The sequence below is a fragment of the Prionailurus bengalensis genome, chromosome E2, assembly GCF_016509475.1.
Source record: "Prionailurus bengalensis isolate Pbe53 chromosome E2, Fcat_Pben_1.1_paternal_pri, whole genome shotgun sequence".
In the NCBI taxonomy this organism is placed as follows: Eukaryota; Metazoa; Chordata; class Mammalia; order Carnivora; family Felidae; genus Prionailurus; species Prionailurus bengalensis.
The window spans coordinates 60,019,517-60,127,110 of NC_057352.1; the positions used below are offsets into that span (position 1 = coordinate 60,019,517).

The 107,594-nt window shown below is 53.2% G+C and overlaps 2 protein-coding genes across 4 annotated transcripts; both read right to left on the minus strand.

Annotated features, from left to right (window-relative positions):
• Positions 1-37,993: 37,993 nt before the first annotated feature.
• CE2H16orf95 (chromosome E2 C16orf95 homolog) lies at positions 37,994-49,746 on the minus strand. Its single transcript, XM_043599831.1, has 6 exons — positions 49,661-49,746; positions 48,353-48,404; positions 47,706-47,843; positions 41,993-42,139; positions 41,177-41,214; positions 37,994-38,102 (listed from the first exon to the last, which is right to left on the minus strand). Exons 3-5 carry the CDS (start codon positions 47,841-47,843, stop codon positions 41,188-41,190), a joined length of 312 nt encoding a protein of 103 aa, XP_043455766.1. The 5' UTR covers positions 48,353-48,404; positions 49,661-49,746; the 3' UTR covers positions 37,994-38,102; positions 41,177-41,187.
• Positions 49,747-57,297: 7,551 nt separating this feature from the next.
• FBXO31 (F-box protein 31) lies at positions 57,298-102,277 on the minus strand. 3 transcript variants are annotated; one of them, XM_043599832.1, is made up of 10 exons: positions 101,894-102,277; positions 89,380-89,451; positions 86,780-86,866; positions 79,876-79,952; positions 74,577-74,744; positions 73,868-73,942; positions 67,289-67,398; positions 66,076-66,229; positions 64,384-64,784; positions 57,298-61,685 (listed from the first exon to the last, which is right to left on the minus strand). In XM_043599832.1, the coding sequence occupies exons 1-10, from the start codon at positions 102,240-102,242 to the stop codon at positions 61,463-61,465; spliced, it is 1,716 nt and encodes a 571-aa protein (XP_043455767.1). In that variant the 5' UTR covers positions 102,243-102,277; the 3' UTR covers positions 57,298-61,462. The 3 variants fall into 3 exon arrangements, with proteins under 3 accessions (XP_043455767.1, XP_043455768.1, XP_043455769.1); XM_043599833.1 differs by lacking the exon at positions 86,780-86,866; XM_043599834.1 differs by lacking the exons at positions 86,780-86,866; positions 89,380-89,451.
• Positions 102,278-107,594: the final 5,317 nt, after the last annotated feature.

Consider the following 107,594-nt stretch of genomic DNA (forward strand, 5'->3'; position numbering starts at 1 on the left):
GGTTTCCCCGGTTCCTAGCTCAGGATCTGACTCAAATATTTGTTGAACAAATTAATAAATAAACAGAAAGAAAACTCAATGTACAAGGAGAAATCTCTCATTCCAAGGAAGATGTTATAACTCAGTGGCATTACATCACTGGAATAAGTATGTTTTAACTCTTTTTCCCTCTTCTTATATTTTCCCACTTTCTTGCTTTCCAAATTTATAAACTGGGGTAAAGTGAGTTCACATAAAGGACTAAGCTCTTTTTTTAAAAAAAAGTGCTTCAGTGGCTGATGTATTTCATTAGCATCGAAAACAATGCAGTTACATTATACATTTTATACAAACTACTAATCCACGTGTGCGCAAATGTGCCTCTGAGGACAAGTTAGTAGTTTTATGATATGCTTTCAATATTTCCCTGTTGTTCCAATGTAATATTTTTTGCTATTAAAATACATAATAAACTTCTAGAGGGAAAAAAAAAAGCAAGGTCACTCTGAGCAAGTAGAAGAGACTAAGGACTTATACAACCACTGTTTCTTTCTCTCCGATGAGGGAAGTTTCTGAAACTAACTTCACCTCCTCAGGTATGAAAATACATTGAAATAGTCACAGGCCTCAAGATTAGCTTGAACTCATCACACTGCTTGAGGTTTCTGTCCTCGGCCTGCTCTGCAAAGACACAGTGTTGTGTGGGACATGTCTAAAAACCAAGGAACCCTGACTAGTGGTGTTTCCTGACTGCTTGCTGTGTCCTCGGGTGGTAGGGAGGACTCTTTTAAGTATAATTAAGATTCAGTGTCATATTAGTTTCAGGGGTACAATAAAATGATCCCACACAGGTCTCTCCCTCTTCTCATAAGGTCACTGATCCCATCACGGGGGTCCTGACCAATGACCTCATCTAATCACCTCCCCAAAGACCCGATCATCTCCAAACACCATCATACTGGGAGCGAGGGCTTCAATGCAGGGATTTGGGGGATACACACATTCAGTCCATGACACTCATAATATCTTAAATGTTGATTACTTGTTGAAAGGATGCTATTTTGGATAGCATGTGGTTATTAAAGAAAAATGCTTGAAAACAAACAAGAAAAGAAGGACGTAATCATGAGAAATCACTCTCAAGGTGTCCTCAGAGCTCACTGCAAGCCCCAGCCAGGCGCGGGCAGGGCTGAGGACACGCAGGGCAGGAGACAGCCAGCGGAGCACCCAAGTCTGGTGGGAGGAGGAAGCTGACAGGCGGTCAGGTGAGGGAGGAAGGAGGGCCCCACATGTGGAAGTAATTATGGAAGCATTCTGCACCTTTCCAAGTGGCAGACAGCCCCTCTAGCTCCAAACGTCTTTGCCTCCTCCGGGGCAGAGCCCCCTGAACCCAGCTGGCCAAGGGGCACCTTGAGCATCAGCTCCGCACCCCAGCTCTGGCTCTGGCCCTTCCGCGTGCTGCCCTGGGCTGGGGCCACGGAACAAAAATGCAAGGAAAGTTTGTCTGCTGCCAGTGGGATGGAACCAGCTGGAACCTGCTCACATCCTGCAGCAGCTGGCAGTCACATGGTGATGGATGAGGGTCTAGAACCTGCCCCTGACCTGGGTTCCGGGGGTGGGGGCAGGGCTTACTTAGTGCCCCTGGGCCCTCATGGGGAGATGATGAAACCGGCTGGGCCACACAACAGATCCTGAGCCATCGGGAGGGCTCTGTCCGTGGCATTCGTGGATATTACAGTGAGCAGGTGAGGGCCACTGGTTTTGCAGAAAAAGAGGCCTACGTCCTACAAGTTCCAGCAGGGACCCCAGCCCCATTCACCACCTAGACACACTAAGCCACTAAGTGACCAGGCCCAGTGGAACCACTCACGTGGCCTGCTTTTTTGAGAGGTTCTGATAAAGAACTTGCCCAGGCCAAGCTAACCAAGTACAGGCTGCTCTCTGCCTCTGCTCTGCCCACTCTCTCAGTCCCCACACTGACCAGACAGTTTCCCAGAAGGCACTGCATGTGCATTCTCTTGACCCTGAGAGCACCCCATCATCGCCTCTTCCTGGCACCACCCTGTCCTCCCGCTGCCGACCCCCCGGAGAAAACTTCCCTGATGTCTTCCTCCTCCCGGCACTCCCCTGGCCCTAGTGCAGCTACTGTTACCCCCCACCACGCACCGTCATTAGTTCTAGATGGACTGGTTCCCGTGTCCGGCTGCCAACTCCTCAGAAGCACCTCCATCTATGTCACTCTGACCAGGCAGACAGTCCAGAGCCACTCTGGGCCCTTCCCTTGGAACGGGGAAGACAGGGGAACCGCTGGCCTGGGTCTGAGTCCCAGCGTGACCCTCCTCCTCACTGGGACCCTGAACAAGTTACTTAACATCTCGGTGCATAATAATGGCACCCCTCTCCTAGGGTAGGAGCAAGGCTAGTGGGTAAAGGGCTCAGAGCCACACACAGCAGGACTAGGGACACTGCCACATCAGCTGCCCTGCCTCTGCTGGCACGGAGCACTTATAAAGGCAGACACTTTTATAACACTCTCATGTCAACCCCAACCGCCCAGTGGGGCTCACTGCCTCAAAACAGAGGCCGGCGCTAAAGCCTCCAGCCTCAGGACAGAGAGGCCGGCAGCACTGTGTCTGCTTAGTCACTCAGCTCATGCCTCTCCAGAGGACGACCCCTCTGAAGACAGCTCATGTAGTGCCGAGGAGAGCTCAGGGCTCGGGCGAATTTCCCGCCTCTGGTCCGGGCCAGCTTTCCTAGAGGCCCAAGGATGAAACAAACAGCCTTTCCTGTCCCCCAGGGATTACAGTGTGAAAACACATTTTAAACCTTACCTTAAGAAGCTGAAAGGCCACGTCCATGTAGGACACGCCATGTACTTCAATTTTAAAACAGCAACGTGCCAAGAGCTCTCACAGCTGATGGACCCCTGCTTTGTGCTATTGAAACATGTGCACCTTCCAGAAAGATGATTCAGGCAGAGTGACATGTGCCTGATGAAATCACTCAAAGGATGCCTCCCCTCCTCTGGAACAGTCTTCCCTTCCCCAGGTGTCAGAGCCATGTGAGATGCCGGCGAGGGAGGTTTGGAAATTGTTCATACCGTGATATCGTAACGTTTCAAAGCAGTGGGCTTAGCACCCCTGGGACAAAAAAAAGGTCCTTGTTCAAGGTATGAAACCACCCACCGGATGTAAGGAGAAAAGGCCCCACTTCTGGTCAAAGTTTGGAGCTGTGCCTGTACTTGTTCTTCATGGGACTCAGGTGGGGCAGAGAGCAAACCTTGAGCACAGAAGCCGAATGCCAGACGTTGTTGAAATGTAAAGTTCTTGGGGCGCCTGGGTGGCTCAGTCGGTTGGGTGGCCGACTTCAGCTCAGGTCATGATCTCACGGCTTATGAGTTTGAGCCCCGCGTCGGGCTCTGTGCTGACAGCTCAGAGCCTGGAGCCTGCTTCAGATCCTGTGTCTCCCTCTCTCTGCCCCTCCCCCACTCATGTTTGTCTGTCTCTGTCTCTCTCTGTCTCTCAAAAACAATTAAACATAGGAAGGAAGGGAGGGAGGGAGGGAGGAAGGAATAGAGAAGGAAAAGTTCTCAGATAAGCATCACAAAGCCTGAATTCAAAGCTTGGCCCCTACTACTTCTGAGCTGTGTGACCCTGGGCCACTTTCTTGACCTCTCTGGGCCTTGGTCTTCTCATCAGCAATATGGTAGAAATATCAGTACCTGCTTTCCAGGTTGCAAGTGAAGACTCAGGAAGACCCTTGCCTGAAGGCTCTGCTTTGGAAATTGTACACAGGATTCAAATGTGAGTTTCACCTATCGAAGGTCACTGTGTTGTGTCTTGCCATCCAAAGAACCCAAATCTTATGAAACACCCAGGTGTTCAATGAGATGTAAATGAAAGACCTTTGTTGTTTTTTTCGTAATGGCAAATCCACTGGAACTCAATTCATGTCCATCAAAATTCAGTGTGACCTGTAGCCGTTGAAGAGCACAGGGCAGACTAAGGCCGGCCTTGGAGAGAACACCTACGTGTTTTGTTAAGCGGAAGGGACTGAAGGCCCAGCACAACGTGCCCACAGCACACGAGTGGTGTGACGACAGGGGACCATTTCTGCTCATCAGTGAATCTGCAGCTCCTAATAGCACGCCTGGCACACAGCAGGCACTCAGAAACGCTAGCTGAACCAATGAATACGCGTCGCAGTATTCAATACACTCAGTGCAGATGGCCGGCGACTGTCCCTGCCAGGGAAGGAACCGGGAAGGAGATGTCAACCCCCTGAGGGTGTTTCCTGGGGGGAGGGGGGCAAGGAACAGCACCGTGTGCTCTGAACTTCAGAATCATTTGAATCTTTACAACGGACCCTTGAACAAGGGGTTGGGGGCACCGACTCCCCATGCAGTCAAAAATCTGCGTATAACTTTTGACTCCCCAAAACTTACCTACTAATAGCCTACCGTTGGCCAGAAGCCTTACAGATGACATAAACAGTTGATTAACACATATTCTGTATGTTATATGCATTATATGCTGCGTTCTTACAGTACAGCCAGCTAGAGGAAAGAAAAAGTTATTAAGAAAGTCCTAAGACGCAGAAAATACAGTTACTGTACTGTATTTGTTGAAACAATCTGCATATAAGTGGACCCACAGCTCACATCCGTGTTGTTCAAGGGTTGACTGTATATTCTTGCATGGCTTGTAAAATCTACAAATAATCTATAAAGTAATGATTCCCCCCCCCCAAATAAAAAGCAAGACAAAAAAGAACGTCATGGATGACTAATGCCCCTAATTATATGACAAAAATTCAGGAATCATTAGAAAAAGAATATGTGGTGACCCAGAACTTAAAATTAGTGAAGTCAGAGAAGAAAGCCGCACTGCTCTGACCGCCCACCCCCAGGAGCAGGAACCTGGTGGAACATTCGGAACGGGGAGATACCGCGTCCAGACGATAAACGGACTGGAACTGGAATCGGGGGGCTCCCAGCTTTTGCCTCTGTATCTTTATTAACCAAGATCCCTTTGGTTGACAATAGAGCACCCCCAGCACACAGCTGAGGACAACCCTGGCACGGAGCCACTGCAGGAACAGGGTGGGTGGGGGGTCTGGTTCCCTTGTGTTCTTTCAAAGCCTGCTTCAAAGGAGATGCAGAGGTGGGAGAGGTGCCCTCACCACGGCTGTCCTCACAGTGAAGACACGAGATGGTCGCTAACAGGAGTCAGAAGCACGAGACACTTTCTTCTTAGTGTTTTTTTCCTCACACACACACACACACTCGAACAGCAGCCAAGGAACTTCTAAAACAAATTAATCCCAAAATTAAGGTTGGGAAAGAAATGTCCCCGAGGACAGCAATCATGTTTGAAGTTGGGTTTTCTGTTTGTTTGTTTTAGAGCTCTCTCAATCTCTCTCCTCAACAGTAGGTAAAACTATCTTCGGGGATCAGGCAAGATCTCCTGCTGGCTCTCGGTCAAAACCTGAACAGATGTTCCCACAGCCGGAAAGCCCACCAGGACCCATCATGTAGCGGGCTCTTACGGACTTGCACACCCACATAGCACTCTCCACACACCTGTGTATCCCATCGCCTCAGACAAGCACGAACGCAGGTCCACACGGCCCCCAGACATCTGCAAATTGCCCAAGTCTCTGAAGGACGCGCCGGGCCATCGGGACCGTGCTGTGGAGACCCGCCGCCTTGCCCCAGCATGAAACACCTCCACTATCCCCATCCCAAACGCCACCACGCGTGACGACTTTCCCAGATGAGCCATGTCCTACGTGCCTCTCCACCCCCCAAACGCAGTCCCATGTGGGGCCCCTGTGTCTTTGGTGACCTCTGCCAGCTGGTGCAGGCTTTTGTAAGCATCCCGGAGGCTTCAGAGGGGAGGAGAGAATAGTTGCTCCGAATAAGTCTGAAGAAGACACAGATGGACGGGTCCCATGGAAAGCTGTGACACTGCTAAAGACATTTACTGCAACAGACAGTGGAGACCTGGCACCCAGGCACCTGCTGACCAATGATGTGGGGCGTGTGGCTCTGAAACGCTGCCCGCCCCCGCCCCATCCCAGCTACACTCCGCTGCCTTCTTCTGGGAGCTGCTCCTCCCCCAAACCAAGCAGGTGGTCCCGTTAGAAGCTTCCAGAGCCATATGTCCCACCAGGTGGCAGCTGGTGGTGGTGACGGATGAAAAAGAGAAGCAGATATAAAGGTAGAGTGGGTTCATGACAGTGCGTGAGCCCCTTGCTGTAGTTCGTTTGTTCAACCCCACCTTCAGCCCCACGAGCTGACGGCCTGACCTCCTGCCTGAACCTCGTTTCTGTCCCACACTCCCGGTGTCCATGCACACAAGTATGGTAAAATACACATAACATGCAAGTTACCATTTTTGCCATGTTTCAAGCTTATGACTGAGTGGCGTTCAGCACGTTCTCGGGACTGTGCGACTCTCACCTCACCTACTTCCAAGACACGTCCAGCCCCCAAAGGAAGCCGCCGCACACTGCCGTCACCACCCATCCCCCTTCCCTCCTGCCCCGGCAGCCCCCACTTTCCGTCCCTGTAGACCTACCTATTCCGGACATTCCATATAAATGGAGCCGTTCCATATGTGACCTTTGGTCCAGATCTGCTCTCAGGGCGACCCTGAGCAGCACTCGGCCTCCCAACAAGGCTCCCCGTTCCAAGGGGACACAGAAAGCTTCGCAGCCTCTCCTCCCAGTGCGCCGTTGGTGACGGCAGCTTCCATCACGTTAACCGCGTGCCTCCTGCTCGCCCTCACTCAGCCCACATTTGTGAGCATTTATGTAGCACTTCCTGGGTTCCAGGTACCATGTGCAACTGCATGAGATGAATAGGGGCGGCCACTGCCTTCCAAGAACTCACACAACCGGGAGCACCTGGGCAAGCTGCAATCTCTGTGATATGGACTGAGTCCCGCAGCTGGCAAGCTGGAATGACACTCACGGTAAAGTGACGGCCAGGAAGAGCGTGAAGGAGCAAGGAGCCCTGGGTACCTGGTGGCGGGCGGCACTCACTCTCGGGGCCAGGCAAGTGTTGCTCAGGTGGGCACCACCTTCAATTCTGCACACCGGGCACCTGACTCTGTCCTCACCCAGGCTGGGCCCTAACAGTGCCCAGCAGGGCAGGCAAACTGACTTTGGGGGGGCTTCCTACAGGCTGGGCAGAGCATACGGACAGTTTTCTGTCTTTTAACTTACCCATTACTGCAAGCCGAGGAGACAGCATGGGCTCCTCCCCTCCCTTCTGCACACCAGGCTCAGAGAGGTGAAGGAGCTGGCCTAAAGCCACAGAGCTTTTGCGTGACACAGCCGGAGCTTGGCCCTAACTCCAAACAGTCACAGGCAGGAACCTGTCATCTTAATAATGAAAATGTGTGACTTTACATGGTGTCTCAAAGTGAGGGAGCTTCCCTGAGGGCCTCACCAGCATTGACACGTCCATTCCCTAGAACCACAGAGTAGGCATTAATCTGGCCCCCCTCCTACACCTGCAGCCCGGAAGGGCTAACCAGCTCACTTGGGTAGGAGCCGGGGGGGGGGGGGGGGGGGGGGGGGGGGGGGGGGGGGGGGGAGGGGTGAGCGGGGAGTAGCAAGTCCGCACGAACGTCTGTGTTTCATCGCGGGCACAATGCTACCTGCCTCTAATTTATATTTCGTGCCCACCAATACTTATTTGGCCCTTGTCCATCCGAAATTCTGGGGTCTACCCAGAAGTCCACTGGCCAGGGTGCCATTTCCCAGGCCCCTGTGTCCATGGCCAGGAACACAGGTGTGGTACCTGGTATCCGCTGAGGTGGCCACGCCTGCCGAAGGAGCACACATGCAGTGACACCTGTCTTGCACGCCTGTGTTGTGCATCACCACCCCCACGCCAGCCCCCCAGCACAAACACCCGGGCTTGTTGGAAGACGACTCAAGATTCCCAGACGGTGCTAGAGAGGCACAGAGCAGCTCGTCTCTGGTTTTCACAGACCCTTGGCAGCCTGAGACTGCTGTTCTCCTACAGGGTTCGAGCCTGAAGCCCTGCCCACCTCGGCCAGGGTCAGTCGGGCAGCTCTCCAAAGTCGCAGGACTGACACATACAGTTGACCCTCAGCACAAATTCAAACCACACGCATCCACTGACACGTACATTTTTTCCAAAAAATACGGCACAGGACTGTAAATGTATTTTCCTTACGATTTTCTTAATAACGCTTTTGTTTCTCTAGCTGACTATAAGAATACAGCACGTAATACACATAACAGACAAAAGACGCGTTACCTGTTGCGTGTTCTCGGTGAGGGTTCAGGCCAACGATACGCGATTGCAGTAAAGTTTTGGGGGAGTCAGAAACTATACACAGATTTTTAACTACACGGGGGTCCACATCTCTAGCCCCCTGCTGTTTGAGGGTGGACTGGATACATAAAGAGATTTGCCTCAAGCAATTGGCTCACAGGATGATGGGGCCCAGCAAGGCTGAAAACTCAGGCAGGAGCTGATGTTTCAGTCTTGAGGCAGAATTTCTTCATCTCAAGGAAACCTCAGATTTTGCTTTTCAGCCCCTCACCTGATCGGAGGAGGCCCACCCAGATCATCCAGGTTATGCAAAGCCTCCTGACTCAGAGGTTGACTGCACCTGCCAAAAAGCCTTCTCAGCAACAGATAGGTTAGTGTTGGACCAAAGCCCAGCCATCTCACAGCCCAAGGGGTCCCCCCAGGCTTCAGAACCCACTTAGGTGTGAGACCCCCTTCAGGGCTACACAAACCAAGGAGCCAGAGTTGAAACACAAGCAGGTGTCACCCGTGGAAGGAAGGGTGGAAGGGTCTCGCTTTCTTTCTACAAAATGTTATGTGGGATGCTCTTGCACACTGAGAAAAACACAACGGTGGACATATGTGGACGTGCATCCTCAGAAAGTGCAGACATGAAGCCGTGGGAGCCTTCTAGGGTTTGCCATGCCACAAAGGTAATCTTGCTAAGCAGCTGCTTCCACAAAGTCACTAGGCAACAAAAAAAAAAGCTGTGAGTTTTAAATTCTGGTGGTGAATTCTCTCATCTAGGACGAATCATTCTGTAATACAATGAAAACTCCCCAAATGCAAAGAAAAACCACCTGACTCAAAACATCGGCAGGGTGACCCCACCTCACAGCAGCACAACAGCACATCATGGAGTCGTCCCCACGAGACCCGAGCCCTGGCGATAAAATGTGTGTGACTCTCGTTGAAGACATGAGAGGTTGGGATGGAAGGTCAGCAAAAAGATACCTGCACAGTGAAGGAAACAATCAGCAAAACTAATAGGCAACTGACGGAATGGGAGAAGATATTTGCAAACAACATACCTGATAAAGGGTTAGTGTCCAAAATCTATAAAGAACTTACCAAATTCCACACCCAGAAAACAAATAACCAGTGAAGAAATGGACGAAAGAAATGAATAGACCCTTTTCCCAAGAAGACATCCAGATGGAGAACAGACACATGAAAAGATGCTCAACCTCACTCATCATCAGGGAAATACAAATCAAAACCACACTGAGATACCACCTCACACCTGTCAGAGTGGCTCACATTAACAACACAGGAAACAACAGATGCTGGCGAGGATGTGGAGAAACGGGAACCCTCTTGCTTTGCTGGTGGCAATGCAAACTGGTGCAGCTGCTCTGGAAAACAGTATGGAGGTTCCTCAAAAAAATTAGAAACAGAACTACCCTACGACCCAGCAATTGCACTACTAGCAATTTATCCAAGGGATATAGGTGTGCTGTTTCGAAGGGGCACATGCACCCCAATGTTTATAGCAGGACTATCGATGATAGCCAAAGTATGTAAAGAGCCCAAATGTCTCTCGATGGATGAATGGATAAAGAAGATGTGGTATATATATACAATGGAGTATTACTCGGCAATCAAAAAGAATGAAATCTTGCCATTTGCAACTACGCGGATGGAAGTGGAGGGTCTTATGCTAAGCAAAATAAGTCATTCAGAGAAAGACAGATATCCTATGTTTTCACTCATATGTGGAATTTGAGAAACTTAACAGAAGACCATGGGGGAAGGGAGGGAAAAATAAGTTACAGAGAGGGAGGGAGGCAAACCATAGAGACTCTTAATACAGAGTACAAACTGAGGGTTGATGGGGGTGGAGTAGAGGGGAAAATGGGTGATGGCACTGAGGAGGGCACTTGTTGGGATGAGCACTGGGTGTTGTATGGAAGTGATGAATCATGGGAATCTACTCTCAAAGCCAAGAGCACACTACGCACACTGTATGTTAGCCAACTTGACAATAAACAATAAATATTACAACACTTTAGTAAATACTTGCACACACACACAAATATATACCTGCATTAAACGAAAACCCAGGCAGCCAGATCCTCCTAGGCTCGGCCCCTGGACACGTTCGGGAGGCCTTTGTGTGACTGCACACGTGGGAGAGAGAAATCATAAACACACTTTTCACTACGGCCGGAGGGGTGGAAGTGAGTCGGCTTCACAAGTGGGGTGGGGGCGGGGGAAGGGGAGGAAACGCCGCGGATTACATACTGTCATCTTAGCGGCACAGCTGACGAAAGGCAGGAAATTTGAAATGTGCGCCGACAAGCCGCCGGCCCGGCTCTACACTCCGGGCCCCGAACAAAAGCCGCACTGTGCGGTGCCCGGGGACGCGGCTGGCGTGGCCGCCGAGGGAAGGGGCTCAGGCTTCCTTTCCACTTAATGGCTTTTCAGTGCCGGGCGTAGAAACCAAAATGTTTTCTGCGGGGCTGACACTCCAACAAGACGGTTCCACGAGGAGAGATGGCCCCTCTCTTCGCCTAAGAACGGTCCACTTGCTTTCACCAGCAGGGATGCTGCCTGTCCCCATCTGCACAGAGCCAGGCGGCCGGGACTTCCCCACCCAGAGCCCAAACACCCTCAGCTCTGTCCTTGCCACAGTAAATCACACGCAGCCCCAGCTGCCACCCACCCCTCAACAGAAAGCTGAACACCAGCGTGCAAAGAATCCCCTCGGGAGGGACTCCAGGTCTGGACCGAGTGTGCACGTGAGAGTGTGCACGTGCGGGTGTGCACGTGTGATGTGCACAGAGAAGGAAAGAGTCCCTCAAAGTGGCAACCACCACTGGCTGACCCGAGTTCTGGGGGAAATCACAGAGTTCCTGTGTCTGTTTACCGAGTTTAGGGGACAGTCTTGGAAACGCTAGAAGCCCTCCAGGTAGAAGCCTGGGAGGGTCGGGATGGGCTCTGACAACTCCAACCTCACTGGCGAGGCCAGGAGGGGGAAGAAGGGGAGGCCGGGAGGCGGGCACCAGGTCGGGAGAGGCAGGCCGGCCGGACTTGTGCCTGAGTGAGGGGCGGGACGACATGCTGGAAGAAAAGGAAGACGTGAAAGATGGCAGGGGGCAGGGGACAGGGGGCAGGGGGCAGGGGCAGGGGAGACGTGAACAGTAGATCCTCCGCATTGGATTGTGCCTTCCCTTTCATACAACTGAAGGCTGGAACTCCCAGGCTTGGAGGAAAACCACTAGGAACCTCCACTTCTCACCATGTTTCAGGAGCTCAAATGCTGAAGCAATGTGGTTTTGTCCCCCAGCTCTGAGGGATTTCTTTGTCACGGTTTAGAAGTCACTCCGGGAGGTCCCACCCAGAGCCAGGGTCACATGGACTCACCCTGCACCCCTGTCCCTCCCTCCAAACTGCCCCCAGCTCAACCGGTGCCAGGCCTGAAGCCTCCCTGCCTCCACACAGCTCGTCCATGATGCCTATGCCAACGACACAGGAGGAACAGATTCCTCTCCCTCCGTGTCCCCCCGGTACCTCGGCCAGATCCAGAAGGGCCATCACACACCTCCTCTCAGGTCTGGGAGGGGGGACTGGGCCTTGCATCCTTGGGAGCCCTGTAAGCGCCGGCTCCTTCTCCCTACAGCGATAAGGAGGGTCTGCGTTCTCCAGCAAAGGCCCTGGGTGAAGGGAGCGGGTCAGAGGCGTCCACCATCTCTTGGGATCCCACAACCAGGACAGCCACCCAGCCACGGCGAGTGCTCCCCACCTCACGGGCATGGGGCTAAAGGCTTCAAATTCATCATCGCACAACTTCTCAACCACCCACTGGCATCTGGACTTTAATCTCCACTTCTCAGGTGAGGAAACTGAGCCCAGAGGGCTCTTGTAACCTGCCCAGGGATGCAGAGCAAGGGGCACGGGCCAGAGCCCACCTTCTCAACCACTCAGAAAAACAGAATCAGGTCCTCATTCCACCAGCCTTTCCTGAGGGATTTCCAGGCAGAACTAAAAACAAGAACAAACAAACAAACAAACAACTCTTGTAATCTGCAAGACAAGTTCTCCTATGAGCAGAACTCAAAACTCAGATACAGAATCTGAAAGGAAGCTCTAACTCATTTTACTTTCAAGATTCTTTTCTTCTTCCCCATAACCAACCCAAATGCCCATAATTTCCCCCTCATCTTAAAGCAGCATTTTGGGGAGGAAACGTGGATTGCTCTCTGCTCCGCCCCCGCTGCAGGGCCATAAAGGTGGGACAGCGCCACCTCCTGGGCGAGACAGCAAGTGTGTCCAGCTTGGAGGTGCCCACGAGCAGGCTGTTCCTGAGACCTGCTAAGCACCTTAGCCCCTCAGTCCCACGTGGGAGAGAAAACAATGTGGGCGCGGGTGCTCACAAGAAGAGGAGGCTGCACTGGCCTCCCCGGGCTCCCTCACCTGCTTCGGGGCTGCACTAATACAGGGGCTTCCAGGGACGCCTACCAGCGTATTTTGAAGGTCGGCTACCAAACGGGCCCATGAGCCAGAGGACGCAGAGCCTCCTGGGGCCGGGAGACAGCCAACACCAGGGAGGAAAGCCTGAGGCAGCCCGTCCGTGGGGGCCCCAGGGAAAGAATCAGGGGCACGGGGCAGGTGCTCAGCGTTCACCACAGGACCCGGCAGGAGGGAGAGGCCCCAATAAATGTGTGATGAAGCAAAACAAGGTAAGTCAAGGAGCAAGCAGGCCTGCCTGCCCTGAGCCACAGCTGTGGGCATGCTGGGGGTCCAGCCTAACTGAGGACGCAGGGCCCCCACTTGCCCAACACTTACAGGACAGTGGGGGACCCCAGAAACACATAAATGAAAACATGGCTACTTTAGTCCCACAAAGTTTATTACAGTAAGTTAAGGTTTTCAGGTAAAATCCCTCCACAGAGGAGGAGCTGGGGTTCCCCAGAGACACAGGCCACTTGAAACCTTCATTTATTCATTCAATATGGACTGAGCGACTATGCAGTGCCAGCTGCTGTGACAGGCACTTGATGTGTATTGTGCCGTCAGCTCTTCACCACCGCCCCCCGGGGTAAGAACAGGATCTGCATTCTGTAGATCTGGAAGCTGTGTTCCAGAGGAGCCGATTAGCTTGTCCAAGGTCAGCAGAACCAGAACTGGAGCCCACATTCAAACCCAAAGCCCATGTATGGAGTGTGCTAAGCCCCACGATGGTCCTTCATCCAGAAGGTATTTGGTGAGTTCCCGTCACGGGGCAGGCACTGAGCCAGGTCCTCGGGACGTGTCAGGGAAGAGAGCAGGACGAGGGCCCTGCCCACCAAGACCAATGACCATCAAGTGAACGAGACAGCAAGACACAGGGAGAAAGGCAGAGTGCTCATGCGCAAAGCTGGACAGACCCGCTCTCAAGCCCTGGCTCTCCTCTCACCCCTCTGAGCCCGTCTTCTCGTCTGTGCAACAGAAAGCGGAGCCGGTCGACGTGAAGACGGAACTACCTGACACCCAGGACAGGCCCCACAAGCGGTGGCTGTTTTGGGGAGCAGCTAGGAAGGCAGCACGCCCCCAGGGGGGCCGACGGGAGGCCCACAGGCAGGGGATGCCGAGAGGGAAGGCAGTCGCCTGCTGCTGAATTAAGAGTCATCTGATGGCCGTGCCGGGGATGCTGGGGCCGGAGGACGGGAGCGGGCCGTGCCACGAGGCCACAGGGCGGCACCGATGCATCAAATGCCCTGTCGGTGACGCTTACTGACAGTCTCAGGATGCTGTGTGTTTTTCAAGGTGGGAAAGATTCTGTCTTCCTGTTTTCGACTTCTTAGTTTGATGCAATTTCAGACTTGCAGTAAATTCAGAAAAGTATAAAAAATCCCCACATGCCCTTAACCCGGATGCCACCAATGTTCACATTTTCCCACGTTTGTCTTATGCTTTTGTCTCTGTGTTTGTTTTTAGAGCCATTTAGGAGCGAGCTGTCATGCAGACACGATGGCCCCCTGACCCCTCAGTGGGGTGTGTATGTCCTTGAAACAAGGACACTCTCTTTCTCAGCTCTGGTACTCAGCACAGCACCTCACAACCAGAAATCCACTGCAACACACATCACTAACCTACAAGTGTCGTGTCCTGACAGCGTCCTTCATACCCAAGACAGTCCCAGACCGTGCCCTGTGTCTCCAGCCCTCCCCTCATCAGCAGCATTCCTCAGTCTTCCTGATCTTTGTCAGCCCTGGTCTTGCGTAGCATGCATGCCCTTTGGTTTGGGTTTGTCTGACACTTTGTCCTAATGAGACCAAGGGTAAGCATTCCAGGCAGGAGCTCTGGAAAGTGAGAGGTGTTCCTGCCCAGGGCACAGTGTCAGGAGGCCCACTGCATGTACCTGTCTGTTAACGGTGACATTCCCACCAAGATGGCATTGACCAGGTTTCTTCATTATAAAGTCCTTTATCCTTTGTGATCAGTTTCTAGTGGGTAGGTTCTTTGAGACCACGTAAATATTCTATTACTCAAGAAAACTTCCACCCACCCGGAGACAGCTTCAGCATACTAGCAACCTCGCCTAAATCAGTGATGGTAAGACGCTTGCCACACGGTGGCCCTCCAATCATTTCCTCCAACTCTATTAGTTGGTACCTGGCGTGCCTTTTTTTTTTTTTAATTTTTTTTTCAACGTTTTTTATTTATTTTTGGGACAGAGAGAGACAGAGCATGAACGGGGGAGGGGCAGAGAGAGAGGGAGACACAGAATCGGAAACAGGCTCCAGGCTCTGAGCCATCAGCCCAGAGCCTGACACGGGGCTCGAACTCACGGACCGCCAGATCGTGACCTGAGTTGAAGTCGGACGCTTAACCGACTGCGCCACCCAGGCGCCCCCTGGCGTGCCTTTTCTTAGACAGATGATCACATAACAGCGGGAAATTCGTCTGCCTGCTTCCTTCTCGCCCCTACAGTCTATTTCCCATATGAGAAGCAGAGAGACCCTTTGAACAAGGAAATCAAAGCCTGTTCACATGAAAAAGGATGAATCTGGACCCCTATCTTACCTCTTACACAGAAGTTAACTCAAAATGGAGAAAGAGGCTCGATATAAGAGCTAAAAATTTCAGTCCCTAAAAGAGAACAGAGGGGTGAGTCTTCCCAACACTGAACTTTCCAACAGATTCCGAGACACGATAACAAAAACAGAAAACTGATCAGCTGGGCTTGACCTGACATTTCAAAGTACGCTATCAGAAAGTGAACACACAACCCCATACAGGGAGTGTACATGGATCACAGCCCTGATGGGCATGGAGGTGTCCCCAGCTCAGGCCACCTTTCCACAGGCCCCACAAGCCTTCTGTCCCTTCCACCTGACAGCTCTGGGCTACACTGAATGACACAAACCTGCCGCCTTTGTTGTCCCAACTGCTCCTCACTGACCCTGCAGACAGTGCCTCTCAGAGACTTCCATGTGCGCACGCATCACCTGGGGTCTTTTAAGTTGCAGGTTCTGATCCAGTGGGTCTGGGGGCAGGCTGTTTCTGTGCTTCAGGGAAGCACCCAGGCAGGCTGCTGTTCTGGCCCGTGGACCACTGTCTAAGTCACAGGTAACAAAAGACCTATTTACTGCACCAAGTAACGGGGACAGGAGGTCCTTTCCCCAGCCACTGCCTTCCTGGAGCGTTGCAAAGGGCTACCGCCCTCTGCAGCCAGTGCCGGGCAGCTGGCATTTGTCCTCTTGATGTGGATTAGACTCTCATAACTTGGAGATGAGGGACTGGAGAGGCTCAGGGACCACAGGTAGTCGCTTCCCCATAATCTTGCAATTCTTGTGTGTTCCAAAGTAGATAATCCACTCTCTTTTCAGGACAATGAGGTAAATAGAGAAAGTGACTTAAGAGCTTACCTGGGTATGAAAGAAGAGATCCAAGTAATAGCTAATGTGGAGCGGAGAGCCAGAAAAAGCTGTGTGTGCTCCCTTTCCTCCCTGCTGGCACTTGAGGGCTGGCTGCAGCCCCTGCCCACATCCACGGAACCGCGGTGAGGGGAAGGGATAAAAGACAAGACAGAGCAGAGGATAAAGGGTATCTGAGAGCCAACTCCATGTCTGGCTTGAGTAATGAGGTCACTTGTCCATTTTTTACAGACAAAGACACTGAGGTTCGGGGAAGGCGAAAGGGTTGTCCAAGGGCACACGGCAACCAAGCTGGCAAGAAACAGTTGTCTCCCTGACTCCTAACAGGTCTCCTAAACTGAATGTTTATATCAAGAGGAGAAGAAAGGTGCGAATGGCATTTGGGGGGATGGCAGCTGCATAAATCAATGTGTTCCAATTAACTTGGAAAAACTCACTGAGCAAACAAACACTATACTAAATGAGGAGAAGAGTAAAATCTATAGGCAGACCAAGGATAGTTTTCCAGATATAGGATCTTAAGGAATGGAATGAATGGTTTAGGACGATCTATTTGTTATTCGTTTACCTCAATAAACAATCAGGAGTCTAGAAAGCATTAAATAAGCAGCTACTGTGTGCCAGGCCTTTCAGTAAAGGCAAGCGGGTGAAAGGGATCGTGCATTTAAGCCTTGCGACAATCACCTGTCATTCCCTTTTTATATATGAGGAAACCAGGGTTCAGAGAAGCCACTACTCTGCCCGGCCGGAATGAGAAGCCAAGTCTGCATGCACCTGTGTACCCAACAGGGCACCAGGCAAGTATCACCCCCCTTCCATCTCAGAAACACCAAGTCCTGCGGCTCCGACTACATGGCCAAAGGATGTATCTGATACTGTTCTCAGTGTTGACCTAGAGCCAGGAAAACCACAGTCTTCTGATCCAAGTAAGTAGGAAACTAGTGACATGCTGTCTACAGGAAATAACCTTTAAGTAAAAAGATGCTTCTGGCAATAATAGAGTAATAAGTACCAGATTTTTCCCTTCCCATCTTATACAACAGAAGGGGAAGGAGGGGGAGGGGAAGTAGAAACAGCAGTAGTGATACGTGAACGGTCATTAGTTCAGGAGAGTTGTGCCCGAGACAGTGGAAACAGAGGAGGTGAGTTTCATGAAGGAAAATACATGGCACCCAAGACGGAGAGTGTCTTCACTGAGATCAGCACTAGGCTCTTGCAGCTGGAAAAAGAATTGGTGAAGACAGGTTGATAGAAGTTTTCCAAACTCTTAACACAAAGAGGAAGCGAAGCAGGAAGGGGGTGGGAGGGGGTCAATGACCATGACGACAATGAGCAGTTTTAAATGCACCTGGGACAATATAAATAATTTAACATACTTGTAACTGAAACCCCGGAAGAGAGTCACAATGATGTAAAAGATATATGTGAAGAGGTGACAGCTGAGCATTTTACAAAAATAATGAAAGATATCAAGTCACAAATCCAAAAAGGTCAGAGAACTCCAAGCAGGATTATTTACTAGGGGAAAAAAAAAAAACAGACAGACATATCATAGTCAAAATCCTGAAAGAGAAAGAGAAAATCATTAAGGCAGCCCAGGGAAATTAAGGAAATATAAGAACAACAACAGACTTGTCATCAGGAACTATGTGGTCCAGAGGACAATGAAGCACTGAGACAGAAAACAACAGGTGACACAGAATTCTACCTCCAGCAAAAAACACCTCTTATAAATGAAAGCAAAATTTAAGTTTTTTTCCAGAAAAATAAAATCTGAGATAATTAATTACAGAAGATCCCTGCTACAAGATCTTAAAGCTAAGCTTTTCAGGAACAAGGAATATAAAACAAGACGGAAACTTGGGTCTACACAGAGAAATGAAGAGCTCTGGAAACTGTTCACACAAAAGGAAGACCTTCTTAATCATTCCAAAATACTAAGTGTCTAAAGCAAAGGCCGGTGGATTTATAGCCTATGTAAAAGAAACAGACGAAACCAACAGCACAGAAGGTGGGAGTCCTTATTTGCAAGGAGACTGAAAATGGAGGGTGCATATCTAAACCCTAGGACAGCCAACCAAAGTGTCATTAGCTGCTTAATAAACATATAGTAACAACATATTATCGATTTGTAACGTATGTACTCAATAAGACGTACAAGAAAAAGGTAGGGGCTGGAGGAAACGGTTAGTCACATCACTCTGACAATCCAAGCACGGTGGACCGTCCCCCACACAGGGTCAGGGAGAGAACTAAGTGAGAGCGCACGTGCGCAATATGGAGCCCAGTCCTGACGCGTGCTAACGCTGCGAGATACCCGTTGAAGGAATGAGTCAGCAGCACACAACTCATTCTTTGTACGACAGTTAGGGGTTCTTCCAAAGCACAGAATCACAAAAAGCTGAATGTAGACTCTCCATGTGGTGCTCACGAAGAAGAGGGTTAACTGCCAGCTAGCTTTGTGTCTTTAAGGCCTGGTCTGGAATATAATCTATAAATGATTCCACCTCCAGGAACTCCGTCTCCCTCCCAGGGCTTGTAAGTGAGACAGTCTCGTTAGCAATGGCAGTCAGGAAAAGTAAGCCAACCACAGCTTATGTTGAGAAAAGGACATTTTTATCCCCCCTACGTCTGTAATGCACATTATTTCCTGTGATGAACATTTGTACTGCTGTGTCTAACCTTGGGAAGATCCTAAGAGGAATGTATAAACTACCCGCAAACTCTACAGCAAACTAGCCCACAAATACTCTCCAACCTGCCTTGACACCTGAAGATTACTATGAATGTAGTAAATCTAATATTAAATAATATTACTATGAATCTAACAAGGCTAACAGAATAACAAACTCTAGGCTAAAGGCAGTAAATACAGCCCAAGGAAAGATCTTTAACTGAGACGTTGATCAAAAGAATTACCCGTTTTTCATCTTGCACCCAGGAAACATGACCCAACTTAAGAGAAAACACTTGCAGAAAGAGGATGAGGGGGAGACCAGGGCATGACTGGGGAAAGGCCGGGGGGTCTCTGAGGCTGGCGTGCTGGGCACTGCAGGCCCTGCCTGCTGTCCCCTGCCCCACTGCCCCCCGGTTGGCTCCCACAGTTTCTGTGGCAGCCAGCTGCAGAGTCCCCGGACTGTGTGCATCCTGCTTTCTGCTCGGCTTCTCCGCCACTGCCTGCAGAGGCCCATCCGCCAGAGAAGCACCAAAGGCGCTTGTGCCTCTGTGTCTCAATTTTACGTTCTTGAGAACATGGTCGCAGTCTGTGGAGCCTCAGTGCCTGTTAGCTCTGAGATCCTGCCCCTTCCATAGCTGTTCAATCTGTTATTCGTCCCCCTTGCCAAGAGACATACCGGGGCTGAGCCCACACTTGCTCACTGCCTGGCTATGTGACCTTGGGCAGGTCACTGCAGCTCTGGGACCCTCAGTTACCTCACCTGGTCAAGTCAGGATGAATTAAGATCATGCATGTTTAGAAGTCTGTGGAGCAGGCAGAGGGAGTTACTATTATTACCGTTGGCGCTCAGAAACTGTCAGTCCACTTCCCTTCCCCTTTTCCATTGTAGAAGAGCAAAACATTCTGTTAGTCATCAACAAACTGCAGCAAAGGCGGCCTGGCCCACCAGCTCATTTCTTTTTTTATTTTTTTAAATGTTTATTTATTTTTGAGAGACAGAGCATGAGCGGGGGCAGGGCACAGAATCCGAAGCAGGCTCCAGGCTCTGAGCTGTCAGTACAGAGCCCGACACAGGGCTCGAACCCACAAACCGCAAGATTGTGACCTGAGCTGAAGTCAGACACTCAACCGACTGAGCCACCCAGGCGCCCCTCCAGCTCATTTGTTATATGCATGTTCTCACAGTCCTGAGCATGCATTTCATCGTTTTCCCATGCGGGGTGACTGGTAAGTGAGAGAACATCTCTGGCTCTCACTACATACAAGGCACTGTCCTGGAAAAACAGGACAGGTGTATTAGTTACCTAGTGCTGCGTAACAAACTCCCTAAAACTTAGCAGTTTAAAACGGCAAGTGTTGGAGCCCCTGGGTGGCTCAGTCGCTTAAGCATCCAACTCTGTTTCAGCTCAGGTCATGATCTCCCAGTTCAGGAGTTCGAGCCCCACATCAGGCTCTGTGCTGCCAGCGGGAAGTCTGCATGGGATCTTCTCCCTCCCTCCCTCTCTGCCCCTCCCCCACTTGTGTGTGCTCTCTCCCTTTCTCTAAAATAAATAAAACAGGGGCACCTGGGTGGCTCAGTCGGTTAAGCGTCTGACTTCAGTTCAGGTCATGATCTCACAGTGTGTGAGTTCGAGCCCCGTGTCAGGCTCTGTGCTGACAGCTCAGAGCCTGGAGCCTGCTTCAGATTCCGTGTCTCCCTCTCTCTCTGCCCCTCCCCTGCTCATGCTCTGTCTCTCCCTCTCTCTCAAAAATAAATAAACATTAAAAAGAAATTTAAAAAAATAAATAATAAATAAATAAAATAAAATACATAAAACATTAAAAAACAAAACCAAAAACAAAACAGCAAGTGTCTATTATCTCACAGTTTCTGAGAGTCAGGAGTCCAGGGACAGCTCACCTGAGACAAGGTGAAGGAGGAGGGAGAGAGGGAGGGAGAGGCACCCAGATAGAAGCCACAGTATCTTTTATGACCTAATCTTGGAAGTGACACAGCAAAGTCCAATAGTCACACACACCAAGCCTAGTACAATGAGGGAGAGGACCACACAAGGGTGTGAATTCCAGGAGGTAGGACCACCGGGCGCCACGAAGGCTGGCTGCCATGACCCACGGAGGTCTGTTCCAAAGGACACCGTCTGGAAGCACAGGCGGGGGCACCCACATATTCCTGTGATGCACTACCACGTGTCTGCCAACAATCAGGATGGACAGCAGGGGCCGGCAGTCCCGGGAAGGCTGGCACCTGATGGTGAGTGTTCCTGCTGGCCGGGTAATCATCTCGGCACATTCACAAATGCAGGCCCTGTGTGCATTTCAGAAATTCGACCAAGAATCAAAGCAGCCCCACGTTCGTTTCAGGTGGTCTTCGATTTTACTTATGAAGGGAGAATCTGAGATTGCACAAACAAAGGTCTGTGCTGGACCGGGCTTTACTCAGCTCCCGTCTCACCTGGGATGACAGAAACAAGAGAGGAGCCCAAGAACCCCAAGCACACTCTGTTAGGATGATTTGAGGAGACAGGTAAGGAAAGGACCTATTTTAGTAGGAAAATAAACGAAGTGATAATCGTTTTGTTGTTAATCTTTTCGCTGTTTCCGGAAGCAGAAAATCACAGCATCTGGCTTCCTGCCAGGCCAGCCCATGGAACCTGGCCCTCAGGGACCCCCATGGATCTAAAAGAAGTCACAGTCACTCAGGCAGCAAGGGGCAGTTGCAGGGTCCAGCCTAGCTCCTGCACATTTCACATGTGCATTCTGAGAGGCACAAGAGCCACAGCGCTCAACCTCAGCTTCCTCCTCTGTAAAATGGGAGGTATCAGTGCCTATTTCAGAGTATCCTATTATTGATGATGATGGCTGTGGCTACATGCATTGAACACTTGCTCGATGTAGGCCAGGCATAGGGCTGAGTGTGTCACCAACATAGTCTCATTTGGCAGGTGAAGAAACAGAAACTCAGAAAAGTGAAGTCACTGGCCTCACCCAGCTGCCTAGATACACACGTTGACCCAGAGGCAGGTTAAATGGAACAGTCCTAGTCCTGTAATGGCTGGGTAGGTGGATGGTTAGAAGAAAGGATGGATGGATGGATGGATGGATGGATGGATGGATGGATGGACCAATAGATGGATAAATGGGTAGATAGATGGAAGGATGAACAGATGAGTGGGTGGGTAGGTAGATAGACAGGTAGATGGGTAGATGAGAAGATGAATGTGTGAATGGATAAATGGATGGATAGACAGATGGATAAATGGACAGATGGATGGAAGGAAGAATGGATGAGCTGGTGGATAGGTGAATGGAGGAATGGAGAGGTGGGTGGGTGGCTGGATTGATGAACAGATTAGCAAATGGGGGAACAGGACCACTGGTCTGTTGTGAAGAGTCCCAACTCATTCCTTTAGGAGAAGCATTGGAAATTTCCATGTGTTTGCTTTCTACAGTCTCTGACAAATGTTTCACAGGAGAACAAGGTTTGGCTGCAAAACACCTCTTCTTTTCCTGAGGAAAAACCAGCACCTCTTTTTTCTTTCTTCCAAGTGACGCAAAACATTTCACATGGCCCCAAACATATCTAGCACCTCAGGGTCAGGAGCTGGGGACTTCACCAGACACATACATCATTAAAGTTCCCCTGAAATGAACGTTACCACTGTTTTGCTCCCATGAATAAAGCATTAAACAAATACTGAGACTGAGACACCTCATTACCCAGGCTTGTTCAGGAACTCAGGAAGACCACAGCTATGTTTGAGGCCAATTAAGAGGCCTCACAGTGGGTGTTGGAACCACATGAGGGGCTGGCACGTCCCCTAGCACATAGTAGGCACCTCATAAAACGTGTAGAGCACGTTAACAGGATGCCCCTGTCCCAGAGATTAGCCACGTCCACCAGCGTGCTCTTAGATCCCATCCATCAGATTACCTACGACCACAACACTCAGAGCTCAGGACAACTGTGGCACACAGAGCAAATGACCCACCAATGATAAATACCAACGATGCAGTTGTTTTCATTTCTTTGTGTGTGTGTATGTTTGTGGCAAAACACACAAACATAAATCTTACCACCTTAACCATTTTTAAGTTTACCCTTCAGAGGCATTAAATACACACCTAATGTGCCACTGAGCACCACCATCATCTCCAGAACATTTTCCTCTTCTCCAATTGAAACTATTAAGGGTCCCTTGGGATTCCATGTGAATTTTAGGATGGGTTTTCCATTTCTGCAAAAGACTTCACAGGGATTTTGATAGGAATCGTGTTGAATCTGTAGATCACTTTGGGTAGTACTGACATCTTGAGAATATTGTTTTTCAGTCCATGAACATGGGATGTCTTTCTGTTAACTTGTATCTTCTTTAATTTCTTTCAGCAATGATAGTTTTCAGCATACAAATTTTTCCCCTCCTTGGTTATGTTTATTTCTAAGTAGTTTATATTTTGAATGGAATTATATTACTGACTTCCTTTTTGGATTGTTCCTTGTTAGTGTACAGAAATGTACCTGATTTTGGGGTATTGATTTTGCATCCTGCTACTTTGCTCAATTCATTTTTCAGTTTTAACAGCTTTTGTGAAATCTTTAGGACATCCTACAGATAAGATCATATTATCTGTGAACACAGGTAAATTTACCAGGCTTCTTATTAATACACTGAGTAGAAGAGGTGAAGGGGCGCCTGGGTGGCTCAGTTGGTTAAGCGCCCGACTTCGGCTCAGGTTATGATCTCACGGTTTGTGAGTTCGAGCCCCGAGTCAGGCTCTGTACTGACAGCTCAGAGCCTGGAGCCTGCTTCAGATTCTGTGTCTCCCTCTCTCTCTGCCCCTCCCCCCACTCATGCTCTGGCTCTCTCTCTCTCTCTCTCTCTCTCTCTCTCTCTCTCTCTCTCTCTCCGTCAAAAATAAATAAACATTACCAAAAAAAATTTTTTTAAAAAGTGAAAGCAGGCATCCTTGCCAAAGGAAAAGCTTTCATTCTCTCTCCAGTAACTATGATGTTGACTGTGAGTTTTTTATTCATGATTCTACTATGTTGAGATAGTTTCCTTGTACTCCTAGTCTGCTGGGTGGTTGTTGTTTTTTTTGTTTTTTGTTTTTTTGTTTTTTTTTTGAGAGAGAGAGTGTGAGTGAGTGGGGGAGGGGCAGAGAGGGAGACAGAAGATCCCAAGCAGGCTCCACACCCAGCAGGGCTCGAACCCACGTGAGATCATAACCTGAGCTGAAATCAAAAGTTGGACGCTCAACCAACTGAGCCACTCAGGTAACCCTGCTGAGTGTTTTTATCATGAAGGTTATTCGTTTTTATTTAACAAACACCCCCTTAGCATCACCTGCCAGGCACTGTGGAAACTGCTTTATAATTGTTAACTCATTTAATCTCCAAAACAACCATAATTTTTTTTTACTATTTTTACCTCCATTTTACAGATGAGGAAACTGAGGCACAGACTGAATGCACAGGAAGCTGTGGAACCAGATTCCAAACCAGATCATCCAGCTCAGAGTCCATGTTTAAAATAACCAGAAGGCAGAGCACAAGCCAGCAGGCTGAAGAGGAGCAAGTGGAGGAGACGGGGGGAGGGGGCACACTGGTTACTGAGTGCTCTCTGCCTACCAGGCCCTTACAAAGTAATAACATCATGCCCATTTCTCTGATGTGGACAGCAAGGCTCAAGGAGGTGACGTAATCAACCCAAGGCACGCAACCAGCGGGTCTAGGTGACACCAGACCTACTTCTATTGCTATGGCACACGTTCGGTCACAGAGGAACGCCAAAGTATCATGGTCTTCAAGTCCAGGACACTGACTCTTCCTACATGGCATGTGGCCCGTAATTCTGTGATCTAGAACTCCCGGTGGCCAGGACAGCCTGGAGCGTGTGTGTGCTTGTCAGCATCAGGTTCCCAGGTGCCTCCTCTCCTGCTCTCCCACCTCTGGCCCATCCATCAGCCAATCTTGTCATCGTCATCCTTGAGACACAGACTTCCCCAGGTCCAGGCTCATTGCTGGGTGGCAGGGGGCCCTCCGCCCTCCACGGCCAATTCTCAGCACAGCCACCAGAGGGAGCATGTTAGAATCCCAGGCTGATCCGCGACTCGTGCAGGGGCTTCCAAGGGCTTCCCCAACTCAGAAAAAAAGCTGAAGATTTTCCTGTGGTGCCGGCCTGGAGCTGACCTCCCGGCCCCCGCTCCTGGAGGCTGACCGCTTCTCCCTCCACTCCAGCCACACCGGGCTCCTGCTTTCTGCGCACTCACCACTTGTCCACCTTCAGGGCCTTTGCACTGCCGCCCTCTGCCCAGCACTCTCTCCCTCTGCAGGGTCTCCCCCATCGCCACCATCCCTCTACTCTGCTTCGCCTTCCTAGCCCTGCCACCACCCAACCCAGAATTTACTTGTCCGTGTCCATGACCTCAGCCCCCACCATATTGTGCCCCCTAATAGAAATACACTCTTACAGCACATTGGAGTCCAAGGACATTCCAGTTAAAGATCCATCGCTCTTCTGTTTTGTTTTTTAATATGCTGACTGCCACTGTCAGCTGTCCTTAGCTGGAACCACGTGAGATAGTGGAAGGGACAGCTGGGGTTGTGGACCGACTATCCACAGGAGGAACACCGCCCAGCGCAGCGGGCAAGAAACAAACTCAAACACTGCTGTTGGCTCACACCCACACGGCACTCCCGGAAACAGCATGTGCTGCGTGCAGTGCAGGGTGGAGAACGCATCCCCCGCCGAATATCACACACGACTCACAAACACGACCAACACTCCTACAAACCTGTGTGCGTGGCTCCATTCAGACACAAGCACACAGAACAGTCGCAAAGGTATCTAACGGTGGAATCCTCCAAGAGTAGCAACCATGCTAAGTGTTCCATGGAACCCATTTTGGTACAAACTGCTATCTGGAAAATTCTAGCAAGAGAGAAGCAACACATAGGCAAAGAAGCGTCAGCATATCCAGGGTGCCTGGTTGGCTCAGTGGAGCGTGCGACTCTTGATCTCAAGGTTGTGAGTTCAAGCCCCATGTTGGATGGAGAGTTTACTTAACAAAAAATTTTTTTTAATTTTTTTTTAACGTTTTATTTATTTTTGAGACAGAGAGAGACAGAGCATGAACGGGGGAGGGGCAGAGAGAGAGGGAGACACAGAATCGGAAGCAGGCTCCAGGCTCTGAGCCATCAGCCCAGAGCCCGACGCGGGGCTCGAACTCACGGACCGCGAGATCGTGACCTGAGTTGAAGTCGGCCGCTTAACCGACTGAGCCACCCAGGCGCCCCACAAAAATTTTTTAAAGGGGTGCCTGGGTGGCTCAATCTGTTAAGCGTCTGACTACTGGTTTCGGCTCAGGTCATGATCTCATGGTTCATGAGTTCAAGCCCCACAACTGAGCTCTGTGCTGACAGTGTGGAGCCTGCTCATGATTCTCTCTCTCCCTCTCTCTCTGCCCCTCCCTTGCTCATGCTCTCTGTCTCTCTCAAAATAAATAAACTTAAACAGAAAGTTAAAAAAATTAATTAAAAAAATAAGCTGTCAAAAAAGAAAAGAAATAGCATCCTGGGACAGATCCTGGTTCTGCATGGTCCCGTGTCGCCCTGTGGCATATCCTATCCAGCCCCAATGTGGCCACGCATGGCCCTGTGCAACCACAAGAGACCCTCTCTGGGTATCAGTTCCTTTTTCTGCAACAATAGGATAGCAATAATCTTAGCATTCAAGAAGTAAATGTGAGAATTGTAAGAATTAAACAAGGTCCTGGGGACACAAGGACATAATTTTATAATTTCTAAATCCACATATTGTAAAACGTTCCCCCAGAGAAATAATGGATCTAGTCCCTGGTTGTCAAGAGACGCTAAGGCCACTAGATGGGGCTCTGCCCAATCAGGCCGGCCCCTCTGGGCTTCCTGGTCAGTCACAGCAAATGAAGAGTGAGACCACCAGGACCAAGAGATTCCTGGTAAGATGCCACAGGGAGCTCGCAGCCCTGCCTAGGAAGCAGTCTTGCCCAAAACACTGTGCCCCAATCTGTCAAGACTCTAGGTCAGGAAACACAGAACAAAGAAGTTCAATGAGGCACTGTGTTTATATTTTTTTAAAATCTTCATCTTTTTACACATTTTCAGACTCATATACCTGTTTTTTATATGCAAAATGGTTTCCAGAAGGAAGAAAGGAAGGAAGGAGGGAGGGAGATAGGGTAGGAAAGAGGAGGGTGGGCAGGAGGATGGGAGGGAGGAGGGAGGAAGGGGGAGGGAAGGAGTAGAGAGGAGGGAGGGAGGAGGAGGGAGGAGAGAGGAGGGAGGAGGAGGGAGGAGGAGGGAGGAGGGAGGAGGAGGGAGGAGGGAGGAGGGAGGAGGGGGAGGGAGGAGGGAGGAGGGAGGAGGGAGGAGGGAGGAGGAGGGAGGAGGGAGGAGGGAGGAGGAGGGAGGAGGGAGGAGGGAGGAGGAGGGAGGAGGAGGGAGGAGGGGGGAGGAGGGAGGAGGGGGGAGGAGGGAGGAGGGGGGAGGAGGGAGGAGGGAGGAGGAGGGAGGAGGGGGGAGGAGGGAGGAGGGGGGAGGAGGGAGGAGGAGGAGGGAGGAGGGAGGAGGAGGGAGGAGGAGGGAGGAGGGAGGAGGAGGGAGGAGGGAGGAGGAGGGAGGAGGGGGGAGGAGGGAGGAGGGAGGAGGAGGGAGGAGGGAGGAGGAGGGAGGAGGAGGGAGGAGGAGGGAGGAGGGAGGAGGAGGGAGGAGGGAGGGGGGAGGAGGGAGGAGAGAGGAGGAGGGAGGAGGAGGGAGGAGGGAGGAGGAGGGAGGAGAGAGGAGGGAGGGGGGAGGAGGGAGGAGGGAGGAGGAGGGAGGAGGAGGGAGGAGGAGGGAGGAGGAGGAAGGAGAGAGGAGGGAGGGGGGAGGAGGGAGGAGAGAGGAGGAGGGAGGAGGAGGGAGGAGGAGGGAGGGAGGAGGGAGGAGGCAGGGAGGAGGAGGGAGGAGGGAAGAGGCAGGGAGGAGGAGGGAGGAGGGAAGAGGCAAGGAGGAGGAGGGAGGAGAGAGGAGGAAAGAGATAGGAGGGGAGAAGAGAGGAGGGAGGGAGAAGAGAAGAGGGAGGAGGGAGGAGGAAGGGAGGAGTGGGAGCCTGCGTCACTAGGACCAGGACAGAGAGGAGGGTCACGAGAGGGCGCAGGAAGAGGCTGAACCAGTGGAGCACACCCAAGTGAGAGAGTAGGATTTGCACCCCAGAGGCAACCCGCCCAACCTGCCAAGTCACCCTCGGTCCCCCACAAAGCCCATGATGCTGGTGAGTGAGGGGCAAACCCTGGCATCGCAGAAGAGGCTGTGGCTCCCGGCCCACCCCACGCTCTCCAACTGAGAACAGGGAGCGGGTGTGCCACCATTCCTGGAAGTCCCCCCCTCAAATGTGGGATGTCAAACCTTCCACTGCTCCTGGATCAACCCTGAGGTTTGCAGTTTTCTCACACATGGCTGCTTTGGAAACGGCAAGAGCGAATGCAGGCAGGTCCCATCGCTCCTGAGGCTCCCAGCCCCGACCCACCAGCGGGTCACCCGGCAGAGACACAGCGGACCCCAGAATCAACAAGTCCTTACGAAACACCTACTGTGCGCCAAGCACGGAGAGAGCTGCCGGGGCAGCAGAGGAAAGCCCCGCACCCGCGCCCCTCACTGACTGCAGAGCTCTCTCCTCAGGGACCCACATGGCTTCCGTGTGGCCACAGTGCCCAGGCCACAAGACTGACCCCCGTGATACAAAGCCCAGTGGGCATTCCTGCAGCGGGAAGGGATGGAGAGGACACAGTGAGCACCCCTACAGCAAAGTGACTTGGAGCCGCCTGGAGGCGGGCAGTTTATTGAGAGTGAGGTGACGTGGATGGAAGGCAAGAGAGCCAAGTTCAAGTCTCGCATCTGCCACCGGCTTGCCATGTGGCTTTGGACACGGCACTGCCCTCTCTGGCCTCGGCATCCCCATCGACGAAGGAAGTGGTTGGGCTAGGTGTCCCCAGAGGCCCTGCCAGCACCCAGGGCTCAGCACATGGGAACGGAGAGCTCTCTGAGGGTGGGGCCAGGCCAGGACCAGGGCCTCCACCAGCCACAGTGGCCTGGCCGAGCCCCTGGGGATCTCACCTTCTCCCAGGTGAGAGGCAATACACAGCCGTCCCAGGCCCCAGGCCCCAGAAAGCCAGACAGGAGTCTGGAGCAGGTGCAGGGTGGGGTTATGTGCAGAGGTGGGACACGAGGCCCCCACAAGACCCTTCCCCAGTCCCTCCGATGCAAGCTGGCCTCCCAAGGCCACACAAGCACCCAGCTTCTGGGCACTGGGCCTATCAACGGGTCATTTCCAGACAAGAGTGTGATGTGTCCTGGCACACAGCTGGAGCTCTGTAATTCATGCACCCACTCCCTCATTCGTTCAACACAACGGCTCCTGACTACCACGTCATGTGCCAAGCTCTGTGTTCAGTGCCAGGCATACAAAATACTGACTTGATAAACTTGGCCCAGTAGGTAGAAAGGGACGATCCCACAAGCAGTATCAGTCCCCAGACACACAACGCCCAGCAAGGGCTGTGCGACTGGAGGTCCCTCACCGCTGCCCAGCAACAGCCCAGCACAGTGCTATCAGACGCCCAGGGTGTGCAAAGCTGGTGTACCATCGGCAGCAAAGTTCACTCAGAGGGACCTCCTGGAATTGGGACCACATTAAGAGAACCGGGGTCAGAAGACGTTTTGCATCCCAGCTCTGCCACTTAGAGCTGTGTGACCCTAAACAAGTTACTCTCCCTCTCTGAGCTTGAAGCTTCTCATGTGAAACACATTTAAGGGCAATACCTCCCTCCCAGGTTGTACATCTGATACAAATGGGTGGCAGTGCGGCTCAGTGACTGAAACCTGGCTCTGCCTCTCACCAGCTGTGTGACCAACAAGAATTAGCCTCTCTGAGGCTCAGCTTCCCCATCTGCAAGACAGGCCTGAGGCCATGACAAGTCCTCCCCAGAGTCCACACTCTTGTCCCCCTAGTGCCAGAGCCAGTGTAAAGCAGGGGGCATCACTGCCCAGAAAGAGGTCTGCACCCCCGCCTCCCTCATCGGAGGTGCAGCCACAGATGTGGGTCTGGCTTGGACCGTAAGAACCTTCCGGAAGACTTACATAAGTTAATACGCTATTCAATACTTCAAGACAGCTGTAGTCAGCAGGTGGCTACTGAATAAGTAATGGATGACAAAGGGCCTACTTGCTGAGTTCTTTGGGGTAAAAAACAACCCTCCTCCAGAACCACTCGCCACTTGAAGGAGCCCCAATCGGAGTCTGGCTGCTGGTCCTCCAATCAGTGTTTTCTGAAGCCCGGACACTGTCCGACTGTCCAGCCACGGCACTTGTTCCGTGGATTCTGCAGCTGAAGAGACGACCCAGACAGCTCCCCTAAGGCTACCGTTTCCTGGCTGGGGCATCATCACCCTCCGGGGGTGAGCTGACACCTGGGAAGCCAGCCATCCCACACCCGACACAAGAGCATGGCGGCAGGCTCTGCTCCGTCCAGGGCTGGGAGAGACTCATCAAACACAGGAAGCTCTGCCAGCAGGAATATGCTGACCATTGTTCTGGAAGCCAGAAGAAATGGGTTCACAGCAAAGAAACAGTTCTCAGTTGGCTGTAAAGGACCTTTCCTGGAAAGGGAATTTAGGGAATTTCCCTCGGGTTGAAAGAGATTCTGTTGCAGGATCCTTTCTAGTCTCAGAAGTCCTGCGGGGCGGGGGGGGGGGGGGGGGGGGGGGCTCATCTGCATTCCACAAAGCCAGACGTTTTCCCAGGAATTGTTTTCCTCTCTGCTTGCTGCATCCTGTTTTTCTCCATTTCAGTGTCCCCACTACAGGAAGCCTCCTAAGACCTTGCCATAGGCTTGCCCCATTGTCCCCTGTGCTCCCCTCACTCTGTGCATGTCCCCAGTCCTGGAAAGCTCGCTGTTCTGCCCCCCAGCCTCCACATCACCCGCCACCACCCTGGGACTGAGGCCTGGGACAGGGAAAGGGGCGCAGACCACAGCCTCAGGAGGGGTGGAGGGATGTCACCCGTGATAAACGTTGAGGAGCTCTTCAGTTTCATTTGAGTTGGACGTGGCTGCTTTCATGCACAGCAGTGGCGTGGGGTCCTTGGTCCCTGAGTGGGCACCACACAGGCTTCCTCCCAGAAAACCAGAGACACCATCCCCATTGAGAACAGCCTGCAGGCCACGAGGTCCCTGGGAGCTGGCCTAGCTCTGTGTGGCATGAGCAGGGAGGCAGATCACCTCTCTGCTGTCGAGCCCAGGGCTCCATAGCTGTACCAGGGGTGAGTGGTCACTCCACCGGGCAGGCCGTCATGAGCCATTAGCATCGCTGGGACCTACTGAGCACTTGACATGGAAATAGGGCTCTGGGAGCCTGCTGCCTTTTCCCTCACAGCAGTTATGAGACTAGGAAGATGAGAAGCAGACCAGCATATCTAAAGTAAATGTTGTAACCAAGCTCAGGGAACATTCTAGAAGGCCATGAAGGCTTAGGTCTGTGGCTCTGTCGGCTGGCCAGGGAGGACAGGTCAAAGGCAGCAGTCACAGGGCTACATCTTTGCTGTCCAACATGATGGCTGCTGGGCACAGATGACTATTAAAAGTTAAATTTAGGGGCGCCCGTGTGGCGCAGTCGGTTAAGCGTCCGACTTCAGCCAGGTCACGATCTCGCGGTCCGGGAGTTCGAGCCCCGCGTCGGGCTCTGGGCTGATGGCTCAGAGCCTGGAGCCTGTTTCCGATTCTGTGTCTCCCTCTCTCTCTGCCCCTCCCCCGTTCATGCTCTGTCTCTCTCTGTCCCAAAAATAAATAAACGTTGAAAAAAAAAAAAAAAGTTAAATTTAAGTGAATTAAACTAAAATTCAGGTCATCAGTTGCAGTGACTATATCTCAAGTCCTCAATAGCCACATGTGGCTTGTGGGCTGCTGTACTAAACAGTGCACATCTGGAACATGCTATCATTGCAGAAAGTTCTACTGAGGGGGGCTGGGCTGCATGGTTACTGCTCAGTAAATGGTATGAGAGAGATAGAAGAGGAGGCATGGGCAGGGGGAAGGGGGGGGAAGGGGGTGGGAGGGGGAGGGGAGGCTGGGGGGAGGGGGAGGGATGGGGAAGGAGGGAGGGGGTTTGAGAGAAGAGGAGGCATGGGCAGGGGGAAGGGGGTGGGGGGCAGGGGCAGGGGGAGGCAGAGGAAGCACTTTCTCTGGGCTCCCTGACTTGTGTCTGAGGAGCCATGGACCACGGGAGCGTCCTTCCCTAAACTCCTTAAACTCCCTGGAACAACAAACACTGTGCCTGGAAAATCGAAGATTTCAGGGTCTCGCCCAGAGGAAGCAGCCGTAGTCACACAGGTGGCCTGAACTACCGCTGGGCCCACCTCCTCTGACTGACCTCTGTGCTGACCTCCTTGGACTTCTCCAGCTTCGCAGAGAGGTTTCCAGAGGGGAGACTTCCAGATCACACCTTCTCGTGGCTGCTCCCGTGGGGCAGGCAGGTGCCGGGGCTCAGGTCCGTGATGACCACAGAGCAGGGCTGGTGTGCACCAGCCCTCCAAGGTGTCTGCATTCCCGACAAGTGCGCCTCACTCGTGGAGTGTGTCTGGGGGATTTCTGGGGTCAGATACTCTCCCACCTGGAACAAAACCACTGCCACCACCACAGGGGTCCAGGCATCCCCATCAGCATCTCTGCCGCTGCCTTGAGCAGGCCTCCAAGCCCACTCTCACCCTCCTTTCCACTCAACTTGCTTCAGCCAAGCTGGCTTTTCCCAAACACAAGTCTGACACACTTGTGATTCTTTTTTTTTAAATGTTTATCATTATTATTTTGTAATGTTTATTTATTTTTGAGAGAGAAAGAGAGAGCAGGGGAGCAGCAGAGAGAGGGGGAGACACAGAATCTGAAGCAGGCTCCAGGCTCTGAGTTGTCAGCACAGAGACTGATGCAGGGCTCGAACCCATGAACCAACTGAGCCACCCAGGTGCCCCCACACACTTGTGATCTTTTAAAAACTGCCAAGGCCTCCTGCCATCTGGTCCCTACTACATCTCCTGTCATTACCCCTCCTAAGCATGAGGCTCCTATGTAGACAGAATGCTCCAGACTCTGTCCTGGGCAGGCCCACATTGTGCACCTGTGCCTGTACACTCTGTCCTCACCCTTCATCGCCAGGATAACTGAACTCGCCTTCAAGTCTCAGCTCAGACCACCTTCTCCCAGTAACCTTCCCTGACTTCAAGACCAGGCTGGCATGCCTTGTCTTCTCTTAGTTTCCTCCAAAAGCAGAGCCTGAGGCAAGGATTAACTGCACATGCTTTACTGAGAGGTGAGCCAGGGGGGCCTGTGAGGGAACAAGGAAGCGAGCAGAAGTGAGCAGCCAGGACAAAGCGCATTACCAAGGTGACCACGGAGGGCAGCGAGGTTCAGTCCCGCTAGGAGCTCCAGGAGACCTTAAAGAACACCACTCGGAGCTGTCCCATCCAAGGGGGAGGAGGTTGGGTGCGTATTCACAACTGCCACCCATCACTTGCTGAGGGCTGCCCCCAGGGGCATCACTCCCCAGGACACCCAGTCTGCCTGCGTGGCTCCCGCAGCCAGAGAGACCCCAGTCAGGGACTGCTGGTCCCTGGGGCAACATGGGAATGTGGACAGGATGCCAAGAGCAACGCTGGCACCCCCACCCCCATGCTCATTATGCAACTATCCCTGTGTTACAATATCCCATCAGCCAAAGGGCAGCCTGGGGGTTGGGCACATCTTCCTACGATCGCCCCTGACCATGCCTGACAGTAGTAACACCGACAGATATTTGCTGTTGAGTGAATGATGCTTCACTGGCCCTTGGGCCAGTGAAGATGTGCCCAGGAGAACACCGCTCTGCCCCTGGGGGAAGCCTGGAGGCCCTCCAGGATGACCTATGCTCACAGGGAAGGGTGTGCCCCAAATGCCCCACAGGGCCAGTCCCTGGCCCCAACAGGAGCCTGGTCATGCTCCGTCCTCTTCAGACTAGATCCCCATCTCTTCCTGCCGTCACTAAGGTGGACACCCCAGTCCACACGTGCCCGAGTCTACTTACTGTGGGAATCTGTCCCTTCTTTCCTGCCACACAGGCCAGCTCAGGGTGGGGGGCTCAGTGGGTCCCACTTTCCTCTCTGTGCTTTTCTGTATTTTCAAAATCTTCCAAAGCAAACTGTACTGCTTTTTTAATTAAACTTTTATTTTGAGATCATCATAGACTCACATGACTGATAAGAAATAATAAAGAGAGATCCCATGATACCCCTCATCCAGTCCGCCCCAGCTGAGAACATCTTACAAAACCATAGCGTAACATCACAACCAAAACATGACAAGAGTCAAGATATGGGACATTTCCATCACCACAAGAATGCCTCATGTTATCCTTGGACAGTGGCACCTATTAGCCCTCCCCGACCCCTGGAAACCACTAGTCTGTTCTCCGTTTCTTTAATTTTATCATTTCAAAAATGGTTTATGGAACTGGATATCCACATACAAAGAGCACCATATACACACACCCCACACCATATGCACGCGTCCACACCATAAACAAAAGTTACAAAACCAACTCAAAATAAATCAAACACCTGAATGTACAAGCTGAACTGTAAGTCTCTTACGAGAAATCATAGGTAAATTTTTGTGACACTGGACTAAGCAGTGGGTTCTGACGTATGACCATCTGACCTAAAGCATAAGCAACCTAAGGAAACAGAAAAATGGATTTCATTGAAATTAAAAACTTTTGGACTTCAAAGGACATCAGCAAGAGAGGGAAAATCCTTGCAAATGATACACCTGATAAGGACCTACTACCTAGAGCACATCCAGAACACAAACTCAACAACAGTGAAAAACAAAGGATGATCCAATTAAAACACAGGCAAGGAGTCTCAACAGACCTCTCTCCTAAGCAGACACGAATGGCCAATGAGAACACGTAGGGATGCTCAATGTCACCAGTCATCGGCACTCCACACCCACAGGGACGGCTATCACCCAAACAATGGACAGTAAGTAACAAGTGTCCGCAAGGGTGTGGAGAAATCCTAGTGTGTCGGCCTGGCCGGCAGGAATAAATATGAAGCATGACAGTGCAGGGCCCCGCTATGGAGGACTGCGGCAGCCCCACAGAGCACTGAACAGAGCTGCTGCTCCACCTGGCGTCCCCAGGTGCCCACCAGAGAGAAAGGAAAAGGTGTCCACACAGAAACAAACATTCAGAGTAAAGCCGACAAGCGAAAACCACCCCAGGTCCATCCAGCCCCACTGCATCCACATAACAGAACATCACTCAGCCAGAGAAGGACGCGGCATCCCCGGCTACAAGACACGTGCGCCCTGGAGACCCTGCACTGAGTGCAACATGCCGACGCAGAAGGCCCGCACATTACAGGCCTCTGTTCACGTGAAACATCCAGAACAGGAAAAGTCACAGAGTAGGTGAATGGCTGCCAGACGCTGGGAGGGAAGGGAGGGAGGAGTGATGGATCATACGCGCGGGGTTCTTTCTGGGGCGACGACAAAGGTCTAGAACTAGACAGTGGTGAGGGCTGCACCACCTCATAAATACACCAAAATGCACTGAATCATCATACTTTAAAAGGTGCAATCTATGGGATGTGAGTGATATCTCAGTTTAAAAACTCAACTCCATAATTTTACACTACTTAAAGCATGAGCCACCCTAAAGAGGTGCTAAAGCCACTTCCCGACCCTCATCTGGTGGGCCCGCTGACCAGGGTAGAGACGGCCTCCCTCCCACAGGGACCCAAAATGGAGAACGGACCCTCCTCCCATAAAGGAGAACCAGATGCCCTCGTTCAAGAAGGGGCCACCGTGGAGTCTCACAAATAACATTTATTGGCCGCATTCAGGGTCTCACCAGCATCCCTAGCCTCCCGGATGATAAGCAGCTTGGACTCAACCCTGGGTGTGAATTATAAGACCTGAGACAATGCGGGCCATCACAGACTCCTCCTGACTTGATTACAATTGACATGTTCGCGGATGTTCTCAACAGTAGCTGAAGATTCCAAGTTCAAACCCAAAACAACTGGCTGGAAAGCAAAGAGAAAGACAGTTACTAGGAACAGTGGCCCACGCTGAGTCCACAGTGCCTGGGCAGGACCTGTAAGGAAGCCTCCATGGGCTGGAAGACGGGGACACCCTCACAGCAGAGGGAGAGGTGCCATTCAGATCACTGGTGCACTTGGTTCCTGAGGAGCCCAGGCAGGAAAGGGGGCAGCGAGGTGATGCCAGGATACCTTGTAGCCGCGAGCCCTGGGGTGGATGGGCACTCGGCCCCCAGAGCCCACTCTCTCCCTTGGGTGGGAAAGGGAAGTCCAGCCTTGCAGAGCTATGCACGGAAGCCAATGTGAGGAGGCTGTGGCAGCCCCGTCTAGAAGGGACCTGCCTGTCGGTCATGGCCCTTCCAGGGTCCCTGCTGGGAAGGCCCCACGCTCCCCCTCTCCCGAGGCCTCCACAGCAAACCTCTGCCAGGCCAGCTCACGGGCAGCCGGCAGCTTCTCCTGAGATAAGCCACTCATGTAGTCTGTGGGGGTCTCCCAGGGCACCCCACAGACACCCCGGCCAGACAAGATACTTCTCCCGAACAGCTGGCTGGGACCTATGCCCCTGCCCTAAGAGCCTGGTTCAGAGGCAAACGCCTCCTACAACACCTTCAGGGCATCCCCTTGAGCCTGCCCTGCCCATCCACCTCACTTGTCATCTACACCCAAGCTTCCTTCTTTGCTCTTCCCAGAGCGGGCACGGGGGAGCCCTACCTACTTTGATGTCACGTTGGCAAAGATTAAAAAAGAAACAAATCTTTGCGAAAAGCAAAGAAGAAACCATGGCATGATGTCAGGAGCCCTACTTGTGTTCACCGATCACACAAAGCTCACGGACCCCTGCCCCAGCCCCCTTCCCGAGAGCACTTGACCCACAGAGGATGCAACCCACGTCTGGGCAGGCGCTTGTTTGAAGATGTGCCCCGTGGCATCATTTGTAACCACAGGGGCAGAGGCAACACCAGGGCCCAACACCAGGGGAGCGGGCCTACAGGATGCGGGGGGAGGGCCTTCCACCTCTGGCCAGGATGGGAGACAGAGAGCTAACCTCCTATGAACAACCAGAAAACTGGACAGAAGACACCTACAACCGTGTCAGATACTGGACATTTTCTAGAATATTCCTCTTACATGGAGAAGACAGACGAGCAAAGAGCCAACAAGTCAACATATGTAGGTTTGAACTGCACACACTGACATGCTGCCATAGCTTTGCAGATCTTCTATTCACACGTGTGTGGGCACCTGCACGGATGTACACAGGTGTGATGGAAGAGCCTGCGTGGGAAGGTAAATGGGGATGGGGGGGAGCTATTTCAGAGACTAAAGGAAGCAGCCCCTTCCTGTCTGCTTGGGGAGGTGTCATCCTGGAGGCCTCATGGGGGAGGGACTGGGTGGGGTTCTAGGTGACAAACGCAAGGCCTGCGTGCGGCTAGTGGGTTTGAGGTTGGGGAGAGGGCTTCCCAAAATGGAGCCTCGATGGATGGGCCTGGGCTGGGGGAGAGGCCGCAGGTCCCCAGACCTGAAGGGGTGCTTCTACCCCAGAGGGCTGGCTGGGCAAGTGGGCTCCAAGGTCCACTTGCAACCCTGACAGGACAGAGATGTGCGCAAGCTAGAACCAGTGGCAGCCTGCCACAGGACTTGGGAACAGGGAAGAGCCCCAAGGTGCCCAGCCCCCCGCCGTCAGCTCTGACGCACCTGGACTGCCGTTCCATCAAGTGTGTGGTGCGGACGGTAGGAGCAGCAGCGTGGTAATCCCGCCACCCCATTCCTCACCCTCTCACGGAACCACAGCCAAGGTCTCCCACATTCTCGGTTCAACTGATCCCGAGGCCGCCGACCGAAACAGCCCGGGAGGGAGACGGGCCCAGGACCCCCAGTGCCCCCACCCTGTGCCTGCTCACCGAATGGCCACCACGACCCTCACGACGGCCTGCAGCAGGGTGAGGAGGCTGAGGCTGAGGGGCAGGATGGGGGCCGGGGGGCTCTCTCCCCTCCCCGGGGCCGGTGGCTCCTGGTGGTGAAGGGCCTGGAGCTGGCGCCACTTGAGGAAGAGGCTCCCATCACAGCAGACCCGCCAGCGGTGGTACCGGGAGCGCAAGTCCAGCGGGGATTCTAGGCGAGAAAGCGAGTCAGGCCCAGGGCAGCGTGAAGAGGGCCCGCCGCGTCTGCACACCCCTTGCAGGAGAACCCTCTGGAACCGAGGGCGGGGACTCCAGGTGCCCCAGCAAGGCTGGTCCCAGCCCCATGAGTGTGGACGCCGACCGACGCTCACGGAGGTGAAGGGACCGTGCCGTTCACTTCATTCGGGGCTGACCGTGGGGCTCCTGCCGGCGTTTCTGGAGTCTTTACCCCTCACGGCCACGTGAGGGCACGGCTATGGTTATGGACGAAAGGAGACAGAATCCAGGTGGCATGTGCTTCACGTTAATCTTTGTTTTCAGAGGAAAACAAGTGGTGAAGCCCAGATGGAACCAGACTGGCAAGAGGCTGATAATGACTGCAACTTAGCAATGGAAACATGGGCTGTGTCTGAGTGTCTGAATCCATGACCCCAGGTAGGGCTCCTGGGCTGCTGTTGCCCCAACGTGAGCTGTTCTGAGACCTGCTTGGTCATCCTGTGACCCTTCTGATGTCACATCTTGTTTATGGTTTATCACACTACTGACATGCTATTACAAATTACACTTTATTTATATGCTATACTGTACTATATACTACATTACTACTCTAACTATACCAATATGTAAAAGCATTGTTAGTATAAAATACAATAAATGTGTTTTGTTAAAAAATTCTACCGCAAAAGCATGGAGAAGAACACCAGAGGAGCCCCTCTTTACAAGGAAAATACAAGAGGAGAAAGGCAGACTTTCTCTTTAAAATGGAAATAATCCGGATTTGACACCAAGGGAAATATTTTTAAATCACTGTATATGAAGCTCAAGGGGCAACAGATCCCGCCTGTCCCGGCACCAGTGGGACCCAGGCCCTCAATCCTGTCCTGGGACCGGTGGGACCTGGGCTCTCAATCCTGTCCTGGGAACACCCTCTGGCCTGAATGGGTTTAAGGCTTGGCACAAGATCCCTATAAACTGCCTGAACTGTCAACAATGACTGGACTAAAATACTGGTTTTTGAAAACATATCAAATTGATGCATGATTCAACAATAAACAGCTTTTAGCTACTCTTGAAGATGCCAAGTATTCACAGCCAAAAACAACCAATAAGAATAAACCCATAAACATGTGATTATACAGTTAAAAGAGCACTTTCTCAAACTGTTCTTGTCCTGCTACTGTGGGTTTTCTTTCATAAAGTGATTTCTGGCTCTTCTCCCTGAAACTTGAGCCAATGTATCGCTTGCTCTTGGTTCTTTACCTGTCTTCCTGCCCCCCCACCCCCCACCGCCCGTGTGTTACGCGCGACTCAGCCTAGACACACACCACCTAACCCTTGTCCTCACCCAAACAGGGCTTTAGCTTTTCAAATGCACACGCTTGGGGTCCTACAGCATGGACTGCAGCAACTTAGTTTCTCCACACAGCCACGTGCCTGGGGGCCCCTCCCATCATGCCACAGGCTCTCCGTGGCAGGTGCCACATTTCAAATATACCACCTGCTTTTATGTCCATCCTCCTACTGAGAGACACTTCAGCTGCTTTGGATACCTTGCCGAGGACAGACACGCGGTGGGGGTGTCTACGAGACATCACCCAGACGTGGGCTCGCTGGACTAGAGAACATGTGCATCACAAAGCTGACGGATGGGAGGAATGGGGAGGCAAAAAGTACGAACTTCTAGTAATAACATAAGTAAGTCCTGGGGATCCAATCTACAGCATCATGAGTACAGTTGGTAATACTTCACTGCATATTTGTAAGTTGCTAAGAAAATAGATCTTAAAAGTTCTCATCACAAGAAAAGAAATCTGTAACTGTGTGAGGTGACAGATGTTAACTAGACTTCTTGTGTTGGCTATTTCACAATATATTTAAATACCAAATTGTTACGCTGCGCTCCTGAAATGAATATAATGTTATGTGTCAATTATACCTCAATAAAAAATAATTTGATAGAGGCCCACACAAAGGCTGTGTAGATTTGTGCCGCTCCTAATCGTGTTACTTTTATTACCAGGGAAGACATGTATTTCTGTAGCATTAAGAGGTGGGTGTGCTGGCTGGTGGCCACTCATCCTGGCACTCTCTCAGCCAGACCTGTGCCCCTGGGCTCTGGCAGGCTGCTCAGATCGCCTGCCCATCCCAAGAACCCAGCCCCAGCCCGGCATCCATCCATTCCCTCCTGCACAGATTGTGGCCAGGGTGCTCCCACGCAGAGCAAAGCAGGGGCACAGCTGGGCACGGGGAGGACCTGATACAAGCCACAAAGCATGCCTGCTGCTTCGCTCATGGGCAACACGGAGGAGGCATACATGTTAGCCGTCAGCGCCGGAAAACGCCTTCCAGAACAATCCAGCCCACTTGTTTGAGGGACAAAGAATGTACCGGTGGGGATGGAGATGCCGTCTCCTCGTGTGCTGAAGGGAATGAATGACACAGCAGGTCACAAACACACAAATATATGCACACGCCCCGTTGCGAGTATCTACTGCATCATGAACAGATGAGTACGTGGCACGTACTACAGCCTCCATAAATGTGTGACGATACACGCACTAGGTCTCAAATATGCAAATGTATAAATACACCGCAAGAGGAATACGTGTCTAAATATTACGTCATGAGCATATGGTGTGTCCGGCACATGGAAATGGAGGTACAGGCGCCACGTCGTTAATAAATACGTATAGTAGCCGCACGTACACGTATGTATGTGTGTATATACCCACCCGCCCCCCACACACACTATGTCATGAACCACAGAAGGTTAGAGATTAAAAGAAAATACGCTTCAGATACCATCTAACTCCAGGCTGCAAACTGGCTGCATCTTGAGAGCCACTGCAGATGGACTGATAGAGTCTAAGGCTCTCTGGGTTCAGTGGGAAATGGGGGGTGACTAGCGATGTCTGGCAAGAGAAGGGGGCGAAAAGGCGGAGTGTATGCCACACAGCCATGTCTGTTTTACAGACGTGGGGAGGAGAGAAGCCTCCTCATCCCCACCATAAGACCCCGCCTCCCTTGGGGAGCGGGAGGGGATGAGACGCACATACGCGCTGTTACCTTGCATGCCTTTAAAAACTCTGCTGCCTTTTCACCACCTAAAAGAAAAGAATGTGGGCAAATGTATCAGCCCTGGCCTGGTGATCTACCAGAAGGGTGGGCCCAGTGATGTGGCCTAGAAACCAGGAAAGGGCTGTGAGCAGCTCAGGACGCAAGCCAGCTCAGGACACAGCTTCAGGACCAAGCTCAGGTCTCCTTTTAAAAGGCCTTTGAGTCTGAATTCTAGGGACAGTTTGCTATTTGATGACAGCAAACCAGCAACTGGAAAGTGGGTGGAGGCAGAAAGGAAGCTTCTACTGACCACCCAGGGCACCTGAAATGCCGTGGGGCTGAGGAGGACTGGGCCTGGCCAACCACCCCAGCGGGGGCTGGCCTGGAATCCAGAGCCCTGGAGAGGGCCAGATAGAGCTGAAGAGTGAGGACAGAAACTCAGAACAATGGTCCTTCCTGGCTCCTCCATCCGCCTGCTGGGATGCCCACAGAGCTGGAGCAGGAGGTGAGGCCAGGTGAGGGAGGGGGAGGAGGGGCAAGAGAGGAGGAGGGCAGGAGAGACGGCAGGAAAGATGGCAGCAGCAATGCTGTCCCCTTCAGAGGGCAGCGTGACCCGCCCTCCGGGCACCCCCCCAGGACACGGAGCCTGCCCCTCCCCTGCACACACCACCACCCCACCCCACCCCCCGCCTGCACTCTGCTGCCTTTGCTGTGCCTTCCAGGAGACCCTGGATGAACGGAGGCCACTGTGGGGAGAAAACCCGGTACCCTCCACCCCATCTCCGGGTCCCTCTCGGGCCTCACTGCCATGAGCCTCCCTCTTACCTTCGTGTGAGGCCTCAGGACCTGGGGCACCCAGTAGGGCATCACAGCCTGATCCCTAGGCATCGGGAGGCGGCCCCCAAAACGGTGGCATGGGCAGGGGCATGCCTTGGTGGTTTTGGGGGTATAAAACTGGACCATCTTTGGGATCTAACAGAGAGGAAGGGAAGACAAGGTCCAAAGGGATAGTGCCCCAGAAACCTTCACGCTGGAACAGGGCCCTGGGAAGTTCTTCTTCTGTACCCCCACACAAGCACACCCCAACCACCCCGCCGAGGGAGCACAGTCCCAGGGGACCGCCTGCATCTCTACAGTGCCACGACGCAGGGTGCCACGGTGGGACATGTGGGCTGCAGTCAGGAGGCATGGCTCTGCCCTGAGCTCGGAAGCCACCAGGAGTGGCCCCTGGGCACAACATTTAGCCCCTCGGAGCGTCAGCGGTCTTGGCTCTAAAGGGGGCTCTGCCAGATTTCTTAAAACATAGGTCAGAGTCCAAAACGGGACAGTGTCTGATTCAGCAATTCCACTCTCGGACACACGTGCGTCTGCAAAACGATGCTCTTAAAGGCGGCCGGCATCAGCACCGGCTGTTGGGGCCCAACAGCACGAATGCCATCTGTAAGGGACGATAAAGGTGGGACACGGGGACAGCAGGGAATGGGGCAGCCTTTGGAAAGAGCGAGGCGGACCTTCCCGTCCTGACGTGAACGAGTGCAGAGAGGGGACGGTGAGTGAGTCGTGCCAGCACAGCAGCTGCCGTGCGTGGTTTCCACGGAGAACCTACGTGCCCTGCTGCCTGTGCCTGAGTTGTGGGGGGCCATGCCCTCACTGCGTTCTGCACCCTCCCACAGCCCTGCCCTTTGCCCTGCGACCCCAGTTCCTTGCAGCAGAGGGACAGCATGGAGCCCACCCCGGACCTCGGTCAGGCCCAGAGAACAAGAAGTGACAGCAGCCAGGGCCCGCACGCCAGCCCCAAGATCAGGGACAGGTGGGGCCGTGGGGCCCAGCAGAGCCCCTCGGACACCTGTGCAATGACAATGACTGCTGTTTCAACCCAGGCATTTGGGCATCGGTGACATGTCGCTTGTGAAGGAGCACACTCACAGCTCATCTGCAGGCCACGTGGGGAAGCGTCAGAGAGGCACGGGCAGGGGGGCGTGATCTTCGCCGTACCCCTTTGTACCTCTGGAAGTCCCCACCATGTGCTCGTGTCGCACATTATAAAAGACACTAAAACCTACCTCTGAGTGGACCCTGCCAACTTCCTGAGGCCACGGAGGGCCCCACAGAGCACGTGTGCGACGTGAGGCGAAGCACAGAGGACCCCGCAGGGGAGGGCTGAGGGGTTGCAGGCTCATCCAAAGGAGGAGATGGAACAGGTTCTGGAGAACCCCTCCCGCTTGCCACCAGGGTGTCGCCCAGCAGGACGAGCACACTCGGGACACTTGTGCCCACCCACCCCCCAGCATGCACCTGAGAGCCCTCCAGATGTGGACAGCACAAACTCCCTGGGCAGACCCTGTGGGTGGCCCCTGCCGCGGTCATTCCGCACCACCCACCCCTTGTTAAAAGAACCCAACTTTGCTCAAGGGACCAAGTGCCCAGTCCCAAGGGACCAGCCTCAGCCAGGCAGGGCTTTGCCAGCAATGTGTCTGGGGGTGAGAACAAAGAGATCAAAGACAAGTTGGCTGGGGCTTCTGGGAATTTTTTACCCTGGATAAGAAAAGGGAACGAGACAGTAAGCCTTCCATGCACCCTCCCCGCCCCCCCCCCCCCCCCCCCCCCCCCCCCCGCCGAGAAAAGGAGGACATCATAAAGGCTTCCTTTGCGCCACGTGTATCATGGTGTAAGGAGGAGACCCATGGCCGCCATCTCAAAACACGCAAGCTGGAAGTACCAACACTAGGAGTAAAGGGTAAAAAGAATCTGGATCTTTAAACACATTATCCAGCCATAAAACCAATCCTAGAAGAATCCCCTCTCTACCAAAGACCCTGGTTGAACCCACTGTGGGTCAGCTCTCTGTTACTTGCACCTAACACCGCCCCTGCCGGAACAGGAGCCTGTTGGGTGCATGGAAAGGAGGCTGGAGCCTAGCGGGGTGGGGGGTGGGCAGCAAGGTCAGGAAGGACCCCAGGAACTCCATCAGGGACTTTGGTCCATACTCAGAAATGAGGGGCTATGGGGGAGCGACAGGACCAGATGTACAGTTTTCAAAGCTCTTGGGTGGTGGGGGTGCCAGGGTGCCTCAGTCGGTTGAGCATCCAACTCTTGATTTCGATGGGGTCATGGTCTCACAGTTTGTGGGATCAACTCTTGTGTCTGGCTCCACGCTGACAGCACAGAGCCTGCTTAGGATTTTCTCTCTCTCTCTCTCTCAATCTCTCTCTCCACCCCTCCATTTTCCCTCTCTCTCAAAATAAATTTAAAAACTTAGGAAAATAACTTATAAAAGCTCATGGGGCTTCAGATCAGAAAATGGACAGCCAGAGCTAGAACGGATGGAGGCAGGGAGACGAGCTGGAAGACAGGAGGCAGGCTGGGCGCCTTGGCCTCTGCACTCCTTCCACCCTGCTTAGGGCCACCTCCTCCCCGACGCCCAGCAGCAGAGCTCAGTGGAGAGAGTCACGGACTCTAATCCCTCATCGGCTGTGGACTGACCCTGTGACCTTAGAAAAGCCCCTGTCCCTCTCTGGACCTCAGTCTTCCCATCCTTTAAAGGAGTACAATCATACCTACCCTGCCCAACTTTCAAATGATACAATGGCCAGCAGGAGGGACTGAGGCCATCATCACTGCCTAGAACAATGTGACTCAGTGACCTTGAGGCCACTGACCTGTTTAAGAATCTACTAAAAAACAAGAAATGAGAGATGGCCTCACTACAGATTCTACTGATATTACAAGGGTAATTAGAGAATATTATGAATAACATTATGCCAATAACTTTGACAAGGATACAATGGACAGAATCCTTGAAGCTCACTAAGCAAGAGACAGATAACATAAATAACTCTATATCCATGAAAGAAATTGTTTGCGGTTAAAAACCCTCCCACAAAGAAACTTCTAGCCCCATATGGCTTCACTGGTAAATCCCACCAAACCCTAAAGGAAGAAATAATACTATTCCACACAGAGTCTTCCAGAAATTTGAAACGAGAGACCACGTCTCAACTTATTCTACATGGCCAGCATTACCCTAGTACAAAGGCAAACAACGAAAAGGCAGATCAATATTCTAATCAAATTCTAACCAAATATATCAGGAGAACAATACATCATGATTACATGGGGTTTCTCCTAGGAAACAGTTTAACTTTTGAAAGTCCATCAATGTAACAATATTAACAACCCCCCCCCAAAAATTATCATTTCGATAGACATAGATAATACCCAACATTCATTCTGGATACAAACTCTGAGCAAATTAGGAATAGACAGGAACTTCCTCAGCCTGACACAGGGCATCTAAACCAACAGCTAACATCACACTTAATGGTGAAAACCCGAATGCTGTTCCCCTGAGATGAGGAAGAAAACAAGGGTGTCTTGTCTCCCCACTGCGTTCATCAATGTACTAGAAGTTCTAGTCAGGGGATAAGGCAAGAAAAAGAAATAAAAGGCATCCAAACTGGACAGGAAGGAAGGAAATCCTCTCTCTCTGCAGATGGCATGATCTTCTACGTAGAAAATCTGAATCTACAAAAAGATCCACTAGAATAAAGGAGGTAATGCAATATTGTGGGATACAAGATCAAAACACAAAAGTCAGTAGTATCCTTAAAAAGTAGCAATGAGGCGGGGTGCCTGGGTGGCTCAGTCAGTTAAGCATCCAACTTCAGCTCAGGTCATGATCTCACGGTCTGTGAGTTCGAGCCTCAGGTCGGGCTCTGTGCCGACAGCTTAGAGCCTGGAGCCTGCTTTGGACTCTGTGCATCCCTCTCTCTTTGCTCCTCCCCTGCTCATTCTCTCTCTCTCTTTCTCTCTCTCTCAAAAATAAACATTTAAAAAAAATTTTGTAATAAATAAGTAAAAAATGACCTTCAAGCCATAGGAAAAAAAATCAACTTAAAATGGATCACAAACCTAAACACAAACTATAAACTATAAAACTCTAGAAAAAAAAAACACAGGAGAAACCTTTCCAATCTTGGCTTAGGCAAAGATTTCTTAGAAATGCTTAGAATGCATGTGCCACTGCTGTGCTGGCAGGGATGGAGGGGGAGAGGGCGCTGGGGTGGAGGGGGGAGGGGTAGGGGGGGAGGGGGGAGGGTGCACCTAAACAAGATCCAGAAAAGATCAAACTGACAAACTGCGCTTCGTCAAAATTTAAAACTTATGCTCTGTGAAAGATACTGAGAAGAGAATAAAAGGGCAAGTCAAGAAGACGGAGAAAATATTTGCAAATTAACTATTTCATAAAGAAAGTATGTATCCAGAATACATAAAGAATTCTCACAACTCAATAGTAAAAAAAAAAAAAAAAAAAGCAAACAACCCAATTTTTGTAAATGGGCAAAATATCTGGAGAGACATCTACGTATCAAGTAAGGTGCGCAGATGGCAGGGGCGCCTGGGTGGCTCCATCAGTTAAGCGTCCGACTTCAGCTCAGGCCATGATCTCACAGGTCGTGGATTCGAGCCCCATGTCAGACTCTGTGCTGACAGCTCGGAGCTCAGAGCCTGGAGCCTGCTTTGGATTCTATGTCTCCCTCTCTCTCTGCCCCACCCCTGCTTATGCTCTGTCTCTCTCTGTCTCTCAAAAATGAATAAACATTTAAAAAAAAGTTGTTTTTTTTTTAAAGTAAGATGTGCAGATGACGAAAGCATATGGAGGAGACCCTTGGCATCACTAGTTACTATGGAATTAAGTAGTGGAATTTAGCCACCTATTACGATGGCTAAAATTTAAAAGACTGACCAAACCACATGTCAGTGAAAACGTGGAGGGACTGGAACTTTATACAATGCTGGTGGGAATGTCAAATGACACAACCATTTTCGGAAAACAGTTGCCAGTTTCTTAAAAAGTTACACGTACCCCTACGGCATGATCCAACAACTCGCCCAAGAGAAATGAAGGCACGTTCACACAAAGACTTGTACACAAACGTTCACAGCAGCCTTACTGCTAAGAGACAAAACTGCTGGAAATGATGCCAATGTCCTTCAGGGGGCGAGAGGCTACACTGTGGCTGATTCAGATGACAGAGCACTCTCCAGTACTCCTCAGCGACCACGTGGATGAAACTCAAAAATAATTACGCTAAGGGAAGGAAGCCAGAGTACCTACCACACGACTCCATTTATATAAAATCCAAGGAAACGCAGACTGGCCGCCAGCAACAGAAACAGACCAGCAGTTGCCAGGGATGGCGGGGCAGGGAAGGCTGGGTGCAGTTGCAAAGGGCACAAGGAAACCCTTCAGGGTTGTGTGTACATGTACATTAACTCAACGACGGGGGTGGTTCCACAGTGTGTATCTATGTAGAGATTTAGCAAACTGCCCACTTCACACATGTGTGGTTATCGCATGTCAATCTTAACTCCATAAATCTGGTTTAAAATAAAAATCCCGATTTAAAGAAAAACACCAACTGTCTCCCAGAAATTGTAAAACATCACTCATGTAATATCTATGATGCTGAGATGTGAATGGTCCCCTTAAGTTCACCCTGGACTCAGATGAAGAAACCTGGCTCAAGTCACCTACCTGCTTTCGGGGTCTCAGGGACAAAGGGACCCAGTAAGGCAGGGCAGCCTTGACCCTGGGCACGGGCAGGCAGCCCCCGAACCTGGCCTGGCACTCACAGCAGATGGGCTCTCGAACAGTGCTGGGGACCGGATACATCTGAGCATGAGCCAGAAAAGACAGAATTAAACACGCTGTTACATTTAGCGATGTGAGCCGAGGAACTCTCTGGAATAGTCCATCAACGCTCAGAGAGAGCCGGGGTCGAGGCAGGGTGTCCAAGGGCAGGGAACAGGGGCCTCAGCTCCTTCTGCAGCTCAAAAAGAGGCAGGCTACCACGGCTCACCCTCCAGAGTCATCTAGACAGAGACCAGCAGAGCTTGCAGACCAGGTCGTGAGGATCCCCGGCCATTTACGGTCACATTGCCGTGTGCATGGCTGGGGAAGTACAACCAACTACAATGGGGGCTGCTCTTTTTGTGGTTATGTCAGGGGTGGGGGAGGCAGTGGGTGACCCTACATAGAGATACTAGGGGCCGGGTGATGGGCCCCATGTCTGACACAGCCTCATGAGGTGTGGCTTTTGGATGCACCCATATTCTCCACTCTCCCCAACCCACGGGCATGTCGGAGATGGGGCAAAGACCCTGAGTGTTTGCTTTCCTTACCGAATAATCTATGAGGCACACTTCTTTCCCAAAGATTTGAAATGTGCTCTTCCTAGAAAACAAGAACAGGAAGGCTTAGAAAGTTCTGGGCTTTGGGTACATTGGGAGACAGGGCTGTTGGGCGACGATGTGGGCCAGATTTCTTGAAACTGACTCTTGTCATTAAACCCCAGGGAGGGAGGGGTCATCCTTCTGAGACTCAGAGGGTGTAGGGGCTGACAACAGAATCAGGTGTATGCACGCTCACATGCTGACATCTAGGGGGTCTCTGAATGCCGGGCTCGTGTAAAATCCTGTGTTCCCAAACCTAGTTGCTTCACGCACCCTCCAGCTAAACTTGTGCTAAGCCCTTCAAGAAAGAAAGCAAGCTCCAACCTGCTGAGAACTTCCCAAGCCCTGGAGCTGCCGACCACCACACCTAGGACATCCCCAAGCTTCTACTTGGGGAAAAGACAGTCAAACCTGTCCATTAAATGAGAGTCCTTCCAGCATAACCTGAATGCTCTGTCTCTGGGATGACAAAAGCATTTGGGGCTACACAGACCGTGTTACCCTTCCTCATTGTCCCCCCTACCCCTGCAACAAACTGCTAGAATGCCATATGGGGTCTCCAGGGGGCATGAATGGAACACACAGCAAAGCAACTTTTCCCTGACAGTGATGGGCCCGGCGGGGGGGGGGGGGGGGGGGGGGGGGCGCGGGGACGGTTCTGTAGCATGGAAACCGTAGGAGTGACACGGCGTTTTGGGGTTTCATTTTTACCGTGATCACCACCACTACTGCTATCTTATTACAGCAACAGCTTCGGGTCATTGAGCTCTCTCAGCACACCCAGCTGCCGCCAGAAAACACGGGATGCGGCCCCTGCGCGCATCCTCCCCCTGCTGGTAATGACTGCATCGCTAGTTCCTTAAGGGGCCACCCCTGTCTCCGCCCCCACCGCTCAGCCCCCCAGCCCAGAGGCTGAGGCCCAGCTCTCTGAGGACGTTGGCTCAGAAGGGGGACATTACCCAAGTCAGCCCAGAGAAACTCATTTGGGGACTGGGGGCCAAAATTTAGGGGAAAAAGAATGTCCTTTTGTGTGGAGGTTGGAAGCCTCAGGTCTCGGCTCCAGGAGGGAAGCCGGCCCGCAAGCAAGCGGAGCTGACAGATGGACAAAGCAGTCCCCGACCACAGTCCCTGAGCATCTGGATACACCCGTGTCTGAAGAGCTGCCCTCCGTTCTCAGCCGGTGGAACAGTAACCCGCCCCCCGGAGCTCCCGTCAGCGCAGACGTGCCCTCTGCCCTGCCTACGGGACACAAGCTACCGCTGGGCCGGGGTGACGTGGGGCCCGGGCGCCTGGCGGCGGGGCTGGGGCTGCCCCGGGTGCGGTGTCCGCGGCCCGGCGTGAGGGGCTCAGGCACGCACCTGCCTGCCGCGACGCGCTCCGGGGAGTGCGTGCTGACAGACCCAACGGACACCCGGGGCGCCCGGAAGTGCCCGCCGCGGCTGTGACAGGGTGACGGGGTGGGAGGGAGCGGTGACCATCGTGAGGCGGCTGACGACACCACGGCCGGCTCCCACGCGTGCGGCTCCTCCCAGCAGCCAACGAGCACACGCACGCCGCGCACGGGCCCGCCCACCCCCAGGTCCCGCCCCTTCCGCCCGCCGGTCTCTCCAGGTCCCGCTCTTCCGGCCCGACGGCGCCGCTGACTGGCCCAAGCTCAACCAATCACACGCCGTCTTCTAGGTATGTGCCCTCATCTGACGGCTGATTGGTCCCTGGCGGCACGGGCTCGAGGACTTAGGGTCGGCAGGTCGGACCGAGGTGGAGCGTAGCTGGATTCCCGGGCTGGAGCGGGGCTCAGAATCTCTGCCCGGGTCTCCGGCGCTGGATGGTGAAAAGGCTGTGGCCGCCGGCCGGGCGTAACTCGTGGCGCCCTCAGGCCGCCGGTTGCCTCTCTCAAGTTCCGACGGAGCGGTGCGCACTGCATCTCACGTGGTGGCCGCCTAGCCGGCCCAGGCCTGGACGCTGCGGTCCCGACGGTGCCGGCCTGCGTGGCCCCGAGTCCCCGCGCTATGCGCGGTCGCTGGACGCGAGACTGGACGCGCGTCTTTACAGACCGGATGAGGTCTGCCTCTCCGTGTTGTTCTGCTTTATCCCAGACTCCAGTTTCCAACTCTTGCAAACGAGTTTACCCCCACCTTTTAGTATTTTCATGCCGACTATAATATTCTCCGTTAATCCAGTGTTTGCCCAAACCAACACGAGTAACTAACCCTGATGGGCGGCACCCCGATGGGCTGCCTCCTAGCCGTGGAGTGAACAGGATGCGCCCGGGCACTGCACAGGTTTCTTGGCTCCGCTGCTGAAGTGTTAGGGTCAGAACCTATGAACAGGGCTGAACTTCCAGCCAGGGCTCACATGTATGCTGTTTGGCCGGCATCCAAGCTCACTGGGCAGTGCCCCTGCCATATTAGCTGCCACATAGTTCAAACATCACCCCTGCGTGTTGTGTAAGTAATGTCACGTCTCTTTATTAATAGCTCATGACAAAATTGTCCAGGAATCTCACTACAAAACTAGCACTTTATTTACAGCTCTCTTGTCTCTGCCCGCCTGCCTTGGAGTCTCCATTCTCCTTCTGAGCCGACAGGAATATCACTGCAGCATAGAAGGCAGGCTCATGCCTTCTGGAAGCTCTGGCACACTGTCTTGCTGTTTCATGTCAAGAATAGCTCATCCCTGCCCCCATCACCTCCCCCTCTCCAGGAGTGGCTAGAAGGTCTAACAAATGCCAGCTTTATTGAGGATGTGGCAGGTGGAACCCTCATACATTGTTCACAAAATTGAAATAACTGTTGGCAAACCGTTTGGCAATATTTACAAAACCTAAACATCTGAATGAATAGCCTGTAACCAAACAGTGCCTTGCCCAGGTATACACTCCAAAGAAATAAGAACTTAGTCCACCAGAAGGCACACACAAACCCAGCCAAAGCAACTTTTAACTGCTTCAAATCAGAAATGCCACAGATGTCCACTCGCAGGAGAAAAGATGAAAGAAACCAGAACACTACACAATGACGAATACTACACAACCACAACCCACAACAGTGTAGAAGAAGCCAGACCCCACAGCATGCAGTGGGTGCACTGCATGTGTCACTGTAGTGACTGCACACGGACGACTGCAATCCAGGAAAGCAAATCCATCACCACACAGCGATCCAAAGCAGTCCTTGCCCACTCTGCCCTGAGTGCTCAGTCACAGGAGCTTGTTCCCAACTCTGGCCCTGCCTGTGTGTTATCAGGCGGCTCGCCTCACTTCTCCAAGCCTGGGTGTCATCTGTAAAATAGAGCCATAGAACCAATCCACAGGACGTTGGAGAAGATGAAATTTAAGACCAGACACGGTGTAAGCCTCCCGGGCAGGTCAGCCTGTCGTTACAGAAGTGTGGCAGCTCCCTGTATTTTCCCTTTCCCTACCCACTTAAGGCAGAGCTTGGCTCGTTGCCACTGCCTCAGAGGAGAGAAGTCAGACCAGAGAAGCCTGCGGCCATTAAACATTTCTCGGTTTGGCTTTTGTTTCCAAAACCCCCAGGTAGGAGGAGGAGGAGGAACAGAGAGAGACCTCTAGGTCCCAGAATCATGGGGTAGTTGTGCAGTGCGGTCACCAACCGAGGATCCCTGGCTGAGAGCATGATGAGTGGGCCTGTGTTCCACCTGCACTGTCCCCTGGGCCCGTCCCCACTCCCGACCTTCTATGACCTGCATAGGAGCACACCGAGCTAGCAGGAGCCACCAGACCAGACAGAACAGTCTGGCCTGGCTTGAAGGGGATGGAGACGTGCTGGGCCACTGAGGCAGCCATGGCCAGCATCTGTGTGTCTCTTCCTCCCCATCCCCATAGCACCCACGTGTCCATGGCTGTCAGCTCCTGTAACTGCCCGGAAATGACACCCAGCCACCAGAGAGTCTCCAGACCCCTGTCTGGGGGCAGGCCAGGAGTGTCAGGATTAATGCCCCTGGGAGCAGCCCTCAGCAGTGACAGGGAACGTGGATAAGTATCTGAGCTTTCGTGCCCGCAGGTGGGACAGCTTGGGGCATGTTGCATACTGCCCCCCAGCTTCCCTGCAGGACCGGACCCCAGCTGCCCACATTGCTGCCCCCCTCCCTTGATGATGTCCTTTGCAATGCCCCTTGCTTCTCACCTCCCCATACCCTATCCCAGGTCATCTCCCCAATAATATACCTGCAGGTCCTAGCTCAGGACTGGCTTTTAGGGAAATCAGCCAGGACAGGCCCCTCCTGCCACCCCTGTGACCATCCCTTGCAGCCTGGAGGGGCTCTTTCAGATGGTCACGAAGCCTTGTGCCGCCTGCATCTGGCACAGAGCCTGGGTCCAGGGCCAGCTGTGCCCTCAGAGAGCTGGTGGCAGAGGGGACTCTCCCCAGCCACTCCTGCGTGTGGGGAGGTGGGGGGGGGGGGGGTCGGGCTGCAACAGCACAGGGCTAAGTGAGCACCTACAAAGCTTTCCAAACCGACAAGCCCTGGGCAGGTGTAGAACAAGTGAAGGAGGGCGACCACAGCCTTGCCGGGGCTCAGGCAAGAGGAGTGACGCATCTCCAAACACCAGCAGGCACGGTCCACGTTCTTGCACGGTCCCTTGTTCCAAACCGGGTTTCCCAAAGATATGGACCTCCCCTAGTAGTCAGAGAAAAGGGCCTGTCCTCTACTCCAGAAGAGGACCTGACCCACAGTTACAAGCAGGGGTGGGGCCAAGTGGGGATGCCCGTGTGACATGACAGAGCTGGCTGCCAAGACAGAGGGCCCAAAGGGGCAGGTCACACGCCCACCCCTGTGGGCAGACAGAACAAGGGAGAGGCCACCAGCAGGAAGGACACTGTCCTCAGGACCACCAGAGCGCTGCCGCCAGGGCTGTGGCTGGGGTACTGCCACCTCCCACTCCTCTTGGCTCGTCCACGTCCGTTTCTTTGAGAACCTTGTGACTACAAAAGCCTGTATTGTTGCTAACCCAGAAGTTGTGATTTTGTTTTGAAGTTTGCTATCACAGGATAACCTTGCCTGACTGACCCATGACAGGCTGAGGAAAGGGGTTCTACAAGGCTAAGCCCGTGGGTTGGGTAAAAACAAGATTTAAAAATATTTTTTTCAAACTTTTTAAGTAGGCTTCGCGTCCAGCGCAGAACCCAACACAGGGCTTGCACTCAGGACCCTGAGATCAAGATTCGGACGCTTAACCGACTGAGCTACCCAGCTACCCCTAAACTTTTTTTTTCTTTTTTAAGTAATCTCTACACCCAAAGTGGGGCTCAAACTCACAACTCCAAGATCAAGAGTCACATGCTCACATCCCTCATTAGGAACACTTTGGGGTCTCTTGAAGTAACCCTTCTCAGCCTAGTCTGGGTCAAGGTCATGCCAGGTGCCACAGACTCTTGCAGTATGTTGTGTTAATGGCTCCCTGGAGGCAGAACTCACTTTTTCACTCAGATTGGGGCCCTGCATTTGACCGGCCCCACTGGTGGGCATCATTCTGTACAAGTCTGCTGCCCCACATCCTTACCCTTCCTTGTGGGGTCGCAGGCTCCATTGTCACCCCTTACTGTCCCTGCCTCTCCAACCACACCATTCTGGAGCTCTCTCTTCGGTGAGCCGTGTACCCTCAGCACCTTGGTCTCCCTTTCCTTCTCCCTCACCGTGTCCTGCACTCTGCTGAGATGCCACCACCACCACCCTTACCATCATCAGAGTGCCATAAGAGAGATGCAGCCCAAGCCAGACAACCAGGCTCACAGAGAGTCTGTTCATTTCCAGATGCCTGTCACTGTCTCAGCCCAGCACCAAGGACCCATGTCCTAGTGCCTCCCATGAGATCAGAGCGTCCTCTGGGATGGGCTCCACACCAGGTCTCCCCATGCCCATGGTGCTCTGGAAGCCTGCGTCCCAACAGAACTATGGGATGTTGGCAGCAGGGCAGAGAAGCTCCATGGTGATAAGGGCCATCTACCTGGGCTCCGTAGCCTCTGTCCCCATCCCAGGTCTTGGAAGGAGCCTGAGGAGACAACAGGAATTGGGTCTAGGCACTCACTGGCCTCTGGTCCACAGGGGTGCCCAGCAGCAGCCCTCTGAATGACAATCTGCAGAGGGGCTGACCTGCCCATCCCCTGCAGGCTTAGGGCTCCCTGGCGGAGATGACAGCATCCCTGAGCCAGTGTCTGGGCACCTGCTTTCCACAGAGTGGTCACAGCGCTCTGCTGAGGTGGGCCCCAGGGCCGAGTCACTAACAGGTGGGACTCCCGAGACCGCATTCGGCCCAGCAGCACACCCAGGCAACAAATCAGATCTACTTCCCTGGCCAGGCCTGTTCTAACCCAAATCCCCACGGCAGCCTCCTGCGCAATGCCTCCCACCTCCACCAGCAGTCCCTTCTCAGCTTGGCAGCCAGGGCTCCTGGGGGCTCTGAGTGCAAGACCCAGGCCTCCCTCTGTCCCTGGGACACCACGTGACCTGTGCCTGTGTGAATGCAAGCACACGCACATGCATAGAGACACAGACCCACACGTAATGCACACGGTGTTATCTATGGTATTCAGAGGTCACGGGGAGTATTAGAAAAGAGTCTAAGAAGGCTCCTTGGAGGGAGATGGTGAAAGAAGCCAGACTGGCACGCTGCGTGCTGTGGCTCTATTCTGGAAACTTGATGTGCTGAGAAAGGCAGAGCCACGGGATGCAGGCCAACCAGTGACCGCGGCTCGGAAAGGGGAGTAGGACTCTATCCCGATCGTGGTGCTTGTTCACAGCTGTGTGCACACGCTAAACATTCACATAAATCACAACGAACCTAACCAAGAAAAGGAAAAAGGACAGCTCAACCATCTGTCACCAAAGAGCGAGGGACAGCTATTTGTTAAAAACATGTTCTTCTGAGCCCTCTTCCCAAAAGATACTGGGAAAGGAGATAGTTGTTACACAGCATGGAGGACAGCCACGGAAGAGGTGTGCTGCATGCAGCACCAGAACCCTTAGCGGGGTTGGGAAGCTATGGATGCTCAAACCCTCTCCCCAGAGGCCGTGGTTCAGCATCCCGGGGCTGGGCAGGCATCTCCCTCCCTAAACTCCTGGTGGTGCTGAGCTGCACACCCGGCCACCCCACGGGCCCAACGGCAGGCAGCACTACTGCCGACAATGGCCCTCGCCTCCTCCGGACCACCAGGGGCCAGGACAAGGGTGCCAGGGACGGTAGCACCGGTACCGGGAGAAGCCAAAACTCCAGAGCACCAGAGACCCAGCTCCCGGGCCCCTGCCGAAGGTCCAGGAGTGACGTCCCTCCTGGGTCGAGGGAGACGGGTGAGGACACAGCACTTCACCCACAGACTAGGCCCTATAGGTACTGGGCCAGGCATCACCCAAGCCAGGCACCACAGTCCATATGCCTGCTTCCGTGTTGGCCTTGACACTCCACCGCACAGGGGATAGACCACACTCTGATAGGGTACCGAGTGTCCAAGGGAGGCCCCTAGGCCCGTTTGGGGGACCATCTTGTGCTGTGACCTGTGCAGGCCTGAGACCCTGCCTCTTGTTCACTGCTGTGTCTACAACGTTCAGCACCACGTGTGGAGCATGGAGGTGCAGGTACTGACCCCATGGCTCCCCACAAGGTGACCACCCACAGGAGACACCGGCCATGTCTGCAGGCATTTGGGGTTGCCATGATGGGGAGATCAGGGAGGATGTTCAATACCCTACAGCATCGGATGGCCCCAGCACAGAACCCCATGCCCCCACACATGGGAGACTAAGCACCCAGCCAGCTCCAAACAAGCAGCTAGGGCTTGGGGACAGAGCAGCCCTAGGAGTCAGGAGGTGCTGAGCCAGCAGTGGGACTGGTCCCCATAAAGATCTTGGGTCTGTGGCTGGGTCACTGCAGGACAGCAAGGCCATCTGGGAAGGGAAGGCTGGGTCTGCTTCTGAGACCTCCCTCTAGGGCCCCCCAACACATGAGGGCAGTCCACTACCTCCTTCCCCCTGGTTCTGCTCCCCAAGAAACACCTGTTCCTCCCAGGGCTGGACATCCACACAAGGGCCTATGGGTGGAGGAAGGGGCTGCAGGCGCTGCCCTCCACATGTGCAGAGCATCTGGCCCCTGCAGCCCTGTTTCCAAAAACCAGGTGCTAGGAAGACAGCCTTCCAGCACTCATGGATTTTCAAGTATGCTGGCTGGTGTCACATGTGCATGCAGCCACCCTAAATCCCCCAGCAGAGGCCAGGCTACAGGGGGCCCCAGGAGGGAGCACAGGGAGATACATGACACACACACGGTGCTTGGCCAGGGCCCTGCCAGCCACAGCCTCCTGCGGGGGAAGGACCAGCCAGCCCTCCTCCAGGGGACCAGTGGGCCTAAGCCAGTGCCCAGATACAGGAGGGGAGTGCTCCTGCCCGAGTGGGAACAGAAGGTTCTTGTACTTCCTGTATTAAATTCTTGCACTGTTCACAAGATAACTTTCACAAACAGAAAAAAACAAAACCCGAAAATGAGATCCTCAGCTGTGTGCCCACCACAGAGCACAGCCCCAGCCCTCTTCTATTCAGCCAATCTTATCCTGTTCTCAGAAAAACCAAACTCTTTTTGAATTTAGTCTAAGAAAATCCCACAGGGGCCCCCACTCCTTCTGGGCCACCGCTCGGGGATGGGGCCATATATCAAGCCAAGGTCAAGAGGGATCCAGAGACCTACCGTGGTCTGGGTTCCAAGGGATCACTTACCGCTTCATTCCACGACAGAGAAACCAAAACTCAGTCAAGTCCTGATGTGAGAGGCTCCCAGAGGGCCCCCCAACCCCACCAGGATCCAGCCCCCTCCTTTGGCTGTCAGCCCCCCACCTCATATTGTTTATGGCTCTGGATCACATCCCAAAAGAAACAATTACAAAGCACACAAGGTTTCAAAAACTGGTTTATGGAGAAACAGCCCCACAAGGTCCCATCCAGTGACAACGCTGGGCACAGGCTCACAGCAGTGGCTCCTCGGGGCGTGGCCCTGCATGGCCCCTGCTCCAGCCCACCCTACACCAGAGCAGATGCCTGGGGGGGACAGCGACTCCCCACACCTCACCTGTGGCTGTCAGGGCGTGGGACTTCAAGATCAAGCAGCATAAATGTGCTTCTTCTCCAAGTAGGCTATGTGATCTCAAATAACAACCAAAAGTAAAATCAGACTAAAAAAGCACGGGTTCGGAGCCCTTCCTAGGTTTGGTTGGTCTCCCTGTGAGCACACAAAGGACCAAGCCTCGGTGCTGCCGCTGGTCGCCCATGCCACCGAGCACTCGGTACTTTGGCACTGTTTTGTCCCTGTGCACAGCTTCGGGCAAACCAACAGCGTCATGGCTTTCTCTACTCACTCAACGCTTCTGAGAACGTGTAGCCAGGTGACATTCCGGATCTCCCAAACATAAAGACAGGGACGTCAGCGTATGTTAGCACTGGGATTGGCCACGGACTGGGGCACGCTAGCCTCAAGCCAGGGAGGGCTGCACGAGAACATTCCCATAAGCATTCCTAGCACTTGGAGCACGAAGGCAGAAGACGGGGTGAAAGGTCCTCACACTGCAGGACAGCCTCCTCAAAGCACTGAGTCTACACGGGGCGCTCGTCCTCAACAAAGCAGACACCGTGGGCACGAGGGGCTCAGAAATCCCAGGAATCCCGTGACTGAGTTGCCAAGTAAAGGGACTGGACAGGTTCTTCTGCATTCCCGCTCACGAGCACTACAAGGTGACCACACCTCAGCAGGGCGAGACACCCGGACAGCTCACAGATAGAAATCCAGCCCCGAACATGGCAACCGTCGAGCACAGAGGATCAGCTGGCTGACGGAGGGGCCTTGCCCAACTGGGCCCCAGCAGTAAACCACGCCAGGTTCTCAGGGAAAGAGGAAGTCTGCCATGGCGGCTCCGGCTCGAAGTCTGTTCCACATGAAGTGGGAAAGCAGGCCCGGCCTGCTCCTAACCATAGGCCACCGTGGCAGCCCTCCCGCCCTCTGCCTTGGCCAGAAGGAACGCTGGAGGTACAGGCACCCACCCAAGCCGCCTGGATCAGGACAAGAGGGGAGGGAGGGAAGGAGGGAGCGGCGGGTGGCTGTGACCCTGAGCAACAGCCACAGGGAGCCAGCTGCCCAGACAGAGGGACTGAGGGGTGACGCCAGGAAGCGAGGCCCGGTCTGGACCGTGGGAGGGAGGATTCTGGAACTCCCGCCTCACAAGGCCTCCAAACCTGCTCCCCAGCAGCAGACACTGCAGGTCTAAGCTGGGCAGGCCAGCGTAACCAGAGAGACCGCCAGGCCCGATTCGCACAGGGAAGAAATCAAGGCCATTTGCAGCAGCTTTATGCAGGGAACCTTCAGCCCCAACACAGAGGAACCCAAAGACTCACATCTGAAACCTGTAATCACGTGCTTCCGGGTCAAGTCCAGAACAGCACATGCCCAGGTGTGCACAGACACAACTGAGGCTCCTGCCACCATAAAGCACAACAGACGTCCCCGGTGTCACGGCAGTTCGGTGGCGAGTAAAGGTGACATCAACCGGCGGAAAACGTCCAAAGACCAACCCGGATCCACCTGCCACCTTCCCCCAGTCAAGCTCCACAAGGGCATAGACAGCCCCTGAATTGGGCCATTCAGGTTCCTTTTTGGGACCTGCTTTATCAAAATCCCAGCTGCCTTTAGGCTTCCAACCACAACTTCAGCCTTGTTGAATCCTCACCTGCAACAAATTAACGGGCTGGAAGCCGCCCTGACGAGTGGTGCACACTCTGCCGGAAGGGGCGCCTGCTGGGACTGGTTTGCACGGACCCTGCACACTCACCTACAAACTGGAAACCAGAACCGGCCACGGATACGCCAAGTGGGAAACAACACGTACTCTGGGCCCCCGGCTGCGCAGGTGACACACTCTCACCATCCACCGCCACGGACCCCGCCTGGCATTACCCAGGCCGCTGCCCACCCTTCGGCCCCACAGGCCCCCGTCTGACACCAGAGACGGGACGGTGCGAATGCAGCCAACAGCCACTGCCAGTGGAAACCACGTAAAAGGGCCCACGCTCCAGAGGCAGGTCCCACAGTCTGGGTTTGAGACTGGTTTTTCATCAGAAAGGTTCATCTTCGATCCAAATGGGTTTCAAGGATGAGGGGAGGCCCAGGTGGAAAAGCCTCAGAATGAGCCTCCGAGCGAGCCCCAGGCTCGGGCAAAGTGGGACACACAGCGGCCACACACCCAGCGGGCCTTGCCCCGTCCTGCCCGAGGCTTCGCGGACGTGGTTACTGCCATGTGGGAGCAGCCACAAGGGGCAGGGATGGGAACGCTTGGAGGCTTGCTTGGTCCTGCGGAAGACACGAACACAGACCACGCCTCAGCCTGACTCCAGGTCCTACCAGAAGCATGTGAGGGGCGAGCTCAGCATCTCTGACAGCCGGCCAGGAGGGACCCCCCCCCCCAACCTTCTCCACTTGCCTCCTTCCCGCGTCAGAGTCTGGACAGAACCTCCTAGAAAGTCTGCCTTTTAGGGGCCGTGCCCCAGAGCTTATCAATTCTATGATTCTGGGAAGCAAAGGAAGTTCAAAGTTGCCAAATGTACTGAAGCTACAGCAATAGGGATTTTTATTTAAAAAAAAAAAAAAAAAAAAAAAAGGCCAGTCAGGGAGAAATTCGTCAGGAAAACAGGACATGTTTCATGGGACATCTCAGGTTGGTCTCTACATGAAGGCACCACAAAGCTGCCCCCTTCCCTGGGGTCCCTTGCCCCCAGCACAAGGGCTCAGCACAGTCCACCCAGCAGGGACGAGCCACAGACAGGGGGACGAAGTCTGCCCCCCGCCCCGGTGGAGCGCCTGCCATGGAAGGGGAGCATGGTGACAGCTCTCTGCAGGCTGGAAGCGGAGCAGGAGCTAATTCTTGGGGGTCTACGTGCATTCAGGGCTCTGTTCTTCAGGAGACACTAAGATCAGCAGAGACCTTACAACACTGGGTCCCCAAACGCAGGTGTCCATGGGACACGGGCACACCACCGGCAGAAGCGTCCGTGCTCAGGGTCTCCACACTGGAGGACCCCGAGATGCCTGGTCTCCAAAGTGCATTCCACATGTAGGGGGTGACTTTTCTAGAAAGCTGCCCTGTTACCCACAAAGGGGCTCCAAAGTCATCTGGTGCAAGCACTCTGCTGCTTTAACACTTCTGAGAACAGCACCTGTGTATACTAAGCAAATGGGAAAAGGCAGGGCTGGTTCAGATGTGGCCCTGCAGAATTCTGAAGAAGGTTCTGGGACAAGTGGCTCAGCTCAGGGTTCTGACACCAGAGCATGTGCAGGAGGTGGATGGGGGGGTGTGTGCAAACAAATGCCCTGCCTCGAATTGGCTGCAGCAAAGGTCTTGATTCTAAAGCTGGAGAGAGGCCAGGGCCTCCAAGCTGCCCAAAGGCCCACCATGACGTTTCCTACTGACCCGTATCACTAACCCCACTGCGCGGATTCACAAGCCCATCAGAGGTGAAATGCTTCTGTCCAAAATCCAAGCAGGTTAGTAAAGACACAGGAATTCAGTCCAGGGTCCTGGCCTGATACACCCGACCCCCTGGAGCTCCCTCACTGCACACACTGTGCCCCACCCAGGCTGTAGAACGCTCACCTCACAGAGGCCCTCGCCCCAGACCCTTGCCAGACCGCAGCCACGGTCACTCGCCTCACACATGATCCCGATCGTTAGCCCCCAGGGTCGCTCTGCCTGACCCAAAAAACGTTCAGCAGGCCAAGGACAAACCCAGTTTCTCCAGCTGAGTTGTTCACAAAACTGTGCAGCCAGCCCTCTCCATCAGTTCTGTCCTGGGTCATTCTTTCTGTGAGACAAGCTCAGTCAGCCTTCCCATGAGCTACTGACGAGGACACGGGCATACGTCGCACACTCTGTACAGAGTTTTGGGGTGGCTGGGCCGAGACTCCTACGAGGTGGGTGTTCTGGTCAGAAGGCCGAATCTCCAAAGTGCATGCTGCTTCCCGTCCCGGGCGGCAGGGTCCGGGGCCCCGGGAGCCGCCCCACAGGAAGTGGCCCGTCAGGAGGTCAGGGACTGGATGTTCTTCAGCATCTCCTCGAAAGCCTGTGGGGATGGCGCCTCTGCGTTCCGGAAGGTGGCCCGCACCCTGCTGTACAGACTGAAGGATTTCAGCTCAAGCCAGATGAACCCGAAGCGGTCCTCGTCGAACAGGATAAAGACTCCAGGAGTGCGCTCAGGGCTGGTGAAGCCGTGGCCGGCGATGAGGCCCGTGCCGTAAAAACTGAACAAAGACAAGAGGAAAAGTGCATGGGGAGGGAATGAGAGGGACCCAGAAGGAGTGCACCGGGCCCCAGTCCTGCCCTGTCCTCCTGGGCTGTTGCAACGCCCGCCCCCCGCGCCCCTGCCAGCCCCTCCTCCCGCCAGCAGGAAGCCGCAGGCCTCAAGGCCCGAGAGCCCGTCTTGCCCGGATCACCTAGCAACCCTAACTGCCCAATGCACCAAACCACGGGCTGACGGTTGGGCTCACCCAGCTAAAGGAAGAGGGTCTCCGGCAGCCCCAACCACGTACCGCTGTCCCAAAGGACACCTTCACAAAGCTAGCCCAGGTAACCAGCCTTAATTCCAGGGATGCTTATGTTAGCACATCAACGACTCAAATACAATCAATAAAGACTTACTGTCACGAACCCAGCAGGCAGAACTTCCAGATTTCCATAAGGCCAAGTTCAAGTTTCAAGACCAGGGTCAGACTAAGCTACGTTTACGTCTTTCTTGCCAAGAATTTGGGGCTCCTACAGATAGGTAATAGGGATGGGGGCTGGGCCCATCTCCTGGGACCCCCACCTCCAGCCACCACACCAAGGCTCCCCTGGGCGGGAGAGGAGAGCAGGCCTGTGCCCGAGGGTGTGCACAGGAGGGTGTTTGGGGAAAACCTAACATGGGAAAGCAGCACCAGAGGCCACAGGGAGGCCAGGTCCTGAATTGGTGCGGTGGCAAGGCCTCGCAGACACAAGAACCGAACAGGAGGGACCGCAGCACGCCCCTCCCAGGTCACAGAGCCCAATATTCAGCAGGTCCTGTGTGTCCACCGCAGGGCTGGCCTCAGAGCGCCCTGGGGAGCCACAGCTGAGCCACAAAACACTACAAGTTTTCCATTTCCTAAGGACAGCAGAGCCCTATTTCATGACCTTTGATAAATTCACATCAGTCGAAATCCTACCGGAACGCGATTTGCATGCCTCCTCCAGGAAAACCCAAATTCAGCCACTTTGGTTGACAACTGAGCAGCATGAAGAAATGGAATTGATTTTCCCAGTGGGAGACAACAGAACACACGCTGATCTCTGCTCAGGTTCCTGGAGCTGGGCTCCTGAAACCCACATAAATTCCGAGGGGATAAGAACACCAGGAGGTGACTCAGGTGGCTCCCGGATGGCAGGTGGATCAGAAGCCTGGAATCCTCGGCTGCTCCGCGATCCCCCAGAGAGGGAAGAGGGCTACAAACGGAGCTAATGACCGACCAGGCCTACGGGAGGAAACCTCCAGAACAACCCACAGTATGGGGTTCAGGGAGCTCCCAGGTGGGGGAACACGTCCACCCCAGTCCCAGGGCGGGTCAGGGTCCCACGCATCTCGTCGTGTGGCTGTCCATCTATGACCTTTGTCACCGCCTTCAGCAAGATGGTGAATGTAGTGTTTCCCTGACTTCCGTGAGCCGCCCCAGCACATTCATTGAACATGAGGAGGGGGTCGCGGAATCCCCGACCTACAGCTGGCTGGTCGGAAGCACGGAGACAAACTGGACTGGTAACAGGCGGCTGAGGGGGCAGGGCAGTCTTGCAGGGTCTGACATCATCCTGGGTGCACAGTGTCAGGACCCAGTCGAGTGGCAGACACCGGCTGGCATCATGGAGAATTGCTTGCAGGTGTGGGGCACTGGGCGCTCAGAGCCAATTTAGCCGCCCAGCCCATGCACACTTCAGTCCTCCTCGGGGAGCTCAGTGCCCTGCCCACACTCTAGTGGGCATGTGAAGTGCCAGTCACAGGGCCCAGGGGTCAAGGCAACAGACCTCTGCACATAACTGGACACACGTGGAAGCCAAGCAGCTATGATGCCACGAGACGGGTCATTCCCTCAACACGTCCCCTAGGGCGACAGTCCAGGAGAACTTCCTGCAATGATGGAACATTCTAGACCTGCAGAGCCCAACACACCCGTGGCTGCCGGCTGGGGATGCGGCCATTGTGACTGAGGACCCGAGTCTGTCCTTTTAGGTCATCTCAGCTCCAGCAGCCCTGGAGGTTAGGGCTGGGGTGAGGGTCTCCTCATGCGTCCTCCAGGGCTGGGTCCGGGGCGGATGAAGGGAGAGGCCTGAGACAAAACCCTAAGAACATGAGTCAAGAAGCAGGAAGCCGGCCCTGCGTCAGGGAACCTCCCAGCCTCCGTGGGGAGGACAGTGCACCACCAGCCCTTTACACATGCTTTCTGAGTTGGGAGGGAATCCACAGGAAGAAATGAAGGACTGACGCTGGAGTATGTCCAGCAGGAGACGGAGGGACACCCCCAACAGGCCTCACCGGCAAGGACACCAGGTGAACTCAAGCCGGCTTCTAGGGACACAGGTTGGGGAGGGCCCCCTCCTCACCGGCTACCTTCGCCACCGCCGGTGGACTCACCTGTCTACCCTTCCCCTGACTGACTGTGCAATGGCAGGCATCTGAGAGGAGGCCTCACGCCCGGTGGTTCTAATAAGCCCCCTTTGAGGCTCCCCAGGGGTGAGAGCTCAGGAGCCCCCGAAGTCTGAGATGTGGCCGTGCAGCCCAGGGAAGGACAATGCCCACTCGGGCCCAAGCTGGAACCCAGAAAGAGTTCCCTGCCCAATGCAGCAAGCCCTGCGCTGGCCCCACAGCCCGCGTCCACGCCGGCTGGGCAGGGGGGCTCTCCAGAAGGCCTGTCGCGGCCGCCCTGGCATCCTTACCACATCCTGCAGGTGCGGGGGTAGTCCTCGTTCCGCGAGCTCACGCCCACAGGCAACACGAACGGCTGCCCCTGCCCGGACTGGGCCGGCTGCTCGGGTGCAGGCGCCGCTGCGGCCGCGGCCTCTCCGTCCGCAGGCCCCCCGCCCTTCTCGGCAGGCAGCTCCACGCTGGGCTGGGCAGGGCCCCGCTGGGGCTCGCGGGGGCTCTGCGGGGCGCGGCCCTCGCCGTCCTCGGCCCCGTCCTCCTGCTGCTGCTGCTCCTGGCGCACCTGCTCCCGAACCTCCAGGACGATGCGGGACAGCTCGTTGAAGCTGCGGAGGCTCTCCACGTCTGGCAGCTGGATGCGGTGCATGAGGTCGATCTCCACCGTCTGCTGCCCAGCAGGGATGTTGGGGTCACCCTGAGGAGCGAGCGGGCGGCCGTCAGCGGGGCTCAGAGACCGGCACAGACACGCTGTACAGTTTCCAGCTCAGAGCACAGCACACCTCTGGCCAAAGGAGCTCACTCCAGCATTCCCACTGACTTAGCAGCAACTCCTTACGAAGTAAGAACGTCTTAGATGCCCATAAAAACTAAGTGCCTACGGCAGGCAACCCATCTGTGAAGGGGTCTTTGAAAACACGGACCTGACAGCATCCGAGTGACCTTGTGAGGTGCACAGGCCCCTGGCACAGTGGCTCATGTGTGCTTGAGACCTCCAGGTGTAAAAACCTTCCCAGTCTGGAGGGGCTAAGACTGGGGCTTAGATGGGGCACCTGGGTGGCTCAGTTGGTTAAGCGTCTCTTGATTTCTGTTCGAGTCACAATCTCACGGTTGTGAGATCAAGCCCCACATTGGGCACCATGCTCAGAGTGGAGCCTGCTTAAGAGTCTCCTTTCTCTGCCTCTGACCATCTCCCTCTCTAAATAGAAGAAAATAAGATAAGATAAAAGAAAAAAACTGGGGCTTAGAGAAGTGCACAGACCCTCCTGGCCTGGGCGCCAGCCCAAATCTGTCTGTCCGGGACGCAAACGCTCCTGAGCCTGAACCCAGGAGCTCCTCCAGGCCCTGCACCTCCGCATGGGACCCCAGGGCTGCGCTCTGCTCACAAGGAGCCTTCCCAGAGCACAGGGGCCCTGGCCGACCAGGATTCAAGAAGAAGGCTTTGTGAGAACTAGGAAGAGGCATTCCTCCCCGGGACGCTTCGGTGCACCTGCCAGAAAGGCGCCCTGGCTATGCAAATGACAGGTGAGCACGGTGTGACCGGTGTCGATGAGGCAGGGACAGAGGGCTGATTTGTTTAAGACCCGCCCCCGCCACCTTCAGCTCAACAATCCTCCGACTGTGTGCACCAGCTGCTGAGGTCAGGACGGGCAGTGGGAGCCCGTGTGATAACGCAGGGGGCTCCGATGTGGCAGCACCCTACCGTCACCTGGGGAACTCCTGGAGCCACGCACCCAGGTCACCCTCCATGGATCAGAGTCTCTAGGGCCCGACATCAGTGTTTTCTCAACATCTCCAGGGACTCTGGCGTGTGGCCAGGACCGGGTGCCATGGGGTAAGGCCACCTGAGAAACGCTCCCGATCCCCTAGAGGTCTCGTGAAATGCAAATCCTGCATCAGTGGGTCTGGCTAGGCCTGACAATCTGCGTCCCCGGCAAAGCCACGGCTCCAGGGCCCACTGTGAGTAGCCAGGGTGGCGCCAGACTCACCGTGATCTTCGTGCCCCTGGCCCGCTTCCCGTGGAAGCTGAGCATGACGATCTCTAGGCCGTGGCTGCCATAGGTGCCTTTGAAGAGGCCGGGTCTGATGAGGTCGTCCGGGTGGCTGGGCGGGAGGTAGATGCGGCGGTACGTCAGGCAGTTGCTGTGGGGGGAACAGGTGGCTTGAGAGCAGCTCGGGTGGGGGGACGGGGAGGCAGAGTACAGAGCTCACGCACCTCCCTGCCTGGTGACGGAGGGCCGGCAGGGCAGGGCAGCCCGGTACAGCCCGGTTAGGGTCCTCCCAGGCCAGTGGGGGGCAGGAGGCATGCCGCGTTACTGAGCCTCAGTCGTCGCCCCCTCAAAACACACACAGGGCACACGTCACACCTCATCGGATTCTACCAGGGCTTACGCTCTACCGGGCACCGGAGGGCAGCTGTGGCGGGTAGAGCTCTCTGCAGAGGGGGAGGGGATGCCACTCCTGCTCTGTCATCCCGGCACAGGGACCCGAGACTGCAGAGGGGGCGTTCGCTGCACCAGGGGTTGTTTACGTGGGACCCGGGGACAGGCCCAGGGGCAGAGGCCAAGGCAGGGAGAGCAGCTAAGAGAGGCGGAGGCCTCCCCCAGCAGACGAGGGGAAACGCCCTGAGGCTTTGGCACACGGGCCAGGCTTGTCAGAGCACGCCGCTGCTGGATGCTGGCAACAAAGCAGACAGAAAACAGACACCAAGGTAAGGCACGGTGGGGAGGATAGAAACTGTACTCACAGTACTCCGGGAGAGACTATGCTCACAGTACCTACCAAGAGAGGGTCTGTATTCACACCACCCACAGAGGGAGCTGCGCTCAGTAACCATGAAGGGGGACTAGGCTCACAGTACCCACAAAGGGAGCTGCACTCAGTGTGCATAGGGACGGAGTGTGCTCAGTACCCACAGAGCAGGGGTGCACTCGGTACCCATGGAGAGGGACTGTGCTCAGTACCCACAGAGCAGGGCTGCACTCACAGTACCCACAGAGAGGGATTGAGCTCAGTACCCACAGAGCAGGGCTGCACTCACAGTACCCACAGAGAGGGACTGTACCCAGTACCCACAGAGCAAGGATGCGCTCACAGTGCCCACGGAGAGGGACCGCGCTCAGTACCCACAGAGAGGGACTGTACCCAGTACCCACACAGCAGGGCGGCACTCACAATGCCCACGGAGGAGGATGCACTTACTCGTACTGACTAGTGTAGATAAACTTCATCAGGATGAGCTCCTGCATGTGCTCGTGGAAAATGTCCTCCAGTGTCCGCCCCCATTCTTCCCTCAGCCACGTGCGGAATTCCTTCCAAGAGAACACGGTCATGAAAACCACCATGACTCACACGTAAGGCCATTCCCCGTGGCACTGAGCGGATACATGCAGCATCTTACAGCTTGGGCACGCCTGCACCACAGTCCCCCTGGGGTGGACGGGATGGAGATTCGGCTGGCCAGAGACAGGGGCTGCCATACTGTGGTCTCCCGGGACCTGGCCTCCCTCCTGGGGGGTGAGTCACCAATGAAAAGTAAGGGGCTCTGGCCCCCACTTTCCCAAACTTCAGGAAACAAGAGGGACCGTGGGGTCCCTTCAGGCAAGGCTGGGGCCACGGCCCACGTCCGGAGCTCCCAGGCAGCAGCCACATAAGCCTCGCTTCCGTGGCCGCCATGGGATATGGTGTCTAATCCAAGCCTAGTCCTCAGGCTTCTGGGCTGCAGGACTCTTGTCGCTAAACCCCGTGCTGGTCACAGTGGCTCGAGCCGCTTTCACCAGCTGCCGATGAAGAACGAGATAGGTGTGGCCGGAGGAGAATGGAGGTGTCTTCATAGCTACGTTATACGTTCAAAAAGTTTACGTGCAAGAAGGGAGGTTCTATAAACATGTGTCCTCAAAACTCAGTAATTCATTGTGGAATCAAACCATGTGAAGGATATTTAGTGCTTAATAACTTCATGGTGTGTATTTAACCTAATCCCCAGCTCTGAGTTCTGAACTCAATGTAGCATTTTTAATGACCGTCTAAAATTAGCTTTACAAACAGAAGCAAGAGAGATTTAACAACAACAACAACAAAATACAGAAGAGCTATGATCCGTCAGTTGCTTTAACACATCACTGCCTAACCTCGAGCCACAGTGACTGAAGCACCACAAGCTCAGTGTGTACAAATCAACTGGAAGTATCTGTATCAGGAGCACAAAACTGGAAAACGAACTTTTACGTCCTATTTGCAGCAGCCTCAAACAACACAAGACCTGGGATCACATGTTAGGAAACATGTGTGTGGCCCCTGCTCCGACAACCCACAGCACCGAGAGGGTGCGAATGAGCCTCCGTGACAGGGGTGCCTGCAGCCGGGAGGACTCAGACCAAGCCAGCAATTCTCTCCGAATCCATCTATAGACTCAGCGCCATGACAGTCACAGTCCCACCAGGATTTCTGTAGAAAACGACAAGCCGATTCTGAAATTCATATGGAAATGAAAAGAACCTACAACATCCAAAGCCATCTTTCAAAACAACAAAGTTGGAGGACCTCCACCAGCTCACATTATGACTTAAAGAGAAAACCACAGTGATCAAGATGGTGGCAGGAGCATCGGGACTGACAAAAACATCGATGAAATGAAACGGAGAGCCCAGAAACAGACCCATTTAGCTCGTCAGCTGATTTCTGACAAATATGTCCAAGCCACACAATAGGAAAAAAAAAGTCTCTTTCACAAATGATGCTCAAACAACTGGACAGCCATGTGGGGAAAAGGAACCACGATCCCGGCCTCACACCACACACGAGAAATAATTCTGGATGGGCCACAGACCCAAACATAGCATGAAGCTACCACGCTTCTGAAAAGAGCGAGAATCTTTGTTAACTTAGGGATAGGCAATGTTTTTTGGGTTTTTTTTTGTTTTTTTAAGTTTGTTTTTGAGTGAAAGAGAGCATGCGCACACGTGCACACAAGCGGGGGAGGGGCAGAGAGAGAGAGAAGGAGATACAGAATCTGAAGCAGGCTCCAGACTCTGAGCCTTCAACGCAGAGTCCGAAGCAGGGCTTGAACACACGAACCTCAAGATCATGACCTGAGCCGAAGTTGGACACATAACCGGCTGAGCCACCCAGGTGCCCCTAATTTATGAAGGTTTTTCTTTTACGGTTATTTTTCTGTATCTTAATAAACACTGCCTGTCCCAGGGCACCCGGCTGGCTCAGTCACTTAAGAGTCCAACTCCGGCTCATGATCTCACAGTTTGTGAGTTCAAGCCCCACACCAGGATCACTGCTGTCAGTGCTGAGACTGCTTCGAACCCTCTGTCCCCCTCTCTTTCTGCCCCTCCCCCACTCATTTTCTCTTCTCTCAAAATAAATAAACATTAAAAAAAAAGAAAACTGGGGCACCTGGGTGACTCAGTTGGTTGGGCATCCAACTTTGGCTCAGGTCAAGATCTCACAGCTTGTGCGTTTGAGCCCCACATCGGGCTCTGTGCTGACAGTTCAGTCTTGAGTCTGCTTGGGAGTCTGTGTCCCCCTCTTTCTGCCCCTCCCCCTACTCACACACTGTCTCGCTCTCTCTCTTACTCTCAAATATAAATAAATATGGGAGAAAAAGAAAACACTTGACAAATTATACTTTACCAAAGTCAAAAGCTTCCACTCAAATGGCTGAACTCATGGAGGAAAGGCCCTCAAAAACTCAAACCAATAAGCAACAGATAAAAATGGAACTGAAGTATAAATGAGCAAGGATTTTGATGTTACCATGGTGAATAATCAGACTTGAACTAAATACCACGGAAGATGGCTTGTGAGGAGTCGTAATCTTATTTACTTTGCATGAAAAGGTCAGAGTCATTAGAAATAGCAACCAGGCCCAATTACTCAGAACAAAGGCCTTTGAAATATGTTTATTATGCAATTATCTCATGAGAGGTCCATGCACAAGGAAAACACAGGAGCCCGGAACACAGAAGACAAGAACAGTATTTCCCAGAGCCTGCTCACCACGTGCCGGCGCCATACAACCATCGTGTTCATCTTCACAGCAGCCCGGGAGACAGGTGCTAGCGTCTCCCCCATCCTACAGAGGTGTGGGCCTTCGGAAACCCTTCCTATGTCACCAGGAGTAGGTGGCAGAATCACACCTCATCCAAAGTCCACGTGCTCCCTGGCCTTGCTTCCACCAGGGCCACCGTCAAGGCCGGGAGGAGCACCGGAAGCAGGGGGCTCACCCGCCCTGGTGGGTTGTGAACATGAACCAGCAAACTGACGACACATAACAAGAATCTGGAACATCTTCAGGGCCTTTTACCTGGCAATCCCACAACTGTATGGTCCAAAAACCAGGTAAGGTTTTTGCACAGAGTTCAGGCAGTTCAGTTCCAGGAAGAAGCCTGGCGTCTCTCCCAGGCGGCCGTGGCCAGGCCTGGTGCTAAGACTTTCACATGCTGTGCCCTACTCAGCCCTCCAGCTCACGTGGGTTCTGCGGATAACTGCATGGCCCCATTTCACAGGTAAGGACTGAGGCTCTCAGAGAGCAAGTCACTTGAGCACGTGGTCAGGAGGGCGTGGGGAAACACAAACACCTGAGCACAGGCCCCATGCCCGACTGCAAGAGAGAGGATCACTCTCATAGAGTCAATGACCTCAGGTGACAGATGGGATGTTGCGGTCAAACTACAGTTTGTAAACAATTCTAATGAGACTGGGAAGTATTTCTGGAACAGCTAAACAGCTTTAAAAAAAAAAAAGACCCAAATTAGATAGAGTTAGATTGTAATTACATAAAAAAACAATTTGGAGAACATGAAGGGATAACACAGGACAAGCACAGGGGCTGACCCTGCGTGGGGCTCCAATGAATTTGGGTTTGATGATCAGAAGGTGACATTTCAATGCTCAGGTGAAAAAGTACAAAAGACAAAAAAAAAAAAAAAAAAAAAAGGCAAAACAAAAGCATCTTGCGTCCGTTCAGGAATGTAGCGCGAGAACCTCTCCACACGACAGAGCGCCAGGAGCGAGGCCTGGTCGGGAGGGATGACAGACACCCACAGCATCTCAGGGGTGGGGCCTGCCCATCCCGCCTCCCTCCTCTCTTCCCCATCTCTGCTCCTCCCTGCAGCCCCGATTTCCAGAAACCTCAGGCTGGGGGCTGGACAGGCAGAGGGTGGGCAGGGAAGACGGCAGCTGGGCCTGGCTGTCATCTAGTGATGGAGGCCAGAGGAGGCAAGTCTGCGTGGGCCCAGGAGCCTGCCCTGCTCACAGAACCCAGGAGAGGGGCTGCGGTTTGTGGAGCACGCACAGGTCCCCCGGGGTAGGCCACGAGGAGCAGGCTGAGGGCATCGCGGCCTGATTCGCGTCTGAACTTGGCATTCAGAGGTGCACACGGCGGGCAGAAACCCCGGGCCTGGAGCTGGGTGGGACAAGCGGAAGGGCTGGTGAGCAAGACTCGGTGTATGAGCCAGAGACCCACAGGGCACCTGGAGTCAGCACTTCTCAGACAGCCCAGCCGCCCGGCATCCCTCACGGGCTCTTTGTGGTGCCACAGAGAACGAAGGAGAGCAGGGTGCCAGGCCGGCCCCTGGGGGCGTGAGGACTCCCCCGTCCCCCGGGAAGACTGCACTTGCTGCCACGGTCCCCTGCTAGCCCTCTTGGCCGCCAGGAGCTCTCAATCCCCTGGGAAGTGCCCTCTGGGCCCAGAATTTTATTTTTCGTATGTTTATTTAGTATTTTTGAGAGAGAGAGAGAGAGAGAGAGAGAGAGAGACAGCACAAGCAGGGGAGGGGCAGAGAGAGAGGAAGACACAGAATCCGAAGCAGGCTCCAGGCTCCAAGCTGTCAGCACAGAGCCTGATGCAGGGCTCGAACCCACGAACTGTGAGATCATAACCTGAGCCGAAGCCAACGCTCAACTGACGGAGCTACCCAAGCGCCCCAGGGCCCAGATTTTTAAATGACCGTCAGCCATTAGAGCACAGGGCAGCCAGAGTCCAGGGCTCAGCCCTTCACTTCTGTGCTCAGAGATATCAGGACACATGGCGATGCCCCCCCCGCCATGGCCTGTCCTCTCTCCCTGGAGCCTGGAGCCTGGAGCCATCCTCTGGATCCAAAAGACTGAACGAGAAAGTGAAGACATCACCGGCTGACACACAAATCCACAGGAGAACCCCATCCCCACACAGCTGAGGGGAGACAGAGACAAGCGGCAGACAGCAGAGCACCTAAGGTGGACAAAGTGACCACAGGGCCAGACGGCAAGCTCTCCCACCACAGCAACTCCAGGCTGGCTCACTGGGGACCTTGAGGTCCCGCCGCTCTGCCCGGGGACGGTCTGCCTGGGGAACAGGGCGCGGCCCTCTGCTCTGCACGGGGGATGGTCTGCCCATCCTCTCGGATGGGCCGGGCAGGGGAAAGAGAGATGCCTCTGACTACATAAAAGTTAAAAACACATAAACATGAAAAAAACTCCTGGAGAAAAACACACTATAAATCAAACCAAAAGACAGAATAATGAATAAGAAATGACTCGCAACTCACACCTTGAAGGATTCATTTCCCCAGACGATAAGCTGCTACGAGTCAGTTAGAAACGTCAAGCAGAAAAAGCAGCAAGGATGTTTCCTAACGTTCGGAGAAGGAGCCACGGGGAGCCCTTGCTCATGCCCCTCACCTCAGCCTCGGCTGAGGTCGCGGTAAGGGAAACGCAAAAGGACCCCAGAGCCAGGAGACCAGCAAGGCCGAGCTCCTGCCTCACACGGACTCGTTCCTAGTTTCCATCCACCAAGGACTCGTGTCACTGCTTTTACAATCGAAGTTACACCATTCCACTTCCCGACCGGCGAGCCCACACACAGAAGGCGGCGGCCAAGAGCTTTTCCCGACCCCAGCACGTGTCCTTCCGGAAACACACCGCACGGTCCCTTTACAGTCTCGACAACCGAGGAGTGTCCACTCTCAGGAAACACGCGGACGTCTTCTGCTGAATCGTGAACTACAGCAACACCTGCGTGTTGTGCGTGCGACGTACATGCAATCGTCGGTGACACCGTTGTGAAAGAATAGAGCATTTCCATCACGTGCCACATATGTGAGCCAACAGGGACCTCCTCCGCCTTCAAGGGATTCCAGCGAGCGTGTGCGTGCACTCTTTACACGAAGACACGCGTACGTGTGCGCTTACGTTCAATCTCCCTGCACTTCTCGGGCTGACAGGGAAGCGACCGGACTCAGAACCTGACCGAGAAATGCAGGCCCAACCAATAACCATCAGTTCAGGGAGCATCCGACACTTTAAAAATTCAAGTTTTCCTTAGGATGTTTTGAAATGGCAGTGTGACTTAGGTCCTCAGAACACAGAAACTCAAAGGCAATATGAAATTACTTGTGCAAATAAAAGAAGTCCAAAGAAACTCACGAGTGAAGCTCAGAGACAGGCCTCCCTTCTGTGTGGCCATGACGTGGAAATGTCAGCCACGAGGCCCGTCTGCCGGGAGAACACAGAGGCTCCAGAAAAGCCGTCTGGTCTCCCCACGCACGCACACGCGAGATGAATCTCCAACAGCACCTGGACTCTCTCGCCAAAGGGGCAAAGGGGAGCCGCTCAGAGAAAACTACTTCTCTTCGCTCCGCCTGTTCTCAGGGGTGGCGGGTAACGAAAGCCCGTGGCCGTGCACCCGCACACACGGTGCCCTTTCCGACGGACGGGGCAGGGGAGACGACCCTCTCACAGGGGGCACGCTGGCGACGTCAACCCGCGAACGGGGGGGTTCCGGCTCACCTCCTGCCTCCCGCCAGACATCCTGTGGTGGTCCGTCTGGTTGCACTTGGTGGAGAACTCGTCCTTCTTCACGATCTTGAGGGTTCACGACAAAGGAGAGGGGAACGGGTCAGTCACGGCACGCCGGGCAGGCAGCCTCTCCGGCACGGACACCCCCCGCACGCGTACGGAAGCCCAAGAGCCGCCGAATCGTGGCCAGTCCCAAGAAGGCAGCTCAGGGCTGCCCGGACGCACACCTCCTCCTCAGAGGACAGGGCATCTGGGAGGCTTTTCCAAGGCGACATGTCACAGCACAGCTCAGGGGCTGCTGTTTCACACGGGCTCACTGGGGTGGCGGTTCGCCAAACCGTTCTCAGAGAGCAGAGTGTTTTATTCCAAGTTGATACTCTTTCAAAGAGGAAACCCGGGAGCGGTGAGGAAAAAGGACGGTTCCGACCGAACCCAGAATCCCTGGCAGGTCCCGGCGAGTGAGTCTCTGAGGGGCTACATCACAGCACCATCACGTCGGGAACACACCCCAGGGGCGGGGCTGAGCCCCCACTTCCTCCCCTGTCTGCTGCTCTGTGTGCACACGGGCCTGCAGCTGGGAACCCCACGGCCAGCTCAGCCAACACCGCACCCCCCCTGCCACTGGGACCGGGGGCGACAGAGGAGCCCGGCCCCATGCCTGCACTCGGCTACTGTATGTAAGGGAGCCCCGGGCGCTCACCTGGATGTGGCCATTGTGGGGCCCTCTGTGGCCATACATGCACTCCACCGTGGCAGACTTTCTCTCCATCAGGTGGACCCTGAATAAGGGCTTGAATCGCATGGGGTCGTCCACATGAGGGTCGTGGGGAGGCAGGTACATCCAGCCAATGATGAACAAGCCGTCCACCTGTGGTGAGGAGGAAGGGCACAAGTCCACGTGAGATTTAGGCTGAGGGGCTGAGGCAGAAGGTCTCCACCCCACACTGCCCTCGAGGACCAGCCTCGTCCCCACACCGCAGCCCCGCCCAGAATCTTGGGGCCCGGGAACATACAGTCTAGCGCACCAGGATCCAGCGCATCAGGATAAGCATGGCCCACCTACCAAGTGCTTGTTGTTTCAAAAGTAGTTACTTTTCATAAACATGGTGACTGAAATCTTCTAAAAGAGTAGAACTTAAGTGTTCTCACTCAGAAAAGAACGGACAGAAATGGGAAGTGGAGGACATACTCGTCACTAGATGGCAGGAATCCTTGCTCAAAGCACACAAGTATCACCAACATGTATTCCTCACGTAGCCCACAACTTGGTCAATTACACCTCAACGAGGCTGAAAATAAACACATACCTGCACCATTATCTACAGTAGCCAAGATATGGAAACAGCCTAACTGTCCGTCAACAGATGAATGGATAAAGACGTAGTGGGTACACAGTGGAATACTACTCAGCCATAAAAAATGAATGAAATCTTGGGGCGCCCAGGTGGCTCAGTCGGTTAAGCGTCCGACTCTTGGTTTCGGCTCACGTCACGATCTCACGGTTCATGGGTTCGAGCTCCCCATCAGGCTCTGCACTGACAGCACAGAACCTGCTTGGAATTCTCTCTCTCCCTCTGTCTGCCCCTCCCCCGTTCACGCACACGCACTCTTTCTCAAAATAAACTTTAAAAAGCTAAAAATAAAAAAATAAAATGCCTGAAAATCAGAAACAAACTAAGAAGACAGATGCCGTGGCTGTGCAACATGCATAACTGTGGGTGTGCACGCTGCCGTGGCTCTTTGGTGCGTGCAAAGTGGTGGCAGACACACAGGGACTGGACTGGGGGCGGGGGGGGGGGGGGGGGGGGGGTCCCGGGCAAGGAGCTTGGGTGCGCTCCCATCATTCCTGTGGCAAACCGGTCTGACAAGGGCAAGCCAACACTGTTTTGTCATGGCTCAATTCTCCCCTAATTACCCCCTCCTTTCAGAAGCTGCAATTTCTTTTTTACTCTATTACTCACTGCCAGGAAAAAAAACAATTATCACCCTCCCCGCCTAAAGAAAGGAAAGCAGTCTGCCCACGCTGGGGAGCAGACTGGCTTGTCCTGAAAGGAACGTTCTAAATGCAAGGCTTTCCCCAGTGATGTTGAACATAAATAATAAAGCATGTTTCTTAATGGATGTTTCCACTGCATCGTAAAGAATATGAAGCAATATTTATCCCTGTCCAACCCCCACCTGGTGAGCAAACCACAGAGTGACAGAGCTCCTGGGGCCCCGAGGTGACTCAGCTGAGCCAGGCTCTGAAGAGCCCACGCCGAGGCTATGCAGGGCCCCAATGTGCCGTCTGTTACTACCACGCGCTTGTGGCCGGGCCCGTGGACTCACCAAGAGCGTGTGCAAGCAGAGGGGGAAGCAAGATCAGAACACGGGCGCTCCCCAAAGGGCACCAGACTCCATTCACACTGGAGCACCAGCGGCAGTGACACGGGGGTCAGGCACCTGCACACCCCCAGCCCTGGGGATTCTGCTAAGAGCACATGGCGAGCCCGAGGAGGGAGGACAGCCACGCTGGAGACCCAGCAAAGCGCCGCACCCCACGATACAGATGCCTGTAAAGCACTAGAACTGAGCAGCTACTATTCAAACCAGGACAGGCAAACGACGGAGCAGCACGTAAAAATGAAGCTACAAGACTTTCCTCCTGGGGCGCCTGGGTGGCTCAGTCGGCTGAGCGTCCGACTTCGGCTCAGGTCATGATCTCACGGTCTGTGAGTTCGAGCCCCACGTCGGGCTCTGTGCTGACAGCTGGGAGCCTGGAGCCTGCTTCCGGTTCTGTGTCTCCCTCTCCCTCTGGCCTTTCCCCATTCATGTTCTGTCTCTCCCTCTCTCTCAAAAATAAATAAACATTTAGGGTGGCCTGGGTGGCCCTAGTTAAGTGTCTGACTTCAGCTCAGATCATGATTTCACGGTTCGCGAGTTCGAGCCCTGCGTCGGACTCTGTGCTGACAGCTCAGAGCCTGGAGCCTGCTTCAGATTCTGTGTCTCCCTCTTTCTCTGCCCCTCCCCCACTCACACTCTGTCTGTCTGGCTCTCTCTCTCACAAATGAATAAACACTAAAAAAAATTTTTTTAATAAATAAGTAAATAAACATTTTTTTATATAAAAATAAAGACTTTCCTCCTGCTTAGGACCAGGGTGCTTACAACAAACAGCCCCTCCTGCAGACACCAACTGGGAAGTCTGCACACACAGCAGTTCGAATGCTGCCTGAAGACACCAGGGGCCCCAAGACAAGGACCAAGGGCCTGAAAAGAAGGGACAGGTGAGCCAAAGGGGGCAGGGCCTCCCACCCTTGGGTCCCAGGCACCTGACTACTCCTGGCAGAGGGTGGTGGGGTGGTGGAGCCCCCAAGGCTGCCTCGGAAGCCACGGCTCTAGGGCACGATCCCAAAGTGTGCATAGCTCTGCCCTTGAGGCACCTTCCAGATCCTAACCTGTGAGGCCGGGAGATGGAGAAGTCAAGCAGAAAGTGGCTGCTGAGAGGCCAACCAGCCAGGAGAGGCTTCAGCGGTATCTGTGCCCTGCTGGGAATACAGGCCCTGGAGAGGAGGTGCCTAGGCTCTCTCAGGTGACAACCTGGTCAGAGCCAAGTGCTCTGCTGGCTATGAACCCAGGCCAGAGGCCAGGGACCCACCTGGGGAGAGCAGCAGTCACGGCCACGGGTGCGGGCAACGCCAGGCCATGCCTGAAAATCCAGAGGAAAAAGTCTGTAAAGTGAACTGGAGGTCACAGACTTTAAAGTAACTTTGCCTCCTCATGTATTCTACAAGACAAGGAAGAGGGAAAAACCTCACCAGAAGCACAAGAAACAAAGCCAGACTTGCATCCTGGCCACGGTGGAGTAACGGGGGCTGCTGTGAACACAAATGCGACCACGGCCAACACGCAGCGAGGGGCTGTAACCCCTGGCCACGCTCTGGATTCCTGCCAGAGGCACCTGCCAGACCCCAGAGCAGAGAGGGGCCCAGGCAAACAGAGAAAACAGAGACTGGACTTCGAGGTGGCTGGCGTGCTGGAGCACGGGGGTCAGAGTCCCAGAAAGGAGGGAGCTGTGTGGAGAAAGACCCCCGGGATCTGCCGAGGGGCCCACGCTCCGGCTGAACACCGAGCCCGGGACAGGCTGGGCACACGCTGGACAACCCCCGGGTCGGACAGGTCTCGAGATGTCCCAGCTGCAAGCAGCAGAGATGGGGGCCTCCAGGAACCCCCGGGGCACGGACAGGGGTGCCCCAGCACCGGGACTTAGACACAGAGCTAAAGCACGCCTCTACGAGAGCCCCCGACCGCCTGACCTGCCTGACCACGTTTGAGGGAAGAGAATCACCCAGCTCCTCAGTATTGAGCGACAGTGTCTGCCTCCACAGGGAAAAGAACCGGCCTGCAGGAGACGGAAAAAGGGCGGACAGACAGAATCAGGAAGTCTAGGCGGCTGAAACAAGAAACACTATGGTCTGGCAGGGAGAAGCTCTCAGGAGACAGGATCAGGCTACTGGCACAACCAAGCACCTGCACGCACCCCCACTGGGCAAGCTGTCCCCTTTGGTCCTCTTCTGCCAGCCCTGGTCCCCTTTGTCCCCAGGAGCACAGGCTCATCATCCCTTCCTGCCTACGGTGAGCCGGGCACTCAGCAGGCAGAAGGCAGTTCTTCTGGGGCCTGGCCCCCAGGAGAGTCTGTGTGAAGGGGTGCCCACGATCACATTCAGGTTGTGTATTTTTGGCAAGGATCCACAGAAGGGAGGCTAAGTCCATCGAGTGAAACCAGGAGGAGCCTGAGGTGAGAGTCCCACTGCCAGTTAGCTAACAAGGATCACCGCGATGGGTGCTGTTGGCCACATCTCCCCCCCCATAAAGGCTTCTTTCTCCTTGTAATCATGACCGCTAAACAGTAGCCCCCAAAGAAGTCCCTGGAACCCATGAACGTCACCACCCTATACTGCAAAACAAGGATTTGATAAACGTGAAGTTGAAGATCTTAAGAAGAGATGGCTGGGGCTCACCCGGGCCCTCAATGCAACCACTGCATTCCCGAGAGAGGGAGGCAGACTAGGTCTGAGACACACAGAGGGGAGAGGCTGTGTGGGGTCGGGGGCAGAGGCTGCAAGGGTGCAGCCATAGTCAAGGGACACCTGGGCCTCACAGCTGGGAAGAGGCAGGGAGGACCCTCCCCCAGAGAGAGCCTTCAGAGGGAGAGCGGCGACCCCACGACACCCTGGTCTCAGCCTGGTTAATACTGAGGACGTCAGGCTTCCAGATGAGTGACAGAATCCACTGGTGGTAGTTTGGTAATTTGGCCCCCGGAAGCTAAGACAGCGAGTAATACAGGATTTGTGGGGAGAGGCTCGCAGATTGTGGAAATACAGTTTCCCCCAAAGTGCCCACCGCTGGTTTTCCCATCCATCGAGGACCCTGGCCTGACCCCAGTGTTACTATGGTGGGTGAACCCCACTTTCCGACTCCGCTGAGGCTTCCAGTCGGCACCAGGCCCGCCTGGTCCCAGGGCCACCGTGCCTCCCAGGTGACTCACCAGGACACTGCACCCCAGCCCGCCGTCCTGGCCACTGAACTGCGTCTTATTCATGGGACAGGCACTCGCGAGCGTTAGTGGAACGATAAAAAGTCCGCATGACGAGTCACAGCTGGGGCACGCCTCGGGGCACAGAGACGGGGCCGCCAGGGTCAGAGGGTGACTGTTTACGGCTCCAAGGGGCCCCTGATTTAGGACAAGAAGTGAGTGCACAACCCAAAACTAGCGTGTCCTGCTGGCGTGAACACAACGGCCGAGATGTCCGCAGGCGGGGACCAGGATGAGGGAGGGAGGACACCCTGTGGCTCCTCACCACGAAGTCCAAGGTCGCAGTGAGAACCTTTGGTCATTTACAAAATCGCAAGTCACCTAAGGGGGCTCCCTGTGACCACCGGGCGGCGCCTCGGGGAGAAGACCACTAGGGCCTCAGTCCCACCCGCACCAGGGCCCAGCGCCGCGGGCTCGGACTCACCACCACGTTCAGCAGTCCTCCGTAGGGCCCGATGTCTGGCTGCCACAGCCCCAGGATGTGTCTGTAGCGGTGGAGTACTGTGGGAAGAGAGAGAGCTGTCACGCCGGGGCCGGCCAGGCTGTGCTTCACAGTCACCCGGGAGGAAGCGCCTGATGCTGGTAACTAACAGAGCCTCGTGCGCAAATGTGGACCCAAGCAGATCTTTGCAAAGGTTTCTAGAGAATTCTAAGAATGAAATGTCTTTCGAACCCTTAACAAAACAGACAACTGGACCATTCTGAAACCTAGCCTCTAAGTGATCAGTGCCGGTGACTGCTGCCTTGAAAGACACAGAGGGAGCACCCCTGTAAAGTGGGGAGCCTCCCATCAGCGGGGGAGTCAAAGACTGGGACACCTCCCTCCTGGGGACACGGCAGAGGGGACACTGGCATCTGTACGCGAGACGTGTCCGTAAAGCAGTTAGGCTAAAATTCCCACCAGAGTCAACTGCACGCTGTCTTGTCTGGGCAACAGGTGCCCACGTGTGACCCACGACAACACATTTACAGCAGGTACATCTGAGAGGGTGTTTCCAGACAAGGTTAGCATTTAAATCCGCACACTGAGTAAAACCAACCGCCGTCCCCAAATGGGTGGGCCTCATCCAATCAGTGGACAGCCTGGAAAGAAAGGCTTTTCCCAAGGAGGGGACACCTGCCTGACCCCGTGAACTGGGACATCAGTCTTTCTAACTTGGGACATGAAAGGAAACATGGGCTCCTCCAAGGTCTCGAGCCTGCCAGATTTCAGACTTCAACTACACCCTCAGCTCCTCTGGGAGCTGGTCCCAGAGCCACCATGCCTCCCAGGTGACTCACTGATGGCAGACCTTGGGACTTATCAACCTACATTCACTGTGGGACCCAATTCCTTACAACAAATTTCTTCACATAAAGGAATGGCTCTGTTTGTCTGGAGAACCCAGGCTGACGCACAGCGGGAGGCAGGGATGGGCGGGACGGCACGATCACATCATTCTGCGGGAAGCAAGACCCAGCCAGCAGAGCCAGCGGGACCTGGAGACGGGCTGGCAGCTCTCAGGTCTCCACTGTGTCTGGAGTGCAGGGAGGAGGAAAGTGAGGCCAGAAGCAGCCCAGGCCTTTGAAGTATGCAGACGGCTGGCGGACAGCTACCCGCTGTCACCCGAGGTTCCAGCCTGTTAACACAGGTTTCTAAATGAGCCTTTACTGTCTCCCAGACACCTGCCATTCATCCCGTGTGCAGTCTTCTGAGTCGGTTTACAAGACGCACAGTAAAGTCGGTCTGGCTAATTTACGGTCACACCCGGATAGGTTTTGTGTTTAACACACAAGCAATAATCAGCAGGACCAGGAACCATAAACAAATGAGCTGCAGACTGACGTATATACTCAAGGGTTCAGGGGTGAAATATGACAGCATCTGCCACTTACTCTGAAATGCATCAATCGAGCAGGATGATGGAGAGATGGGTGGATGGAAAGCTGTGAGATAATAAAGCGTCACAGACGGTTGTAGAATCAGGTGATGGCAAGCGGGTGTTTGCTCTATGATCCTTTTTGTAGACTTTTTAATTTTCATGATAAAACACGGGAGAATAAAGTCAATGGGCCCATTCAGCATGACCCTCTCCTCTCGTATCCCCCTTCCCTAGTCCCCAGCTTGACTGCAAGCAACAGTCTGTTCTTTCCAAATCAGTCTATGACCACACAGCTCCTGGACCACTCAAAGACCACACAAGACTCTTAGCAACTTTGAAAGGAGACCTCCCTCTTTTCCTTTAAAAGCCGCAGCTCTGGGGGCACCTGGGGGGCTCGGTCAGTTGAGTGTCGGATTCTTGTTTCAGCTCAGGTCATGATCAGGGTGGTGAGATCGAGCTCTGCATCAGGCTCCACACTGAGCACGGGGCCTGTTTGAGGTTCTCTCTCTCCCTCCCTCTGCCCCTTCCTCTCTCTCTCTCTCTCTCTCTCTCTCTCTCTCTCTCTCTCTCTCTCAAAAAAATAAATAATAAAAAATGACAGCTACAGCTCTCTGAAATTAAAACACTGCCTCCCAGCTGTCTGCCTGGAGTGGCAGAACCCTGGTATAAGCTCTGCACGTGTGAGAAAAATCATTGTTCTCCTTGTGGCTTCTGCTGACACAACACTGGCTCACAGGCCTGGGATGGCCCCCAAGATGGTCCAAGAGAGAGACAAGAGACCAACACCCTCAGCCCAACTGTGAGCACCCTAACTTCTAAGCAGGCAAACCATTTCACAACGTAAAGGTAAAGTCTGTGTTTTATGTTCTGCGCTTAAAAAAGTGGAGCCACCAGAACGTAGTCTAGCAGAGGTGACCTGAAAGCCTCAATGAGCCCAGGGTGCCCCCAGGAGGGGAGCCACGTTCGGAGTTAGCCTCTAACTAACGCCCAGGGCCGCCACACAAGGAGCGGGCACTGGCTCGCCCACTTCCCCGCACGTTCCCACGCGGCCCTCACCCTGACCCTGTGTGGGCAGAAAGAGGGTCTGGGCCGAGATGTCCTGGCCCAGGGCACTGAGCAGACCTCGGGGCTTCTCACCCGGAAGACCCCCAGCTCACAGAGCCCTCCCCAGCGTTCCCAAACAGCCGGTGGCCACTGGTCAGGAGAGGTGGGCGGGATCAGGTTACAGAGACTGGCGTAGCCCCGGCAGCGGGCGTGAGACCCGAGAGTCCAGCGGACCGTTCTAGACGCTTCGGGTGCTTTACTGTCACGAGCACCAGGCCACGGCCTCGGTTCGTGGGTAGAGAGCCTCGACACGAGAGAACTACACTATTCGGGATGACGGAGGAAACGCCGCTGCTCCAGCCCCACGAGGCAGGACTCAGGCCTGTCAGAACACTGGTATTCAGCCAAATGAGGCAGCTCAGAGGCTGTTCCAACCGCTGGTCCCCGAGGTCAGTGCGGCTGTGTTCAGAAAAACATTCCCAGCTCTGAGACACCCCACCCCCCGAAATGGAAATGAGTGAGATAATCTGAGGTGAAGGGACCTCTCGGCTAAGCACTAACGGGAAAACGCCCCGTGCTAGTCCATGCCCGCTAACTCTCATCCGCCAACAGAAAGGCCACTCAACAGGCCCAGCGGGAAACTCTTGGCACGCGAGGCCCAAAAGATCCGGCTCTCCTCGGCACAGCGTGAGCTGGGAGCTGGCTGTCCCGGGTGCAGCCGCGATGGCCCTCCACCAGCCAGGCCAGAAAGCTGCTCTGGAACCATCACGTCTGCTGCTGCAGAGCAGGGGTTTCAGGCAGTGGGTGGTTCTCAGACTCAGACTTGTGAAAAGACTAGCATAAATGCAACTGATGTAACCGCTGCCACTTGCTGGTAGCTTCTGGTTATTAAAACAAAATCAGAGGAGGGGACACGTCCAAACTCATTCCCCCCCCAAGGCCAGCGTGACCCTGATACCAAATCTAGACGAGGAGGCCACGAGAAAACTACAGGCCAACATCCGTGATGAACCAAGATCCAAAAACCCTCAACAAAATATTAGCAAATCACATTCAACAACACATTAAAAGGACCATTAACCACAATCAAGTGGGATTTATTTCAGGGAGGCAGAGATGGTTCAACATCCACAAATCAATGTGGTAACAATCACATTAACTAAATGAAATCATATGTCATCTCAATAAATGCAGAAAAAGCATCTGTTAAAATTCAACATGTACCGATGATTAAAAAAAAACAAAAACCTCTCAACGAGACGGGTATAAAGTGAACACAGCTCGACATGATAAAGGCCACATGCAAGAACACCCTCAGCTAGCATCATACTCAGTGGGGAAAAGGTGAGAGCTTTTCCTCTGAGATCAGGAACAAGGCAGGGACGCTCACTCTCGCCGCCCGTATTCGACACAGTCCTGGAAGTCCCGGCTGCAGCAGTCGGGCAAGAAAAAGAAAGAGCAGGCGTCCAAATCGAAAAAGAAGAAGAACTGTCACTGTCTGCAGATGACACGGCAGAGCATATAGAAATCCCCAAAGGCTGCGTCAAAAACGCGTCAGAATAAAGGAACCGAGCGAAGCTGCAGGATACGCACTCAGCATGCAGAACGAGACGAGGCTCTCAGAATCCGGCCGGGCGACGGGCAGGCTGCCTCCCTCCCTCAGACCCACTTCCCGCCGGGGCCTCCCTGCCCTTTGTAGGAGCGCCTTCCGTCTTTACACTGCCAGGGTCTCCCCCTCCTCGGGAACCCCACGTGTTCTTGGCTCCACCAGGCAGAGGGGACTCTGGAGGAACCTTCCCATCAGGTGCACCTGTGCGGCCAAACACCGTGTCATCTACGTCGAGGGTTAAAAGCGACTCGTGCGCCTCGTCCTGGAGGAGTGTGTGACACTCCGCCAGAGCCCCTGTACCTACCAGAGCCGTGGAGCATCGCTGGGACTCCAGACGGACGCGTCACAACCCTGAGTCCTCTGGTCACTGGTCACCATCAATTCACACATAGGGACATGCGTCAGCTACGTTGTTAACGATGCGTCCCCCACGATGCCGCCAACGCCTCACGGACACAGACCACCAAGAGTCTCAGGCGATGACAATAACATGCAGCCTGACAGACAAACAAGCACAACCGACACGGCCCAAGCCACTCATGGGGGCCACAGATGCCCTCAACGCCCAGCACCATGAGGTGGGCTGACGTGCGCCTCCCCAGGACAGCGTCTTACGCGGAGGCTGCTGACCGTTTCCGGCCCGGCAGAACCTGGCCCAGAGGACTTCAAGAGAGCAGGGAACACCGGGTGCCAAGAGCTCCAGGAACAGGGCAAACTGGTGAGAGAGAAAGAAACAGTGCCGGGTCCCAAGGTTCTCACAAGCCAGTCGCCACGCAGACATTTCCAGAGGATCTGGCCAACGTCAAAGATGTTGCATCCTGGGGCGCCTGGGTGGCGCAGTCGGTTAAGCGTCCGACTTCAGCCAGATCACGATCTCGCGGTCCGTGAGTTCGAGCCCCGCGTCAGGCTCTGGGCTGATGGCTCGGAGCCTGGAGCCTGTTTCCGATTCTGTGTCTCCCTCTCTCTCTGCCCCTCCCCCGTTCATGCTCTGTCTCTCTCTGTCCCAAAAAAAATAAATAAACGTTGGAAAAAAAAAAAAAAAAGTTGCATCCTGAGTTGCCCTCTACAAGAACGCACCAGGAGCCCTGGAATACCGACGGCCTGGGCATACAGGCCTCAAATTCGGGTTGAAACTGGTTTCCTTTCTTCACACACGTGAACTTCTTTCCTGATGTTCTAACAGACCGTGGAGACAAGAGTGCTCGCAGCGTAAGTATGTCCCCAGAAAAATGCAACCAATACTCACAAGTGGTTGTTGTCGTTGTATTTTCTGGGCCGTCCAAGGTTTCTGTAATGCCCACTGTATTTTTAAACAATACCCAAACCTTAGAGAGGACAGCAGTGGGTGGTGTCTGATTAGAACAGGCCTGTTACAAAGCTGTCAGCTACGAGCTTGGGGGGCGGGGGGGGGGGGGGGGGGGGGGGGGGGGGGGGAGGGGAGCACAGCTTGTGGGTGAAAAGTCTAGATGGACTGTGACACATCCCGACAGTCACAGAACACTCCTGCCCACCAGGGGGACAAAAGGACACACTCTAGGTACTGCCCACAGTGGGTCAGAATTCCATCCTAGCCCTACGGTATAAGCCCCAGATGGACGGTGATTCCGGAAGGATCCGTGACAGACCTATGACGTGATGAAGCTCTATGGTCCTGCGCACAGGCGGTTCGGGTCAGCACAGTTCAACGTTCGACCTTTGCTCACTGACCACTAAGCGGGAGGGTGGGTCACTCCACAGCACACTGTTCTAGAGGAACCTTCCAAGAGGGCAAGAGGGTTCAGAGAACACAATTCACGCCTTTCGACTTCAGACTTGACCCACTGGACCCCCCAGGTGGCCCACCCGGCTCCTCGTGCCTGCTCACACGCACTCCTGACAAGCCCCCTTGTCACAGGAGCTGAGCACGAGCTCACACGTACCCTGAGGCACACTAACTAGACCCAGGATGGTCCCTAAGCGCCACAGGACCAGCGGGCACGTGTCAGCTGCGTCAGCTGCGGGCACGGGATGAGGAGCAGTCCCAGAAGCAACACTTCTCCCTCTGCTCCCATAGGGTCTGTTAGACACGAGACTCCAGAGGGGGCCTGATCCAGGCACGAGACACAGACACGCGGAGGCTCAGAAGGGTGGGCGTAACAGGACAGAGCGGTGCCCTGTGCTTCTAGGAACGTGAAGACACCTTTTAGCGCAAGCAGGTACGTTTCATGTCTTCTCAACAACAGACACTCACCCTGCATCTCAGCTCAACCTTATGAAGAGCTGAGGTGGCATTAATCACCTGGAACAGGGCTTATGGAAATTTCCAGACTCGAGTGATGCCAATCAAGAGAGGAATCAGATTCTAATTAACCAACTGTTTCTACACACTTCTGTCCAGCATGGGTACATCGTAGGATTTCTTTTTAATTCACGCAAGCTATTACAACGTGACTAATGAAGTCTCGGAGCAAACCATTTACGTTTAATTTTGGAATAGAAGTGTTTCAAGGCTTCTACCCTGTCCTCTCTCTTCAGCCTCAATAAACAACAAATATGAAAACGTGCATCAACAGAGTGGTCTTGCTGCTACAACCCAAAAACCCCAAAGCTGCTGCGGAATCCCAGCCCGTGTGTGCAGCTGACACGGGCCACGGCTCAGGTGTGGCCTCGGCTGTGGTCAAGCCACGGAGAACAGCAAGAAAACAGCAAAAGCCAAGGAGGGCAGCTCGCTCTTAAGACCCAAGCAGTCCTCGTGCCAGAGTTAGAGGTCCCTCTCCATGCAGCTTTTCGGCCGTGCTTGCCCGCAAAAGCCAGAGGCAGCAGGAGGTACGTACGGCAGGTGTAAACATCTCTGTACTCCATGTGCTCGTAATCGGGAAGAATTTTCATGAAACGTCCCGACTTGACGCGAGGGTTTATACCTGAACAGACACAGCAGGGAAAGGGTAAAGATGGTTCTGCTCCCACGAGGGTATGAACACTTTTCATGACAACACCCTCTCCCGCACTGGCCACGGACATTTCCTGTTACACACTCGGCCCCCAGAACGTCAGGAGGCCACAGCATCTGCCAGGGGTGACCTATCTTCCTTCAACCAAAGGAGTCACACCAGAAACTCCTGATGGTGGGCAAGCTCGGGACCCTCCTCTCTCGACCACCACAGATCAAGGGAGCACGGAGGTGGGAGAGCCAGGGCCGGGGCTGGGGGACCTTGGGGAGACCGTTTAGGGAACCCCTGTGCTCAAGTCAGATCTCTCCCTTGCCTGGTGCACACCTGGTGTTTCCCTTGACCTTTGCCGCGTCTGTTTTGTTTCTGACTAAGGGCAATGTCTGCCAGCCTCCTAACTCAGACCTCCTCCCTTCTGAATCACGGCTGCAGACTCTACCATCTACACCAGGAACCAGCATCCATTTTCTTCCAGCACCCATTCCAGAAGCTAAGCGATTCCCTCCTGGGTAAGGCTCTCAGAGCAAGTTCACAAAGACAGTTCCCGCACCATGTATATGAAGACCGAAGCTGGCTTTGACAGGAGCAGATTCAACACTTCGGGACCCTGAATAAGGGACTATGAATCATTCCCCGGATTTTGCAACCATTTACGGGTCAAGACTCAGCAGTGAAAAGAAATCTCCAGATGTCCGCGTGTGCCTGTCCACACCCCCAGCACTCCAGACGTGCACAGGAGCATGTTCACCTTACCCTGTCCCCTCTCAGTCGCCCACCCCTGGCTTACCCCAGCCGTACCACCCACTGCTCAGTCACTGCCCACCTGTGCTCCACAGGACAGCAGGGCCGAGTCGAGCCCTAAGGAGGCCTTAATTCCCACATCTGCAGCCACCCCCGGTGGGCAGAGGAACCTGCCTTCCTCCAGATGCTATTTTGAATGCCTACACTCCGGAGGACAAGTTTGAGTGCTTACTTGAAGGCAAACTTCTCCCTTCAAGCTGCTTTCAGAGGACACTGTCAAATGACCTAACAAACTCAAGCAGTCAGATGATAAAAACTTGACGTAGTGGACACTCCTAGAAACCAACTGATGGTCCAGAAAAGCCAGGACATCTCTGTCCTCTGTGCACGCACATGGAGACCGTTGTGGGGCATGTGCCTCTGCTTCATCGACAATCTGATATCCACGCTCTGGCTAGATTTAAGACACGAGCTCTGGGAAACCACGGAGAAACCAGAGTGGGAGGCTCTGGTGGCTCTGGGGACAGAGCCTCTGATGGGCGAGGCACCCGCTGGACGACGAAATCAGCCTGCAGGGACAGAGCCCCACCAGGGTCTCCCTCAGAGCCCGTCCTAAGTAGCGACCCCACACTCCCCGTCAGGAGGGGCATCCCAGAGAGAGACCCTGAGTGACAGACCTGCTAACAGGAAGGACAGGGAAAGAGGCAGGAGCCTGCGCGGCCCAGAGCCTGGAGGGGCTGCCAGGGCTTCGGCCGGCTCTCCGCGACCGGCCTCCTTCTCTGACCAGAGTCGAAGGTGTCCCCGCACAGAGTGCGGCCCCAGCTGGCAGGCAAGGCATTTAGGGAGGAGACCACCTGCCGTGCTTTCAATGGAGAACATTTCAAAAGAAGGAAAACCCAAATCTACCAAGCTGGCTCTACCAAGATGGTTAGAGATGAAAACTTAAGGTCCTTTTCAGAGCAGTGAACAAGTCAACTTTAGGCCAAAGAGAACTGGGTCACCATCGTCCCTGCGCTCTCCGATCCCCAGCTCCAGGCGGCGGCCGGGCAGTGGACCTGCGGGCTGCCCTCTGCGGGTCGGTGCTGATCCGCGGCTCCTGGGCCGTGACGGTGTGAACACAGGCCTTCGCACACCAAGAGGCCCGAGGAAAGGTATTGGGGCTGGGGGGACTGTGAACACACAGATGGGGAGTGTCACTGATGACTCTGGAAAGCAAGGGAGCAGAGAATAAGAAATGGGGGGGCCCGGGGGGCTCATCATGGCACCAGGAGACTGCAAGGCAGAAGGAGCCCGAGGAGGGGGAGCCTGCGTGGGGCTGGAGGACGGTGCGCTCCAAGGCAGCCCAGCCCCACCGGCCGAGGGAGCCTGCGGGAGCGGCCACACCTCACCATGGAGCTGCTGTCCACCTGTCCCCTCAGGCTGCGGGCCCAGGATCCAGAGGAAGGGACACTTCTGGAAACACCCAGAGTTTCCAGGGCAGCCACGTTTCTCAGAGCTAACGGCCCTTGACACCTAATAAAAGACACCATTCTCCTTGACGGGCCGAAAAGTAAGGGTGAGACGCCCAGAAACAGAGAAAAGAGCCCCTTGGTTTTAGCGCTACCACGCCAGCTACAACCCTGAGGAGGTGTCTGAGAAGGGCCCCGTGGGCTGTGGGTCAAATTCTTCGTGTTCCTATCATGGGTGCTCACTCTGCGTCTGGCTCTGGAACAAAGGTGACAGTGGGTGGCAACAGGCTAACTTACGCTTGGCATAGACGTCTCTACAAGACACGCCCGTGATGTCCAGCTTCCGCAGGTTCTCGCAAACGCCATACTCTGCAACAAGAAACATTTGTGGAGATCATGGTCAAGAAATCATGAAACGACAGAAACAGATTGATGGAGGGCGGGGGACGGGGTATGGGGAGGTGTGCTGAAACCTTGGCCCCGTCTTCCAAGTGTGTGTCTGTCCCCTGCTGGGGAGGTTTTGTGGGACTTCTGCACACAGCGCCCGCACTCACAGTGAAGCCTTTATCCTGGGTTCAGACCACACCTGACGAAAGGACAACCCGCACTGTCCACTCCGATGAGCTCCAGAAGCCTCACGGCACAAACCCAAAATCGGACAACGCCCAGCTCGTGACGGGGTGCGGCACAAGCTCAGTGGTCAGGAAACAACACGTTCCCAGGAAATGAGATGGTCCTTGGTGTCAGGGTTCCACCAAGGCCCCCTGAACCCCTGCTGTGGCTCGCCACACTGCTGGTTCTATTAAAGCCACAGGCCTGTGATCAGAGTCCCGGGCGAGATCCTGGAAGGAAGAGCTGCACACGCATGTCCCTTTGGCACCAGGCCACCTAGACCCCAGCCAGCGACAGGGATCCTTGGAACCCTCCTGCTTCCTTCTCCCTTTCCCTGCCCTGCCCCACCACAGCCCGGCTTTTCCAAGTCACGCCCCAGCACTTCCCAGCTGAAACCTCAGGTGACCGGGTCCCAGCAGGGCTTTGAAAGGAAAGCACGGTCCTGAGCCAATCACCGCGGATCCAGACCTGCCCACTGGCCAAGCTAACAATAACCACACCTGCCCGGTACCAACCGTTGCTCGGGCCAGGCGTCAGTGTGGCCGACCCTGCCGGCAGGCCCGAGACTGCTGCTGCTACTACCCCGTCCACATCAGTGCGGAGGAAACACGCGCAGAGAGGCCTGAGGCTGCCACAGCGGAGCAGAGCTCGCGCTGCGGGACCTGGAACTGCAGCCCGGATGGGGCGCCTCAGGGTGGCAAGCACGGCCCCCCACCCAGGCCCTCACGCATCACCACAGGACTCTCTCTCCCCGTGCTCACACTCGGTGCAAGCGTCCAGCTGGGGCTTCACGGCACGGCCGCCTCTGGGACTGTGCCCCCGGCACAGGAAGGCGCGTCAAGGCTGGGCAAGGCTGGCGTCTCAGCAGGCCGTCTGGAACGTGGATCGACACAGTGGGACCGGCAGTGGCAACGTGCTGCCCCCCACCCCCGGCCCCGATCCTCCAGAGGTCCGGTCTGGTCTTTTCAACAGAATGGATGATACTGGCCCAAATGCCTCTATGAGCTGGTAGCGCTTCAACGGTACCCAAAGTAAAGCTCGAGATGCACGCAGCACGGAGAGGCTACCTGGGGGCTGGCGGCTCAGGCCTGCCCGGGACCCTGCTTCTCCCTACCTCCTCTGCTGACGAACAGACGCGACATTGAAGACTAAGACAAAAATCACGGCCTTGCTCGTTATCGAGCAAAAAAAGCACAAAGCATGCAGGGTATCCTGCTGGCTGGAGAGCGAGGACTGGAGGCCTGCATCTGGAGGCTGACGCAGGCTGAGGGCCTGGGAGCCCTCCATGAGCCTGGGGCAGGGACTCAGCCACACCTGCATGGAACCTGAGACAGCACGGCTTGTCCACACCCGCACAGGGCACCCCGGGGAAGCAGAATAAACTGAAGCAACCAGTCTACCCCACAGTCACTGAGAAGGGCTCTGCTCCACGTACGCGGCCTTCACCACTTCCTGTCCGCTCTGTGATGCCCATCGCAGCCAAGCGGCTCCTCCCGAGAGCCACCGGTCAGCGGTCACTACTGTGTCTGGCTCTCCAGACACACTGGCTTTCTCTTGTGCAAACCATGCACTTCAAAGTTGCCACCGCACAAGATTGCTGCTTCAGTTTGTTTGCTGTGTGGTTTTGAAAGGACAGCTCCTTCCTGGCTTCAGCAGGCCACCAGTGCGTGTGGTGACGGACAATGAGGAGTCTCTTACCACCTCCTTGGCCAAGTGGTGTGACTGCAGGGGGCGGGGGTGGCGGTGGTCCTCCGTGAACCGCACGCTTCTATAATACGCGCACTGGCACCCTCGGTGCCAAGGGTCAGATACAGGGCACAGATGTGAGAGCGGGAAGTCAACGGCCAGGCCTCCGTGAGGCACTGATGCTGCTCCCTGGGCCCAGGTCGCCGAAGGCTAGTGACTTGACATGGCTTTTGCGTCAGAGTCCAACCCACACTCAGTCGCGACAGAAACCAACCTCCCGAATGGCTCCAAGGACTGCAGCCACAACGGCCACATTACCAGCTTTCTGTGCGCTGCGTGAGGGCACAGCACTGCTGGCTGGCATCGCACGGGCTATGAAGCTGCACAAGCAGTAAGTGTCCACAAAAACCCCACCAGCAATCAGAAGAAAAGCAAAATTAGGGTGCAGTGCTAATAAATACAGCAATCCTTAGCGGGGTTTTCTTAATGTTCCCTAAAGGCCCTAACAAATCCACCAAGGCAGAATAATGCCATTCTGACCTAACCGTGCCTCGGAGAAACGTTTGATTATTTTCCACCTGATGGAAAATCTTTCTCTTGAATAGGGAATAAGAACAACGCCACATCCTCTGATTGTTCCAGAAACCTTCCAAAAGTCATGAGGGGAAAATGCCCTTAAAATAGCTTTAGGGGGGCCGCCTGGGTGGCTCAGTCGGTTGGGCATCTGACTTTGGCTCAGGTCGTGATCTCACGGTTCGAGTGGGTTCGAGCCCCGCGTCGGGCTCTGTGCTGACAGCTCAGAGCCTGGAGTCTGCGGCTGATTCTGCGCCTCTTTCTGTCTCTGCCCCTCCCCCACTTGTGCTCTCTCAAAAATAAATTTAAAATAAAATTAAAATTAAATTAAAATTAAATTAAATTAAAATAAAATAAAATAAAATAAAATAAAATAAAATAAAATAAAATAAAATAAAATAAAATACCTTTAGGGCCTGCAGACTGGCCAGCACCATGTACCCTTGCTTCTAGAAAAACTACCAAGTGTGACCTCCATCCTTTGGCACAGACCCTGTCCCAGATGACTGAAAGCTAGCACACCAAACCAGGATGCCTCCGGCTGCTTTTCAAGTACTGGATTTGGGGTGGAAGGCTGGCGATTCAAGTCTCCTTGCTGGGGCATCCGGCTGGCTCAGTTGGTGAAGCATGTGACTCTTGATCTCGGGGTCGTGAGTTCAAGCCCCACGTTAGGTATAGAGATGGCTTAAACAAAAAACTTTTTTACAAAAAAGGTTTCCTTGCTTATCTATTATATAAAATAGCTTAAGAGACTCCTTTTTTGAGAGTGTCTACTCCAATGATGGCCACAAAATAAAAAATAAAAATTAAATTTAAAAAAAAAAGAGGTTGGGAGGGGGAGAAAAACGGGGGAGCTGGGCTTGAGGAAATTTATAAAATGTGGAAAAGTACGGGCACACAGAATTACCACAGGACCTGCTCTCATTCTCCATCTGGGATACATCCCCAAAAGAGCTGAAGGAGGGGCCCCTGCATCCACGCTCCCAGCAGCACTGCTCACAATATCCAGAAGGCAGGTAAGTGGGCCATCCACACAACGGGATATTATTCAGCCTTAGAAAGCAAGTAAACTCTGTCACCTGCTGTAACATGGATAAACCTTGGGGACCTTATGCTCAGTGAAACAAGCTGGTCCCCAGAAAACAAATAGTGCAGGATTCCCTGGGGTATTTGATTCAGAGAGACAGACGGAAGAACGCTGGCTGCAGGGGCTGGGGGAGGAAATGGGGAGCTAGTGATGGGGACAGAGGCACAGCTGAGCAAGAAGGGAAAGTCCTGGAGACGGGCAGGGGCGATGGCTGCACAATGATGTGAAAGTGCTCAGTGCCACAGACCTGTGCGTTTACAAACAGCCCAAGTGGAAGTTTTTGTTGCATGTGTACGTTCACCACAGTAAAAAAAGTAAACTGCCACTTCAAGTATTCCAACTGGAAAATGTCCACAGCGCCTGGGGGGCTCCATCGGTTGAGCATCCGACTTCGGCTCAGGCCGTCATCTCACAGTTCGTGGGTTTGAGCCCCGCGTCAGACTCTGTGCTGACAGCTCGGAGCCTGGAGCCTGCTTCGGATTCTGTGTCTCCCCCTCTCTCTGCCCCTCCCACACACTCTCTCTCTCTCAAAAATAAAATAAACATAAAAATTTTTTTTTTTACCAAAAAGCTATTTGAAAAATGTTTTGCCCAAGAGAAAAAACAGCCCAGTGATTTGGCCCAAGTCAAGCCAACACAAGCGGCAGCCTCTTGTGACCTAACTGCCAGGGGCTGCCAAGTGCTCACCACGCATTCCCTCTCCAACGACCTCCGGGCTGTATGATGGGGTTTCCCAAAAACTCCCCATCCACACGGCACTCTGGTCAGTCTCTATGGGTGGGAGAGAGTGGGCTAGAAGCGTTCTCCCTCTCCCTCACCCCTGCAGAAACCAGCAGACACACTTCTGCTTCTTGAGAGGCCCGTTCCCTGGAAGGGAAGGTGGAGATTAACAGACACAGTCCCTGTGCCAGCCATGACAGATAAGCACACACATCAGAGCAGAAGGGGACCAAGAACGGGAGCGCCATTCTTCCGTGTGCCACATCAGTGCCAGAGGCGGCCACGGAGGGACCCAGCCTCCTCCTCCCCGTTCACGCTATGACAGCACCGCACTCAGACGCTACCGCAGCGAGCCGATGGGCACACAAGACAAATCTGGAAAGGGAAGTTGTCCCCCAGCCCTGGAGGGAGTTGGACGGCAGCAGTGATGGGAGGCCACAGGCAGCACCAAAAACAAACAAACAAACAAAAAGGCATGGAAGAGTCTAGATAGAAAAGCAGCAAGGACAGAGCCTCCACAGAGGACCATTAACCTGTGGGGGCGCCAGCAGAGATGTGCCTGGAAATGCAGGCGGAGGCTCCAGGGAGGCCACTGCACCACCAGGTGAGGCAGAGGCAGGAGGAAAGGACCGTGTGACCAGACATGTCACTGGACAAGCAGGGAGAAGGGCCGGAAGGTGGACCAGAGGCTGCTGATTTCCTTCCTACCTGCCGCACGCTGCAGGGTTCTCTAAATAAAACTCTAAGATGGCTTGACTGGTAAGACTGATTTTTGTGTGCACTAAATTAGGAGTGAAACACCCTCCTTAATAAAGTATGGCTCCAAGTTTGACTTGAGGCTAAAAACAAAGTTGGGGGCTGGGGCTGGTGGGAGGGGGATCTCCCCCAGGCAGGACAGGGGAGTTGGGCACCCAGTCCCCGGGTTTCCCAACACCGCTGCTCTGTGCCAGTATCCAGGACCACCTCTCCAACGACAGACCACTGACCTGAAACCCATGTGTTCTCCAGTGCCCCGCTTCGCTTAGCTATTACTGTAACTGCATGAAATGCCTTTCTCTCTCCCTCCCTCTCTCTCTCTCTCTAATAATGTAGCAGATCTGGAAAAACTCTGCAGCCAGCTCACCTTAGGATGGAAAGACTGTAAAACCCAAAACATGGACACAGCCCACAGGTGTCTCTTATTAAACACCTGGACTATTCGGGACACTTAAACAAACACTTCCCCAGGACGGCTGACACCGCCTATGACTCATGTGACTTGTTCTCAACCAGTTCAGTCCATGTAAAGATAAGCAATCTCAGTGCCAACAGGCTAAGGGCTCTGACCCCAGTCCACCTCCCACGACAGGCACCCACCTGCTGGCTAAGTGACACCCACTCCTGGGAAGGCCCATCTGTCACCCTCAGACACCCACACTCCCTGCCCGGCCGCCCACGGATGAGACCAGGAGAGAAGCCCGTGAGCCTGACGGGGCAGTCACTGCCACCCCTCCCCGGACCTTGTCTAGTGTTTCTGACACGTCCCTGCTCCTCCACTAATACTCCACACGCAGGCCTGGCCAGCTCAGGTTCCCGAGCCTCTCCATCGCCACCGGGCGGACAGTGCTGGTGTCGCTGGCAGAGGACGCTGACTCATGAGTTCCAAACCCCGCTAGCCTTGGGGAAAGGGCCTTCTTTGCAGAGGACGCTTGTTCCTCTGCAAAGTCCCAAAGACACCCTTGTGTTTGCAAGCCCTTTCCAGCCAGAAAGACAAAGTCAGAGCCTCACACGTGTTACACACTCATTTTATAAACACAGGGCAACAGTAAAAATGGCAGTGCCTGGACTTCTAACAACCAATCGATTCTTTTTGGCAAGGTACCAGTGTCTATCTAATTAAATATGGTCGGGGGACATCTTTATTCGATGCTTTCTGGGTACCAGGTTCACTTTCTAGCTTACTTTTTTAAGGTCAAAAAGACGAAGCCTAAAAAATGTTCCCCTATGATGCACCACTGTCCTATACCCTTTTCTGCTTTGCTAACCAGAAAGCAAAGGTTTCTCTGTAAAGCACCATATGAGATTCAACTTGCAAAAACACAGAGGACTAGAGTCCTTTCAATTGGTAAAGCAGGAAAAAAAGATAAAGGTTTTCCCCTCAAATTTTTAAATCCTGCTGCATGTACCGGAGGGGGGCTGGCCTCCCCTTCTCGCGGTTAAGACACGTGCATTTCTATTACAAGAACAGTTCATTGACCTGCCCATCCCACCACCAAAACCAGTGGGTTAGGATCTGCTTTACAAGTAATCATAAAATATCCCTGAAGCCAGCCTTATAACGTACAGCTTGCCCATTTCACCTCTTCCTAAGACGACCTTCCAATTTTAACCGTATTTAACAAAAGCCACGTTGCTCATATTTTGCATCAGCATATCAGATAGGACAGAAATAGCATTTTCTTCTGATTGCAAAACCAGAATTAAATATTGGTTTTTGATTTCCCATTTCTGTCAAAAAGATCATACATTATTGGAAACGGATTATTTCTAATCATGACAGAATCTAAACCCACTTTAGACTTACCACAGATCAAAATATTACCCAAATATCATTCTATGTGTCAAAAAAACTTACCATCAAGGGAAGAAATGGGCAAATTATACATACATATATAATATATATATCTTAACTATATGTATTATATACCTATTATATATCTTATTATACATATATATATATATACATATATATATATATATATATATATAATATATATATCTTAAATTCAAACCCTGACACCAGCAGGTACTGAGCTGAATGATATGAAATCCTTATGTCTGAATATTTACAGCTCAGTGTGGGAGGGGAAAAACACACGCATTCTAAATCTGTCTTTTGTTATTATTTGATTATTCTGATTAAGAACTAGGGTGTGAATGTGGACCTCTAAATTCACCAACTAAATGGTGAAGTATTAACCAAGAAAAGCCTCGTCAGGGTCAAAGGCAAAATAACGCACTTGGCTTCGCCTTCAGAACTCCGAGAAGTGATGACTTATTTATAGCCCCACACGTAAGTTACTGCAGGAGGCCTGCAGCCTAAGGAGTGATGATGCATCAAAAAGTGTTTACCCTGGCCCTGGCCTGCACCCGCCCTGGAGGCCGGGCTTGGTTTGATCCCATTCCTGTAAGCCAGCCAGTTGTTATGTGCGAACCCCAAAATTAGGAGCTCAGGCTTGGCTTCTCCCTACCAACCTTCTTTCACCTGCCCAGAGAAATACCACTAGAAAATATTTGATCCAACGGCTCCAATAAGCAGCAGACTAGAAAAGCCAAAGTTCTATACAAATAACTGATTCATTGCTAGGACACTGGAAATTGTGAACATCTCACCAAACATTATAGAGAGCTACCTCGTTTTCAGTTCCCAGTGCTACCCCCTGACCCTCCCCCCTTGCAAAATCATCCTATCATTTTAAACATGCAGGCATTGTCTGCACCCTGAAAGTCAATCATGGCCCTAAATCCTATAAAGCAAGAAAACACAGGTGTATGGTATCCTCTTTCCCACTCCCATTTTTGTGGGTTGTTTTCTGTTCTGGAAAATCCAATGAAAAGATAGAAAGCAAACATGTAAACATGCAAATTCACTAATTAGTCTCACCCATCCAAGACACTAAAAAACGGAGGCACCATTATACTCCTGTCAGGGCTGGGCCAGACCTGGAGGTTCCATTCACGAAACCTGAGGGGACGAGGACAACTCACCTTCTCAGCCAGCCTGAGATCCAGCCTCCTGATCACCAAAGCTGGGAGTACTTTGGTTTTTACCTAAATAGACCTGGCACTTTGGCCTTATGAACACTCACCTTAACCAAATGTCTAGTTCAGGAAAGAAGAACTTTGGGAATTAAGAGAAGTGAAATCAGGCCTGTCTCATACATGACTATTCTTATACGTGTATATGTATTTCAATCACAATTCGACTAACGCTATGACACATCTAGGTATACCATATAGGATTGCCAACAGTCCAATGTTTGACATAAATGAGCCTGCAATTCAAGCTACCAGAACGAACTACTGAAATCAAAGACCCAGCTGCCAACCATCTTCATAACCTTGAGATGAAAATCATTACTTAAACCCAAAATTCATGAATCTGATTAACATGTAACTTTCACAAAAGTCATTATAAATGAAGTTAAATTGCAAATGACTATAGACTACATGAAAATGTTTTACAATATAGTAAACAGAAATCGATCCAGGTGAAATAAATTAAACCCACAAAAGAGTAAGAAAAATAATAGGGGAGAAAATGAGCAAAAAGGATAGGCAAACAAGAGAAATCCAAACTGCCAATAATTATTTTTTTAAATGTGCATCCTTACTAGTTACCAGGCACATGCAAATTAAAATAAATAAAAATGCATTGTTCAGGGGCGCCTGGGTGGCTCAGTTAGTTAAGCACCCAACTTCTGATCTTGGCTCAGGTCATGATCTTACAGTCGTGAGACTGAGCCCCACAGGGGCTCTGCACTAACCGTGCAGAGTCTGTTTGGGATTCTCTCCTCTCTCTCTCTCTCTCTCTCTCTCTCTCTCTCTCTCTGCCCCTCATCAGCTCACACGCTCTCTCTCAAAATAAATAAATAAACTTTTAAAAAATGGATCTTTCAGGGGCGCCTGGGTGGCGCAGTCGGTTAAGCGTCCGACTTCAGCCAGGTCACGATCTCGCGGTCCGTGAGTTCGAGCCCCGCGTCGGGCTCTGGGCTGATGGCTCGGAGCCTGGAGCCTGTTTCCGATTCTGTGTCTCCCTCTCTCTCTGCCCCTCCCCCGTTCATGCTCTGTCTCTCTCTGTCCCAAAAATAAATAAAAACGTTGAAAAAAAAAATTTTTTTTTAAATGGATCTTTCAGATAAGAAAGAATTTGGCAGATACTGGATCAAATGGAATAACTTAAAATAGCTAGGCCAGAAATGACTGCAACTTTGTAATGATGCATAATGAACATTTGTATTTCATCTTTTATGACTTAACCTGTCCATGCTCTAGTGACAGGTGTGAAAGCAGCTAAAATCAAGCCCAGAAATAACTGGGCAGTACCTAGCAAAAGTGCAAATCGCACAGCCCACTGCCCCAGCAACACTACTTCTGCGTGTATGTTATCTGCATTCAAGGAAACGTGTTGTTCATTGTATGCTATATATAGTAAAAGAAAGAAATAAAAATAAGAGAAGCGACAAAGTGTGGTCTCTCCAAATGATGAACCACCACACAGCATTTGAAAAGAGTGAACCAAAATTAAATGTATTCACATGGACAGAACTTAAAAACAGAAGTTCACAAGGGGAAGAAAAGCAGATGTACGATACTCACACAGGATATATTTCTAAAAACTAAACCACCACAAATGTTACATTTGGGGACAATGTCCTAGCATACGCTATATACAGATGTATATGTCCTATATACACTAGTAAATTAAGCCTATGACAGCGGCTGCTTCTTGGAGTAGAAAGGGCAGTGCTGACCAGAAGGGACGACTTTGAGTATCAGCTGAGATGTTTTCTGTTAAAAAAGGTCAAGAGGTGCCTGGGTGGTTCAATCCCTCGGGTTGATCATCTGACTCGTGGTTTTGGCTCAGGTCATGATCTCACAGTTCCTGAGATCAAGCCCGGCGTCTGGCTCTGTGCTGACGGTATGGAGGCTGCTTGGGATTCTGTCTCCCTCTCTATCTGCCCCTCCTCTATTCTCTTTCAAAATAACTAAATAAACATTTAAACAATCAAAAAAAAATTACAAAGGTAGAGGAATCAAAACCAAATATAACAAAAGAATTAACATTTATTGGGGGTGACTAGGAATATGCCTGTTTTTCCATTTTATTTATTCATTTATTTATTTTTTGAGACAGAGAGAGACAGAGCATGAGCAGGGGAAGGGCAGAGGGAGAGGGAGACACAGAATCCGAAGCAGGCTCCAGGCTCTGAGCCATCAGCACAGAGCCCGATGCGGGGCTTGAACCCACAGACTGTGAGATCATGACCTGAGCCGAAGTCGGACGCTCAACCGACGGAGCCACCCGGGCACCCCCTGTTTTACCATTTTTATCTTTTTTTTTTTTTTAATTTCTCAAAATGAGAACTTTCCCAGTTAGCCTTCTTTCTACCACATGGTCTGCTGTCCCAGGAAAGCTGAACTGAGAAGCGCCCCAGCAGGAAGGGACTGCATAGTCCTCTCTCTGTCCCAACTACCTTCCACAACCGCATCAGGACTTCCTATATTTCCATTAGCGACTCTAGCAATTCACCCTGAACTCTATCCTCAGTGAGTTTTGCTCTGTGGCATACCTTTGAGTTTTTGATTACACAAAAGTCTTCGCTACTCTCTGTTTCTAGAGTTGAGCTAGCCACATTACAATTCCCCAGAGACAAACCCCATCGGAAAGCACCACACTGGTTCGGCTGGAGGATGCACAAACTTCTCAAAGCACAATGGAACACCTGTGACCAATCTGGGTCTTACAGGTGTACAAAAAGCAAAACAAATGAAAAGACAGAGTTCAGAGAGAAAGAGAAAGGGGAACTTTCTTTGCCTCTACTTTAAAATCTCAAAAGAAATGCACTTGCCACATATAAGACAAAAGGTGAATACTGCTAATACTTGGAGAGTTCTTACAAATTTGTCCTTACAAAAATAGACTGTCTTAAGAGACAAAAACAAAAACACACAAATAAGGAATCACAAGACATGAAATACAATGGCCAAGAGGCCCCATAATAGAACATTACCATTCAGGGGGTGAGAGTTTCACATGCATCATCTCATTTAACCCTCAACGTGACCCTAAGGGAGCAGCATTTCCCAAATACCTGGGAAGGCGAAGCAGCATGTCCAAGATCTCACAGCATATAAATAGAGCCTGAACCGCTGAGTAAAAATCCAGAGCCCTGACCACTGAACATTACCGCAGAGATATGACTGACTGACCCCCTTGTTGGGGGGAGGGGTGGGGGTGGAATCTGGGGAAAGAGGTCTTCTCAGGCACCCTCTGGGGTGGGAGGGGGTGCAAATTCCAGGGGCTGGGCAGTGGGTGTCTATGTGCCATCAGTGTGTTACACTCCACTACCCACAACGTGCTGCGAGGACGTGCACCCTAACAAGACAATCGCAGAGGTCCTGAAAGACACATGGACGTATAAATTGCTACAGTATCTGCTTAAAAGCAGCCCTGACAAGCACTGTTTATGACCAGGAAAAACTGCAAACTCACAAGTCGACCGGTAAGGGACTAACTAGTCTGTGGCACGTGCACGCAGAGACATACCATGAAGCTTTTCCTATACTAAACTGTCTCTAGAAGAATATACATGGTACGATCCCATCTAAGTAAAAATGTGTACAGGACTCTACATGTGCATACGGAGAGACGTTTTCCAAAATTGTAAGAATGGGTTATCTTTGATGGCAGGGATCTCTGATGATTTTTAATTTCTTCCTTCTGCCATTCTGCATTGTCCGGATTTTTTTCTCACCTATCCTTTTTACCAAAACATGACACCTCACTGAACACCTGGCATCTGTCAACGTTCAAGCGTTGTCCAGAGACTCTGGAACTCTGGATTAAGTAAACCCTTCCTCCTGGGATTTGTTACAAAACTAACTATTCGCCACCGTCATTACAGCCACCACCATCCAAGAGAGGGAACTCAACCCTCGCTCCACCTGCCCCTCCACAGACCCGCCCCTAAGGAGACCCTCCACACTCCCCGGCTCGGGCTGCTTCCCCAAACCGTTCGACTTCACCCCCTTCGCTCTGCTCAGCTCCGCCCCCCGAGGCCTGGGGAACGAGGCCGATGCCCACATGCGTCAGCTTACTCCCTGGCCTGAACCCAGCCTTAACCCCAGCACAGAGAACCGTCCTGTCCCTGAGGCCGGCGGACCCGTCCACCCCCGCTCAGGGCCCCCAGGGCGGGTAGAGCGCGGCTCCGCGGCCCTGCGGGGACTCCACCTCTCCCAGACTCCGCGCCCCGGCAGTGTGGGAGACAGCCCCGGAGTCACCGCCCCCCGCCCGGCCGGGACCCTCCCTCCGGGGGACCCCCGCCCGCCGGGACCCCCGCCCGCCAGGACCCCCGCCCCCGGCGCGCTCACCCTCCCGGCAGCGCCTTCTCCAGATGGTGTCGGTGTGCAGGATGCGCCGGAACTTGGTGCAGACCTGGGCCAGGCTGGGCAGGTCGGTGCCGGGCAGCGAGGCGAAGATCTCCACCAGCAGCTCCGGCGGCAGCTCCAGCAGGGAGCAGCGCGGGGGCGGCGAGGGGCCCGCGCCCCGACCGCCCCCCGCCCCGGCCAGCGCCGCCGCGCCCGCCTCGATGCGCTCCTCTTCGGGGTCCGTGTCCGGCTCGCTGTCGGCCGCCGCGGTCTCAGCCGGGCCCCGGCGCTGCTGGCGTCGCCGGCATCCCCGCGACGGGCCCACGCCGCAGAGGCGAGCGCACACCGCCATGCCGGCGCGAGGGACGGCCGCGGCGCCGCCGCCGCCCGTGCGCACGCGCCGCCGGTCGGCCGGGCCCCGCCCCCGTGAACACGACGGGCCCCGCCCCCGCGCCGCCCGACCCCGCCCACCGAGCGGTGGGCGATTCAGGCCCCCGCGGCCCAACCGGGACCTGACGCCCAGGTCCCGCGCCCGGACCGGGCACGGGAAAACAATGCCATTAACATCGGGCAATGGTAGCCGCGTCCCGACTGAGGACGTGCTCGAGGACCCAACTCGCCACCTCCAGAGTATGGGCTCACGCCCTCCCCACTGCGCTAACAGGGGTGGCGGCGCCGTGGAATGCCGGCTGGCTTGACCGCAGCTGCGAGGAAGGCCGGAGGACCCCCGCAAGATGTTCGAGGACTCCCCCGGAGGTCCCCATCCAGAACCCCCCAAGACAGCCTGAGGATCCCCCCGGAGGTTACCCTCAGAACCCAAGACGGCCCGAGGTCCCCGGGAGGTTCCCCAGACCCATGAGAACCCCCCAAGACGGCCCTGAGGACCCCACCCCCACCGCCGTGGACGGCCCCAGGGACCCTCCAGAATCCCCACAACACACACCACCATGACTCCAAGAATTACCCCAGGACAGGGCCCAGGACGGCCTGAGGCCTGATTAGGTGACCAGGGGGATCGGTGCAAACTTGTCTAGCGCCCGAAACAGCCCACGTAAACCAAATAGAACCCCGATTGTGCCAATCAGCCTCCTTTCTTTTATCTAAAAACTGACATTCACTCATTTCTTCCTTTACCGCAATGAAAGGGGAAATCATGCTAGCTGCTGAATCAAACACCGACTCCTGCATTGTCCCTAAGTGGTTCCGCCCTTAGTTACCTTGTTTACTGTGCTCCAGGGCACGTGTGTTCTAGAAGGCGGGGCCCAACTGGAGAGACTATGCAAAGCCTTCCCGTGACAGTGGCTTACCTTAAATAGCTCACAACAACAAGAAACTGTAGTTATTAGTTGTTTCCAGAGTCAGGCCCCGGGGGTGTGGGTGTGGTTACAGGAACCGCTCTACAACAAAGCTGCGAACGCTGCTGGGACTGCCCAGGGTCTTAAGGGACGCCAAGAATCCCCTGGCCACCCCACTGTTTCTGGGAGAGCTTGAGGTCTTGCTAATCAGATAGAAAACTAATGACCCTGCCAGTTTCCACCATTCCTGACTGTTCACTATCACCTCTGTAGAGCAGTCTCAAGGCCGGAAAGAGGGCTGCCTCCCCTGGTCCCTGGAATCTGATAATAGAGGAAGTGCATATTCTAACAAAAATAACTAAACAGTAAATCACGGTTCAAACCTTGGGTACCTGCAACTGAAAAACAACACCCAACTGGCCTTTCCATCTAGACTGCTTTTCAGACCAGTCTCCACGCTGGCATCACAACTCTATTCTTTCAAATAGTAGCACGTGAGCCAAAGCAGACTCACTGTGGCACTCACCTATGTAAAGGTATTTAATGGCCCCAGTGATTCCTTACCACACCATGCGTAAATCCCGGTCTGGCCTTGCGGCCTGTGCCCACACCCAGCTCTTAGGGGGAGCCCTCTGATAATTCAAAGCTCACCAGCCTAGTTAACATCTCTGACTTTGCTCAAGCTGTCTCCTCTGCCAGGAAGACCCATCTCTTCTGTCTGTGCCATTAAAGAGCCAACCCCCCCCCCCAAACTTGTCCCCAAATGGCATCTCCTAGGAAGGAGCACCATCACATTGTTTTATCATAAACACTTGCTTCCTTTTGTACCAATCTCCCTAGATGTATCCCTTGTCATGTGATATATACACCAACACACATCATCACGCAATGAATGTTTACTAAATGTTTCTTGAATGAAAAAATGAAAAAAACTGGCTACAAGACTAAAAAGAAATGGGAACCACACAGATTTAGAGAAACCTGGTGGGTCACCATTATGATCCAAGGTAGGAAGTATTTCAGCAAGCAGAAATACGTGGTAAACTTTTGCAGAATGCCTGACTAGCCTACGTGCTATGTTTGGCATGGCTCCATAGCTTCCAAGGCATAATCTTTGCCACTGTTACATTTAGTGTTGTTGTTTTTTTTTTTTTTTTCTAAATCCATCTACCCCTTCCCATAGGCAATTTTCTCCTAGAGGAGCTTAGAGTTGTACTAACGTACAAAATAATTTTGTTAAATTCCCATCTTTAGAAGAATGGTGAAACTATTCTGTTTAGAGTGTGGAGTCGGTAACTGGACAGTTAGGAAGGCCTAGCTATATTGAGGGCAGGACTAACAGAAGGTTGTATACGATAAGCCACCCCAACATGTGCAAGGACTGAATTAGTGCTAACCAGAATAGAAAGAAACATTTGGCTGTGGGAGCTTGGGTAACCCCTGTTGGCAGAAAGGAACCCAAGAGGAAAGGCTGTGGATAGCAGATAACTATTACACATCGAACAGGAAAAGTTTTGTATGTCGTGAACACTTTCATCATCCCTTATACAGAAATGTATCCCATACAAAGAACACTAAGGAGGACATGTTCATATCAAAATGAGAAAAAAAAACAGATAAAATAGATCATTTGTTTTAACACTGGGATGAGACTATAGTAATGAGTTCTTTGTTATAGAGAACTGATAACATCTAAGGAGATAAGTAGATTACAGAGCAGGATTATTGTTTTCATTGGTTGCCCCAGGGGGAGCCTGGGTGTCTCAGTCAGTTAAGCTTCGGACTTTGGCTCAGGTCATGGTATCACTGCTTATAAGCTCGAGCCCTGCATTTGGCTCTGTGCTGACAGCTCAGAGCCTGGAGCCTGATTTCGAATTCTGTGTCTCCCTCTCTCTCTCTCCTCCCCTCCCCCGCTCACACTCTGTGTGTGTGTGTGTCTCTCTCTCAAAAATAAATAAACATTAAAAAAAATGGTTGGCCCAGAAGTCCTAGAAAGCAGTATTTCTTGGACCTAAATAAACTGTTAGCTTTACCCACGCTGGTTCTCACAATCCAGATTTGAAAATGGAATCTTACTCCCCTGCTCAGAAGAAACAAAGTGATAGAAAGGGGAAATATTCAAAGGCCAAACAAAAGGTTCACAGTTTAAAATAAGAGGGCGCATAGACTCTCAACAGATGCCTCCCTTAAGAGTCCCATATATGGACAAAAGCTGGAAAAACCGCAATCCTTCAGAATTTACGAATTATCAAACAAAAAACCCGTGGAGCGCCGAATCAGCTGTCCATGGCCCTTTCAGAAATAATGTTAGATCATGAGAGTGATTTATGATGGCTTTCCTGCATGCACTCGCTTGCTGATTTCTGAAGTTGTCTGTCACAGACAGCTTCCCGGGAAGAGGAAGCACGCTGCACGCGGTGCCTCTGGCGGCTGCTGACAGCGGCTCCCGGGAGCCAGCGAAGACACTCCTCAACACTGCGGTCCATTGAGGGTCAACTCCAAAATCCTCCTGACTAAATCCTTTCTGAGAATAGCTCCTGGGCTTCTCTTGAGCAATACTTGTTTGTTTACTTGTTCTAAAGAGCAAAGAGATGACCCGGGAATGATAGGACAACTGGCCAATGAGTGCCCAGACATCCTCCAGGCCGGAGTATCTCTTCCAATCAGAAAGAGGAGAGGTGGGACGGGCCGGGCAGGCCTGAGGTGCTGAACAACTTCTTGGTGTGACTCGTCCTCCATGTTGTGTGTGGCAAAAACAAGGTCTCCTACCCTGCGGTTAATGTTTCAGGCCTCATTTAACAGATTCTTAGAAATAGCCGGACGGCATGACTTACAGCCACGTTACATCACTAATGCTGGGGGCATCATGTTCAATTTTTTAGCGGTGACCTTATTTCCTCCACAATTATGGTCATTTCGTGTCATAGAAAAAGGAATAGGGTCGGAGTTATTTAAAACTGACACCATCTGGCTTGCTAGAATAATTCTATAATTTAAAAGCACCATGAGATTCCTGGAGAAAGCATTGAATAAATTTAAATGAAACGTGTTCTAGTTTTTACACTTTATTTGGATTATCTTAAGAAACGGTAATATTTATATTATTCTTTTAAAAATAAATCATACTCTGATTATATTAACTAGCATAATATAATTCATGAATATTCACTTACCACTCGGAAAATTGGTCACTACATCAAACTTTTAAACCGCAATCTGAGGGCACATGAACTTTTTCACATATACTCAAGCACACTTGTTTTCTAAAGTTACACTAGGTTACATTATCAGTATGTTAAAATAAATCAGTAAATTTTAGATATGATTTAATATTAATTATATGAATATGGTATTCTTACATGGAGACGATGCTTATGAGACACCTTTCCGTGCCCACTGCCATGGATGATTTTCCAAGGCACACGTAGCGAGATGTGGTTTTAGCTGCAAGTAGGAATTCAAGGTTAGGGAGGACTTAAGCAGTCACTGTAAATGTAGACTTCAGTACTTGAAAATCACAGAGTGATCCTGAAGCATCAGTAGCTGGGCCCTTGAAGTCTATCCCTGTGGCTGCAAACTCAAGGCCTGGGGTAATTTGGTAAAGCTTTATGGATGCCTAAGGGACTAGGGAAATATGAAACTCTCCTTCCCTTCCCCCACCTCCATATGCCAGATATTGATTTTTTTTTCCCTCTTGCATTTGGGAACAGTTGTCCAGCAAGAGAACAAAAAGTCCATTTCTTACAAAATAGCAATTAAGCCAAGAAAGCAACTCACCAGTCAATATTAAAAAAAAGAAAAAGAAAAAGAAAAAAACATTCAAGAAAAGCAGCATACAGTCCACACACTCTTTTAAGACTTCAACCCCCATCACTACGCTTTTGGCAGTAGGTAGGTACATAACAAACGCTTACTGGATTTCTTTCTCCATTTTTCACAGAATAAATACAAAGCAGCCAAGATAGTACACTTGGAGCTTGAAGCCTTCCTTTGGAACTTTGGAAACCAGATAGAATGTTTAAGTGGTGTTTATTCAGAGGTTTTTCAAGGTAAAGGACTGTGACAAAGGAGAAAAAACCTGGGGCAGAAAGCGACGCATGCACAAATGCCCTGTTGTCTAGTAAACAGCAGCGGGAATGAAGAGCTTCCACTAACATCGTTGTCCTGGGCTTGGGAAAGAACTATACGAGGATCTGCGCCATGTTTGGCTTTTCTGAAAGGAAAGCAATCCCAACTATATTAAGACCACATCGAGGAATAGATTTTAGTATGTTTTATGCGTTTGCATAGTAACGCATGTAGCACAGTCCACCCCACCAAACGCGCACTTAAGAAAGGCTTCCCCAAACTCAAACAGGAGAGAAGCCCGGAGATGCGGGAAGCGTTCAAAGTACGAGATGCCGACTGCA

Excerpts from the sequence above, each read along its gene's own strand:
- CE2H16orf95 (XM_043599831.1), bottom strand. The coding sequence starts at position 47,843 with ATGTATCCGGTCCCCAGCACTGTTCGAGAGCCCATCTGCTGTGAGTGC. Across the intron at positions 42,140-47,705 it reads CCCTGAGACCCCGAAAGCAG|ATCCCAAAGATGGTCCAGTT; the intron begins GTAGGTGACTTG and ends CCTCTCTGTTAG. Across the intron at positions 41,215-41,992 it reads TCCTGAGGCCTCACACGAAG|GTGGTGAAAAGGCAGCAGAG; the intron begins GTAAGAGGGAGG and ends CTTTTCTTTTAG.
- FBXO31 (XM_043599832.1), bottom strand. The coding sequence starts at position 102,242 with ATGGCGGTGTGCGCTCGCCTCTGCGGCGTGGGCCCGTCGCGGGGATGC. Across the intron at positions 73,943-74,576 it reads CCCACAATGGCCACATCCAG|ATCGTGAAGAAGGACGAGTT; the intron begins GTGAGCGCCCGG and ends TGAACCCTCAAG. Across the intron at positions 67,399-73,867 it reads TGTCTGGCGGGAGGCAGGAG|GAATTCCGCACGTGGCTGAG; the intron begins GTGAGCCGGAAC and ends TTCTCTTGGAAG.